The sequence below is a fragment of the Pipistrellus hanaki genome (genome assembly GCF_964339955.1).
Source record: "Pipistrellus hanaki genome assembly, chromosome: 17".
In the NCBI taxonomy this organism is placed as follows: domain Eukaryota; kingdom Metazoa; phylum Chordata; class Mammalia; order Chiroptera; family Vespertilionidae; genus Pipistrellus; species Pipistrellus hanaki.
In genome coordinates, this window is record NC_140519.1 from 24,294,551 (window position 1) to 24,438,729 (window position 144,179).

Genomic DNA, 144,179 nt, shown 5'->3' on the forward strand with positions numbered 1-144,179 from the left:
GCTGGTGGGTAGGAAGGGGAACCCCTGTATCAGAAAATACTTGAATGAATAGATAATTTATGAGTGTATTCAGTGTTCAGGGGCAAAATTTACATATAAAGTGGTTTTCTAAATTGCCTTAAAATAGTTTTGAGCCTTAAGCATTTTCCTTGCTTACATTTTTAGATTGCTTTGTAAGCTTTTGGTTCACAAAAAGTACAAAGGTACACTTTAGCCCTGTGAGCAGGAGTTATTTCAAAACCCGATTTAAAGGGATTTCAAAAACAAATGAGGGTTTCTGCTATAGTTAAAAGAAGCCAGGTTGCATTTTTATGTGGATTTTGTGCCCTCTGAGACAAGAGCACCCCTTCCCCACTTTTAACCATCCCTTCCATAATTTGGGTGTATTGAGAAGATTTACTGTTCTGGTTTGCCTTTCCTTTTGCTAATATTCAATATTTTTTAAGGAAAAGAGAAGAAAAAGCCCAAGTCATCTAAGAGTCTGCAAGTGCTTCCTAGCACACACACCGTTAGTGTTTGTTTAGGAGATGTGAAGACAATTTTCCACTAGCATTTTTAAAAATTTGACAAGTATAGAAACTAGATCTTTCTATCCGTTGTGTTCCCAAGATTTGAGCCCTTTCCTCTACTCTGTAGGAAATGAGAAAGGGAGAACTGTAGTCTCTACACCCATCAAAGGCTAGGAAACAGTTTGACAATCTCTTAAAGCTGTATGCTAGAGGAAGCAAAAGACAATCGAAACCCCTTGCACCATTGTTTCAATACAAATTGTAATTAACTGAGTGTTCCTTTCAAAGGTCATGTTCAGAAGGAGGAGGAAAAAATAAAAGCAAGATCTATCTGCAAAGAACTTATACCAAAGTAAGTGAAGGGGCAAGGGACTGGGGAAAGCACATTGGAGGTGGCCTACACTTGTTGCAAAGGTGATACTTCCTGCCCCAGTAGCAAGAATGCTACGTTGCATCAATGTACCTGCCTTCTGGGTATTGTGTTATTTAGTCATATCACTTCCCAATTTTAAGTCCCAGTCTCCCAAGTCTAGCTTATAATGCTGATCAGGGCTTTGCTTACCTAACTAGCTTTTTGCCCTTTGCACTCTACAGCCCTGTCCTCTTGGAATATGTCACTTAGATGGCTTTGTCCCATGTCTCTGCCATTCACCTCCTGGACCCCCACTCCAGCCTCTGCCTCTCCTCGGCAGGCTCTCAGTGCTTAGATATATTATTTCTTCTTTCTGAAATGAGTCCCACACCACTCTTCAATGAGCTGGCTAACTACTACTCTTCTTTATTAAAACTCAGCTTAAGTGATCACATCCTATCGGACGCCTTCTCTGAATAATACCTCTTCTCTTAGGATTTAGCACCCTTTCCTTTGTGCTCAAATAGACCCCTTTACTGTAGGACCTATCATCACCTATTATTTATTCTTCTGCCAATCTCATTTCTCAAACCCTCTTGAGGACACAGACTATTATACTTATTAGCTGCCCAATAAATGTTTTTAAATAAGGGAATAAAGGAAATGTTTGAGACTTGACCTGTGATTTTGATGAGCTAGAAGACTATAAAACTTGTATCTACTAAGGAATGAGCTTTCTTATCTGGTTTAGTTCAGTATGATTCATTCCATGGCCTAAATATTGTCGGGGCAAACAGGCAACTTTTGTTATTTCTTTGTCATGGAATGTAATTTAGCTCAGAAGCTTCCATTTTTCTTGAATGGAAAAACGTTTACTCTTGCCACCTCAAGATAATTCAGTCACTTCTGGTTTAAACTCACTCTTTCTTCGGCAGATACTTAGTTAAATCCCAAGTTTCTCTGTTGCCTGCCTCCCAACTCCTCTGTGTCTGCCCCCAGTGTTATGGAGGAGCCCTGGCTGGGCTCATCTAGCTGCCTCAATGGAAGAAATCTGCTGCCAATTCTCTCTCCACAGGCAACTGTGGGGACCTCTCCAGGGACCTCTCTGGACTTGGCCCCATTTCAGCTTGCAGTGTGTGCTGACTTTCCAAACCTCAGATGTGTTTTCTATCGGGATCCTAGCTGGACTTTCAACTGTAGCGTCCACTGCAGGGGCCTTTGGATCGAAAACAACTGTCTCTTGGGTGAGTTCTCTGGCTGCCAGCTCTCAGCCACCTTCCCTGGGATCATTTCTTTATGCAATGGGAGTCCATGGGAAGCCAGGGAGTTGTGGATGCCTCTCTCTGCTCTAGCTCCTTTCCCCACACCTCTCCCCTCAAATAAGGCAAGTGGAACTATTTAGCATCGTTCTGAGAATATAGCAGAATTGAATATAGAGCTAAATTTGAACTGAGTGACTGGGAAAGATTGGTCTCCTCCCTCTCCCCTCCCGATCCATCTTCCACTACTAAGGGTCAAGCTCCCCAAGACCCAGCTGAGTGGGTATCCTTGGAGAAAAACACAAAATCACCTGAAAATAAGCAAGTTCTCAAGGCCTCCCTAGGTAAGATTATGAGAATGTGGATGTACCCATGGAATGCCAATGCCAGTGCAATTTGATATACCGGTAAGAGATCTGGTGAAGAGTTTGACCATATTATTAAAAGACTTAATATTTTCTATATCTTGTCCTGCAATTACACATATAAGAATATACTTTAAAGAGGTTTTTAAAAATACTGTGTATATGTAAAATAAAGTATAAGGCTCTTTTCTAAGAATTACTTATAATAATAAAAGACTGAAAATATTCTGGGTACAGCACAATAATTAAATGGATTACTATTCAGATGTTAAGAATAATGTTATAAAATAATACTTAATTTTATGGGGAGATGTGTGTGGCATATTGTAAAAAATAAGGAAGCTAAAACTATTATGTATGGCCTGGCCAGCGTGGCTCAGTAGTTGAGTGCTGACCTATGAACTAGGAGGTCACGGTTTGAATCCCGGTCAGGGCACATGCCCTGGTTTCAGGCTCGATCCCTAGTAGGGCTGTGTGGGAGGTAGCCGATCAATAATTCTCTCTCATCATTGAATATTTTGATCTCTCTATTCCTCTCTCTTCCTCTCTGAAATCAATAAATTTTTTTTTGAAAAATAAGAATATATTAAAAAAATATTTATGTATACTCTGACTGGTATAGTTCAATTAGTTGAATGTCATCCCAATGCACTGAAAGGTTGCTGGCTCAATTCTGATCATGGCACATGCCTGGGTTGCTTGGCTTGGTACCTGGTAGGGGCATGCAGGAGACAGCTGATCCATTTTTGCTCTCATATCAATGTTTTTCTCTCTCTCCATCTCCCTTCCTCTTTATCTAATATTATGAACATTTTGATTTAAATTATATTAACACCAAGACTAGATGACCTTATATATGCATACACACACAACACACATATATACTCACAGTTATGTACACACAAAGGGGAAAACAAAAGAATGACTAGAAATCTCTACAACAAAATATAAACTGATTTTCACTGGGTAGTGGGATTATTATTATTTTAGTTTTCTTAGTTTTACTTGCTTAGGTATCAAAAATTCCCATAAAATAAGCAAAATTCAAGTTTACCTTCTATTTTATTTATTATAAAGGTCAGCTCTAAATCCTCAGATGGTTGAATTATCATTGCACTTTATTTTTTACACAAAAGCACATTATTCCTCCTGTACCATAACCTTTCCTTGTCTTGTATTAGGAGGATAATATAATTAGTTGTTTGTCTCATTAAAGCTGGTTTAGTAATCAAGGCATTTCTTGAGACAAAGCAGATGTTTCTGATTAATTTACACTGATTAGATTAAAATTCTGAAATGGAAATATTCATCCAGGTTAAAATTAGCTTTGCCTGAGTTTGTCATGCTAACTGGTTGTAAAGCCTAGATTTATTTATATTGATGTAAGTAGATTTATCTGGTTTGACCATGGCTATTTGGTTATTGATTTCCCTTCTTTAAAAAAATATAAAGTTGTCATTTTTGACATAAAATGTGATACCATGGTATAAGCCAATGATCTTTGTGTTTACTTTCTTTCCATTTGTTCATTTTAAGTTCAATTGAAGAAATATCTACTTATTTCTTCCTCCATATAAAGCTCTATGTTCATACCAAGGAGAGACAAGTACTTAAGGTCTAAATGCTATCTGCTTGTGTGTCTACTCCAGTGGAACATTCAGATGCACATGTATTGGGAGGGGGTGGGGAGCTTTCTAGGCAGAAAGAGTAGTTTGAAAAGGGAAAGCTGAAAATTATAGTGTCTGTATTATCAGCTTTCAAGTAAAGTGGTGTGGCAGGACCATAAGGTCAGTTTGAATGGTGGAAATAAGCTAGACATTTAAGTAGAAATCAAGCCCAGTTGCCATGACTCAGTGGTTGAGCATTGACCTGTGAACTGGGAGGTCATGGTTCGATTCCAGGTCAGAACACATGCCTGGGTTGCGGGCTTGATCCCTAGCGTGAAGCCTGCAGCATTGATGTTTCTCTCTCAAGTAGAAGGGGGATCTGAAGGAAACATATCTACCAAGCATGAGAAACTTGAAACACAATGATGACATTACCATTATGGAGATGTCAGTAATAGTAATAACATTATGATGATGATGATGATGATGATGATATTAAGGAAAGCAAGAAGTTGGTGAGCTTATTTTATATATGTTAAGAGGCTGGTACTTTGGAGAAAACCATGTAAAAATATCCAGCAACTACAAGTGTGAGCCTGGAACTCTGGAGAGAAAACAAGATTATTTAAAGAGAATAAGGAAGAAGAGGGGGTAAAAAGGGATAAAAAGGAGAGACTTAAAAAGATTTGTCATCCAAGACAAGGAAAGGAACTCAAAAAGAAAAAAAAAAATGTCATTCATTCATTGATTAATCCAGTAAATATAAATATTTAAGAGTTTACACACCAGACATTTATCTAAGTGCTGGGAATAGAGCAGTCATAAGGTAACAGATTTCCTAATGCCACTAGGACTGACCAGTGCTTTAATTTATTTTAAAATCAGAAGAAAAACAAACTTTCATGTCAAAGATATTATTTAGTATATATATACTGACCTCCTAGTTCATAGGTCAGTATATATATAAAAATATGTACTTTATAACTACACTAATAAGTTATAAAGTACATATTTTTGGAGACAGAGGCTGTATTTTTATTTACTGGCTGCTTTATTTTTATTTACTTATTTTTTAATTTTGTATTATTTAAGATATTGCATATGTCTCCTTCCCCCCCCCCCGCCCCCATTTTCCTCTCCCCAGCTGTTTTCATCCCCAGCACATGTCCTCACCTCCCCTATTGTCTTTGTCCATAGATTATGCTTAAATGCATGTATACAAGTCCTTTGGTTGATCTCTTACTTCCCACCCAACCCTCCCTTGCCTTCCCCCTGAGGTTGGACAGTCTGTTCAATGCTTCTATGTCTCTGGATCTGTTTTTATTCATCAGTTTATGTTGTTCATTATATTCCACAAATGAGTAAGATCATGTGATATTTACCGACTGGCTTATTTCATTTAACATAATGCTCTCCAGGTCCATCCATGCTGTTGCAAATGGTAGGAGTTCCTTCTTTTTTTTTTCACAGCAGTGTAGTATTCCATTGTGTAGATGTACCATAGTTTTTGTATCCAATCATCTACTGAGGGGCACTTAGGCTGTTTCCAAATCCTAGCTATTGTAAATTGTGCTACTATGAACATAGGAGTGCAAATATCCTTTCTGATTGCTGTTTCTGATTTCTTGGGACATATTCCTAGAAGTGAGATTACTGGGCCAAATGGGAGTTCCATTTTTAATTGTTTGAGGAAACTCCATCTGTTCTCCACAGTGGCTGCACTAGTCTTCATTCCCACCAGCAGTGCACGAGGATTCCTTTTTCTCTGCATCCTCACCATAGTGGATACTTTAAAGTGAAGGCCAGGGTCATTCTCCTGAGGAGACTTGAATTTAAGGAGAAGAGAAGCTAGGGAATGTTGTGTAGAAGTCAAACCACATAATGAGCTCTGCCTGAGGTAGGTCATTCTCCCTGGTATCCTTCAAGAACAGACAATAGTAGAGTATTAAGAACTAAACTGTCATGGGTTTAGAGGGGATAGGAGGAAAGGCTAGGAGAGTCTTCCTTGAAACCGTAATATTAAGAAAAGGTTGATGGAATAGTCAATGGAGGAGGAAGCCATGTTAAAAAAAGTATTTCATGTTAGTATTCCTTCAAATTAACTCTTTTATGTACCTTGACTCCACATCAGTAAATGCTGTTAACATTGTCAAGGGAGTAATTTTTTGAAATTTAATGAATAATTGAATTTTATCCAGATGGTACTACAATGTTCATTGGGCTCTATAGATGCAAAGTTAATGCCTACAAATGTTTAGGAGATAGTAAACTAATACTGTCTAATGAAATGAGTATACAAACTGTTCACTACTCTTTTGACTTGTCCAGTCCTGTGAATGGTATATTAATATGACCGAACATGACAGTTGTCATATTTACTTGAATAATTTCTCTCTTCTCACCTTTGTTTTTAATATTATTTAAATTATAGTGAAGAGATTATTTAGATATCTAGCTCCTGGTTCACTAATACTATAGTTAGCCTTGTTAATGCTCAAGAGCTTTTATATTTACCAGAGATTCTGACTCATCCAAACATACATAGCCATCAGAGGTAAATTGAATTGGGAGGCTCTGTCTCCTACCACTTTGCTTTTAATTTGTTCTAGTAGTATTGCCAAAAATGTTGCTTAGACCAATAGCTTTGGGAACTAAAATGGTGAGTTTTTTTAAACTTATTTTATAAATGAGTTGCCTTCTTTATAAAATGATTATGATAGGTTAGCCTAGTATGATCCTTCTATAAATGTGAGTGGTTGTTTTTAAGATTATGTCATTTTCCCCCCTTCATAGATTATAAGCAACTAACTTCCTATTCTTTCTGTTTTATTGTATGCAGCCATGGGCACAACTTACAGAAAATAAAATGATGAAGGAGGGATTCCCAAAGGGACTACTCCCTCATCTACCTCCTCCATGTTCATCAATACCCAGCAGGCATATTTCATGCCCTATGTACCTTTGATTCTCTCCCTTTTATTTAACAGCCCACGTCACTTCTTACTTAGCTAATTATAATGACTTGCTTACTGATCCTTCATCTTCCCTTGAACAATTGTGTATTCCAATCCATTTTCTACATGCAGCCAAAGGGAAATTTCAGAAGTCTAATGCAGGACGTATTAGTCTAGGCTTAAAATCACTCAGTGGCTTTTGTTACCATTTGGGAGAAGATTGTAAACCTTCTTATGGTCTACCTGTTATGCTCTTACATATGTCAGACTCAGTCTGGGCCGCTCTGCTCCTCACCATCTGCTTTCTCACAACTGTATTGGCCTTTGTCCCCTGTGTTTCTCCTCACCTGTGAGCCTGGCATGCAGTGTGAGACAGCCTTCCCCTGCCTGACTGTCCCATTTATATCCATGAGCTGGAGACTGAGTACATATTATGCCTTGCACACAATAGACACTCAAAGAATGTGAGTAAAGGAAAAGCGATTTTAAGTGCATTTGACAATTATAAATGGCTAGTTTTTAAAACTAAGTTTAGATCATAAGTACTTTTTATAAGGAAAAGTGGGTGTGGTATACCTATTCCATGACAATCAAATGTTCTCTTATTATTATACTAGAGAGGGGGAGTCCCTCAGCCCAGCATGTACCCTCTCCAATCCCCGGGGAATGTCCGACTTCCTCTCACAATCCAGGACCACTGGCTCCTAACCTCTTGCCTGCCTGCCTGCCTAATCACCCCTAACCCCTCTACTTGCCTGATAGCCCCTAACCACCTTGGCCCTTCACCTGGGCTTTCCTCCTCTGGCTGGCCGCAGGAACCCGGAACCATGGGTGGGCAGCTTCTCCCTGGCCCAGCTTTGTCAGGAAGGATGACTGGAAGACATCTGGTCTAATTAGCATATTACCCTTTTATTAGTATAGAAACCTTCTAATCTCAAATCTTGACACATGGAAGGTATAGAATGACTTTCCTCTCCTGCATGGCCCTTCCCTCTCGTTGCCCAATTCACTACTTGTTTTGTCCACCAGTATTGGAGTAAACACTGCTGTCATCCCTCTTCTTGATGGGGGATAGCCAGGCCTGGTTACTATGTGCGTTCTCCCCACAACCCTGCAACCTAGAGCAGAAAGTGTCAAGGGAAGGAGATAGAGCTTAATTCTGAAAACATTAATCTATTTCCCACACATCCCCAAGTCCTTCCCATTTTCACTTGCTCTTTTCTCCCAACCATGCAGTTAGGTCATTCGTTTTGGATTTATTATCCTTGGAGATAAATATGACACTAGAAAGTAGAGGAAAATATGTTTGCTTAAATTTTTAGTTTCAAAAACTTAAATGCTTATAGTGAAGGAGAAGACAGACTTCGAGTATAGAATCATATATGTATGAGCAAATTTCCACTTTACCCACTTTAAGACCAAAATACTATTTCCTGGGCTGGGTAAAAGCTTGGGAGGAGGGTTAGGTAGACACAGACACTGGTGGATTCCTGAAGCAGCACCTCACCAAGCTTAGACCTCCAAAAACACCTAGCACAATACATTTTTATCCCTGAGCAGAGAGGTTAGATGCCAATTTCCTAGGTATGACCCAAAATAACTAGATCCCCAGAGAAAAAATGGTTGCATAATATTGCTAGTAGGCCTTATATAGTTCCCTGAAGCATGGTATGTGTGCATCGGATGAATCACAAGTGCCAAGAATATGAAAAAGTTATCACAAGAGACTTCTGCTCCTGAAGGACTCTATGGGGCCTCTGTCTGTCACTGGTATGGGTTGCTGACAATGGACCAGATGGGTGATGGCCCTGTCATGAGGGACTAACATGGCCAAAGACGGGGAGGAAGAGCTAGACCATAATAATGTCCAACCCAAACTCAGCACTATTTATGTCCCAGAAATTTAGATACAACCTGAAGAGAAGGATAGAAAGTGAGATCAGAATTCTTAAAATAGCTATGATTCAGTTTGTTCACTTCAGCAGATTAGGAGGAGGTCAAAAAATAATTAGGTTGAATATATCAAAATAAAAAATTACTTATGCATGTTTGAGTAGTGGGCTGAGACTATTATTGGTACCAATAGTCCTGCAATTATAGTCCAGGAAAGGTCAGAATAGTAAAGAGAGGAGTAAATCATTCTCTCTGGGGCATGGATGAGGATGGGGAGTGCTGCCTCCTGCTTCTTTATCTTATTCCTCTGTCTTCCATGGCAAAAGTAAAGTGTGTATCTATCCATTATGTCCTTAAAGCCACCAGGGTACACTGCTGGCTGCCACGATTTTTCCCCAGACAGCATAGTATTTTAAGAGTCACCACACCTTTCATCACAATAGAAATATCCCCTTGCAGAACCAAGAGCTGACATTCATTCTAGTTTTGGTCACCTGTGTTGTTAATCTAAGATATTAATGATACCTGACTGTGTCCTCAAAGAATGCCAAATATCTGCTTGACCAATAAGCCAGCTAGAATGGGCAAAGTGGAAGAAATACACAAGTTTTGGAACCAGTCAGACCTAATTCTAATGAATTTTACTTCATAACTGTTGGCTGGAGTATGCCATTTACCCTGAGTTCCAATATTAATAGATAATCATTAATTTATTAATATCTGTTTAGTAAGGTTGTTGTAAAGAGTAAAAATAATACATGCGAAATAATGTAGTTTCAGGCTCATTGATGCTTCCCAGTAATAATCTCCTTTCAACGACTGATCTAAAACTTTTCAAATTAAAATATGAAGAAATGCAATTTTATTGCATTTAGGTAGAAAAATGCAATAAAATTCATGCAAAACAACACAGAGAGAGAACTTGTGAAAGAAATACTAGATCATTTTCAGGACAAATTCAAAAATGTGGAATTCACTTAAGCCTCACGTGTTTATGTATCTATGCGCAGAGCATGGGGGAGAGTCCATTAAACTTGTCATTTTAAAATAAGCATTAGTTTAATTAATTCATGTGGGTATGTTTCAGGACTGTTTTAGCCTCTGAAAATACAAAGATGAATATGACATGGCTTCTGGCCTCTAGTGGTTTACAACCCAGAAATTAAGTGTTTCTTACCATTGATGGCATTAAACTCATGCCTAAAATAAGACAACTAAAAGGTAAATTTTGCTTAAAAGGAACAACACCAATAGAATGGAGCAATTATGTTTTTCAAAACATAACCTGTAATTTATAAAACGCCATGAACTTGAGGAATGGTTTGAAACATTTAGGTGAGGACAAAGGGAGAGAAACAGTGATGATGTGAGGTTGTACATAAAGGACTTCTGGCCAGGAAGAAAGTAAAGAAGGTGAATCTTATTCAAGAATAAAACTGGCTCAGAGGCAAGAAGAAACAGTGAAGAAGTTCAACTCTCTTTTTTTTTATTGACAGTTTAATCTCGTAGCAGGTAGAGGAAGGAATAAGAAAAATTTCTAATCTGCCTTTAGTGCTAACCAACAAGAAAGAACTTACTGTTGCAGTAAAAGTTATATGAACCTGGGGAGAAATCAAGTCATCCTGGAATTCATAACAGCGAAGAGAGGAAACAGTGGGCATAGTCAGACGTGCACTCTAGACTTTAGGAAAACAGATTTTTCAAAAGTTCATAAAAAGGCTGGCATGATTCCATGGCAAGAGACTCCGAAAGGAAATACAAGAGTAAAAAGAGTTAAGAAAATATTATTTAAAGGAACATAGAAATAAAAGTATGGATATTAAAGAGTCGGGAGAGAAAGGGACAGGAACAGAGACCGGGATGGAGAAAGGGAGACTAGGGTAGAAGAATAGAGACAGAGATGGAGAGAGAGAGAGAGAAGACACAAGATACTGACAAAAAGAATGGCTCAGAAATGGAGATAGTGGGGAAGGAGGGAGAGGAAAGGGCTAGAGAGACAGACAGTGAGCTTAGGTCCATCACAAGGTTCTTGGAGGGTGGTCCCAGCTTCCTGTGGTGTGGATGCTCTTAGGCAGAAAGCCAGGGGAACCTAGAGAGAGTCACACACCTCCCAGAAGACCTTGAATTTTTAGCCTGCTTTCCCTAGGAAGCCGCTCTGCCCAGGGGAGTATAATGTAGCATGCGACCCCTCCCTGGTTTCTCTCACAGAGCGCAAATGCAAGCCTGTCCCAGATGATTCCCAGGCATAGTCTCAACAGAAAATCTCATCGAAGAGGAATGGGACATTCTAAAAATGAAAGTATACAATCATAAATGTTCCCAATTGAGGAGAAAAGGCACAGGCAGCCAAAAAATTCACATTAAGCCTCACAGGAAGCTCTCAGATGACCTTAGACTTAAACATATATATACAAAAGGGGGAAGAAAAATCACACAAGCAAAAGTGAAAAGTAAAATGCAATTTAAAATGTGGCATAAAATGTATTTTAAAATAAGACTCAAGTAGAAAACCAGAATGAACTGAAATTGTGGAAAAGAAGCTAAGGACAAAAATAAAATAAAAAATCAGCAATTCCAGATCAGTTGCTTTGATTTAGATACTCCAACCAAACATGCATTCATTTACTTCTTCAGTTCCCTAAATGTATTCAGGTCACAGTGATAAGAATGAGGTATTCAAATTAGGGACACAGCTCTATTTCCATAGACCTGGGTTCTAATTCAGAGGTTGCCAATGGACACATCCAAATAAGTGCAAGGCATGGCAGTGATAGGCGCTGGAGAATGTGGAGGTGCCATGAAATGCTCTGGAAGCACAAACTAAATGCAATATGTATATGTGTCATCAGGAAAGATTATGAGCAAGACTTCAATATGCATTGAATTGTAACAGAAGACAGCAGAGACTGGAGGAGAGTATTAACCTGATTTGCTGTTGTGTTAGTTAAGGGTAGACTAGGCTTCAGTAATGACCATGCCCAAGCATGTAAATGGCCCATGATGATTTTGAAAAGAATATTAGTATGAACAGTAGGAGCCAGTATTCATGCCAAATTCCCTTAGACATGCAATGCGGTATAGACTGAGAATATTTTAATATTGAAAGGTATTTATGAATAATAGCTAATACATACTGGATACTTAGTAGGTCCCAGGTTGAGACTATTGGTAGCCCTGTCTTATACTTGAGAAATCTGAGGCCTGGATCATTTAAGCACTTTGCCCAACATCTCACAGCTGGGATTTGAACCTGCTGAGTCTGACTCCAGAGCTTAAACTCTTAACATCATTTCTTTATTTACCGTGTTAGCTATATGGGTAAAGTGCATAATAATAAAGTCAGGTTAGAATAGTTGTAATTGAACAACCATACTTGAAACATTGCTTGAATATTCAGTTAACGCAGTGGTCAGCAAACTCATGAGTCAACAGTACAATGACTGAAATTTCTTTTGAGAGCCAAATTTTTTTTTAAATTAAACTTCTTCTAATGTCATTTCTTCAAAATAGGCTCGCCCAGGTAGAGGTATTTTGTGAAAGAACCACACTCAAGGAGCCAAAGAGCCACATTTTTTAAAAATCAGAGGTATTTGCTTAGGTATCTATACATTACTTCACTCATTTTTTAAGTATATTTTATTGATTTTTTACAGAGAGGAAGGGAGAGAGATAGAGAGCTAGAAACGTCGATGAGAGAGAAACATCGACCAGCTGCCTCTTGCACACCCCCCACCGGGGATGTGCCCGCAACCAATGTACATGCCCTTGATCAGAATCAAACCTGGGACCTTTCAGTGCACAGACCGACGCTCTACCACTGAGCCAAACCGGTTTCAGCTACTTCACTCATTTTACAGCAATATTTTATAGTATTTATTGCCTTTTTTTTTTAACAGATAAAGAAACTGAGGCCCAGAGATAAAATTCATTTAACTATTAAACAGTGGGGCCTGGATTAGAATCCAGATCCCATTCGACTACAAAGCCTGTACTGTCGCACACAGTGAAGAGACTGCATCTGTGTTATAGTGCTGGCCACTATATTTCAAGATGGTCATCAGTAAATGATTGTACATAAAGAGAACAAGAAAGGCTTGTGAAATCACAAACTTAGAATTCCACCATCACCCCTCAGGTTCCCTCTGATACCCTGCCCTAAAGTATCAGTGCTATCTAACCCTACCTTTGCATTATTATGAAATGTTCTGAAGCAACAGAAGACTCAGAGTACATAATTTTACTTACTTTAATGACTGCATCCCACACCCGGCCATGCTGATTCCACAGTGGTGCAGGCCCAGGGGCATGGGATGGAGTAAAGGGCTGCCATAGTGATGATTTCCACGAATTTCTCTATTCTATGACAATCTGAGTTCACAAGTAATGGGGAACATCATATCTCCTCTGGAGAAGGAAGGGAGAATTCTGAGGAGTGTCAAGAGAAAGAATCAACCTGACAATGATGGGGCATATATAATACTATTCACATATTACCTCTACGTCCCCATCCCTCTAAGTTGTTTACGGAATACTGACATATCTACTTGTTGTTTCTACAACAATAACCAATTTCTGAATTAATCAAACTCAGAAATTCAAGTTCTGAATTAGCTCCTATGTGCTGCTCTTTGCCTCTAGTAGTAATAATTCATGACATTTTTACCTAACCTTAAGTAAAAGTTTATTTTGATGATAGTCCGAAGAAGCAAATTTTAACCAATATTTGCTGCAACTTCAGTATCAAATAGCACTTGTTTTTCTTACTGTGATTTTCTGTGATTATACATCAGTTGATAAAAATCTTACTTGCCTCAATTGTAATCATAGAAAATATTGTGGAAGAAACTATACATACATGCTAATAGGTTTACATGTTTTCACCTAAACTGTGATGATGGTGTCAATGACAATAATGACTTAGGGGATAGCAATCTAAAGGGCAGGCTGCTCTTGGTTGACCCTGGAATCAGCCATAGAGCCCAGCACAGAGCCTAACACATGTTAAACATGTACTGAGAAATAAATTAATAATAATGAATTTACTGGATGAAAAGTGATACATCTTGTGGAGGCCTGTCTGAAGTAAGGCAAGCTAGTCTCTACTGAAAGAAACAATGTAGGGGCAGAAGGAATCTAAGCCACAGAGGACACTCTGTTATTGAAACTGAAGGTGTCAGTGATTATGGTTGGAATTCATTCTAGGGGTAAAGGTACATATCCTGTGGTGACAATAACAGATAACATTGATTGGGGAACTCAAATTGTATCACGTATGGTGTTTCATAATTTACATATGAAATTTTGCTTACTACTTTTATTTTTTTAATATATTTTATTGATTTTTTTCATAGAGGAAGAGAGAGGGATAGTTAGAAACATCGATGAGAGAGAAACATCGATCAGCTGCCTCCTGCACACCCCCCACTGGGGATGCGCCCACAACCAAGGAACATGCCCGTGACTGAAATTGAATCTGGGACATTTCAGTCCACAGGCTGATGCTCTATCCACTAAGCCAAACTGGTTTTGGCTGCTTACTACTTTTAAAAATATATTATCTTTTTACTGATTTCAGAGAGAAAGGGAGAGGGAGACATAGAAGCATCAATGATGAGAGAGAACATTGTTTGGCTGCCTCCTGCATGTCCCACACTGGGGATCGAGCCCACAACCCAGGTGTGTGCCCTGATCAGGAATCATGACCTCCTAGTTCATAGGTCAATGCTCAACTACTGAACTACGTTGGTTGGGCTCTGCTTACTTCTTAAATCAGTTGTGAGCTGGATTTTAAACCTTGGTTGTTGGTAATTAAATTAGAGCTCAAAAAAGTAAAGGTCTTTACATAAAGTCACTGAGTCTTGAGTCAAATCTAATACTTGTCCACTGATGTCTGCTATAATATGGTACCTTTCAAAGGCCTTTTAAAAAAATTTACTGATCAAAAGGCAAACTGACTGATATATTAACCCATTTTTGCTTTTTGTGCTTTTTTATGATGGGCCATTATACCTTTTCCATAGACCCAATGGAATAGTCAGTGGTAAATTCTCTTTGTGAGCCAAGGCCACAGGAAGAGGTGGTGCAAATACAGGAAATATTTGGGAATTAGTGTGTCTTTTAATGTGGAAAGGACATTCATCATCCACTTCCTTCAGATTCCAGTTCAAGCTACAGTTAAGAAAGAAAGAAAAAAAATGGCAGGCATCGGTCCAAAAAGAAATTCAACAAAAGAGAGGCACTCGAATATTTCCATCTTTCTCTGTCTCTTCATAAATCTGTCTCCACTTTGACCTTGATTTCATCATTCACAGTCTCTGAGATCTGCTGCACACAGCTTTGAATCTTGCTCCTTAATTACCTGGGTTTTCATCTTCATAGTCTGTTTGATAAAATGCTGAGTACAATGTTAGCAAGAAACATTGCTAATCTATTTACTTAGGACCTATTTGAAGGCATAACGACCTCTCATCTGTCCTTTAAAAGGTATAAATAAAGCTGGAGCTGAGTCCAAACCAAAATACAACTTTATAAGGATTAATTTATCACAAAGATGAGGACGTTTTTATAGATAGGCAGTCTATTGTTCTAAGAGTCAGTTTTATACTCTGGATGTTTTTCATCCACTATGTAAAAAAGTATTAAAGAAACTTTTAGATAAAGGCAAGAAAGTTTTATGCCAAAATAAATTAACCTATGATAATTTATAGATTATAATAATAAAAATTATAAATCCAACATTTAGAAGGCAATCAAAGATAAAAACAATAAAGTAATGTATATATTCTAAAACAGAACTACATCAAGCTTCAAAATAGCATGTAGAAGCCCAAAGGAATTATTTTTTTAAAAACTGATCATTAATAATTATATAGCAAATGACTTTGAAGAGTGATAATTTTATCATTTAGATTCTAAAATGTTGAGCCAAAGTACATGTTAGAGATAAAATGACTACTTAGGTGAAAAAGAAACTTGAAAACTTCTGAAAACCTGAATTTTTCAAATAGTCCTATGTCTCATTTATGAATGCTCTTCTGATGTTCCCTAACCAGTGCAAACCTTTGCTCGTTATTTCTTTACCCAAATTCTCTAACTTTAGAGCAACCGCAATTGGAATCTGACACAGAATCTAGTGACACTTGAGTGGGGCAGGAGACACCTGGAGAGTTTTCTCACCCCCCTAAGAACACTAAAGATGGATTTTAACTCCAGCCAAAGTGTGGCTCTGAGCATTGTGGGCTGAAAAATTTGATACTGACAAAGTTCCAGCAAAGCACTGATTTAGAGGTGTTAGTTTATATTAACAAAACTCTCCACAATTGTATTAATTTCCAAGGAGAAATACTGTGTTCAAAAGGAACGGATGTTTGCTCTGATGTGACCAGAACATGAGAAGACAAGTCCTCTTGGTGGATGCCTGACTCCAAGGTGGCTTAGCATCAGGTTCTGAAGCCTGTGGTTACTGCCCAGGTTGATAATCAATTGAGGATATTCACGATGATCTGAGAGGGTGTCTTCTTTGCTGTCCTGTGCTTGAATGGAACGTTTGGGTTATAATTTCTATCCAATTAGTTTTCTTCCACTCCTGCAATCTTTATCCAAAAAGTGTGCAATATGATTTAAGATCCTTTATAATAATTGCATCTCAGTTCTGTCTCCCAGAAATTAAATACAGGATACACTGAGGTTTGAGAAATTCCTAAACTTGTTAGATAAGCACTTACAAACACAAGTCTAATGACACATCTTATGTGGAGATTTATAACTTCAAGTTCACAGGGCAACCTACTACCCAAGTTCTTAGGGCTTTACCCACATACATAGACACTGGAAGGGAAACTGAGTGTCCGCAGCTCCCAATGTCTTTCTTTTGTTGAAGTTTTTTTCTTTTCTATCAATGGTGTATTGCAAATCATTCATTATTTGGAGATTTTAGTGGATCAAAGAACCAGACGGGGGACTTCCTTAGAGACACTCTCTGAGATTGGAACCTGGATACTTTATGACTTGCCCTGTTACAATGTGAGCTCTCATGCACATGCAATTGGTACTAACAACAACAACAACAACAACAACAACAAAGAAGGCCTCAATTATATTTAAAGTTCTTTGTTCTGTCTTACGGAAATTTTGCTATGCCTCACTTTTTTATCCTTGCTCTTGCCTGTATACTTATCTTCTCTATCTTTTCTGTATATAGTTGTGACTGAAATAATGACTTCATCTCCTTTAGTCACCACAAACCAAATAGAGAATTCTATCAAAACATAGCTGTCAGCTACAGTTTTATTCTGTGGAAAGAGAAAAGCTACCCTATTTTAATCATTTTGATTTGTTTTTGCTATGAAGATCCATTTGTGATAGTGCCCTCTTAAATTTTAAAAATATTTTATTTGATGTCATTTAATATTTCTCTCCTGCCTGATTCTGTTATCTGCTGTCACATAGATGGTGTCGCCTAGGAAACCTGAAGTCAATAAAAGTGGCTGAGCTCTCCTTATTTTGTCTCTACTTTTTTATGAAAACTGGTAAGTCACTTAACCACTTTCTGCCTACACATGCGAAAAATAAGATAACTATTGTCAACAAACAATGCATGCTCTTTATCTGCTGTGTATCCATTCTGTCGCTGCCACCAATCACAGTGCTCTTTGCTTAGCGGGGGAGGCAAAAATCAAAAGACAGAACCAGTCAGCAGTTGATGATATTCTTGATGTCAGTACATCTGTAAGTCATGTCTTTAGAACAATTATATACATGCCAAAGGTTTTTTAAAATGCTGTTGGAAGTCTAGATAGACTTCATTGTTTATTTTCTTGCCTTTCAGCCAGGTGTTAGTGTAGCTGCTTCCTTTCCTAATCCCATGGAGAGAATCCTGAAAAATGAGTGTCTCTCCTTTGGCTAAGCTCCAGCAGAGATGGTCATCTATGAAGACTGACTGTTGTGGAGGAGACAATATTGAGGACAAAAGGGTGTCCCCCAATTCTGGGATTTTACAAATCTAAAAGTTAAGGCAAATCTTGACATTCCCAATAAGAAATGAATAGGATATTCAGGGAAAAGTAGCAATTAGGTGATAATATACAAAAATTACAAAGTGATAAATGGCAAGAGAGAAAACTATGAAAATCTTCCTAATAAGAATCAAGAGGGAAAGGAATGAAATAGGCAGGTGGGAGAGTTATAGAGAAAGAAAAAAAAAAAAGAGAGAAAATGAGGTAGAAAGGAGAGGAAATAGAGAGAGGAATGAATGAACATGAGTTAATTGTATGGAAAGGAGACAAGACACACATGGAATTAGGCATAAGAAAAGGCAATGGCTACCAGGTGTCTCTTCCTGCCAGCTCTGGGTGCTTTGTCACCTCTCACATACAGAAGACAGTGAAAATCCAAGTGAGTAAGTGATCACACATCCCTGATTTGTCAGTCCAGACTTTCCTGTGGGTTCTCATTTATGTGGGTTTCTGGGGAAGAGAGGGCTGCAGTTCAAGAACTAGAGACAATCATCATGGGGAATTTACAAACTAGAGATTTCATTTCTGGGTTGAATGACTGCCATTCTGTAAGTCATATCTCTTCAGGAATTTTATTTGTTCTGCTCTTTTAAAAAATGCTCTTACATTCCCTAATTACTCATTATTTTCTATGATTAGTTGATGGTGGAAATTCACATATTAGGCATCTTATTTCAGGATGCAATCTGAACAGGATAACACAATCTTGCCTCAGCAAAATATAAGGTGAGAGTGGTCTTCATATTTATTGTGTATTGAGCTAGGCACTGTGCCAGACATTTTATAGACAAACATTGGTTATTAAAACGCTTCAAATCCCCCTAGGAGAGTACTATTATCCCAATTGTTTAAGTGAAGAAAATGAGGTTCAGTGTGCGAGTAACTTATAAATTTAACTTAGTTATTAAATTATTGAATTTCAAAATTCATAGTATAAACTATAGCAAACAACAAACCACAAATAAACAGCATATGTTTATATATACCTTAACTAATACTTAGAAAGTATGGTAAGTTAATGAAGTCCAGAATATAAATTTCCTTTTTGTATTTCACTAATAAGGAGATGAAATTTTTTTTACCAAAACTTATGCCACTCCTGCATAACCTAACAAATCATGATTGGCATACATTGAAAGGTTGGGTAGCTGGCCAAGGAGATGGACAGTTGCACTTGTCTGTGAATATATGTATGGTTATGAATGTTTATGCACATCTTTGTCCTCTCAATCAAGCAACAATCTAATGATGGTGAATGCTTGGTAGACTAGGCTTAGGCAACAAGAAGACTCATAGGCATAGAATATGCAATCACATATAGTTGGAGAAAAATATATAAAATCTAAACACAGCATTAAAGTCAAATAAAAATCATTAACAAAAAAAAATTTGTAACTGTTTGTCAAATAAATTGTAAATAGCTAATCCTGTTGTTCTATAGATGGAAGCACTAATTATGGCCCAAAGATACACAGCCAATCTCCTCATTCTAATATGGTCTCTTCCTTTTTCCCTTTTCAATTTTTTAACATGTACATGATTTTTATTGTTTTTCTTCTATCCCACATTGTCCTTCTGGTTTATTTTTGTTTATAAATAAATATGACCCTTAGTAGTTTTCTCAGCAAATAATCTGTGGGCAGGAAACTTTAAGTCCTTATTTTAAAAATTATCTTTATTTTGCCCTTACAACTTAAGTGATATTTAATTAGGATTACAATAAATAATTTTTAGCACTTTCAAATATTATTTGGTTGACTTCTGGAATCTATCATTGCAGGTGAGAACTATTTTGTTAATTTGAATTATTCAATAATTTTGAATATATGATTTCTAATTTAACTTTTCTCTATGGAGAATTTCCATATTTTATCTTTGTCCTTAATGATATGAAATTTCAACCAGGCCAAATGTGGATTTTTCAGATATTTTACTAGACAGGTCTTTGCCATTTAAAGTCTATGTCTTCTCTAAATTCTGGAAAACTAAGTAATTAAAGCTTTAATTAGGGGTCAACTAAAGTATTAATTAATTAAAGATTTAATTAATTAAAGGATTAAATTCTCAACCTTAATCTCTTTGAATGTTATCTTTCCATCTATTTTCTCCTTTGTGCACTACTATTTGGTATGTTAAAACTTCTCATTCTGCCATGTCCCTTATTTTCTTTTTTTCTGTTTACTTCCATTTATCTTTCCATTTATATAATGGGCTATATCCTGGGAGATTCTTCTAGTATATTGTTCAGTTAACTGATTCTCATTTCAAATTTGTCACCTATATTGATTAACCTATTTTTATTAACTTTTCATTTCAATTGCCATATGTTTTTCCTATATTCCTTACTTGATCCTTTTCATAACAGCCCCATTTTTAAATTTATAACCTCTTGTTTTTCTTGTTATGTAAACATTTTTTTTATCTTTAGATATTTTGCACATACTTTAAGTCCCTTTCTGTTTGCCCAGTTATTTCTGGTCCTATGAGTGGTAAATTTCTCAATTAAAAGGTTTCTGATTATTCTTTTTGTGTGTGTTATAATCTGTTGTTGGAACTTCATCTTCAGCAGGAGTTACGTTTTTTGGCAGTCTTGCAAGTGTTTTGCATTCTGGAGAGTGCACTATGATTTTGCCCTACACTGGCCCTACACTTAATAGATTTATGACTTTTTCCAAGATCTTGTGGAGCTCATGACTTCAAACCAGTTGTTATATTAGTGTTCTTTGACAGTATTTTTAATCCTTGTTTAGGGCCAGAAGCTGCTCATGTGGGTGCATTTTCAAAGTACCCACAGTTTGGTCGCTTCTGTTAGCTGCTAGTGTGAACACTAACTTTTAAGCCTCTATCATTTCTGATTGCCCTGAGGACCATTCAGGTCCTACACCAACATACCATGTTCCAATGAACAGGATCAGCAGGCAGTAGGAACATAGGAAAGCTGCTGTCTTCTTTTAAGGCCAATAATTCCTAAAATTGAATGACCTTATTCAAGAATTAATTACCATAATTTTAAATGTTATGTTCCACTATAAGGAACTAACATCATGGACTGAGTCTCCAGGGAAATACCAGACTTGGAGCTAATTTGTCAGGCAACAGCAATGGTGTTTTTAAATAAATTTTGAATCCAAAATGGTAAAAATTAGATATACCAGTTAGAGTAGCAATGCCAATTATACTTATCGCTCCATATTCTGATGTTAGAACAAGAAGGAGAGAAAATGATAGTAGATACTTGTTTAGATTATTGACTTTATCCTAGGCCTGAGTATTTTTCAATTTCACCCCATACCAGTTATTCTCTCCTTAGATGGGTATTATAACAATTAAATTTAATGAAATAAATTAATGTATGCACACTGTTGAATTTATTAGAGAGGACTCTGAGTAGCAAAGGTAAGAAACAAAATACAAGCTGAAAATATATTGGCTCACTTAACTGAAAAATCTAGGAGTAGAATGGCTTCAAGTATGACCCTCTGATTCTGTTTTGGTCTATGTCTTACTCAAAAAATACTATTCCCAGAGGTTAGTGAGTATAATTCTAAGTTGGATATTTTATCTGGCCAGAATAAGCATTTTTGTGGACAACACCAGGAGGAATGCTGGGGATGACTCTCAATGGGCCTAAACTGGTTCACGTGGCAATTCTCCAAGAATCATCATGAATTGTGTGCCTACGCCCAAATCATGAGCTCGATCCTGCAGTTTGGGGTAGGAGTGCAAGTGGACATTGGTATCCACTTGAAGCTTTGTAAATGCAACTCTTTGCTTTTCAATGATCTGTCCAAAGGAGCTGAGCTTGGGCAGAGACCTTATCTTCCTCCTTGGATGGAAAAGTCTCATGCTCCATAAGGAGTTATAGCAGTATGTGCATGTCTGTTGTGTATATAGGCTTTATTTGTTATAGAAACCTTTTTTGGGGGGGAAAAACTTTCCCACTGTAATTTCAATACCACAGGAATTTGACACTGTGCCAAAAATATTAAACATAATTAAAGCAGCTCATATATTTAGTATTGTGCCAAGAACATATTTTCCTCAAAGGTATTTTGACTAGAATACCCTCTTCACAAAAGTTATTAAGATCAAAATTATGTCTGATGTGCTCAGAGACATGTTCATCAATTTCTCAGTAAGACCTCCTTCCAGGGTGGGCTCAGGATCAATGATCCTGAATGTAACTTATGAATAATTCATATTTAAATTAAGGAAGTTTTCAACTGGTTAAAAAATAAGAGAATATTTTAGGAAGGACGATCATTACATTGGAATCTATAAATTTGAAATATATTTTTAAATATCATTGATTATATCTATGTGTGTTATTTACAGTTGATTTGAGTCATGAATATTTAAGTTTAGTTTTGAAGGTTTTATTAAATCATCACAGATTTGTATTTTTATGTACTTATGTGGCCTAAATTCGAATTTATCTATTTACATGCTAATTTTATTATTATTCCATTTTATATTTATGTTGTACGTTTCTCCTCAATTTTTATAGAACATGTTCACTTCCATAAATGCAAGTAAGGAAATACAGACTTAGAAATATAGTCAAGGTCCAGGAAAAATATTTTTGTGCCAAGTCAACAATACCTGTAAAGTAAACAATGCCTTTTATTTAGTTATACTTTATTTTCTTGACAATATCCCATCAATGAGTTTTGCTGTGAATGTGGTTTGGAGGCAGTATAAAATGTTTGCTCTCTGTACGACAAAGAATCAAAGAATCGCTTTGCAAGATGCCAGGCGAGGGCCTGATTGGGTTCACGTGGATTTATCCAAGGACGGGCCGTGCCTCTAAATAGGATAGGCAAAAGCTGTGATACTTGCAGATGGCCAGAGAAGGAAAGCAGGCAGAACTTCCCGAACAAACCCAGTCCTCCCATTTCGGTGACTGCCTATGTCCCCACTTCTGCTCTTCCCCCGGATTAGAACACAATGTCTCAGCCTGATGTGGAGTGTTTATCTTCTGATCGTCATAACACCGTGTCTGGTGTTCCACAGTGAACTAGCCGATTGCCAACACCTGGCCTGGATCTCATCTGGTTTAACCCCCACATGTCTCCTGAAGGGATAGGTGTTGATACTGCTCCCGAAATGTACCCGAGGTAGATTTTTCTATCTAAAACTCCAGAATGGGGGTGGGTAGGTGGGGGGAGAATTAATGGGAATAAAACCTGTATTGAATTGAACCTGGACAGTTTTAACAATTAAATTTAAGGCATAGGTGTGTCACAAACATAGATATATGTGTGTCACAAACATAACAGCGATGCCAAACAAATCACAGCTACAGGTGTGCCTTATAATGACTCGATCTTCAGTGAAAGGACCCTTTTGAGAATATGATGAGTGATATGGACGGTCTGTGCAAAAAATCTTTTATTTACACAAAATTTGGCCACAGGGAAAACACAGAATCCTTGACACTGAGAAATGAATAATTACAAGCATATTATCATATAGTCAGTGTCACCAAAGGAAAATTTAATCAATAGATTAAACACCAATGTAAGTGTCCTCTGCTTAAAAAAAAAAATTCCTACTAATAGTTTTTGTTGCTATTGTACAAAGTGGCTGGTTTGTGGTGAGGAATGAAGCAGAAGAGGGAATTGTAAACCTGTTGCATTGTGGAGAGAAACTTGGATTGTATAAAAACTTGAACAAGCTCATTTGGGAGCTGAATTTGAGGGCATTCATACCCCAGATGCATGTGGGTGTCAGAAAATTCTGATTTGACTCCTCTCTCCAAACAGGCCTCCCCCTTTATCCCTTTACCTTTGATCTCAGTGAGACCATGGTGACTGAGGGAACTCCTGTATCAGGAGCATCACATGAGGGAGTCAACAGCTTATCCAGTGGGTAACAAGATTCTAGGGCAGCTATATGGAAAATGGGCTTCCCCCCAATTTCCTAATCTTTCTCTTAGAAATGATGTTATAAAAAACTTACATTGAAGTACCCATGTGAGATTCATGTAAGATGTTTGAGAACTTGGTTTCTTCATGTACCTAAGAGGATGATGCTAGGCTTTCTGTCTTATACACATTGTCCCAGCCCACTGTGCCCCGAGATGGGCTAACTGCATTACAGATCTTGTGATAGCCAGCGATTAGCAGAGCAAACAGCAATTTTCCAATACAGAACTCAGTAATTGTGCCTCTGGGGAAATGGCAGATCGGAAGTTCAACTCCCTATTTTATAGTCATCAACTCCAAAGGAGCTCTGGAACAGAAATGGCTAGAACGGAGGCTTTCTGGCATGTGACCTATCCCATGCCTAAAAATGATGCCTCTTTTCTTTGCAGGGAAATGAAGTGGCATTTTAACTTTTCCTCAATGCATTACACTGATATATTTTTATTCTATAGCTTGTCAGAGGATACTAAATCAGTTGATGCCAGAAAAGAATAGTTCTGAAGCATTAAAACTCAACATGTATTTTAAAGGAGTTATCTGGCGAATGAAGAAAGTTTCCTAAATTGCGAGTTGTTTTTTCATAAGAAAGTAAAATAATGTTTATATTCCCAAATATATACTGATGCCATCACACAGTGGATATAATTCCATTTTATAGTCCTTTCCTATAGAGAAAATTCGTAATGCAATTTATTAATTTTTTATTGATTTCAGAGAGGGAGGGAAGAAAAGAGAGAGAGAGAGAGATCAATTGCCTCCCACGTGTTCCCCAAACGGGGATCAAAACACCACCTCAGTATGCCCTGACTGGGAACAGAACCTGCCACCTCTTGGTGAATGGGACAATGCTCCAACCAACTGAGCCACACCAGCCAGGGCAGGTTAGCATTTTCTTAACATACTTCTGCTCTGACCTTCTTGACCACCAGCCACTATCTGCAGTTTTCCTGCCTAGGCAGAGAGCAGAGCAATGTACAACCAGAATACATTAAAATGTTTTAAAATAAAAAGTGCAATTGGCTCTTTTGACTTGCCCTGCAGTTTTATGCCTGTGCATACCTTAGCTGCTTGCAGAAGATCAACAGCTACTTGCTTGAACAAGCATTTGATTTCAAAATACATTCAAAGAATGAAAATTCTAGACACCAAAATGCCATATTGCTAAAATAAGTCAAGTGTGGGGAAGGGGAATCAAATGTTGAATTGGATTATAAAATACACCCCCAAAAGACATGGCCCCCATAACCTACTCCTTTCCTAGGAAGTAAGCTTTGTAGAGAGTTTTTATATGCTCCAACCCTAACCAACTTAGTTTTCATATCCCCTAACTTTATTTTGGAATAGTTTTGGAACTGCAGAAAGGTTGCAAAGATAGTACAGAATTTTTGTATCCCCCCTCATCTGGTTTCCCCATTGTCAACACAGATTATCAAGGACATTTGTCAAAACTGAGACCTGACATAGGTATGTTACTATTAAGTCAACCTCTGGGATTTCCCCAGGTTTATCTGTGATCCAGTTCCAGGCACTACAATGCATTTAGTTCTCACATCCACATAGTCTTCTCTGATCTGTGGCAGTTTTGTTACTGGAGAGAGACTAGTCTGGAACTAGGTTCTCCCATGGTGTTACAGGAAAGGAATTTCAGGGACACACGCATGGGAGGGTTTGAGTGACTGTGGCAAGATCTATGAGAGTGCCCCTGAAAAGGCTGCTGCACTTGACAGCCTTTCCCCAGCTGAGGAAGGGTTTGCAGCTACTTAAAAGAGATAGTGAGACTGGGGCCTTTGTTAAGCTTTGATTATATTTTCTTGGGCTTGGGAGAGAGCAGGCTTTCTTTCAAACTATCCAATCCCTTTTCTGGATCTTCTGGGTTTAGTGCCCTTTTCTTTCTATTTTTTTTATTTGTATTGATTATGGTCTCACATAATTGTCCTTATTCCCCCATTTCCATCCCAAACCCCTCCCTAGATATGCTCCTCCCCAACCCTCATTTTCCATGGCCACTGGCTAGGCCCATATGTATGCACACAAGTCCTTTGGTTGATCTCTTCCCCTTACCTCCACCCTCCCTTTCTTTCCCTCTGAGGTTTGAGAGTCTGATTGCTGATTCTCTTTCTCTGGGTCTGTTTGTGTTGTTCATTATTTCCTCTAGATGTGTGAGATCATGTATCCAAGAAATACCCTTGTAAGAACCTAAACTGAGCCCTTTTCCTCTCTTATATTTCCCCCAGGCTTTTCTCCTCCCCTTTATGGTCACCACTTTTGCTCCAATTGCATGTGCCTCCTCATAAAAAGACCTCCCCGCTGTGCTGATTTGGCTTCCTTCTATTGAGCATGAGCCTAGCAGAGGAATACATCAACCCCCGCCCTCTATTTATCCCTCCCTCCCTTAATCCGGGGGAAGGAGATGGTTTGTCCCTGAGGCGATTGAGAAGCTGGCCTTTCTGGCCTACTGCGATGCGGCTGTTCCCTGAAGTGTCCCTTTCTAGTTCATCAAGCTTAAGTAGATGTCTGATTCCCTCTTCTTTCCTTAATATCTAACCAGCTCCCCCTTGTAGCAGTTTCTCAGTCTTTCCTTCCCTCTCATGACCTCCATAGTCTTGGGAGGACTGGGCAAGGATCCAGATGTGCTCCATAGTCTTGGGAGGACTGGGCAAGGATCCAGATGTGCCGCGCCAGCACAGCCAAGGGCTTAGAAAAGACAGACAAGAGGGTGAAAGCTGGGTCTCCGGTGAGACGCTGCTTCTCTGAGAGACGGTGACCACGCCCACAAGCCCTGTCTTTTATAGCAGTTTCCAGGAGGCAAAGTAAGGGCGTCATCAAGCTGTTTACAACCTTCTGTTGGGTTTCGATCCTACTCAATTACATGCACCTGATCAAACTCTGTTTACTTGCAGCCTGTTTACGTGGGGCCACATGTTCAGACCACGGGTTCAAGCTCACAACTACAGCTGTTGGCTATCATTGTGCTGGGAGGGCTCTGTCCTTCAAGCTGGGACTTGCACGCGGCCACGAGAGGACTGTGCCCTCTCCTCAGTCCGAGGCTCGAGCCTGTCCTCCAAACACTGCAGCTGCTCTCCACATCCACGCACTCTGATGTTTGCCTGACATTTCCCTCAGGAAGAGACTGGGATTCCGGGTTTGGAAGAAATATCAGAGAGGAAGTCCCCTTCTCACTGCTTTTATCTGGGGGTACGTGACATCCTGTGACATTCCCGGCGATGGAAACCTTTATCACTTGGCTGAGCAAGGAGTTGCCTGGTCTCTCCACTGCACAGTTACTATTTTTTTTTTCCCTTCCCTATTCTATTAGGTAAAAACAAATTACTACATCAAGCCTGTCCCCGAGGTTTTGGGGAGGGGAGATTAAGCTCCACCTCCTGGAAAGGGGAGTCTTATTTGGAATCTTTTCCAAGGAAGAGTTGTCTCTTCTCTCCCATTTATTTGTTTATTTCGTCGTGTATGTATAAGAGTGTGGATTTGCATGTATGTACTTCCTACTTTGGTTTGTAAGTGAGCTTAGTCGAAGGGTCTTAACACGCATCCTCTGGATCAGGGGTCCTCAAACTTTTTAAAGTGGGGGCCAGATCATGGTCCCTCAGAGAGCTGGAGGGCCGGACTATATGAACTACTAATCCCTACTGTAACACCTCGGCTGCGCTCACTGCCCAAAAAACCTGGCGGGCCAGATCAGACTCCTCTGCGGGCCGCATGTGGCCCGCGGGCCGTAGTTTGAAGACTCCTGCTCTGGATGGAGCAAACCACTCTGGGGCAGATAACCTTGGAGTGTGAGTGGGCACCGAGCATTTCCACGGCAGGTCCCAGCATGAGGCACTGATGACACATCCATTAGTGATGACTGAGTCACAGCCGTTTCCTAAGACACCTTCACCAGCGGCCCACACAGCCACTGCTTTTATTAGGTGGTGGTGGCTGGCCTGCCCCTCAAGAGTCAGCTAAGGACCAAGCTCTATTACTCACAGAGACACGCTCTGCTTTCCTCTCTGCCTCTTAAGGGATCCTGGCACACGCCTAATAAAAAAAAAAAAAAAAAAAAAAAAAAAATCAAGCCATTTACTTTCCTCCTTTTTATGGAGAAATGAATCTCTTTTTTTTTTCCATGGGTAGTCAGGAATTTGACAAATGTACTCCCTCACGTCCAGAAATAGAGTCAAGTCATGGGGAAATGTTTAATTATGCATCAGACAAATTTTAAGGGAGCTTCAATCTTCAATAATTGAAAAGACATAGGTTTGTTGCATTTCAGGTTTTTTTCCTATCTAAACAGTTTTCCTTTTAGGACTTTAACGTTAATGTGCTACCACATACTAAAAAATGGTATTTAGTGCTGACAATACAAGGCATTGACTAAGCCCTCACAGCTTGTTCCGCAAATGTCTCTTTTGTGAGTCAGAACATACCGTTTTACCGGGAGGGAAACGAAGATGGAGAAGGAATCATTATATTTTGGTAATAGAATTAGGCTGAGCCAAAAGTTTTTACTTTTTTTTTTCTATAGAAATCTATCTTAAGGCTCTCCAAGGACCTTTTAGGTTCAAGCACCTGAAACAAGGAATTTTTCTTTTTTAAAAATGTATATAAGTGAGATTGTAATACCCTATGTATTCTTATGGGAATCACTTCTTCCCCCAAAACCTAGTATTTTTAAATTCATTCACATGAATGCTTATGGCTACATCTGGTTTATTTTTCACATACAAATTTATACCAATTTAACGTTTTAACTGTACTCTTGCTTATGTGTTCCATTAGACAAGTGTAAGAGTTTCTTTAAGGGACATAACAGGGAGCGGAGTTGCTAGTTATTATATGTTTTCATGTTCACATTTAGTAAGTAATATCAAAAGGCTTTCCAAAATGATTGTACCAATTTACACCCTAATAGCAGGACTTACAAGTTAAGTTCCTGTTACCCCCTAGAATCTAGCCAGACTTTGGTATTTTAAATTTATGCCACTGCGGCTGATGTGACGTGCTATGTCAGTATGGTCTTAATTTGGTGACTAATGAAACAGCATTTTTGTGAAATGCCTAGGTATGTGCTTTTCTCCATTATCAATTGGGCTGTTCATTATTTTTTAAATTAATTTTTAGGCGTTTATACATTCTGGATATTGAACTTCTGACCATTTTAAATCTTAAAAACACTTTCCCCAGTTTGTGCATTCTTGCCATCGTGTCCTTTAATAAACAGAAGGCCTTAATTCAGATATACTTGAGTTCACTAATATTTTCCTTATGCTGCTGTAAAACATTAATAAATAGAAACCTTATTTGAAGTGAAGCAGGGAGGCCAGTAGGGGGAGCTCTCATGCCCTGCACCAGTCACAAAGCTCAACAAAGAAACTTTGTAAAAGCCCTTCCCAACTTCCTATCCCCCTGGTGAAAAAGCTTTCTCTCCTCTGTTTTAGGGGACTGCACGGGGCCCGCCAAGGTTGTATGTACCAGATTGCAGTTCCTTGTTGTTCCTGAGTAAACCCATGTTGCTGGAGAAATATGTCTTTGTTTATGGTCAACAACATGCACTGCCTTCTTTAACAACAACAACAACAATAAACAAACAACAAAAAACCCTCAGTCTAAGACCTACGTCCTAAAGAGATTCTTTTTAATTTTTCTCTTAATAGATTATCAACTGTCTCAGTACCATTTATTGAACACGGTGTCCTCTCATTACTAAACTGTGACAGTACTCTGTAGTTATCAAAGCTCAACAGATGTGCACATCTATTTCTGGACTTTCTGTTCTCTTCTGTTGCCCTGTTGACATAGCCCTGTACCAGTACCACACTGTCTTGATCACCAGTTACTGATTTCCAGAAGGCTAGGTCCTCTCTCCACCCAAGCTACCACCTTATATATCTTATTAATAAATGTTTTGCCTATTTGGTGTCCTTGCTTTTCTATAGAAATGGACCAGCTTATCTTGTCCCATGTAAAAAAAACCTACTGGGATTATGCTTTGGGCTCAATTCAGCAGATTGGGAAGAACTAACATCATTATAATATTGTGTCTTCCTAATAATGAATATGGTAAAATGCCTTCAAACGTCTTTCAACAAGTTATATACTTATTTTTTTTCCATAAAGGACTTAAATATCTTTTGCTGGATTTATTCCAAGACCCCAGATCTTCTGATGCTCTTTTAAATATGTTTTTCAATATTGCATTTTTTTTGTGTTCTTGGATCATCATCTTGGAGAATTCCGGTGCTTCATGTTTAGAGTTGCTCCCAGTGAGAGATTTTGTGTCCTACTAGCACCCGAGGACAGTTCCAAACTGGGCGGCCACTTTGCATTTGTAGTTTGGGGACTTTCCGGATTTTGGCCACAGATTGTGCATGTGCTGGCCTGTGACTAAAAGTTCAGAGAGGCAGGACGTGGCCCATTGGATCAGACCCCTCTCCACGCTCAGATCTCTGGCTTGTCTGGGTACCTACCCACATTTGCTTCTTGCAGACCAGGTCTAGGCCACTAGGCACAGGCACATGTCCCTGCACAAGCACAGCTGTTAACCTACAGAGCTGAGTGCAATCCTGCCTTCTGGTTCGAGTTGTTTGTCTTCCTTAACCCTCAGCCCAACCAAGCTTGAAAAAGAAACATTTTCATTAAATTAAACGGAAGTCTTTCAGGCATTTAATCTTAAAAGGAGTTTTCTATCCAACCAGTTTGCCATATTGCCAAAAAGAGAAGTTGTTATTCCCCCCCTGCTTTTCTTATGTAGAAAAAAAAAATAAAAAAGATTGTTTTCTTAATGAACTCACGTTGATTCCACATTCTCTTTAATTGTTCACACATATCTATTTAACTATCATTTTAAAAATTGAATGTTAAAGTCATTAACCTGTTCTCTCTCTCTCTCTCTCTCTCTCTCTCTCTCTCTCTCTCTCTCTCTCTCTCTTTCTCTCTTTACTTTTTCTCTTAAAAATGTAGCCATTTGCTCTCCTCCACTCTTGGCGTCTTTCCCGGGCTTCATGCCTTTCAAATAATTACCAGGTCTGATGTCACACCTGCCATCTCCTGCAATATCCTCGATGTAATTTATTTGAGCTTGGAAACTGGAAATCCAAATCAGGCTCTCTTATTATCTTCTTAAATAATTTGGGTATTTTCCCCAATGGTCCATCTTAAAGCCCAGAATTAAGGTTCAAGGCAAGCCTGAAGTTTGAGCAGAAGTTCAGATCCAAAATAAGTTGTGACCACCCCAGAGTTCCAGGTTCTCGGACCAACCCCAGGCGCTCTCTGATGAAGAAGCCCTGAGAGAGAGCATACATGGGCATCCGTGCACAGGGCCCAGAAAGCCGCATGTTAGCAGGTCCTCATATGGTCCTTATGGGAGGACTGTCATTCTATAAAGGAGAATATAAATGAAATTCCAGGCAGTCATAAAATTGGGAAAAATTTTGCTTGCATCTCTGAAAATCTCTCAGTAGACAGCCTCTTTGGCACCACCATTTTCTGTCATTTAGGGTTCTGACAACCCAAGGGAGAGCAGAGGGTGAATCTGAAGAGGAGGAACTGTGCACTGGCTATTGAGCTAGGCACCCACATAAATGAGGCTATTTTGACTTCCCTGCAGATAGAAAGCAGTCTCTCCTGCCAACTTGTCAACAGCTGGGTGAGGTTAAGTAGTTTACCCAGATTATAGTCAGAAAAAGCGTAAGTCTGCACCACACTTTCCTTCCTAACTCTGTCAATATTGCCAGATTGCCCAGAAACTATAAGCATTTTTAAATAATCAAATCACATTTTTAATAAAACTCTAAGAGGCTTAAATTTCTACTGATATAAGCAAAATAACTACAGTAGTGAAGATTTATGCACCTAAAATACCTATTTTCAAACCTTCTATTATTTCCCCCTTTTGGCAGAACTATTGAAGTAAGGAGAATTGGCTTAAAAATGGGCATTTTCAGATGCTGTTGAGTGAAAGGGACACCTTCACTCAGCAAAGAGACACACCTTCGGAGCAACCCCAACCTCCTCTAGTACCCATGTTGCTTCATCCTTGGTAGAAGTGGGCGGTGCCACTCGGCTGAAACAACTAAAACAATTAATTCTTCATCATCCACTCAAAGTTCTAAACCACTTTTTTTTTTTTAGAAGCTTTGTAATGCCTGTTTAAGAAAAAAAAAAAAGAAATATCTAACAGCTATTCATTGTTTCTCAGTTTAATTCACATTTTAGCATTTTGATCTAATAGCTTCCAAGGGACCTACTATAAGAAATAAAAGTAAATTATGTTGTATAAGCCATGATACATATGGGACATGGAATACAGTCAAACTGAGGGGAGGAGCTATAGCTTAACCTAAGGCCATAATGCAACCATTTATATTTCTTGTAAGTGGCTTTCTCATCTTTACTGCAGTGATTCAGATCCTTTTTTCTTTTTCTTTTTTGCAGCACTATAAATTTCTTTCCATCAGTATTTTCCTTTCTTTCTCATTTAATAGAAAAGCTCAATTTGTATCATTGTAAAAAGGTGCTATGCTGCAATATTAAACCAATAGTTATGGCAATCCTCTTCTTCTTCAAACCAGTAATACCATGTTGTTTCATCTTTAGTATGATGATAAAAGCTAATAAATATCTGATAGAGATTTTTCTTCTATTAACTTGCTTCCTTTGTTGTTCTGTTTTAGACTGGTCTTACCATGATATGTTTGATTTAAATTAAATAGACCAAAATTAATTATATTGTGTTTTAATATTATTAAAGGCTTAATTTTATACATAGATCTTTCTTATGCTCTTTTGAAAAACTTAGCAACCGGGCATAATTACATTGTCCTTGTTAGGCCCTGAATAAACTTACTTTAAGCCTTCACCACTGAGATGTTCTCTATTTTTTTTTTCCTATTGAATACTTAAAATATATGTAGAAACCCTTAGGAGGATTTGCCACTTTAGGAGGTAAACCTATCTCCTGTGTTCTTGTTTCTAACTTCTTTTAACTTTAGCTACTTGGTTTTAAAGAATGCACCTTGACTCCCGTTGCATCAGAATCGTAGGCCGGAGTAAAGTAAAAGAGAAGCTGACAATTATAAGTGGACCTTCCATTATTTAAGAGGAAACCCAGTAGCTTAATCCCTGTGCCCAGCCTCAAGCTCTTAGCAGAGATTTCTTCTGCAAAATCCCGTCGGCTTTGTGAATTCCCCTAATGACTCCACACACTAACCTCTGATGGCACCTCTATTAGGTGAAGCCATTTCTGTCCTGCCTAGTGGATGCCTGGGAAAGGAGACCGTGATGAAACTCCCACACAGCTCCTCCTACATTGTGTCTCTGGGTTTCCTGATAGGCATGTAACTCATCCATATTATATATTACTCATGTCTCTGACAGTTGGAACAGATTGTTCAACATCATTGAAAACAAGCTGAGGTGTTTATAATGAATAGACTTTGACTTGTCAAATTGTTTATAATGCTTTGAAAAATCTAAACACCTAAGTTAAGAATTGGTGAGACATTTTACAAGACTTAAATTTCCCCCCCCCCCCAGACTCATAGATGGTACTATTCAATTATGTAATGATTTGTTGGCTCCCCCTCTTCCTACCCTCTCTTTGGAATTCAGGAAAAGGACCTCCATGTATCCCCAACTCTGAGATACATCCTATGTCTGGACAGAGTAACAGCATGCTTCTTAAACCTGGGAATCTCTTTAAGTTGGCTTCACCATAGTTTCTGCTCTGACTTGGTGGTTCAATTCTTGTAATTAGATCCTTGGCCTGTGACTCAACACTACTCTGCACCTAGCTGTAGCAAATATATCTTCCTTGGGTCCCTCAGGAAGTCCAGGTTGAACAATGACCTTATTATTCAACCTGGACTTCCTTTCCCTCCACAGCCCACTCCACACACCCATAAGTCAGCCTCAGTTCATTTTAGTTTCCTTGTTTTTTTTTCACTCCTGATTCATCTAAATGGCTGAATCAGCCAAATAATTATTGTTACTAGTATTTGCTTAAGTCCCCACCCAGGACTGAACTCTGAATGTGATAAAATTTATATAATAGAACAAGTACTATGTAATAAAAGGCTAATATGCAAATAGATTGAACAGCTGAACAATCAATTACTATGACGTGCATTGACCACAAGGGGGGCATGTGCTGCAGCAGGATAGTGGAACAGTTGAGTGGGGGGAGGTGGAGGGGAAGAGCGGGGCAAGACCAAGGTGGGGCACCAGTTGCTATAATTGGAAAAGCCTCTGGTGGTTACCGAAAATTCTTTGCTCCCACGTGCCGAAGTCCTACCTGGTGCTCAAATCTGCTGCCAGCACTGGCCCCACTGACACCCACTACCAGCGCCGGAGCCACCGCAAGCACCCACTGCAGGCACCTGTTACTAGCCCTGATCACTCGGCACAGTTAGCAGGTACAAGCAGCAGCTGCTAGCCCTGATTGCTCCTCAGGGCTTTTCTATTCCCCTCCTGTCCCCCATCCAGCTCCTGAGGAGCAATAGGGGCCAGCAGCCTGCTTTCACACCTTCTGCTGATGCCGGCCTCACTCATATCTGCTGCCTGAGCCCAGTGCCGGTTCTGATCGCTCGGCACTATTAGCAGGTACAAATGGTGGCTTCTGGCCCTGATAATTTCTGAAGGCTTCTCTACCTCCCCCTGCTCCTGAGAGGTGATTAGAGAAGCAGCTACCACTTGCACCAGCGGATGGCTCTGGCCCCACTCTCATCTGCTGCCTGCACAGGCTCCAGCCCCAGTTGCTCTGTGCCTTTAGTGCCTGCATGCTGGGCCAGAATGATCAGAACCTGAGAGCGGCAGCAGAGGGAGCAGGGCTGTTGGCAGACAGGAGGCCAGGGGGCCACAACAGGAGGGGCTGGGCAGGGGCATGGAGGATAGGCTGAGATACACTCCTGTGCCCACTGCAGCCTTGTGGCCCACAGTTCCTTTCAAGATGCACAAATTCATGCACTGGGCCCCTAGTCTTATATAATATCGTTAAGTACAGGTGCACATACACTCAAACATAAGGAGTATGTTCAATATGTGATGGATTTTAGTTAATGTTCAAAATGTCAATGTGCTTCAAGCCCATGGATTGGTCTGCTCAATGTGGGATTTAGTTTCTATTGAAACAATACTTAAATCCTAAATAGAATGATTGTCTCTAAGCCAGTTATGATGTGGTTTCCCTTGTTTCCTTAGAGCCTTTAAATGGAAGACGTGTTCAACTATTGAAGGAGGAATATTACTAAAACATCTTGGATTAATTCAAACTGATGGTCATTACATGTGACCTCTCTGGGCATATCTTGCTGAAGATACACTGTTAGCTGACATACCTTCACATCTACTATGGTGTTCAGACCAATGCCATGCACCTTTGGTTGCTCCCAGCAAATGCCTGAGAAAGGTGGGGTACTAGAGGTAGGTCTATATCTTCTGACATGGGGCCCCTTTTACTAGCATTCTTTGCCCAAGGTGTCACCTGGCTGACACCTTCTTGGGGCAGCCTTGCATCTGATGTTTCTCCAACCCACTCTACTTTCTTTTCTCTCTCTCCTTTTATAGGTGTCAAACCCACCCAACTCTCCCTATCTTCTCCTTTATTCTTTCCTCTTTCCAGATATTCCCTCAGTAAATGTCATGCATGTCTAATTCTGCTTTTATCTATGTCACAGAGGACTTGCGTTGATTCACTCAGTAGAAAAAAAAAATGCTCCTAAATTACCATTTTTAGAAAACAAATTTTTATCAGGGCAATTGCATTTAGTCTTCTCTCATGAAACACTTTTAAACCAATTCTAGCATAGCAAGAAACAAAACATTAATTTCTTTTTTTATACTATACTATAAAGACATGCCATCACTTGGATGAAAATCATTTGAAAACAAGCAAAAAGCAAAAAGCCAAATTCATCAGAAGGCCAGCTGTGCTTTGATATACTCACTCATGGGTAATTAAAAAATGACTTATTCCAAAGTGTTGAAATGTTATTAAAAGGAAACTTATTTTCTCTAGTATGTAGATAAAGCTCTTTTCAAGGTATCATCTAAATCTATAAAAGGAGAATATTGAGGAGAGAAGCTAAGATTTACTTTTGTCTTTATAAAGATGAACAATTGGGGTTATATGTCGTGATATTAATTCTGTAGGATCTTAGTTTTGGTAGCGGTCTGAGGCAGCTTTATCTCCCACTGAGCAAGGCTTTCACTAGTGCTGAAAGAGCATTCAGAGAGCAGAGGAAAATCAGGATAGTGTTCTACTCGTAAATCATAACAATTGATTCAGAGAGAACAGTCCTGAGAGGCCAGAGGGTTAGTAAACACTGCCATTTTCGATTAATGTGATTGTCAAAAAGTGGGGAGAGGGACACTCAATTTTATTTTGTCTAGGAAATTGCTTTGAAAAAGAAACATGCAGAAGAAAATAAAAGCTCCTGAACTATCATTTTCAGAAAACAAATTTTTATCAAGGCAATTGCAAAATGGGCTACATTTCTTGCTTAGAGTCTAATAATGCAATTAATTTTTTGTTGTCTATTAAACATGCTAATTAAAAAAAAAAAAAAAGAGTACCTTGTTTGGAAGTAGAAAGAACTCTTGCAATAAAAGCTTTCTCAATTTCTAATTGAAAAGAGCGTGCAGTCCTCCCAGTTAGGGTTACAAAATTGATGCCTCATCTTGAATTTGGTGAATATTATGAGAAATTACTTGAGTCGAAATGTGGTTAAGATATATTAAATCACTATCATGATTTTCTTCAGAGTAAGTGCTTCTGTGAAAAGCCCATGGGAAGACACATTATGGAAATTAGATTGAAAATCTCAACACTGGACTGAAGCACTGCTGGAATCCTTATTAGTTTTATGTATATTTTGTGCTAAAAAATTCAGAAAACCCTGAGAGGTAGAGATGATTCCAATTCTTGGCAAATCTATCACATGAGAAGAAATAAAGAAAACTTTTATGGGTTTTAGGGTGCTTGATTTTACAAAACTGAGGATAAAAAAGCTGAGGATAATGCTTGAACATTATTCTGGGCAGACCAAGTGACATTGAAGCAAGCTTCTAACCAGGAAGTCATAAACATGATGAATGTCAGGCTATCAAAAAAGTGACTTGAGGATCATGGGGAGATCAACTGCGTGGCTGGTCTATTTTAGCAGCTCAAGTGTGCAGTCTTTGGGCCTAAATCAGAGCATAGAAGCATGGAACAGACTGTTGAACTCAGAGAGAAGGTGAGGGTGGGTGGATGGGTGGGTGGAAAGAGATCAACAAAAGAACTTGTATGCATATATGAATATCCCATTGATCATAGACTATAGGGAGCTGAAGGCCTGGAGACAGGCAGGCTAGAAAGGATAAATGGGGGTGGGAGGGAGGGGGAGAAGAAGGACATAGGTAATACTTTCTACAATAAAGATTTAAAAAATAGATAAATCAGTACAGAAAGTCAGAATGGGAAGGAGGAGGGAAAGTGGAGCATTCAAGTGTGGCCAACTGTTTGAACTCTAAATCCAAACGTCCAGTCTAAGAGATGGGAGAAAACATACTTTTTCTTCATCTGACTGCCTCCTCTTCCTTTATTACTTGGATCCCCATCTTGATACCCATTATAATGGTGACAACAACAGCTGACACTTAGATGTTGTTTGTTTATTTTAGTGGTACATTCCAAATCATTTTGAGGAATTATTATTCTCCTCAATTTTTAATGATAAGAAAATGACACAGAAATTTAGGAATTCATCTCCAGAATTATAAGCAGTCAGTAGTTGGGTTGGGATTTCTTGTTCTGTTTTTGTCATTTTAATTTCACTAGATCTTTAACAGATCATTCCAGGATAAATCAGTATAGAAGTTTAAGCATGATCTAATACACATTGGCAAACATCACAGGCTGGCTACGGTCACGTGTTGCTTCCAGACAGGGAAATGTTCTGAGAAGTGTGTCCTTAGGCAGCTTCGTCATTGTGTGATCATCACAGAGTGCACTTACACAAACCTGGATGGTACAGGCTACTATACCCCGAGGCTACTTGGGATGGCCTATTGGATCTCAGCTACAAATCCGTACATCATGTCACTATAAAAAAACAACATGAAATTAAATCATGCCTAAAAGAAAATTATGTAATCAAGAGACACAGTAAACATGAAGCATATGAGGCAAACTTTTTTTTATAAGCAGAAAGGATATACTTTAAAAATAATGATAAAGAGCATAGTAAATGCATAAACCAGTAACAGTCATTTATCATTATCAAGTACTACGTACTGTGCATAATTGTGTGTGCTATCATTTATAAAACTGGCAGCACAATAGTTTTGTTTACACCAGCACCTCCACAACAGGTGAGTAATGCATTGTGCTATGATGTTAGGACAGCTACCACTTCAATAGGCTCCATTAATGTCTTATGGGAACATCATCTTATATGGGGTTCCTTGTTGACCAAAACATTGTCATGCAGTCCATGGAAGAATGACTGCGTATGACTACATATGGAAGAACACCATGTGCCAAACATAGCACAGAATGGCGACTGGATGGCAGGATACTCAACATATAGCAATAGAATATGAAATTAGACAAGACACATCTTAGCACCAGTTTTCTCAGGAAGAGGTTAAATTTCCCCCTGAAAATCAGCATCCACTTTCTGTATCATGCCAAAACGGATCTGGAAACTTCCAAGTAGCAATGTCAATATTCCAAAGGAAGTTTTATCTTCTGTCTTCTTGTGAATCTAACCATCTTCTTGCTTTGATTATGAGCAAGAACTTTCCTTTTATCAATTATTATTTTGCTTCTCTTTAAGTGCTAATCACCAGCCTTTACCAGTGGAAATAATCACAGCATACAATCTGTGCCCAAGTGGAAAATTGCGGCCCTTGAGGTTATCATGCTATGGCAGGCAGTCTGCAGCCAAGCTCATTGGCGAGCCAGACTCACACCAGAGAGGTAAATGAGGTGTTTCCACCTCATTATCATGAACAGCAGGAATCCGAAATTCTGTCTTAGAAATAGGTCAGTGTTGGGGGCACAGAAGGGCACTCCTGATGAAACCATCTGGCTGGTGATAAAGAAAAAAATAGTTGTGTTATCACTGAAGCCACAGCACTAGGTATCAAAAGTGGGTAGTTAATAACTTTAACACATTAGCATTTATATATGATGAGGTATCTATCAGTGATGAGTTTTTAAATTTTATTTCAACTTTGCCTACAGTGAAATTTACTTTATTGGGGTAGGCATCTGTGAGTTTTGACAAATGCAGAGTCATGAAACTCTAACTAAAATCAACTGTAAAGATAGAGAAATGCCCTATTGCCTCCAAAAATTCCTTTGTGCTTTCAATTTGTAGTTAAATATCTCTCAACCCCTCACCTCCTAGAAACCACAGGCCGATTTTCCATCACAGTCTTTTGGCCTTTTCTAGAATGGCTCACAAATAGAATAATACAGTATGTAGCTTTTAAGTCTGGCTGTTTTCATTTAGCAAAAGTCAGGGGCAATTTTTTAAAAAGTACCTCCTAAACTTCTGAGATATAAGCCTTGCTCTGCTTCTTATCTTATGTAGAAGTGGAAATGAGCTACACAAGAGAGGTGGTAACGGAGGCAGCTCAGACCCTTTTTCCACTGTGTCCTTTCTTAGGGCTAGAAGCAAGCTTACAGGCCTTCTGGTCCAACCCCTTCATCATAGATTTGAGATAGCTGTGGCCCAGGGTGTGGCAGAGAACAAAAAGATTGTGGTGATACCAGGGCAAACATTCATGCATCCTGATTGTAAATGCAATCCTCTTTCAACTTCACCCAACAATGCAAAACTTCTAAAATGAAAATCAAATACAAGACTTTCTTTATATAATGTGTTTGTTCTATAGGCATCTTCTTAAATGTCCATTTCAAATAAAAACAAATCATCAAAAGGAAAAATAAGTGAAACGCTGGTATGATTATACTCTAATATGTAGTATGCTTACTTCATGTCTTAGTCCATTAGGGCTTCAATAACAACACCATAGACTATTTATTTCTCACAGTTCTGGAGGCTGGGAAGTCCAAGATTAAGATGCTGGCAGATTCAGAGTCTGGTGAGAGCTGGCTTACTGGGTCACAGATGGCTGTGTGCTCACATGGCAGAGGGTCTAGGGAGCTTCCCGGAGTTTCTTTGATAAGGGCATTAATTCCAAAGGCCCCATATTGGGAATTGGGATTTGACATACAGATTTTGCAGAAGCACGAACATTCAGTCATTAGCACTTCATATTATGTGTTACATAAAGAAACTGATAGGAAATTGAGCAATCCTTACTTAAAAATTATGAAAAGCAAAAAGCACAGATGCCTAGCTACTTTCCAACCCCCTCTATATCCCCCCTCTTTCTCAGTATCTGCTGAGACTTGCACACAAATGTAGATAATACACAATACCCACACTAGTTCCATTGTTTTATTTAAATCTAAAAATGTTTGACTTTGAAACAGGTCATGATATTAATGTTGTTTGCATGTGAATGAGCTTATGTACAGGTTTCTTTATAGACCTTTTTGGCTCCTTTCACTTAGCCAGGTATTGGAGTCAGTAAACTTATGTTTCACTTTTAATTCCTCAGAATTCCAGTATTTGTGCCAAAGATGACAATCGTGATGCTTTCAGACTATAATTCCATTCCAAGTGAAATCATCTCTCCCACTTCCTGCTAAAGAGAAAGTCCTGTAAAGGCCAACGGACCCCTGTCTCCCACCGCCCTGGTCAAGTTGTTTACACCAGAGATGTACTTCTGACGTAGGGTCCACACTCCATAGCGTGGACAGTATACAGGATGTGGTCCAGTACAAAATGATAAGGAAAGACAGCCAGGTATTCTCTCTCAAAAATTCAAATTAAAAATCTCAAATTGAAGCAAGCACCGATTGTTGGAGCTGCGAGGTCATACTATAGACAGGGCTGGAGACCTTCTAGTGTGGAAGCTGGAGTTAGAGGAAGCAAGGAACCATGAGAAACAGGTAAAGGTAGTGAGAGGGTGGAGGCCAGGGCTTGGATGCCTGTCTCCTGTAGTGAAGCTAGCTGTTGGTGGAGCTGTAGAGTGGACAGCAGTGACCTGCCTTCCCCAGTAACTCTCTGTCTGGAGTTTTCCTGTTCCTGTCATACACAGTCTTACACGAACCATCCTCCTACCCCCATTACTGGAAGCAACTTGACTGAGTCTCCCTAGTCTTTGAATCAAAAAAGCTTTAGATTCTGTTTCTATAAAACTGATGGCAAAGATTCTCAATAATAAAAGCAAATGGTAGAGTTTCTTAAGTACAAATGAAAATATTTTGTTCTTAGTAAAGTCAAATTTTACATTTATTTGTTGAGTATGTGAGGAAAAAGAAATATGGCTTAATATGTCTGGAGAAGAGTGTTTTAAATAAAGAACTTTCTTTAAACTCCCAAATATAAGCAGTGATATAGCTAGTAACTAGCAGACTGTTTCTGAATAGAATTAGATAAAACTTTAAAAAAATAAATCATATTATAATAGTAATGAGTATATTTATAAAATATTTTTGTTAAAATATTTAAGACTGGTTTTTGCTCCTTTTATGTATTTTTAAATATTTGTTTTCTTCTCCTGGAATGCCTTATTTTATCATGCTCCATTTTCAAACTCTCATTCATCCTTCAAGTTTTGTTATGCAACAGATTTTCTATATAACATTTCCCAAGTCTTCTAGTTTTAATTAGTTTCTCATTTCAGAGTATAATTGAATTTCTTTCACAACACTGATCATATTCTATTTACAGTATGGATATTTACATGCTATATATTGCTTTTTCTAGTCTATAAGTTTTTCCAAATCAGACTTTTTTGTCATTTACTTTTGAGAGAAAGGATAAAATATCTTAAAATATATCAAAGTATCCTTTTCTTTATAGGTTCTTGGTTGTGACAATTTCCCTTTTTAGCCATAACACACACTCACTTAGGGAGGAATAGATTGGTGGGAGCAGAAATGCAAAAAGAAAGGATCGATATCCATATCAGAGTCAATATATATCAGAGCTATTTCAACTTACAAAAGAGAGTCTCTTTTCAGAGAAAAGAGGTGTGTGTTAATAAAAAATGCAGGCATAACACACAGCTAGAAACAAGTGATTGTAAAGATAATAAATGGTTCTGGAGGAGGGACTTAGGGGGAGCCAGTTTGAAGGACTGGGCCGTAAAAAAAAAACCAAAAAAACACACAAAGGAATGACCAAGGGACTCATCGACCATGTGGGAGTTCCTGTAGCAGAGACTGGCCCACTCTGCCCCGGTGACTTAACAGTGACTTACCATAATCAATAGCCAGCGGATGGAGCAATGTGTGGGCATTAGAGTAACACCAAAAAGGCATCCAGATGTCTTAGTCTGCTCAGGCTGCCAAAATAGGCAAACCATAAACAACAATAGTTATTTATTTATTTATTTATTTATTTATTTATTTATCTCCACCTCTCCTCTCTATCCTCACCCCACCCCCACACCATCACCACCAGAGCTGTCTGCCTGCTCTCTGAGTTTGTCTCTACTTTGCGAAACAACAGCCATTTGTTTCTCTTAGTTCTGGAGGCTAGAATTCTAAGATTAAGGTTCCTGACATTTGATTCCTCATGAGGTTGAACAATTGGCCTGAAAAATAAAAATAAAAAACACCATAACCAGTCCCTGGATGTTTGAGAATTAATTATAAGCATATTTCTCGCTAACTTTGGGAGCACCACATATTTAAAAGATGTAAAATGAATTTTAATGAGAATGTTGAGTTTGGCTCAACTTGAATTAGAATTAATGATATGGTATTGTTCTCCTCTTGAGTCGGTAAAAATCTCTCATTGTATCTTTTTTATTGTCCCTAGTGATATTAGCATAATTTTGGGGCAGAATTTTTTTGTGTTTCAGACATAAGTGTCTTCATCTTCATTGGAACTTTGCACCGAGAGAGTGAAGATGACACTAAGGATGAATATAAAGGACAGCCGTGTCCACTGCATCAGCCACACATTTGCTCATTAACATATGAGGAGAATGTCTATTTTTTCAATGTCATTCAAAGTCCTGCCTCTGTCTGAATTTTCAAATCACTCCTTTGGCCTAGTGAAGGGCAACACTCTTCCCCACCTCCCTCACCCCTTTCATTCTATCATGCAGGTTGACATGAAAGAGAGACTGAAGGCAGGATGAGGAGGTTGGAAGCAACATGTACACTTATGAGACAGTGGTGGTGAGGTGGAGGAACAGGAGCTACACTGAGAATGAAACAAAAGGAAAAGGCAGCTGGTAAACCTGGGGATGTAGCAATTTATAAAATATATATTTGATTTTTTTTTTTTTTTTTTACAGAGGGAAAGGGAGATACATAGAGAGTTAGAAACATTGATGAGAGAGACACATCAATCAGCCACCTCCTGCACACCCTCTACTGGGGATGTGCCTGCAATCAAGGTACATGCCCTTGACCAGAATTAAACTTGGAAACCTTCAGTCTGTAGGCCGACTCTTTATCCACTGAGCCAAATGGGACAAGATGTGGCAATTTAATAAAGAGCAGAACAGGGGGGAAATCAAAGATAGCTTTAACATTTTAACGTGGAAGATTGGAATTCTGCTTCACACGTTCAAAAAATATTCCCAAATTCCTATGTGCCCTGGAACAGTAGGGCAGATTTCAGTATAAGTTACAAGGCTGGTAAAAGGTTATAGATGACAAACAAAATTCAGAAATTTGGAGGTTCACTCTTCTCTTATCAATTAAAGATTATTAAGGAGTCCATTGAAGTCTGTTGACATAAAGTAAAGGATGAAATGCTGAAGGTTGGGAGGAAAAATTATCCCTTCTATTTCCAACCCTGACACCCATTATATAGTAAGGAGAATTAAGTAAGAATTGTAGGTCTGGGAAGGCATTCTTTAAAAAATATTCTAAAATAGAGAAAAGACAAATTAGGGCAATACATTCCTATTTTCATGAAAATTTTATTTTAATGGAAACAAAGCATTGTATGATATTTTTGACATGTTGATTATATAATTTGATGCAAGCTAAAATGTTTAAGTTCTATAAGAAAAAAATGATGCATAACTATAACTGATTGAATTCATTATTGGGAAAAGGTTATGTCAATGTATTTAATGCAATAATGACTCAGTAAACTCCCAAAATGATAAGCAGGGTTTCATGGACACGAATCATTAAATGCGGCAAAGGAAGGCATTATTTGACGAAAGTTCTAGAACAGAAAATCAAACTTAATTATATTAGAGGGTCAATTGCTATTAAATTACTGGCTGTTCTCCCTGAAGTCTGACAACATGGCTCTGCACTCTGATCCCTCACCATCGATTAATACGTAAGCAACTGTTTAAGAAGATGAACAATCACAGCAGGAGTAAACTTAATTCTGCCCATGGTTGAAGTATAATTTGCTGTTCTCCATGACCGGAAAAGCCATGACACCATGTTGGAAATATCATTTTAAGAGATGGACACAGCAACGCTACAATAGCCATTAACTTCACTGCTTCATCCTTCACACGTAGCATGAAGTTGGTGTTTGCCAACTCTGCTCGTAGAACTCATTTTTTTTTTTTTACCCCACACTGTTTCTTTTCTTTATACATTTATCCTGTTTATGTTCCTGCTTCTGTCTTTTCCAGTGGAGAGTGAGACTCATTACGTTCAGGAAGCTTGCCTTGTTTATTGCAAAATCCCCAGAGCCCAGAGCAGCGCCTGGTGATAATACAAACCAAATAAATGTCGTCAAATGAGAAAACAAACTGTAAAAGGGAACTAAAATAATCTAACTGGAGTAGAAACAGAATTACGGTTAGAGGTTTATAATGAAACTTGTGCATAATATAGTTGGTCCACTCCTTGGAGTGATGTGATTTTTGTGTCACTGAAGGTGTGACTCCTTCAGTGGGAGTAGATGAGACCCTGGTGTCCACGTGCTGCTCCCACATTTCCTAGTCTCTTGTTTCAAAGACTGCAGCCTACACCCATATTTTTAAGCGAGACATTTGGATACATTGTGTGATAAATTTTAAGATGGAGCCTGGCCCATTTGACACAACTGATTACCATTTTCTGGTGATTTATTTCATAAATATTTATTTAGTTCTTACTGTGAGCTGGGCAAGTGCTAGGTACCAGAGACAAACAACCTGGAATAAGACAAATTCAATGATATATGAGGAAAAATAAAGCCGGGCAAATATGGGCTGGGACAGTTTTGTAAAGAAGGGAAACATAAGACTGTCCTAAGGGGAAAATACGTAACTGACCGGTTTAGTTTAGGCAGGGTAAAGGCAGGCAGAAAGAAAATGGTCCCTATGATCCTCTGAGCTTCAGTAACTACTGACACAGTCTCTCAGTGCCCCCTTTCAAATGTGGAGCAAGAAAAATCTGATTGTCTCATCTTGGGTTAGATGTCCACCTTAGTCCATTCAGCTGTGGTCAGTCCAGGGGTACAGGGCCAACTGGGTACAGCCCTAGCAGGACCTATTAGAAGGGGAAGTGAGTGAGGAAGCAAAACCTGTCTGGAACACAAAATGTTCTTTCATATTATTGCCTAATGTAAAACCTTACTTCCCAAAGAGGCTGAATGCCATAAATGGGTCATGGTCCCCAGGGTTGATTATTCACTAGACACATCGATAGGACACATCATATAGTTGTGCTCATGACTAAGACTGATTACAGGGGAAGAATATAAAAGGCAAACCATCAAACAGAAAGACACGTGAGCAAAGTCAGGGGGAGACCAGTGCAAGCTTCCAGAGCCGTCTCCCAGTGGGGACACACAGGCTGCGTTTCAAGGCACTTCAGTCGGAAAAGAGACGCAACACCCGTGAGATGCTGCCAACCAGGGAAGCTCATTAGAGACTCAGGCCCGGGGTTTGTATAAGGGTCTGGCCTCATAGGTCACCCCTGCGTAGAATACAGCCAAATTCTAGATTCCCAAAAGGAAAGCAGGTGTTCAGCACAGGTCACGGTGTTTGGTTGTTGCCATAAACAGTTTAAACACATTGAACCTCTGCTTTTGTCATTTAGAAAATGGCAACAGGAGAGTTCCCAATAGCCAAGTTTCCAGACACTGGGCAAGGGCCAACCTTGCCAGCGGGCTTTCCAAAAGACAGCCATCAAGCCTGCTCTGGTAATTCTTTCTGCTTACACAGTTTCTCGGTAAACATCCACCCTCTATCCATAGTAGGAAAGAGACCCAGTTTATGCCCACGCTATGGGGGACAGTTTGTATTTAAGTGATATTAACCATGAGCAATGCATTTGGTGTTTATTTGTGTAGTTGGCCCTATCTTTTTTTAAAAAAATATATTTTATTGATTTTTTACAGAGAGGAAGAGAGAGGGATAGAGAGTTAGAAACATCGATGAGAGAGTCATCGATCAGCTGCCTCTTAAACACCCCCAACTGGGATGTGCCCGCAACCAAGGTACATGCTCTTGCAGGAATCGAACCTGGGACCTTTCAGTCCACAGGCCGACGCTCTATCCACTGAGCCAAACCAGTTTCGGCTTGGCCCTGTCTTAAGCACAGTTCATTTTTCTTGAGTATTGAGTGTCTTGTTAAACACTAAACCATAACCTTAGAGTTACCATTTGTCCAAATGGTTGTAGATTTGCCTGTGCCTTTAATATTTCCAAACATTTCAGTGGCCCCTTCTGTTGAGAGTCCCTGCATTTTATCATACACAGGAATAAGTGGTCCCTCACAGCAGTTTACAGGCCAAACTGCAGAGAGCATTGTCTGTTTGAGGTGTGATTATACAATAAAAGGCACTGTAGGTTTAGCTCTTCGGTGATGCTCTGTGGTTTTGGCCCCTTCCCAAGAGAAAACCAGCTGACCCTGAGTCTGTATCTCAGGATTCTTTTCTTATTTCGGGATTTCTGTCATAACTGAGGTGGCTCCTGGCCACTCTATCTTCCTCTTTCTTGTCCCCTCACCTTTATTTGCTGCCCTCCCTTCTGTGCCTCCAGGGTCTGGGCTTTAGCTCTGCGCTGAAAGTTCTCAATATGTTGATCGTGGGGCTGGCTCCATGAGTGAAGGGCAGCCATAAATTCTTAGCAGATCTTTTTCCACTCTTCAGCTTGGCAGGTATAAAGCACAAATGTTTATCCTGCTGATAATTGGTTACCTCTCAGAGCATAACTTAAAGTCACTGCATACCTAGTCCAACTCACAAAGACTCCCTTCTCGGTAGAGGAGGGCAAGAAAAAGAGATGAATGGGACATAAAATTCCTTCCTGTCGCCTATGTATCCTCCCATATCTAATACACCTACCCTCCTGTACTCGGCCAGCTATTCGCTCTCTGGGTGCAGCCTCTTTGAGAAGCTCGTATTTGTTGGATTATGGAAAGACAACCAGAACTTGGACACAAAGAGGCAGGCTTCCAGCCTTGATTATCGCTGACTCTATCCTGATATTTTCCTCTGGTATTATAGAAATGGCTTCATGTGAGTAATGTTAAAGGGATTTCATTGGAAAGAGTACTGATTAAGTTGAATTGGACAGGAGTCTTCCTGAAAGCTTTTTGAATTACTTTAATGGGAAACTCTAATGCAACTTTTTTTTGTATGTCTTAGAGAAAAATGAGATCTCTACTTCTGCTGTGTTCCTTTAACTCACCAGGAGGCTGCATGTCACAGTGTCTGGAAAAAATTAGCTAGCTACACTTGAGTAATCACTTTTAAAGCTGTCTTGCAAAAATTCTTTTACATCTATAAAGAATAGTGTTTCATTTCCCTGAAATGATGCTTAATCATATACTCTGTGATGACTAGTGCTTATCTCTAGGGGAAGGGAAGAAAAGAGAAAAGAGAGGGGCTTAAGGGAACTATCACCTTTTATTTCACATATTTTCTATATTGTTTTGAAGACATTATAATAAGTATATACATGTACATATAGTGTCTAACTTTTATACTAGTGTAAAATATATGAAAAAAATAATTTTGGATAAAGTTAGAATTCAAGAACACCATGGCTAAGATATGCCCCAGACCAGCCTGCACACAGACCCTGTAGAAAGGAAGCAGTCACACACGTGGGCATTAAAAAGGGATGGGATTCAAAATTGGCCTCTCCCAGGTAGACACTGTGGGAACAGATCACTTCAGCTCTGTGTGTGCATGTCTGGGGAATGCAGGCCTTATTTGTAAAGATTGTTATGCCTCATGAAGTGGGTATGAAGATTAAATGAGATGATCTTATAAGGTACCCAGTAACATTTCTAGGAATGCGGTTTTAAAGTTTGGGACACAAAGATACCAATTCAGATTTCTCTGACCTGATGCCCAAGCTTTGCCCCCTGTGTCACTGGAGAACAAAAACCAAAGTGGATGGAAATGCACACTCACCACCTCTGTGACCTCAAGTGCATCTGGACCTCAGCACCCAGCTCCTTGCCTTTGCTGCAGGAAGGGGTGATGCCAGTGCCTCCCTCCTTAGGGGTCCTGGGTCATGGAGACCCTGCATGGAAGTACCTTGTACCCAGCCTGCCCAGCACTGAATGTCAGAACCACTGTGGTCTCTCCAGCATCCAGTGATCCTCAGAACCAGTGCGTAAATTTCCTCCTGTCATATACTGGATGCTGATAATATTTGTAGTTTGGTTCTGAAACTTAATATCAAACACAGGTGAAAAATCTCCTTCACATTGGGGAAAGCCTCACATTAAATATAATATATTGCTGTTATTATTTGGATTCACAAGTGCTTCATGTGAAGTCACGATTGTCCCCAGTAGCCTTGGCATTCCTAAGTACCACTCTGTCCCAAGAACCACTTAGTGAACTTGTCCACATTTCAGTCGCCCTGAGCCCCAGGACTCCCTTCTGTGCAAAGTTCTGTGTTGGGTGTTCTAGAAATATCCTTTCTATCAAAGGTTTTTAGTAAAATATTTTTAAAATATATTTTTATTTATTTTAGAGAGGAAAGGAAAGTGGGGGGAGAGAGAGAGAGAGAAAAAAACATGAGTGATGAGAATCATTGATTGGCTGCCTCCTGCATGTCCCCTACTGAGGATAGAGCCCAAAATCTGGGTATGTACCCTGATCAGGAATTGAACTGTGACCTCCTGGTTTATAGGTTAATGTTCAATCACTGATCCACACCAGTCAGACTAGTAATATATTTTGTTTCATTTCATATTTCCATCCATAGGACAGTTACACACAAATATATATCAATATATAACTACTATGTTAGGAAATTAAGGCAAAATTTTCACAAACCATGTTTTCACAACACCTTTTAGAAAAAAGCAAACCACCTAATTTTCATATGAAAGAATAGTTAGAAGAGAAAGCTTAAGAGTCACTAGAGCATAGATGAGTTTTCTTATTCTATGCAATTTGGAAAGGCAGGGAAGAAACCATCTAGAGTGGGAAAGAGATTCTTTTTTGCCAGAAAATTAGGTGGAAGGAGAAGATGGTCATTATCTCAGAGGCATGCAAATGTGTCTAGAGGGACTGGGGCAGGTAGCAGACACAGACTGCACCAGCACATGTAACACTGCGAGGGGAAGTGGGGATGCAGCCTTAATTTTAGCAAAGCACAAGCGTATGAAAGCAAATAATTAATATCTGCCATGACCATGTTTCACGTTTCTTTTCACTCTCTCTTCTCTTAATTAAAAAAGAATTGTCTACTGCTTACAGAGTAAATTTTTAATTCATTTAGAAAAAAAAAAACCTCTTCAACGTTAGCATTTTTTGGTGGGAGGATGGGTTTTGTTGTAAGGGACCAGAGAATACAATAAGTGAGAATATAAAGTTGCTTAAATTTTTTTCTTAAACAGTTTTTTAGCTTAAATTATAAAGAGTATAGCCTGGTCATTTCAGTGATGTTTTCTGTCTGGAAGTTTCTATCATTTGCATATAAAACTATATTTTCTTCTTTTTCTCTTCCACTGAATAGGCTGTTAATTTTGGAGTTTAGATTATGTGTTGGATAATTATAAAAATTTTATTATAGTCAAACTAGGCTTTCATAACATTTGTGTGATCAAACCCTTATCTTTCTCCATCCTCTTTTCTTTTAGAACAAACCAACTATGACTCAGGTTATGATCTGTTTTTCTAAAGTACAGTAGAAAATTATTTTTAAGGGAAGCATGAATAGTAATTAAATTGTGACCTCTTTGTCATAGACAATGACAGAGAGTTTTTGTCATGTTAGTGAGAAATTCAACAATTGTGCTCAGATCAGGAGAATGCAAAGAAAGCATTAGTGTTGTGTAACTTTCTATTGTGAGCGAATGTGTGTGTGAGTGTGTGTGTGTGTGTGTGTGTGTGTGTGTGTGTGTGTGTGTTATTAACAATGGTTTTCCAGCTCTGGCCAATATTTTTCAGTGGTTAAAATATCAGCCCTCACACTGATTCCCAGTCAAAGGCACATACTTGGGTTACAGGTTAGATCCCTGTCCCCAGGTTAGGTCACATAAGGGAAGCAACCAATTGATGTATTTCTCTCACATAGATGTTTCTCTCTCTCTCTCTCTCTCTCTCTCTCTCTCTCTCTCTCTCTCTCTCTCATTTTTCCCTCCCTCCTTCCCACTCTCTCTAAAAAATCAATGAAAAAAATCCTCCACTGGTGAGGAATAATAATAATAATAATAATAATAATAATAATAATAATGGTTTTCCAGATTGGAAATAGGTGTAGGGTCCTGGGCTTCTTTGTAGTCTGATTGACCTTGACATATTTTCTTATCTCTTAACCACCAATTATGACAAAACTCAAAAGGTCTGGTAAGTTCTAAATAAATCATGGGAAGTTAACTAGATACAGAATTTTAATGATATAATATAATATTTTGGATGATAATTGACTTTACAAAGACATAATCTGGCAGAATAATATAATATACCTGAATGATGTAAAGATTTGTGAAATCAAGAGCAAAGAAATACAACTTATCTTAAATTTTCTCATCATCTGGAGTTTTTCCAAAATAGTACTACACACAAACTCATTTTCCACAACATAAAATAGAAAACTTGAAGAACATTTATTATAAAAAGTAGTAAAGTAAGGAAAGCATGGGCCAAACTATGAAAATGTGGTGAACAAATTAGAATGTCTACCACCTTAGAGAAATGACAACATGTAGTGTGTGTGTGTGTGTGTGTGTGTGTGTATTAGTTTGGCACCAATTCAAATACTTGGAGTAGTTTTTCTTCCACCTCCAGGCTCAGTCCTAATATTGGCATTGAGGTTAATCCTGCTCTGTGTAAGGGGGAATTATAAAAAACTTGACATCCTGACTTTTTAAAAAATTGATTTTAAAAAAAGAAGAAGGGGAAGATAGAGAAAGAAACACTAATGTGAGAGAGAAACATTGAGACATTGATTGGTAACCTCCCATATGCATTCTGAGCGGGGATCGAACCTGAAAACCTGGGTATGTGCCCTGGCTGAGAATTGAGCCCACAACCTCTTGGTGTATGGAAACAATCCTCCAACCAAGTGAGTCACCTGGCCAGGACTAAAATCACTGACTTCTAGTTCCAGTAACTAGGTGTATTTTTTTCCTCTACCCACCCCAATTCCTGATTTTTCCTTATGCCAAGAGATTCTTTCAAAGAACCTAATAGGGTTCCAAACATAAAATAATTACTCTATGAGCCACAGGTAGACCGAAGAGATTTAATAGCTGTTTGTTATCGGCCAGATTTCTGCATTAGACAATAGCTCTGTGATCTGTATGGAGATAAATTTGAGAAGATCATAATGGGTCAAGGGAAAGCAGGTGAGGGAGCCATTAGAATTGTTCAGAAATTAAGGGAGTGGTGGGAGGCACAGGATAGGGGTGAGTTAGAGAAACCTTCAGATGGTAAATCAGAACCACTTGGTGATCAATTGGATGTGGGCAGTGACAGACAACATTGTCTTTTTAAAGAACCTCACCAAAATAGGTGTCCATGGAGTTCGGATACAGAGACCACTCTAAAGAGAGAAACAGAGTATCAGTCCTGTGCTGGGAAGTGATTTCGGGGCAGGGGGGGGGGGGGGTAGGAAAGTGTGTATGTGGGGAGTGGGGGTATTGAAATGAGGGGAAGAGGGAGCGATTGTTTGGGCTGCATCAGAACACAAACAGATATAACCAGAGAAGTTAAGAAGTTATTCACTGGAGACATCCCAAAATATTTAGAGACCAGAATAATTCATGAAAAAAAAATATGTACTTGAGAAAAACTCTGTCTCTTATACAATGAATAAACCTTTACAAAGGTTATGAAATGGTCCTGGTTCCAAGGCTATCCAGACCATTGTTGATGAGCTGCAGAGACAAACAGCTTCCTGGACAAATAATCACCTTAATTTCAAAGGAAGAAAAGGCGCAACAGCATCCCCTAGGAAGATGTATTATTTGCACTTACATTTAATACAGGTACTTTGTTTTGCAACAGACCAATGAAAATGGAATTTGTCCAACAGAATTTTAATTAGGTACATTTCCACTGCTTTACTTACACAGGTCTTTTCTGTGCTTAAAATTTTCCTTTTACTTACGAAAGAAACGGGGAAATATGTGTTCTTCAGAATAATACCCACATTATCCTTGAAGGCTGTTTTGGTTTGAGAAAATGTTTCAGATAATGTTCTTTTTATTGTGAGAAGATTTGTCTATCTGGAAAGATTGGGACCTCTCATCTGGCAGAACAACCATGGAAATACTGAACATGAGAATTTGTCATTTATATGGAATTATACTCTATCATTACAGAATTTAAGACCCTGTAATGAGTTTTGCAACAACTCTGACTTCCTATGTAAGGAGTTCACAGGCCATTTTTAGAGAATCAGGTAGTTATTTGGGTCCTTTTCTTCTAGTTTTGCTTCCAACTTTGAGATGGGGAAGTTATCCTGGGTTATCCAAGTAGTGGTGTGCAAAGAGTTTAGAAGTCAAAGGGTCCGAGTGGGAGCCCAGCGCTGCCACTCAGCACTGCATGCTTTAACTTGGCTTCATCTGTAAATGCCAAGGGACAACCATAGCAGATGGTGGTGTAGTTGTAAAAATACGGGCAGTGTTCTCAGAGGGCCTGGCCCAGAGAGGGTGTTTAGTAGATTTAAATCCCCTTTCTCCTTTGCCTTTCTTTCTTAGGATGGATCTCAGTGTATAACTGGTTCTAAGCAAAATTGTGAATGAGCAGCAGCCTATATAATTCTGAGTACCCCTCCTCCCCTTTGGTGATTCCATTCTCCCTGGGGATCAGGAGGCAATAATGTTATCATTGTTGGAGGGCGTTATAGTTTCCTGAGCATGGCGTATACAGTGCCTTCCACACAGACATACCTCATAAATGTCTACTATGACCTCATTTTGTATAGCCCTTCTTGCTATAGCTTTGCAAAGTATATGATCCTATATTTCAAACAATAAAACCGAAGTGCGGAGAGGGTGACAGTCTCAAAGTCAAGTGGCAAAGAAAGGACTAAGCCAGGTTCTCACTCTGAATTTACCCTGCAGCCAGCCCTCCACTGCACCTGGATAGTTGTTCCTCCCACTGTGGCTTCTGCCCAGGCCTGCCTTTCCCAGTCCATGTTTCCTGGTGTTTCTGTCATTAGTTAACAACCCACTCATCCATTCCCCAAATGTTTGACCTTTGCTTTTATTGAGCAAGCTCTTGCAGAGAAGAATATGTGTTGATCTATTTCATTAAGACGCTTTGGAAACTGATACTCTTTTGTGGTAGACAGAATAGCATCTCTCCCTCAAAATATGCCCGTGTCCTAATCCCAAACCCTTGGAATGTGTTACTTTACATGGAAAAAGGGATTTTGCACCTGGGATTAAATTGAGATGGAGAGATTATCAGTGGGCCCAATCTAACCTCGTGAGTCCTTAAAATTAGAGAACCTTTCCTGGCTGTGGGCAAAGGAGATGTGACTATGGAAGGAGGGCCAGAAATATGTAACATTTCTGGCTTTGAAGATGGAGGAAAGGGCATAGTCTCTAGAGCTCAAAATGATACATACACTAGTTTGTTAGGGCTGCCTTAGCAAAGTACCATAGACTGATGGCTTACATAACAGATGTAATGTATTATCTCACAGCTCTGAGGGCTAGAAATCTGAGATAAAGATGTGGACAAGGCCATGATCCTCCCTTTGAGTGCTCTAGGGAAGAAGGACTTGTTCCAGCCCTCTTTCCTAGTTCCCTGGCTGTGGCAGCACATCTCCAGTCTTCACATGGCATTCTCCGTGTGTGTGTGTGTGTGTGTGTGTGTGTGTGTGTGTGTGTATGTGTGTGTGTGTCCAAGTTTCCCCTTTTATAAGGACACAGTTAAATCGGATTAGGGCCCATTCAATGACCTCTTGATCATCATTTGCAAAGATTCTATTCCCAAATAAAGTCACATCCTACGTATTGGTCATTAGGACTTCACTATGTCATTTTTTGATGGGTCAGGTAGGGGCAAAATTCAACCAATATAAACAAGGAAATAGATTCTCCCTTAGAGCCTCCTTAAATAAGCACAGCCATGCTGATGCCTTGATTTATCCCGATAAGAGTCAATGCAGACTGCCCAACAACACAACTGTAAGATCATAAAGGTGTATAGTTTTAAGGGATGAAGTTTGTGTTAGTTGGCTATGGCAATAATAGAAATCTAATATACCTTCTGAAAACAATTTCCAATTATAAAAATAAAATCTCCAGGCTTTAAATGATGGAATGATGTTAACTCATCACCAACATCTCAAAAATGTCTACTAATGATGAGCTACCACATAGCCACACTCATGATGTGTCAGGATTATGTCTCCTTTGTTCATTTTAAGAAGGAAAACTATTCTCCATACATAAGTCTGTACTTAATTCTTGTCTTGAACTAGACTTATAGCAAGGACATGGGCTTGTGGTGTAGCTGATGATAATTGTTCACTACACAGGCTTCCTCCTGCTCCTTCACAATATTATCTCATTAACTTCCTATGTTCTAGCAGAGCCAGCCACCTAGTGTTAAGCTAATGGAAAATGTGATGTGTACATTCATAATGTATCAGTGAAATTAAGGATTGACTTGATCCTTCCATTCTGAAGTATAATCTTCAAAGCAGGAAGCAAACAATAAAACAAGGCTGAAAAAACAGCTACGTGTCAAAGTTTCTTCAAATTACAAACTAAGAACAGGGCCAGTTGGCCTGCAGAATCTGGCCTCCCTTTTCCTACCTGCTGCCTCCTTTTTGGATCATCTAAACATTCCACATTCCTTTCCAGCCCCTCTGGGCTCCCTGCTATTCCTTGGACAGTCTCGGCATGCTGTCCCAGGGCCTTTGCACCTGTTCTCCTCTGCTTCCCAGACAACCTCAGGTTCTTTCCCTCAGCAACTTCAGGCTCTCCCGAAATGTTCACTTGTTACTAAGGCCTTCCATGGCCACTATTCCCACTTTATCTTTGCCCATTTTATCTCCCCAATATACTACAGGTGTTGCTCATTTATTTTGTTTACTTCCTGTGTTTTTCTCATCAGAATATAAGTGCAGGAAGACAGAGATTTCCTTCTATTGTTCTCTCCTATATTTGAATTTCTAAACTAATGTCTGCTTAGAGCCATGCTTATGAGATTATAAAAGTGAATGGGTGAGTAAATGAATGAGTGAATTTCAGAGGAAAATGAAGGAGTGTCCAAAGCATTAGTCATCTTCTGTGTAACCAGAATTCCGGCTCTGCCACTGGCCAGACCTGCTGTCCTTTATGGCAGTGAGTAGTTGTAAAAACCAGCATGCCTATGACTTCATAGTGAATACTTTTTGTTTCTAGGTAGGCACTTTCCAATTCCTGAAGTTAGAGATGCTTTCAGAGGCTTGAGCAATAGAGCTCTATCTAGATTCTGGAAAATTCCTCACTCCTCTGAACTTGAAATATAGTATGTCAGATAGTAAGAAAAGGCAGAGGTGAGAATTATGTAAGGGAAACTAGCCCTTGTGCTAGTAGGAGCAGCCTTTGGGCATAGAGTTTTTGTTATTGTTGTTATTATTGTTGTTAAGGAAATGATTTATGGAAGTTTTTCAACAGTGACTAATGTGAGAGGTTGTCCACAGGATGGTCAGGAGTGTGGTAGCACGCTAGTGGGTCATGTGCCCATTCGCTCATACATTTGTGCAACAGCTAATGTAAGTCAATGATGGGCATTGCAGTTATCAAGAGGAGCAACAAGACCCAGGCCCTGTTCTCAAGAACTTCTAGGCTAGTTAAGACTAAACTATAATTTATTAGATCACACACAGGAGGAGTTCATAGAGGTTGGGGGCAGGGGAAGACAGAAGAAGGCTGGTTGAGCTAACCTGAAGCAGTAAGGACTGGCCAAGTGCATAATTTGGGGGAGGCTCCAGGCTTAGAACAATTTGGGGCACAGGCCCATAGGGCATGAGAGCCAGGCATGCCAAGAGGCCTGCAAGTAGCCAGGGGTGGCTGAAGGCTGGAGACAGACAGGATGGGGCTGGGGCAAAGGTTAGCTCACTGAGGCCTGCACTGCCATCTTTTTCTTTCAGTTGGTGGAGATTGCATTGTTATTTTAGGTGGTATCTGATAACAGTGATTATCTTAAAAGTGACGAAGGCATAGAACATTGCCTTTATGATTTTGGAACCAGATGATTAGAGTGGGAAGCTGGTAATGAGAGGCCATCCAATTAGAAACCCTAGAAATCCAATGCCCAAAGAGGTTGAATGGCTTCTGGGATCACATAGTGAGTGGGTGGCGGTACATCATTTATTTCTAAGATTTCTTTTTTCTATTTTATAAAGACAGGAATTTTATATTAAAATTTCTAAGAAGCAGCCCATTTATGAGCATATAGAATACTTAGTAAGACCATCTGCAGTGTGATTTCCAGATGACAGTGAACTGAATCTGACTTTAAAGAGAACATTTACCAACGTGCCAATGGAAGGAAGCTTGTCCTCTGTCAGACCCCAGGGCCCAGCCAAACTCTCCACCTCCCAGCTCCTGATCCTCTTGTCCTGTAAAACAGCACCTGCAGGCATCAAGGCAGGGACAAAACGATGTATCACATTTAATGTGTGCAATGCCTGACTCCAGTGAGCACCTGAGAATTCCACAGCAGGAATAATATTGGAATTAAGAGTGGTACTGAAGCCCTAACTGGTTTGGCTCAGTAGATAGAGCATCGGCCTGCGGACTGAAGGGTCACAGGTTTGATCCTGGTCAAGGACATGTACCTTGGTTGCTGGCACATCCCCAGGAGGGAGTGTACAGGAGGTAGTTGATAGATGTTTCTCTCACATTGATGTTTCTAACTCTCAAACCCTCTCCCTTTCTCTCTGTAAAAATTCAATAAAATATATTTCTTAAAATAGTGGTACTGAAAACTATCAGGGGCAAGAGGTCACAGGTATGACCTGAGAGAGGACTCCTTAAGGATTTAGAAGCCCTCAATCGAAGACACACTAAGGCTGCTGTCTCTGCCCTTAAGAAGCAGGAGGGTTATTCTGAGAGCCGTGAGAATATGAGAGATTCCTCACAGGCATGTGGAGGGGAGACCGGGGCTGGCTGTCAGAGTGTCAGATGGGCAGAGGAAATGAGACTGCTATGTCTGCTGTGGGAACAAAGACTTCATCTGATCGCCTTTCATATACGTATGTACTTGAATATTAAAAATCACATACAGACGCTCACACTTTCTTTAGACAGTCCATTTCCCTGCCAATGTGTTCCAGTGACTCAGAGTTCAAACTCTGATAATGACTCACAGTATGCAGGCCCTTTTCTCGGGTCACGCACAGAGATAAATACTTTGTTTAATAACAAGGTTCCATCACAGGAGGGAGAAAAAAAACTGACCTCTTGTATGCAGAGTTTTCTTTCTCAGATATAATAAAAGACACAAAGGCTATATCAACTAGGAGCTTTTGAAAAGACATGTAAGAAGCTTCAAAAAATACTGTGCTGGTGTTGTTGAAAAAAGATGGCATAATACTGCCCTTGCACTTCCAGCAGGAATGATAGTTAAAGGCATGAGTTTTGTGCTGGTGGGAAAAGCGCAAAGCTGAGGCTATGATTTAGGTAAGAAAGGACAATTTAGGTAAGAAAAAGTGCCTTTGCCAGAAAAGGCATTAATTTTGAAATTAATGCCCTGTTTTCAATAAACACAAGCTCAAGTCTTACATATTGGTCTGTAACTCATTGTAAGATTTTCTTTTTTTCAGTAGGAAAAATCTTGCACAGAAAAACACAGTCTCAGTGATGTCATGTGGTATAAAAATGCAATTTTCTGCTGAAGGAATGCATGGTGCTGGCAAAATACTTTTTGGTGTAAGTTATGTAAGAGACCTCAAAAGCTAGTTTTCCCGGGCTTGGCTGCCTGGCTCCCACTGTGACTTACCAGATAGTTCTCTTGCTGGGTTTGTTGAAGGTGCCCTGAGCTTTATGCAAAAGGTTTACCTCACTCCTAATGCCTAGAAAGCCCACCTTCTGGTTTTTTTTATTTTTTTGTTTGTTTGTTTGTTTGTACTTCTAATGTTTCCTACTCTACTTTTTTTTTTAGTCAACATCCTTCTTTATTTTTATTCTTTTCAGAATACACAGTTGCATAAAACACATTATTGCACCCTAAATATCTTTACACTGAAGTGAATAGTTGATGTAAACATTGGCAATAATAGGTACATCAGTCGTAATGGCATCTCTCTTTCTGGGATTTTGATTAAACATATAATGCCTGAGGTTTAAAATGACATAATTTTTCTCCGCTTACATGAGCAAATGCATGAGCATTATCGATATTAATGTATTTAACATTCACTCAGCACATACATGCTTTCTATATACCTCAAAGCTTTTTCATGCACTTTACTAACACAATCCTGAGAAGCATCATGGCAGGGATAGTTTACCCCACTTGTTTTTACGGATAATTTGAGGATTATAAAGTTCATAAATTGGAATTCTAGATTTCAGCCTCCTCCCATTAATCATAATTAACTCACATAAAAAAAATGTCTACCGATTCTTGGTGTCAGAATCACCAAGGGGATTTTTAAGAAGGCTTTTAAGAGGGATTCTTAAAAATCCATTCTCTACACCTGGCTGGTATAGCTAAGCGGTTGAGCATCAACTTATGAACCCTGAGACTGTGGTTCAATTCCTGGTCAGGGCACATGCCCAGGGTTGCTGATTCTATCCCCAGTGTGGCATGTGCAGGAGACAGCTGATCAATGATTCTCTGTCATCATTGATGTTTCTTTAAAAAAAAATTATTGATTGATTAAGGTATTGTTTCCTACTTTAAAGGCCTTGCCTCTTCCAGGAAGTCCTCCTGTCTTTTTCCTGCTTATCAGTGAATACTGCCTCCTGGAGCCTGAATGTCCTTTATCTCCTCCCCTCATAGGCACTTAATTTCTTCCCTGGGGAATGCAGGGTGGTTTACTAACAAGCGCACAGGACCCTGCATTAAGGGCCTCCATCGGTTCTACCCATTACCACCTACCTGAGCTGGAGAACATATATTCCTTTTCAGTCTCTTCTGATCAAATAAGGAACCAGATGTTTCCAAGTGCTGAAAATGCTTTCAACAAGTTATCTGTACAAAGTCAGCATCCAAGAATAACCATGGCAGCAGCCACTGCTGGCTTGGGGAGCCCTCTCATTGGTCAGAGCCTTCAATGAATGATTTTATTTCATCCTCATCTGAAGTCTCTAAGGAAGTGTTATCAGTGGGGTGCTCTCTGCTTCCCAACCTGTTGCTGATAGAAGTGGAATTCTTGCGATGTTGGAAGGAAAGGAATTTCCTGAACCTCTCACTGAAGGATGAGAAATTAAAGTCCTAGGTTTCTGAGGTCCCATCTCCCTCCATCCCACCATGAAAAAAAAGTCCAATCTTGTCTGGTAGGAAAGCCTCTATCTAGAATTCCCGCTTCATATCAAAGCACAATCCGGTCCAGCATCTGGCTAGCTTAGTTTGTGTTCCCAGCTGGAGTCCATTGCGTGTGGGATCCGTGGCCACGAGGCTGCGAAGGCCACCTGGAGGGCTCACGCATGGAAGAGTCTGGGTCCCGGAGTAAGAGAGTGCAAGGGAGCATGAGCAAAGCAAGAGAGAGATAATTAATCTGAATTGTCTAACATCTCATTTTCTGATATAGAAAGTCATATATGTATACATATATATTTAAGTAGGAATGAATGAATACCTTTTCAAGACTCAAAAAGTTTGTTAGTACCATTTCTAATTTGATCTGCAACTTGAGTGGTTATGCTAATTAGTTTAGATTCTGCAAACATCCATAAATATTATAAATTCAATTCTAATTGGAAATTATGCAGACTATTTACATGTGTTAAAAGATAACACATTGCTCATTAAAAATTCCTTTTAAATTACACCAATAATATGTGAAGGATGCTTACTGGTTTTTAAAAAATGAATTAGTAAATTTGTAAAATTTTTTAAATTTTCTATTTAGTAAAAATAAGCTTTAACAACTCTATAATATGTTCTGTGGTCCTAGCAGTCCTTTTGTGGCCTATTCCAGTGGTTTCTAAGCATCTGGCCTCCTAACTCTCCTGGTAATCCTCACATCTAGTCTGTTGGATGCCACGGGGAGAGTCGGAGTTCTTCAATTTCTTGGACAATCTAAGGCAGATACCTAGGTCATTTAAAAGCTGGTCTGTAGTCTAATCAAAAACTAAGGTTTAAGTCGATGTCTATAGGCCCAAAGTGCCTACCTCTCAGTGACCAAAGGAGTTCTATCCATGCCTGGTTGATGGGACCAAACCCATCATTTTGTGAGTAATAATAAAAGGAAAAAAATTACAACATATATTTGAGCCATAATTTAGAGTTTCAAAATGCTCCATGCACTTCATATCATTTGATTGTCACAACAGCTGTGTGGAGAGTGGCTACAGTGTTTGGACAGGTGCAAGCCTTGGACCAGTGAGAGGGCACAGTCCTCTCGTGGGCACGTGCAAGTCCCAGCTTGGAGGGCAGAGCCCTCCCAGCACAATGATAGCCAACAGCTGTAGTTGTGAGCGTGAACCTGTGGTCCGAACACGTGACCTCACGTGTTCAAATGATATAGGCTACACGTAAACAAAGTTTGATCAGGTGTATGTAATTGAGTAGGATGGAAACCCAGAGAATGTTGTAAACATCTTGACAAAGCCCTTACTTTGCCTCGTGGCATCTTCTATTAAAACAAAGACACGGCTGATAGTCCATGGTGCTGTCGTCGCAGTCTCTCCATCAGAGAGTCAGCGTCCCTCTAAGACCCAGCTTTCATTCTCTTGACTGTCTTTTCTCAATCCTTCACTGCCCCCACTCAGGCTTACCCTTGGCTGTGCTGGTGCGGCACATTGCTGGGTGTTTGGGTTGAAAAAAAACAACCATTGCCACATACAGAGATAGATTGGTCTCTCTGACTAGGCTTTTTCACCATCATTACTCATTCTATCAGCCATGTGGAATGGTGACAAGATTTTGCCTGTATTTTAACTTAGTTAAAATGGAAGCCACTGACCCCTCTTTTAAATGGACATATATAAGAATAAAAATAAAATGTTTCTCTAATATTTTTTTTCCAATGGGTAACATATTTTCTCCTTTAGTTTCCTTCTGTTTATTTTCTCTCAGCTCTTTTTGTCAATTCATTATATAACCCCTTTTATTCAGTGTCTTATTTTATTTGAAATTTAGATCATACTCAGCATTTTAGAAAACAAACTATTGAGAGTTTGTTATGTTAAACTATAAGAAGGAAACTCTAGTAGTACAAATGGGCTTTACATTAAAACAGGAAATCTTAAAACCTCTGCTGTCTGGAGCACTTTGATATACAGGAAATGCTAAGCAACTTAGATACTATATATATATATATATATATATATATATATATATATATATATATATATATATATATGGAAAGCAGCAGATGTGCTTACAAGATTTTCAAAGTAAATCATATTATTTTTTTCTCCCTGAACAATATTCAGATTAGAGCCTCAGAGGAGAGAACTGAATGTTTATTGTCATTGCTTTCCCTGACAGATATCCCCTCAGCTTTATTTATAGATAAAAAGGGTCAGTTTAAAATTTAATGTACATTTTGTAGTTTAGATAAGGCAAATAATGAGATTTCTTTAAGATGGTGCCTGATAAAGAAATGCAGCTTGCTGCTCCTTGTAGATATACCAAATGAACCACAGTTTCCAGAGTGCTATAGAAAAACATGAATGCAAGTATTGTATGATTTCACTCAGACATGGAATCTAATGAACAAAATAAACTGATGAACAAAATAGATCCAGAGACATAGAAGCATGGGGCAGACACAGCTCAGAGCAAAAGCGGGTGTGGGTGAGTGGGTAGGAAGGAATTAATCAAAGAATTTATATGCATCTATGGATAATCCATTGACCAAGACAATAGTGTGGTATAGGCCTGAGGTCAGGACTGGGAAATGGGGGGTGGGGAAAAGGAGGGTGGGGACAAGCTAGTAGGGGTTCTAGGGTGGGTGGAAAAATGGGACATATGTAATATTTTCAACAATAAAGATTTAAAATAAATTTTTAAAAAAGAAAAGAAAAACATGAATGGGGGTTTAACTAAGACAGCACACAGCCTGAGAACATTTGACCTCTCCAATGAGGTGACACAGGGCTAAGACATGGGGGAGAAGAAATTGGGCAGGTGTAATAGCCAGGGAATTACATTTTTTATCTTTAGAGAGTATTACTAGATGACAACTTCTGCCCATTTAGTTGTGTAAATGATTTCGGTGTCTTATCTTTGAGAGATCAATTGAGTGTGAAATAAAGAAAATCACTTCTCTAAAGAAAGATTTTCAACGGCCACAAAATGTTTTAGTTTGAAACTTAAGATATTTTCTGCATAACTGTGGAATCGTTCTCTTTTCAGATTAGTAAATGTGTTGCTTTTGCTTGAGTCAGAAGTAGCAGGTGGCGGTGGTAGAGGCGATTGGGGAAAATCCTTCCTGGCCTCTGAGAATATTTTATTTGCCTTTATTTCTTTTGCCTGAGCCTGAACCACAGAGTGATGGAAGAACATTAGAGTTGAAGAAATCCTTAATAATTATCCAGTGCAGTGTTTCTCAGAGCATGAAACCTGAAGTACTATTTTAAACTTACTTGAATCACACAGTGAAAAAAAGTATTCCCTTTGCAATTCTCTTTTAATCTTTCCCATAACATAGATGAGCAATTTTATTTGAGCTAGCCTGTCCTAAACAGCTCTCCAAAATTTTTAATTTGTAATTTTTCATAAAGAGAAATCAGGTGTTATACTCAGAGCCTTTGCCAGGCAAGATAATCTAATTAGAATTTACCAGCATCACCTTTTAAAAATGTTATTTTGCTGTTAACATCCATTTATGAGATGTTATACTGGTTGTGCATTCATAAAAGCATTTAAAATTTACTCTAAGTAAGTCCTAAACTGAGGGAAGTACTGTAAAGAAAGATTTTAAATGACACTACAGGTGGAGTGTAGCTCTGGCAAAAATCATGAAGTTGTAAATACTCAGGCAACTGGAGTTTGGGAAGCACTGTTTTGACACAACCCTCTGTTTGAACAGATGAGAAAACTAAGGGCCAGGGAGCTTAGGTGACTTGCCCAGGTTTACCAGTAAGCTATGGCAGTCTCAGACTGAGAACACATGTCTATTTTCTCCTAATTGGGTACATGTTCTAAGTCACATGACTTTTGCCTGATTCAGGAGACCAAGCTGAGTTAGCTACTCCCATGGAAGTAGAAAATCTATTTTTTTTGAAAGCATGGCCAGCATGTTCTGTGTTAGAAGAATCACACACTTTAGGGCTTAAGAAGAGATTTTTATAAAAGCACTGCGTCATGATGAAGGATCTTCTGCCATTTTCATGATAATTAAGAATAAGAGCTTAGGTTTGGGTATTTAGCACAGTGCCCCTTGCAGACATGGCTAATTTGAAACAAGCAGGCAATTTACTGGTTCTCAAGCTTGATTTCATGTGTGTTCCCTTGTTTTGTTATTATTTTTTGATATTGATGTCTGGGTGTCATCCCTGGAAATCCTGGCTTAATTAGTGTAAGGTCAACCTGGGCTTTGGAATGTTTAGAAGCCCACCAGGTGATTCCAATATGAAACCTCATTTGAGAACCACTTTGTAACATAAACAGAAGGAGCCACTGGGCCATGTCATGTACAGGCAAACTATCGTCCTCCTGGTGCTGATCAACTATGTCACTGTCCTTTCAGGTCTAACTTTCATGGATTGAGAGGGAGCAGTGAAGGGGAAAGAGGGCGGCAACACAGCAGAGGTTGGACTATGTGACTGTTCCCCTCCTAACAAGTCAGGATTGCTTGTTTTTGCCAGCATTAATGCAGAAGGACAGTTTACTGAGTGCACTAGTGTGTGTCTGTGTGTGTGGTCCTGAGGACCCTTCTGTCTTGCACACAATCCTGTGTGTTTGCATTTCTAAGGGTCTCTGAGCCTATCCAAGAATGCTAATGTACTTCATTTTTAGTCAATAAAAGACTTTTGAAGAGAAAATTTCTGATAAAGTTCTATTTCTTAGGAGCCTCAAATGCCAAATTCATTTATTCCAAACTGTAAAGAACATTTACTTCCACCCAGCATGCAACTAAATACACAATTATTTGCTAGTGAGACTAGGAAACGAATTGCATACCGTAATAGTTCCTCCCTGGCAGGACAAATTGGTTTTACAAACTTCTAAACAGCAATAAACTTAAGTTAATTAACAAGTATTTTTCACAAAACTATAAAGCTTGAATTACATAATTTTTACAAAAAATAAAAATTCACTTATATCATCCATATTTTATGTCTTTATGAAAGAAGAAAGTTCACTCATAATCATGCACTCAAGTTACTTTTAAAAATGTATGTGTATATAATTCCCCAGAAATTTTATTGGGTATCTGGCATAAACAACATGTCACTTTCTCATGAGAGTGAATCAAGCAGAATGAATGAGTACAAGATATACAACATATGAAGTCAATAACTTTGCTGACAGTGAATGAATTTCTAGAACTACAAAATAAAATGATGACTTTTCATTTTCATTTATACTTACAGAAGAGTCCTTTCCAAATGATTAACACTGGAAATATTAAAGAAAACAAAGGCCAAAAATGCTCCAAAGCATATCAAATGATACATAGATTTTGCAATTTCCACAACTTTGTATACAGACATTAATATTTTTAATTATAGCTTTGACATCTCACTCTCAGAATCCCCAGGGTAGATTTTTTTTAAAGTAGTTTTTGAATTATTTATTTTTACTTTATCCAAAGATGATATTCATTATTTATAATAGCTTGATTTTACAGTGATTAAATGCTCTATATTTTGTACAGTAACTTATTATCTCTGCACACCTCCTGTACACTAATAGTTAATAAAATTTATTTTATTTTATTTATTTTTTAGCTACAGTTTATATTCAATATTAGTTTGTATTAGTTTCAGATGCACAGCATAGTTGGTAGATAATCAGAAACTTTAGTGATTTCCCCCAGTATTTCAAGTACCTACCTGGCACCATATAGAGTGATTGCAATATATCCACTGTAGTCTCTATGCTGTACTTTACAGCATCATGACTATTCTATAATTACCAATTTGTACTTCACCTTTTTCACCCAGCCCCAGCCTGCCTCCATTCTGGCAACCGTCTATATCTGTCCTCTATATCTATGAGTCTGTTTCTGTTTTGTTTGTTGATTTATTTTGTTCTTTAGATTCCACATACATATGTTACATTATTTTCCCTAGCCCAGTGGTCGGCAAACCGCGGCTCACGAATCACATGTGGCTCTTTGGCCCCTTGAGTGTGACTCTTCCACAAAATACCTCGGCCTGGGTGAGTCTATTTTGAAAAAGTGGCCTTAGAAGAAGTTAAGTTTAAAAAATTTGGCTCTCAAAAGAAATTTCAGTCATTGTCCTGTTGATATTTGGCTCTGTTGACTAATGAGTTTGCTGACCAGTGCTTAGCCTAATACCCTCTAGGTCCATCCCTGTTGTTACAAACGGTAAGATTACATTCATTTTTAAGGCCGAGTAATGTTCCATTGTATTTATGCACCACTACTTTTTTATCCACTCGTCTATTGATGGGCACTTAGGTTGCCTCCATATGTCGGCTACTGTAAATAATGTTGCAATGAACATAGGGGTGTATGTATTCTTTCTAGTGTTTTGGGTTTCTTTAGATATATACCTAGAAGTCAAATTGCTGGGTCACAAGGCAGTACAATTTTTAATTTTTTGAGGACCCTCCATACTGTTTTCCATAGTGGCTGCACCAATCTGCATTCCTACTAACAGTACACAGGGTTTTCTTTTCTCCAAATTCTCAACAACTGGCCGTGTTTGTTTGTTTGTTTGTTTGTTTGTTTATTTATTATTTTATTGATTTTTTACAGAGAGGAAGGGAGATAGAGAGCCAGAAACGTTGATGAGAGAGAAACATCGACCAGCTGCCTCTTGCACACCCCCCACCCGGGATGTGCCCGCAACCAATGTACATGCCTTGACTGGAATGAAACCTGGGATCTTTCAGTCCGCAGACCGACGCTCTACCACTGAGCCCAACCGGTTTCGGTTTGACCGTGTTTATTTTTGTAAGCAAAATAATTATACTTAAACTAAACAACCAAGAAAGTATGATTTAAAGTTATAAAATGAAATATTTATAAGTAATTTAAGCAAATAGTAAGAAAAATTAAATATTCGATGTCCTTTTCAGCAAAGATTGACTTCATTCTTTAAAAATATAGGATAATAAAAGCATAATATGCTAACTAGAACAGACGACCTTCCAAACAAAGCCAGGCCTGCGAGGGAAGCCCAGGTCCCGTGTGCCAGAGGGAAGTTGGTGCCAGCAGCCAGAGGAAAGAATGTCTACTCTTTCCCAAATATCATGCATTGGGCCTCTAGTATTATTATAAAAACATAGGTTAGAAAATGTTTTCAATGAGGCCTTAAAATGAAAATGAATATGTTCAGGGTTTTCACATGTCCTATTTGCATAAAGCATTTCTTTTGTTAACCCTGACTCACCAAAGAATGAATTGCTACTAGCATAGGAGATATTAGGTAGCCTCATCTTGCTCAATGTGTAAAGGCCAGCTTTCTAGTTAATGTGAAACAGCAGGAGTAAAACAACATAGCCATAAAACTGCTCTTGCAGCAAATGGAAAACTATCCATATGATCATAGCTAACTCTGCCTGACACATCTCAGGGGTAGTACTGCTTTTGCTGGTACTGGAAGGATCCTAAGAGATAGTTCACTTAGGTTTTATTTTAAATTTGATTCAAACAGGTGTTGTTGTTGTTGTGTTTTTCCTGTGACAAATCTGGACTTTGGTTTGGTTTGTATTTATTATTCAGCTATGAGAGCTTAGGGAAACAATAAACTCTGAACTTAGGAATAGCCTTCAATTTCCTTGAAACTGTATTCCTATGGAATCTGCATTTTTTTTCTTAGGCTTGACAAGGTAGACCTAAAATCCACTTCTTAGAACCTATAACAATGTGGTCCTGTCCCAAGTGCCACTTCAGGGCCTACAGGGTCCTACGGTGCATCAGATTGGGAGAGCAACCAAACCATGGGCATGGGGTGAATGCTTCCATTACAATTTAAGAACTGCTTCTTAACTTCTACAACCAAAAGCTGGCTTCCTGTTTTCCAGCTTCAATAGTGAAAAGGGGCTTACTTTTATGAAAAGAGGCAACATTCAAAGCTAAAAAAGCATGAAACACAGCTCTCTGGAGAAATAAGGGGAAAGAGGCCCTTAGGAAGATGAAACTGACCCAATGAGGGGGGTATGATGCTTGAGTCTCATGATCAAAGGACTGGGCACACTTTGTTTTACTGGAGATGCTGAGGCCAGGCTTCATTTTCGAAGTCTTTGCCTTAGAGTTGGTGACGTTGAAAACATTTATTTGTCTATTAATGGGGACAATGGAAATACCATCTTCACAGAACTGCTGTGAGGGTTTAAAAAGTCAGCTTAGAAAAGTTTCTAGTACATAACGATTTTTCAATTCATACTAGTTGTTGGAAATGTGCACATGCATTTGAAAAAAAAGTGTATTGCTGTCATCAGATGGTGTGTTTTATAAATACAATTAGGTTCAATTGGTAAAATATTTTGTTGACGTTTTCTATGTTATTAATGAGTTGCCATTTACTTGTTCTATCAATTGTTGAGATAAAGGTGCAAACATCATGGAGGATTTTTTCTATTACTCCTGAAAGTTCTGTTAGCTTTTGCTTTTGAAGCTATGTTGTTAGTTATATAAATACTAGAGGCCCTATGCACAAAATTCATGCAAGAGTAGGCCTTCCTTCCCCCTTGACCGCCAGCACCGACTTCCCTCTGGCACCCGGGACCCGGGCTTCCTTCACAGCCCTGGCTTTATCCAGAAGGATGTCCGGTCTAATAAGCATATTATGCTTTTATCATTATAGATGTAGCATTATCTTATCCTCCTAAGGAGGTCACCTTTTCATCAGTATGCAGGGTTCCTCGCTTTTTCTTGGAGATTTAGTTGGAAATCTACCTTGTCTGATTTTTAGTTACTCCAGGATTCCTTTAGCAATATTAGCATGGTGTATATTATTTCATCCTGTTAACATCTTTGTATTTTTTCCTTGACCCACTCATTGTTGAGAGCAATCTTGAATTTCTGTACTTTTATATTTAAAGTTCTTTTATAGACAGTATACATTTGGATCTCACATTTTTTTACTTACTTGATCATCTCTGTCCTTTATGTTGTTTAGATCATTTACTTTCATTGTTTTGTTTTGTTTTTTCCTTTCTCTTCTTTTTTTTTTTTAAGGATTTCTATATTGAGTATTTTTTCTGATTGTATTATATCTCCTTTGTGGGTTTATTAGTTACAATTGTTTGCATTGTTATCTTTGTGGTTACATTAGAATTTCTAACATACATCAGAAGTTTGCAATCTTTTTCTGTGAAGGGCCAACTAATAAATGTTTTAGATTTGTGGCCACATATGATCTTTGTTACATATCCATTTTTCTTTAATTTTTAAAAATATAAAATCCTTTCTAGCTTATAGACCATGCAAAACAAGTTATAAGCCAGATTGATCTGTGAGCTATAGTGTGCCAACTGGTGGTATACATCTTATTGATGTCTTCCTTGAAATAATATACCACTTCATAGTATATGACTCCTGCAAGAGTATACTTCCATTTCTTCCCTTTGGGCTTTTTTGCTATTTTTGTCATACATTTTACTGTTATGGATATTATAAGCTCCACAATGCATGATTACTTTTGTTTAAACAATTATCTTTGAAACAGTTTGAAATTATGAGGGAGAAAAAAAGTGATACTCTTTCCCTGTGCTAGTCATTCTTTTGTGAAGATTCACATTTTCACCTAGTATTACTTTTCCTCTACCTTAGGGGTGTCGAACTCAATCAGAGAAGGGGCCAAAATCTAAAATCCAGCCTAAATCGCGGGCCGAATGGTTTACTGAACAGTCATAAACTGATAATGTCATAAACTGACAGCGGAGTGCAGTGATGACAGCGCGGTGCGGGCCACATTGCAAGGCCTGGCGGGCTGGATTTGGCCCGCGGGCCTTGTGTTTGACACATGTGCTCTACCTGAAAGTTTCCTTTCTTTTGTTAAAGTTTATTGAGATTAAACACTGTTTTTTCTTTATTGATTTTTAGAAAGAGAGTAAAGGAGAGAAACATCACTGTGAGAAAGAAACAACAATCAGCTGACTCCTGTGTACCACCTGCTCGGGATTGAGCCCTCAATCCAGGCACGTGCCCTGACCAGGAATTGAACCAGCAACCCAACCAACTCAGCACACCAACCAGGGCTGAAATATTTCTTTTCATATTTATGGTATTGCAGGGTTGCTGATCAGGAATTCTTTTTTGTAGTTTCATTTTCCTGGTGATAATTTCTTTCAGATTTTGTACATCTGACAAGCCTCTGTTTGTTTTTGCTTTTTCAATACAATTCTGCTGAGTATAGATTCTAGGTTGTCAGAAAGTCACATACCCTAGTTGTTTTAAAAGAATCACTTCATAAAATAAAAAAATAAAAAATAAAAACAGCCCTGACTGGTTTGCTCCACGGATAGAACATCGGCCTGTGGACTGAAGGGTCTCATGTTCGATTACAATCAAGGGCATGTACCTTGGTTGCAGGCACATCCCCAGTGGGGGGTGTGCAGGAGGCAGCTGATCGATGTTTCTCTCTCATCAATGTTTCTAACCCTCTCCCTTTCTCTCTGTAAAGAAATCAATAAAATACTTTAAAAAAAGACAGTTAACAAATAAAAATTATAAATAATAAATAAATAAATTTTATAATCACATAAAGATAAGACAATTAGAGTATTTACTCTTCATGATGAATAATCTATCTAATAAAACATAATCAATAAAATATTTTATTATTTTCAGATTAATGCCTAAACCAGGGAACAGTGGCAAAATTGATTTTTATTAATAAATTTAGTATTTACTAAACTTAATAATAGTATATTTTGTAAACATATATCATGTTATAGAGGAGATTCTTACATTTATTAATTAATAAAATGTTTACCACAATTTTGCATTAGCAAGAGTTGAAGTAAATATAATTACTCTTCTGAATTTCAAGGACCTAACATTTTGAAAAGTATATGAATATTCAAGGTCAAATACTTAGAAGAGAAAAAAAACTCCAAGAAGTGTTCTGATTTCAAGTTCATCTGTCTTTCAACATCAAAACTGTCTCACCCAAAAACAAAGCTATGCATAATCTATTCCTTTCTAAGAAATATAATTTACAAAATCAATGATGTATGTACATGTTTTATAAAGGAAACTATTCTTCGGTTATGCATTGTAAGTGGAATAAATAGACTGATGTACTGGACAATGCAGTCTATGTATTCTTAAGAACTAATCTGTGCCCTGCCATATTTTATTCAACAATTTATTTCCTAAGTCAGGTTGTTATTTACTCTGAACATCCCCAATGATTTTATTAACACATTTGGAAATAGGGTAATAATGTGAACTACAAAATATAAAAGAAAAATACTAAATGAAAGAGATGACACTTAAAAAAAAGAATTATTTCATTAAAGATACATTCTTTTAAAATAGGAAAATAAGTAGAAATATTTGAAATAAGTTCTGATTGAAATAAAAGATTTGCATTTTATAAGCAGGTATTAGCTCCAGATGTGTTTACATAAATTAGAACTGATTTGAGCTTAATCTGTTGTACTCCGAGTCTCCAAACCAGTGGTATGCAGATAAACTGTTAGCAACTGGCTCTTGGGATAAGAGGCTGACTTGTAGTGTTTGTCAACTTTGTGGTGCAAGTAATCCCACTAGGACTTAGTTCAAGCTACCAACCTAATACCCACTGGTTTATAAAATCCTTGAAAATTGAACAATTGGCTCTTACAGGCCAATGTGAGCCAGCTCACTGCTTTTATCCCTAAGGAAAAGGAAACCTATCCCTGGACCATGGCAGATTCTCTTTAAGAAGATTTTAGTAGGCATCAGGAACATAAGCTGGCATAGATAAGGTCCCTGCCCATTAAGGCCTAAAATCTAACCAGTAAGCAGGACTATCATAAAATGTAAGTAACATGAAACAAGAAAATATGCCAATAACTGGCTTTGGAAATAAAATCTGAGAGGTTCCATATAAGTGACATCATGGAAAGTGGGAGCCAAAAGCCATGAGGGTGTGGTGTCTGGGAAACTCTGAGGACAGAGGGCTAAATCCATGGAGTTTGTTGATGGTCTGGTGATTCCCGGTAGGGACCCTGTTAACTACTACGTTGACCCTGCCAGGCGCCATGTGCTGCTCCCACAGGGTGTGCTGGGCCTCACAGTGAAGATCATGCTTCCTTAAACATGAGTGGTAAGATTGGCCCTAAGAAGCCCCTTCCACATGTGAGCTTTGTGGAACCCAAAGATGAGATACTGCCCACCCCCATCTCGGAAAGGAGGGGTGGGAACCCAAAGCTGTCTGCCATGCCCCTGCCAGAAGCACAGCAAAACCGGGGCTCCTGGGCAACTGCATCTGGATTCTGGATGTTGCTCTATAAAGACCTTTAATAACATCTTTTTAAAAGATGCATGGCCTGACTAGACTGCACATCAACAATTCAAACTGAGGGTAATGTCACCCCATCAGAGCATTACCTGATTGATTTGGGGGGCTGCCTGGCTCACGGTGTTTCTGTGCTTTCCTTGAAAACCTCTTAGTTTCAACTGCACTTGTGAGACTAGGGCCAGACCAGAAGGACCCAAGCAGAGCTAACCAGAGGGATAGCCTGTTGAGGTCAATGGTGATGGTGAGGACTGCCAGCACCTGTAGTTCAGGGTTATAGGTTTTAGAATACAAGAAGAACATTAGGTTCACTCAGAAATAACTAATTTAGAAGAGGGATATATTTAAGATGATTTTCTTTTTTCGATGCCTATGGAAATCCACATCACACATAGAAAATGAGTACATGGCCATTATATCTGGGTGTTGTGCTTCACATGCTTTCTTATTCAGTCCTCAACATCTCTGAACTATACAGGGGATTTGTACCAGTGATGAAGAGCCTGAAGCACAGAAGTAAAGAACATTAAAATTGTTTACCTTTTGTAAAAAAGATTCATGAACAAGCTAACTTATGAAATAGCTACTAAATAAATTACCAAAGACATTACTAAAACCTCACTAAGTACATCATTACTACATTTTTAAATAGACAACGTTAAGATGTACTACATAAAGAGATAAACTAAATCTTAAATCAAATATTATTTGTTTCTTACTGGGTTATGCATTTATTGAAGTAGTCAAGTAGGGTAAGGGATAATGAATTCCTTCTCTTACGTTTATCAGATTAACAAATATAAATAAAATTCTTAGAATCCTGTCTAGCACTGTATAACCATTTACTACTGGTATTACCATTTTTATTATCTTCTAATGTAAGCACAGGAAATTTCCAGTGAAAATCTTTTAGTTTCTTTAGAACTCTAGGCAAGATAGAAATGGCCAGATTGGCTATTTGCAAATTTATTATTGCACATAATATTCTATAGTTGAAGATTTTCTATTGCCAAACATTTAGCTAAGTGTTTTGCTAAATTATTTCAGTCATTTACTTCTCACAACAATTTAATGGAGGTTTATTAGCCTCATTTTATAGAAAAAGAATTAAGGTTTAGAAAAGAAGAGTAATATATATGCACAATAGTCAGATTTGTTTATAAAGCCACACACTCAAGGCACATATTTTCAACAATCATTTTTTTCCATATCTCCATGGTTTACATGAACTCACTCTAAAGATGATTTATAAATGTAGCTGTATGTGGTTTCTCTGGTTATTAGAATTCAATTCATCAAATATTGATTAAACATTTACCATGTCATGTCAATAAAATTGATTCTATGGATCAATTCCATACAATTAGCTATTGTACTGAATACATATTGTCAGGTAAGTGAAGGATATCTAAATTTGTGATACCTAGGGAAGTGTGAAGGAGGTAAAGTTTTTTTAAGCTTTGAGTCGTAATTTTTTTACATGATATCTATTATTTTCTTATTCTTATACCCAAAGTCCTCATAAACATGTTTGCCCTCAGGAAGTGACACTTTGATGTTAAATAATTACTTTAATGACATCTCTTGATATTTAGATAACTCATTAGTTGGCTTACATTGAATGTGTATAAAAAAATCTATTTGCCAGGGTCTTCATGCATTTGCTATAAATTTCTGAGGACAGTCAGACCTGTGCTTGGAAACAACTACTTGAGAAATAACACTGTTCTCAGATGAAGATTATGCAGATGACTCAGCACCAGAGCAATTCAGGGAAATAGAATGAGTTAACCTTTAAAGTTAAGTCACTAACTGAGCAAATTTGGTAATTAGCACTTCCCATTATTCTTAATCTAGTGCTGAGCCCTTGGACAGTCACTATTTCAACTGAGGATTGACTAAGAAACAGACATGCTTAGAGCCAAGCTGAAAAAAAGACTAATGTAGATGGCTCATTTTTACTTTATTCTATCTATTGTATTGTGTTCAGTTGGCAAACAGAGATATGCCCAAAGGCAGATGGTAGAGATCTGTGAATCATATTACACAGAATATGACTGAACCCCTGGGGTCCTTTAGCTGAAGGAGGAAAGGAACAAGAGAACTCATCCACGGTATCCAAATATTGGAAGAATGTTTCATTTAGTTTTGAGTAACTCTAAGTAACCAGTCAAAGCAGAGTCTATGCCTGTGGGAAGTGTGGCTTCCAGGAGCATGCAGGGACAAATCACTTATGTTCCCCAGAGGTCTGAGCAGCTCACTGTCATGGTGACTATAACAGGGCAGTGACATGGATGAGTAGAAAACATTTTTCCAAGTAAGCAGTAGTTACTTTAAGGAGTCGGAGATGAATGAGATGAGAGGGCATGAGATGAATAGGATGAGGGGGCATGTGGGAACTCAATCATATAAGGTTTAATTCCTTCTGTTTATTTGGGTTTGGATTAGCATTTCTTTTTCTGTAGTGAGAACATTTTAAGATTTACTCTGCTGGCAACTTTCAAGTATAGAATATAGTATTCTTCACTATAATCACAAGGCTGTATTTTTATCTGGAAGTCTATACCCTTTGATCAATATCTTCTCATTTTTATCACTCCTTAGCTCCCGATAGTCCCTATGGCAATCTCCAATTTCATGAGTTAGGCTTTTTTAGTAGATCCCAAATGAATGTGATATCATACACTGTTTGATATCTACTGTTTGTCTTTCTCTTACTTCACTTAACACAATACCTGCAAGGTCCATCCATGCTGTTGTAAATGACAAGATTTCCTTCTTTCTCCTGGTTGAGGAATATTCTGTTGTATACATGTGCCACAATATAAGATCTGAATTCTTTAAAATATTTTGAGTTCTGGGTGGGCTCCACTTGAATCCCAATGACATGATGAAATAATGTAGGGGTCTCAAAAATGAGGTCAACTGGACAACCCTTAGGGATGCTGGGCCCTTAAGTGAGGACTAGACTGCTGATTTGGCACTTGTACTCTAAGACTTGGTCATTGTCCTATTGTCTGCTTTCTACAATGTACTTATTACTACCTAAGCTGTAAAATAAAGACTAGGGCATTTATTCACTTATGCACATTGATGACTGATTGGATAAATTATAAGCTAGGGGACGATGCTGCATCAATCCATTAGTATAATGTTTTTCTCTGCTTGTTATAGTTTTCCTAAATGATGATAGGTTAATTGCCAGTAGAATGTTGTCCTCTTCTGGGTGTAACTGCTATTTTTGAAACACACAAATAGTCAGTTAATAGGCATAAAATCATCCATCTGGCTTTTGAGGCCCCTTGGTATACATCTGTTTCTCCCTTCTGTATCCTTGAAGTCAGGCTTATTAGGCTCAATGCCAGGGTCAATACAATTTGTAATTGGTGTCTGACAGATTTCAGAATAAACATTTTTATAATACTTTATATTTTTAAAATCAGAGTACAAAAAGTTCATCCTTCATAACCATAAGACTCAATAGAACTTGAAATATTTGATTTAACAGTTGAGAGTCAGAAAGTTTGTTAATTTCCATTTGTAGCTTAGGTATATGCAATGGAGTGAGTTTATAATTATCCTGGTTAGTCTCAGTGGAAGTGTTTGTCTCAGATGATACCTGTCACTTAAGTAATTTGTGTGATGGATGATAGGCACATCTATATCCTTAATTTGAAGATCATGAACTCCAGATATGGAAGCAGGATCTTTAGATCTTATCTAAAACAATGTTCTACATATTTGAATGTAACAATCAAACACTTCAAGGTTTTGGTTAAATTGCAGGTGTCAAGGGCTGGTATCCACATGGACCAGAGAGAGGCCTCCGGAAGTGCTTGTTCCTCTGAAGACTTTTGAGCTCTGCCCTTATTCAAGGCCTTGTTAGATGACTCCTCAGACTCTTGACCTGCCTGCCTCCCTGCTCCTGTCTGCACCAGCTTCACAACTGCTAAAATGTGACTTTCTAAATCACAAAAATCTAATCACGTTTTTTTCCCCAGCTTTAAATTCTTTAACAGCTTGGCAGTGCCTTCTGGCAAATATCCTAATTCCTGAGTATGACATCAACCCTTCATGACCAGGCTCCTCGTTATCCCTCCAATTTCCCTTCTTACTGGCTCACATGCCATGCCTCCACACCACACATATACCCAGCTCACTGTTTCCTAGTCATGCCATGCTATCTCTGCGTTGCACCTGCTCTTTCCTCTGCCTACAGCTCTCTTCCCACCCTTTTCCACCGTAGCCAGGCCATTATATATATATATATATATATATATATATATATATATATATATATATATATATATAATTGATTTTTTACAGAGAGGAAGGGAGAGAGATAGAGAGTTAGAAACATCAATGAGAGAGAGTCATCGACCAGCTGCCTCTTGCACACCCCCTACTGGGGATATGCCCGCAGCCAAGGTACATGCCCTTGACCGGAATCGAACCCGGGACCCTTCAGTCCCCAAGCCGACGCTCTATCCATTGAGCCAAACCGGTCTCGGCATCCAGGCCATCTTCTAATCACTTTTCAGAACATGCCCTGCTGTTCTCTTTTAGAAGATGCTTTCTTTGTTTCGATGTTTCTGCCCACCATTAGCTATGTGACTTACCATGCATCTGTATACCTTGGTTTTCTCTTTTTTAAGACCCTTTTTGAGATAAAATACACTGTTCATAGCAGTGCAATTTATAATAGCTTATGGCACTAACCCAAGTACTCATCCGTAGATGAGTGGGTAAAAAAGCTATGGTAAATTTACACAATGGAGTACTATGCAGCAGTTTCTTAACCTTTGTGACAGCGTGGAGGGATCTGGAGAGCATTAACTAAATAACTGAATAATTATAAAAGCATTTTCAGTGAAGTGATGATTTAGGGTTAGGCAGGATCTCCCACTTGTCATCTATTTTTTAAAAGCAAAAGCTACACATGTGGCCAATCCTTCCTGAGTTTCTTCCTGACCATAATCTCTCAAAATCACTCCTTTTAAACTTTCTATTAGACTTTCACCCCATCACTCCACTAGTTAATATACTTATTATTGAGAGAGGAAGACTTTTTTAAAAAAAACAATCAAACAAAAATCCTTACTCAAGGGTATTTTCATTGATTCTAGACCGAGGAAAGGAAGAAAGAGAAACATCAATGTGTAACATGCATTGGTTGCCTTCCACATGTGACCCAGGATTGAACCTGCAACCCAGATATGTGTCCTGACCAAGAATCAAACCGGAAACCTTATTGGTGTACCAGACGATGCTCCAACCAATTGAGTCACCCAGTGGGGCAATAGAGGAAGGCTTTAAGAAGGAAAAATGACTATGTGTTTACAGGTTGATATAAACAATACAAAAATCATTGGTTTAGGGAAGATAAGAGACCAAAAATGTACTAAATTATACTGACTCATAAGTAGAGGCTAAAAAAAAGTAATGATGATCCTCCAATCATGTATCTTATTGGGAAGAATGGATAATTAGTTATAACTCGTTTTATTGACAGAGAGGGATAGCTTGAGTTAGGGCGTCCTGCCTTATCTAAGTGAAAGCAGCTCATTGCTTTTGCTTCATCTTGGTCTTTGTACCTTTGCATATGACCATTGGCAGACTGACAGAGTGGTCTTTTGAAGAGTTTGCTCTTCATAAAATAATTAGGACTGATATCCACTGCTCTTGCTTGGTTTAGTGGTTTTGCTATTAAACTAATGTGTCAGAGAGGGCCTCTTCTCCTCCAACACCCTTAGGAGAAATATGTTGATTTCTTTTTCCATTTCATTCCACAAAAGAAAAGTATGGGCTTTTGCAAAAATATTAAGAGGAATTGGGTAATGGCATTCCTTTATGTGAATAAATATTTAAGTCAATTTGGAGAAATAAGGAAGAAGGTACATTATGGTCTGATGCAAAAGTATTTACATCCCATTAGTTCATCAGGGAAAGCTTTATAATTTTAGACATTTCATCTCCAAAAAAAGAAAAGCATATCTTCTTTCTCATTCTCAGAAAGGACTTTTATAGGATATGGGCCAAATGATAAAATCAACATGCTTAAATCTTTTTTAATTAATTTATTGGGGCTGTTGAAACAATGTACCATGAATTGTGTGGCTTCAAACAACAGAAATTTATTGTCTCACAGGTCTGGAAGCCAAAAATCAATGTGTCAGTAGGAACATGCCCCCTCTGATCATGCTAGGGAAGGACCTATTCCAGCCGGGAGGTAGGAAGGACCACTCCTACCTCCTGGTAATTCCCTGGCTTGTGGCAGCAAGTGCCAACCTTCATATGGTACTATCGATTGAATGTTTGGGTTGCCCCCCAAATTCATATCTTGGAACCTAATATCCCTTGTGATTAGATCATGAGGGTGGAGCCCTCATGAATGGGATTAGTGCCCTTACAAAAGAGACCTCAGAAAGCTTCCCCTTCCACCACCTGAGAACACAGCAAGAAGCTGGTTACCTATGAAGCAGGCAGCTGGACCTCACTAGATATCAAATCTGCTGGTTCGTTTGTCTTGGACTCTGCATCTTCGAGAACTGTGAGAAATAAATCCCTGTTGTTTACAAGCATCAGTCTATGGTATTCTTTTATAGCACTTTCTCCCTGTGTATGTCTGTCTGTCTTTATGTCCTAAATCCCCCTTATTATAAGAACACCAGTCATATGGTATCAGGGTTCATCCTAATGACTTCATCTTAACCGTTCACATCTGCAATGACCCTATTTCCAATCAAGGTCACATTCTGAGGTGCTGGAGTTAGGAGTTCAACATATGAATTTTTAGGGGACACAGTTCAACCCATAATACTTCATTTTTCAGAAACTTTTCATAAGCTCTTTTAATTATATACTACATGTTCAATTCTTCAAATAAACCATGTATCTCATGCTATCTTATCTTTGCAGTAGCTTGTTTCATATGCTTTCTCCCCTACTAAATGTATGGAAAGTCCTTATTCTTCATTGAAGACATAGGTCAGTTGTCACTTTTCCCATCCCTCTAGACGTAATTGGTAATGTCTCATTCTGTGTTACTATTGTACCATTCTTATATTATTGGATTTTCAAACTGTTTTTATTAAAATTTTATTTTTCATACCTATTTGGGGAGATTCTCAGAGCCGGGCACAGTGTCTATTTTATGTTAAGTGATCAATGTGTGTATGGGTTGAATGAATAAATAAGTCATAACTTACTGATTGTTGATATTTTATATAAGAATATATCTTTGTTGCCCACCAAAATATTTTTGTATACATCATCTTAAGAAAAAGATATGAAAAAATTGGTGAGGGACTGGGCAAGCTATGCAGAAAATTCATGAAAATTCCCTGTGAAAACTCTTCATTGAAAGGAATTTATATGGTCTAAGGGAGGAAAATAATTATAAGTACATCTTAAACAGAAACAAAAGCCAAAGACCATAATGTACCAGATTTTGCACTGCTGGTAAAATGCATTATCATCTCTTTGGTGGCTTACGGAATAACAACTCGGGAGTTTAATGTGTTTGGAAATTAAATTGCTTTGTCCTTACCTAAAACACTTTTATAATTATATGCCCACTTCTAAACTACTGAGTTTTTATCCAGACAGAAATAAATATACCTTTACCTCTTAAAATCATAATATGACATTATGAACTCGAGAACTGCTATTACCATTTCTCATACTTTTGTTTTTCTATTAGCTACAACATGCAGTGAGCTCCTGCAGTTTTAGTGCTAAGTATTCAATTGAAACTCACTAGAAGTTCAGTTTTTCTCTAACTAATGACTTCAGGCCCAGAAATTTTCCCTGAAAGAATGTTGTGGTAGTCACTACTGAACCCCAGACCCCTAGGTAATAAATGACAGCTGGGTAACAAATGACAGCACTGCTCAAAATAAAAATAGTGACATCAAGATTTTCCCCCTCCAACCACTAACTTCTGCATTGACTCTGCTATACTTTAAAACTACTTCCTTTCTGGACCATGGCCAAGTCTACCATAAAATCGAGTAAGTATGCTAATATTATGTTAATGGCCATCATCATTAATATGAAATCCCATCATGGTTAGTGGCAACTTCATTTTTGAGTTCAACTTCATCCTTTGCTCAACTTCAATCGTAGCTAATCCTTTAGTTCAACTTCACCCTTTAGCTCAGGTTAAAAAATCTGGAGTAATTCCTGAGTCCACTTTGTCTCTCACCACTACATCCATTTCAGAAATCTTTCAGGAAATCCTATTGGTGCTGTCTTAAAAATGAATGCAGAATCCTGACACTCTTTCCTGTGCTGTTGCTCTAGCACCAGCCTTCACCATGTCATGCTTGAATTAATGTAATAACTTTTTAGTTGTTTTCCTCCTCCCTTGCCTTTTTACCTTCAATTCTCAACAGAGCAGCTAGAGAATATGTCCTAAAATGTGAATGAAATCAAGTCCCTCGACCCTCTTTTCTGTGAACCTAAAACTGCTCTAAAAATAAAGTCTAATTGTTTGTTTGTTTCTAATGTTACCAAGAGCCTTATGGGTTGGACTGTGTCAGAACCATCAGGGTTTCCTCCCCATTTCCTTCAGCATAAAGCTCAAGTCCTTCCGATGGCCTACGCAAGATGAGGCATCCTCTTGCCTTGGATTCTTTCCAAATCTGTCTTCTGCCTTCTGGTGCTCTTCCTTCAAGCTCTTCCCTTAACTTCCCTTGCCTCCTCCAGGGACACATGTAGACATTATCCTGACCACATTATTAAAATACAAGCTGTCCTTCCTCCTTCCCCTTGCATACTTGGTCCCATTGCACTACTTCACTTTTCTGTTATTTGTAGTATTTATTACCATTCTAACATATGAGATGATTTCTTCCTTTATTTAGCCAATTCTTTATTGTGTATCTTTCTCTGCCAACATAGAAACTCTTTGGTCAGGGACCTTTGTCTGCTTTGTTCATTGATGTGTCATAAGCACCTAGAGCAGCGTGTGGCTCAATACACACTTCTTTCCGAAACCAGTTTGGCTCAGTGGATAGAGGATCGGTCTGCGAACTGAAAGGTCCCAGGTTCGATTCCAGTCAAGGGCATGTACCTTGGTTGCAGGCACATCCCCAGTAGGGGGCGTGCAAGAAGCAGCTGATCGATGACTCTCTCATCTATGTTTCTAACTCTATCTCTCTCTCTTCCTCTCTGTAAAAAAATCAATAAAATATATTTTTTAAAAATACACATTTCTTGAGTGAGTCAATGAAGTAGACATGTAAACTAGTATGAATGGAGCTATCTCAGTGGGCCAAATGCCATGCACTGACCCTGCCCTTTTCCCCTTGGACTCCAACCTGCCCACCTGAAGGGAGCTCCCTTTATCTTAGCAAGGAGCAGTCAGTAACCAGGCATGTTTTAAGCGTGTGAAATGTTCTAGGCATTTTGCCAAGCTCTTCGGATACATCATTTCATTGGATCCCTACAACATTTCAGCAACATAAGTAGAATTAGCCTCCTTTGCAGCTAGTAAACTGAGACTCAAGAAGCTTAAAAATGTTTCTCAAAGCTCCTAAGGAGGAACCTTAACTGCAGATTACTAAGTGAAAGAAGCCAATCTGAAAAGGATACATACTATATGATTCCATCTGCATGACACTCCAGAAAAGACAAAAACTATAGAGACAAAGGAATCAACAATTGTGGGGAAGGAGGTATGTGAAAGCTGAGCACTGAGGATTTGGGGGAGGGGGGCAGTGAAAGTATTCTTTATGACACTATAATGGTAGAAACATGGCATTTTATATTTGTCCAAATCCATAGAACATGCACCACCCAGAGAGAACCTTAATGCCAACAAGAGACCCTGGATGATAATGCTGTATCAATGTTGGTTCACAGATGATAACAAAAGTGTTTACTCTGGTGCAGATTTTGATGGTGAAGGAGGCTGAGTTAATGTGGGGGCAGGGAGTATATGGGAATTTCTGTACTGTTTACTCTTCTTTTCTGTGAACCTAAAACTGCTCTCAAAATAAAGTCTAGTTGTTTGTTTGTCTTTAATAAAGGGAAGAACTCTGTTCCTACAGTAAGAAAAATGTTTCTGTCTTTCTGTCATGACATCCTCATGCCTCTTGAGCAGCTGTACTCAGATGACATAGTGAAGCAAACAACGAAATGAAAGAGCAGCTATCAATCATCTAATTTTTCAGGTGAGCTCATACCAGCAACCGCTGACCCGTAAATATCTGTTTCTCTCTCCCTCTAAAAGATGCAACAGTGTTCTTCAAATCATTTACATGTTAGAAAAAGGATTTGGAAGTTTTACTTTTAAAAGAAACCCAGGGTAGAGCAATTTAGATTTCTAGATTTCTTTTTCGTGAGCACTTTGTGGGTCTCTGGTTTGCTATTGTGCATTATGAATCTCTAGGATGTGTTTAAAATCCAGTATTTCCAAAACTAGTTTGAACAAGGACACCTTTTTATCATTGAGCCTCAAATACCATCTCATAAGGTGTTAGTGTTCTGAAAAAAAGCCCTTTGGGAATGCTGACCAAGAACTACCGGTCCATTAAATTAATTTTATTGAATCTATTAAAGACAGACAGCAGGAGTTCATTTTTGGGTGCATCTTAGTACAATGACAAGAATTTTTCTCACTGGAAGTAAGTAGGACAGTACTCTCATTAGCAAAATATTGACTCATGAGAACCCAGAGGCAAAAGAAATAGTTATAGTGGTATATTCAATAGAGGAAAGTTAGTGTTCTCATCCAATTTCTGCTTTTGTTCAAAGTCCAGATCAATGAGCAATTATAATTTATAAGAAAAGAGAAAATATCTATTCTATCCTTCTATCTGCTTCAAACTACTGGGAAATGTAGACATCACCAGAGTTAGTTGCAAAATAAAAAAAGGTTGGTAGTTATAAATATCTGGAATTTCTTCCTCAATTAAACTTCTAAAGGAGATAATGCTTGATTCCCATAATAATTGTTTTCAGAAAGAGGACAAGCCAATCCTTGGGGAAGGGGAGGTACCAATATTACTTGAAGAGGAAGCAATCATTTAAGATAATGCATAGTGTATATTTTTAAAATTAAGACATAGATTAACTTAGCCGCAGCAGGTGACAACGCCGGGGGTAGCACACTCTACCATTAGCACGGACCCCTAAGCAACAGTATGTCCTGCTGATGGGGACCTTAACAGTGGCTCTGCACTAAGTCCTCCCCCAAATCACATCTACCCAGAACCTATGAATACAACCGTACTTGGAAATAAGGTCTTTGCAAGTTTAATCAAGTTAAGATGAGGTCATACTGGAGCAATGTGGGCTCTAAATAAAAATGACTGCTGTCCCTTTTAAAAAGTGAGTTTACAGAGTCGAAGCCTTTCACATTGAAATCTCTTTTGGAGTGATGCATCTATAAGCAAGGAACACCAAGGGTTGCCAGAAACCACTAGAAGCTAGAAGAGAGGATGCAACAGATTCTCCCTTTGAGTCCCCATAAAAAAAATAAATAAATAAAAATAAATAAATAAAAAAAACAACAACAACAAAAAACAAACCCTGCTTTGATCTCAGACTTTTGGCTTCCAGAGTGTGAGGCAGTAAATCACTGTGGTCTTAAGCCACCCAGTTACTGGTCCTTTGTTGCAGGAAGTCAAGAACATCTCAAATTTGAGTTTTGTAAAACACTGTATCTGCCTACTGTCCTTTCCTTTTAGTTCCTTTCACCAAAATCTGAATTACTCCTGGCAAAGTGTACCCATGTATGGTCATTTTGGAGTGACCCCAAGCTCCCACCCCCACTGGTAGGGAGGGGCGATTAATGCACCATTGCCTGGAATTTCAGAGAGCCAGGTCCATGGTGTGTGTGTGTGTGTGTGTGTGTGTGTGTGTGTGTGTGTGTGTATGTTCATGCTGCATGCTGAAGCTCTCATCTCAAGGAGGGAGGTTTGAGCTTGCTCTGGAATTAAACTCGGATACAGAAATCTTTCTCAGGACTAGCTTCACAAAAGATGGACTTTATTTTTTATGCCCCATCTTTGCTAATATTTGAGGTACAGTTTTTTGGTGTATTTTTTCCTTAACCGAACTGATTACCAAATCATGACGTTAGCAGCCAGCCCAGGAGATGGAGATTCAATGGCCCTCATTGCAGATAATAACTCTGAAGCATCTAAAGGCCAGAGGCTCCAGGTGCTACAGCTAAAGCAGAAGCAGCGCCTGGGCCCTAACTCCCAGGGTAGAGCCCGAGGCTGCATCGACTTCATGATGACACGGCTCAGGAATCCTCTTCTCCTCTCTGAAAGTGCTCCAACATGTTTGGTCAGGAGAAATGTTTGCAAGGAAACTTTGGAAAGCACTATTCATGAATCCAGATGCAGTTTCAAAACATTGAACGCCATTTGTTTTGTGTTTTGTTCAGGCTGCAAATATGTGACACTGGAGCCCAGGGAACTGGAAGAACACCCAAATGTCTAATTCACAGCATCTTACAGATCACTGGAGTTCCACTTGTAACATAGGGTTGCTGGGGAAAAAGGATTTCATATTCACACTTAGACGCTAGTGTAATTACTCCATTAGTAGTATCTACAATATATACCCTCACCCCAAGTAGAAATCTCAACTAAGTTTTATGTAATATTACATCAAAAGAGATTAATTTGGGGGGATGAATGGCACATTTTGGGGGCATTTTTAAATAAGTTTTTTTTTTATGGGGAAGAGGGAATGGGGAATGACTTTGAGTATTTCTCATAATCATGTTTAGATATTTCAAATTCATTATGGAATAAGGACAAAGAAGGAAGGAAGGGAGGGAAGGAGAGGGGAGGGAACAAAAAAGAGAAGAAAGATGGGAGAAAATAAATTCCACAGTTAGTAAAATGTACCAGAAAAAAACTTTGGTAATATCTAGAACAGAATATAAAGCCCACATCAGAAACATTTGGCATTTTTCTATGAAACCGCAAAGACGAAGCCACTCACTGTTTTGACTACTCAAGGAAGACTGGCTCTGGGGAGAAAATGAATGCCTTTTGTCATGACCAAAATTTTTTTTAAAGTAAAATGTTCAAATTGTTATGTCTATTTTGAAAATGAATGCAGCGATGTTGATTGATGAAATAAAAAAAATAATTCGACAACGTAACCAAAAACATACGGTAAGGACGAATGATGTAAATTACAAAATAGCATCAAGAAATAAAATTACTTTAAGGATTAAGCTGCTTTTGGTTTGTTATTCTCTGCTTCGGGAGATTATGTGTATGGGACACATACAAATATGTATGGGGTAGACTCAAAAAAATGGTGTTGCCCCCCTGTCTCTCACCACTCTGACTAGTTGATTCTTATTTCAGGAAAACAATGCTTGGACCCTGCCTGAGAGCCAGCATGGAAACTGGAGGAAAACCTTCCCCTCACAGGGCAACACAGGCAATGACAGACTCCTAATGATTTCATTTCATGTGAAAAATACAGTCAGAGGCAATGGGAACCCAGAGCGCCGGGTGATGGACGGTGTAATTCTAAGCCTCTCTTGGTACCATTTCCCAAAGGCATCCAGTGCTCTTGAGGACCTGCAGTGCAGAGAGGTAGAACTGACACCACAAGAATTACGTTATCTGAAATGTGAGGAAACATTTCCCTTAATTTCCTATGAACGCGAATAAGTAATATAGTTTATCCATTCCCTTATGGTGTTTTAAAAACATTCTGGTACTATTGACTAACCTGTCAAATTCTGTGTGTGCACAATTTTTATTGAGTGCAAAATGCAGTGGCTAGGCAAAACAAAATAAAACAAAACAAAAAACTATTCTGTTTTTGTTTTTGCATTAAGCCTTGTAAGAAATCCAATATTAAATAAAAGGTGTCATCCCTCTATCATTCATTTTATCCATTTCATTTTATTTAATAAAAATGTTGAGGAAATCCCATTGATATATGGTTAGTTTTAAAGGCATATAACCTATCTATTCTAAATACAGGTAATGATTTCATTAATATAAAATATTAATATTTCTATCAAAGAAAATGAAGGGACAATTGCTGTACTTCATATTGCAGCTTCGTGGCAATTTTCTTATGAAATTCAATTTACTTAACTCTACCATTTATCTCAGTCAACATGGCACTTCAATAAAAGACCTATTTGCTGCAGACAGCAGGTTGGGAACAAAAAAAAAAAGAAGGGAAATGATGGGATTTTGTTTAAAGGTCTGAGATCCCCATGCAAATGCAATTGGTATGAGTCAGGCTCACCAAAAAAGGTAATAGAGTTTTTACTATTTCCATGAGCTGTAGTAATGCCTTATAAAAAATGTGTCTGAAGAACAGGGTTAGTGTAACCAATTTACTGTAAGCTTTAAAAAATCCATTTTAATGTTATGACTCCATTTATGTGAGCCACCTCTAAGTTCTGAGGTCAACTGGCGTTTGCTGTCCAAACACCAGTGCGTGTCTACTTAACGGTGGCCAACAGTCTGTCACCTATGATTTCATAGCCACTCAACAGGAACATCAGAGAGAATGCCAGCTGACTTTTACATGCTGTTTAACAACCAGCCACCAACAGAGAAAAACTTCAGATGATGCATTACATGAATTTAGAACTTTTTAGAAACTCCTCCTCATTTGGACTCTTAGAATTTTTTTTAAAGAATTCTTCTTTTAAAGTAGTTCTTTAACATATCCACCTATCTGCAACAGAGGCCTCGGTTGAAATTGAAATGGCTATTACTCTAGACTCAAGCATGTCTTGGCATAACTGGAGGACTGGTAAGGTGAGGTGGCCAGAAATCGATTTCCATTGATTGCCAAACAGCCAACTGGGAAAAGAACTAACATTAAGAAAGTGTGTCAAAGTGCATAAGCTTGGATGACAAACAGTAGGCAAGTGTCTGAAGACAGAGGTGGTTCTGAGGAGTTGGCTGTGATTTTACTCCTTGCTGAGAATCCATGGACGGCTGTCTTAAGGCCAAGTGAAAGCTGAGGGAGCTATTTCTGCATAATTTCTGTGTCAGGTTTGAGACCACCAGGGGTCTACAGTATCAGTGCCCGGGGTGGTTGTGGAGCTGGCAGTGGTATTGAGATGAATAGTGGCAGCATCATGGGCAATTAGTGGCGCTGAAAAGGTCAACCATGGTGGTGCTCTCAGAGCCCTCAGCCTTAGGCGCTGGTACCCATTATGCCATGGTAGCCCTCAAACATCAGGGACATTGACAATGTCTTTAGAGGGCAATAGAGGCAGACAGCACACCATACCCAAGAAACCCAGGCATCTGTTGTAAGAAAATAGTGGAAACAACCTTGGATTTCTATTTAATTTAACAACTGTTAAACAAACTATCCTAAAATTTGTGACTCATAGAGCATTTTATTATTTTGTGACTCATAGAGCATTTTATTATTTTTATGTTTTATGTTTCTATAGGTTGTCTGGAACTCAGCTAGATGACTCTATTTTAGCTATTTACTGATAACAAACTATGTAGACTTAGTCATGGACCATCGAAGTCTCATAGACTACAGAGTTAAGAATCCCTACTGCTAAAATATTTTCCTCTCTGCTTGCCTGCACCCCACTTCTTTCTCATCTTATCCTGAGGCTCAAAAGAAATCAAAATAAAATAGAAAGTAAATACAAAACACACCTTTGGTCAGCTCTATTTGTATATGTATGTGTGAGTGTGTTTGTGTGCGTGTGTGTATATTATACTTAATGCACACACATATATAATTATCCTACATAATGAAGAGCTAATATGCTGATTAAACCAAACAGCAGAACAACCATCCAGATTACCTTCCAGATGATTTTCTGGACAAAGCCGGGGCCATGAGGGCCAGCTGAGGCAGCAGGGGCTGCAAGGGCTGAGCTCCTTGCATGAATTTTTTGCACCAGGCATCTTACATATATATAATCTTTTAATATAATAATAGAGGAATATGCAAATTAGCAGGGACTCCGTAATGTCATGACAAATCTACAAGCAGTGGAGAGCTACAGGAGGTGGGGCAGCAAACTAGGAGTGGCGGAGAGCTACCAGCAGTGGTGGGCAAGGTGGCCAGATGAGGCAAGCTGCAGCAAGCTACTTGTGCACAGATTCGTGTGCAAGGCTACTAGTATATAATAAAAGCCCAGCCACCAAATGGTGGAACAACCAGAATGACTCCTTGATCAGTCACTATGACCAGCACTGACCACCAGGGGGCAGACGCTTAACGCAGGAGCTGCCCCCTGGTGGTCAGTGGGCTCCCACAGTGACAGCACCACTCAGTTGACCGGGATGAGTGGCTGCTTCTGCTGCAGCCAGGCAGCTGACTGGATTGAGTAATGCTCCCACAGAGGCTGATTCCTGCAGGCCACGCCCGCCCACCAGTGCACAAATCCCATGCACTGGGCCTCTACTATATGTATGATTTCTAAGTTTGTTAAACCAGTCAGATATGCAAAAATAAATAAATAAATAAATAAATAAATAAATAAATAAAGGTAATTTCTTTATATCTATGACTGTCTCAATCTTTCTCCTAAGCCAGGATTTGATGTATTAAACAAATAATATTTCGTTGGCTTAAGTATTCAATGCTTGAGACCTTACCCTATTCCACCCACCTCTCTCTGCACTAGTCTAGTGCATGGAAAGATGTGTGGTGTGTATAACCACCTGACAAAGGAGACAGACAGAATCTCAAATCCCAGCATGGTTCTTTATTGGCCGCAGGGCTGGGTCAGTTCTACACTACAAGTGCTGAGGCGCCCTGGACCCACAGTGGGCATGCTGCTGGCAAATGATGTTCAGGTGAGAGGCCAGTGTTTCCTGTGGTCCTGTCTCTCTCCCTGAGAGTCCTGCTGGCATCGCAGACCCCTTTCACTCTGCCATATCTCCATGAACCTGGCCTGGGCTACATTCCACAGCCTCTGCTGCTGCTCAGACCGCCTCCCCAAGGCCAGCCCCATGTAGCAGGCCCTTTGCTGCTGGCCTGTTCTTCCTCTCCCGCTTTGTGTACTCGTGGTAATCTGGCTGACATAACTCCACCTGGAAGCCAAGGTGACTGGGAAAGCGAAATACCAGGCTGTCTCCCTGACCAAGCCTCCATGTCTCTCTCACTGCACTGATCTCACTGAGGCCACCCCCAAATAACTGTGTGGATCTCTTTGCCAGGCAGTCTCCTCTGAGAGTCCCCAACTCAGCTCCTCGGCTCCTCAGCTCCTCAAAGTAGATTTTAACCTGCCTTGCATTTCTCTGTCCTGACACAGTGCTTATTTCTTGCCGCACCTGTATCTCCTCCCGGTGAATGTCTTGAGCTAGAAGTTGTAGATTTGGTACTTTTCCTCCTTCCACATCACATTGTCATCTTTTCCTATAGTAGCAAATCACATATCTCCTCTGCACATACCAGAAACTCTGGTGAGAAGATCTTCACATGTCATGAAAACTATGTGGTCAGTCTGTGACATCCAAGACTGGCTTTCATATGCTAACACAATTTTTAAAAATCCACTGCTGACAAAACCCAACTCTTCAGCCGATTGCCTTCTCCAAACACAGCACAAATGTAATCTGACCAAGCTGAGAGGCATTGCCCTTACCTTGACATTTAACCCCTGTGCTTCAGAGGGGTAAGCCCCCAGGGCAACGTGGTTTGCAGGATATATTTTTTTAAATAGTTCAATATTATTCTCTTTCACTCTAATGTTTTCAAAAGGAAGAAGACATGGCCTTATGGCACCTCTGAATTTAAATTAGCAGCCTACCATGGGTGAAATTTTTAATAAATACTGCAAGAAAACGAGCTATTATGAATGTATGTGTGATGCCTATTGATATTTATGTTGTTGCTCATAACAGCAACAGTTTTTATTGTTCTTCCCTATTTTCCCAGGGTAGCTCATCAAGATTAGCCAAATGGTTTTGTCTAGACTCCACAAGTCTCATTTGAAAACCCCATAAAGCTTATAAAGCTGCAGGTGCGACTTCTCAGTAACGTGGAAAACTGTTTGCCAAGTAGGTTCTGAAAACTAGGACACCTACTGAAAGCATTTTCAAAGAATTGAAAAATAAATACCTCTGAATACAACAAAAGCATTTTCTCTGCAAGATCTTCCCCTTCGTTGGGGAGTGGGGAGCGTTAAGGGAGGTACATTTGGTAATGTTGCCGACTTTCACATACCCTTAAGTATAATACATGTAATATAAGCTATATGTGCAGCACTCACATTTGAATTTCCATTTCAACCCTTTCAAATTAACTCTGAACTATGAATAACGAGGATGGAAGGAGTTCTGGGTTTAAAATCATGAAAGTGAAGGTTTCAATAATCAATGTTCCAAAATGCAGTGTGACTTCTTTGTTTTCAGAGGGGGACTGAGCATGGACTAGTCTGCAGGGGAATGGGGCATCGCTCTGTAAGGGATATTAAAATATCACGAGGTAGGATGAATGCGGTCACAGTTAACCAGGTTTCTGCCACGGCTCCTCACACAGCTGTAGTTTGTTTGTCCCAGACTTTTCTGCTTGAGTAGAAAAAAACAAAAACCAGGGAACAGTTTGACAACAGGACCAGGGCGCCCCAAATTGCCCCATGTCCGAACATGAACCCCAGCTTCTTTGAGACCAGCCACCGGACAGTTACCTGGAATTGGCCACCGTAGAGCCAGCGTTTTGAAGTCAAATACTAAATGGCAAATCGCCTCATGAATGGTCATTTAAAGCTAGCACCTGCCGGGACTGGTTTGGCTCAGTGGATAGAGCGTCGGCCTGCGGACTGAAAGGTCCCGGGTTCGATTCCGATCAAGGGCATGTACCTTGGCTGCGGGCACATCCCCAGTGGGGGGTGTGCAGGAGGCAGCTGGTCAGTGTTTCTCTCTCATCGACGTTTCTAACTCTCTGTCCCTCTCAATTCCTCTCTGTGTAAAATCAATAAAATATATTTTTTAAAAATATATAAAAAATAAAAAATAAAAAAATAAAAAGCTAGCACCTTACGTGAGCTTTCCAATAAGTGTTCAGTTCAGAAAAATGACCAACAAGGCCTAAAAAAAGAAAGAAATACAAAATGTTTTTGCAGCTATGAAAGATCAGAAAAAGAAATAGATGTATTCTGAATAACACAGTAACAATATCATGTAAGCCACCCGTTACATGACCGTTTTTGGGTGACATCTAGTTTTAGTGTCAGAAAAACAGAAAAGAAAGAAATTTTCAAATAAAATGATAATGTTCAGTTCAAGAAGTAAATCACCTATTTTAAGCACAGAGATGTATCAAGATTTTTAGTTAATAGGAAATCTTTCTTTTTCCTTTTCCACTAACTAAATTCCTAACGAAAATATGAAAAACAGGAAAACAGTTGCCTCCATACTTTCCATTGCAACTCCTGCGAAGAGGAGAAAGGTATCCATCCTGTTTGTTCTCTCCTGATCTCTACGCCAACTCCATTTGGAAGAGCACCTTCTTACATCTCGGTGTTTAGTTTTTCTTTTTTTAATTGATTTCAGAGAGAGGAAGGTAGAGGGAGAGAAAGATAGAAACATCAATGAAAGAGAAACATCCATTGGTTGCCCCCTGCATGTCTCCTACTGAGGATGGAGCCTGCAACCTAGGCATGTGGTCTGACCAGGAAATCGAACCAGCAACCTCCTGGAACATGAGATGACACTCAACTAACTGAGCTACACTGGCCGGGAAAATCTAGATGTTTTCTATCTATTAATAAAACCCAAGATAACTGGCACATTTTGAGCTTAATAAATTAAAATTTTCAAGTATCTTAACTGAAAGATTGTCAAAGCTACATGCCTTCCTCACATCATAGAGGAATATTACGCCATATGATTTTTAACTTGATGGTTGTTCCCTTTAACATTGTTTCAGCACCATAATTTTAATTGCTACATCGTTTTGTGTTTTGGTTGTCTAAAATATTAGCTGCTCCTTCATCACTGTTATTTGCAAATGTGAAAATCAGCATGATGAAATAGAGAGAACACAGTGTTGGGCGTCACATATACTATCTCCCCTGCTTTCTACCTGCTTCATCTCGCTTAGTTTCTCATCTTCTCTGAGACCATTTTGCAGGGTTAATAAATAGAGCAGAAATAACTTATATAAAAGTGTTATCAAAGCAGATGTTCTTTAAACAAGAAGTAATACTATTGTTGCTATCATTTTTATTGATATTATTAAGCATGCATTCCACAAAGCAGATGTTGTTTAAACGAGAAACAATGCTAGTGTTATCAGTCTTATTGATATTATTCGAAGCATGCCATCTCTGTCTACACTCAATTATGTGATTAAAATGTCAGTGAAGAATGGAGCTCTCTAGCACTTCACAATAAATTTATTTTTAAATCTAAAACCTACTCCCAAGGCCAAAAGACCTAGTCATTCAGAGCCTTTAGCTACTGCTGCCTTGTCAAAAAAAGGCTCCTCTGAACTGCTTTCCCTGCCCCTACCCCAACCCACACACAAACAACCAGCTCTAGCAAGCTCACCGTGTTCATGAGGATTTCAGTAGAAACTTTGGGAGCACACCTACATCCGAATAGGGAGAGTAATGAGGTATCAAGGCACAGGCTTGCTTTGAACTATTGGCAGTGCCTGCCTAAAGTCTGTGTGTAGAATGATTCTGAAGCTGTGTCTGGCCTCAAAAGAAAGGCTGCCACGACTGGTTAGCAATGTCTCTCCTGGGTATAGATATATGTGCATGTTTGCCTTCCCGATACTGAGTCATACATCTATACCATCACAAAGACCTGAGAGGCTGGTAAACATCTGAGAAATGCAAAGCTGTTGAATAATATGGAATCCATGTCATTGCCACACTCAGGATCGTCCTGGAAACTGAATCACCTGAGCAAGGACTTGCTGTTTTATTACTCAGCATCAGATCTATAAAAAATTCAAGGGCAATGTGGACAAATTGCTCTGAAAATGATTGGTAAATATTTAGACCTGAGTTCCCTTATGTCTCAGTAACATGCTTCTGCATTATATACCCCCTGCACATTGTGTGTGTTCAGAGAACACAAATTCTTTTTTCATAGCAGTTGCTGTGCAATAAGAAAAGAGATTAAACATAGGGTACTTTGCAAAATCAATCTAACATATTATAATATCAACTATTTTAACAGTCCACTTCCACCCCTGATGCTAAACTCATAATAGGTAATATTTAATACATTTTACTTACGTTCTCTTCTCTTTTGCTGGTAGCAGCTTTCAATCTGAATTTATTTAGCCCAGCTGGAATGACTCAGTGGTTGAGTGTCGACTGAATCAGGAGGTCATGATTTGATTCGTGGTCAGGGCACATACCTGGGTTGTGGGCTCGATCCCCTGGATTCTCTCTCATCATTGGTGTTTCTATTTCTCTCTTCTCCCTTCCTCTCTGAAATCAATTTTAAAAATGTTAAAAATAAATGAATAAATAAATAAATAAACCTGAGTTCGTTTGAATAGCATCCCTCCCATTCCCCTTTAGAACTGTGTTCTCTGCTGTTTAAGCCTACAAGAAAGTTACAGTCCTCTGTGTTTCTGATGTGTATTGATTTATCTAGTTATAATGAATATCTAAATTTGTATGGATCTGTTTTTTTAGTCATAGAAAACAGATCCTCAATCAGCAGAACCTTTTAAAACAAAATAGGGTTCGCAAATAACAAACTTAAATAACTTACTATGAAAAACAAGCAGGGAGGAAAAGAATTAAGTTTGCTGTATATAATGCAATTGAAAGTTTTCTCATTGTGACTATTCCTCTCTCAAAGCAATTTTTAAAATTAATTATGTTCTTATTTTTAAAAAAAAAAAAAATACTGCCTTTGACTATAATAATATAATAATTCAAAGGCAGTATTTTATTTTTTTACTGCCTGGGACCTTTGATACAATAAATAGTTTCTTCCTAATAAAAGAATTTACTTCTGGAGTAACTAATGTTTTCCATTTCTTTATGATTTAGATTTCATTCATCAGGAAGGTAAATAGCACCTGAAACTTTCTCCAATTTCACGTCCAGGGGTCACAGACAGACTTTCATGCATGACAACTTTGGAATTTTCTATCCCACTGCTCTCATTTGTCCAGAGTCATAATTTGTGATAGTTCCTTAAAGGCTCCGTTTAATATTCATGCCAAAAAGCGTATCTTCTTCTGTGGGCGTTAAACAAACTCCACCAGGGAGAGGCAGCTTCACTGAGGCGCATGTGCAGTGACTGCTTCCCCGGCCCCTCATTACCGCCTGCGTAGGAGAGCTCTGAACAGAGGCAATGTCCTAGAATGTTATTGCAGGGAGAAGCCAAATATATACTCAGGCCATTTACAGGAATCTCTCTGAGGAGGCTCAGATCCAGGCGAGCCACTACAAGCCAACATTGTTAGAGTCTTTGACTCTTCGCTTCTCAAAAGCTTAGGTGGCCAGTATTTCCTGGCTCCTGCTCTGTGGGACTTGGCCCTCAGCTTTTGAAAGAATTGGGTTGCAGAGGACAGCAGCGGCTGGGGCTGCCTGGAAAGTGAAAGCAGTTTCCACACTGGTAGCCAGACAGGATACCAGGGGATTAGTGTAAGGGAGTTGGTTACACTAACCCTGGACCCAGTCAGCTGGACCCAGTCAGCTGAGGCCTTGTCCCCAGGCTTCCAGCCAGGTGGGAAGGCTGGTTTTGAGGGGGAGGAAGCATATTAGCTGCAGCGTCGATTATTCCAACAGTGAGTGCTTCTCTCTACCTCGAGGTGACCTTTTGAAGCAAATATAATGACCACCCTGGCTCCATCAGCTGGAAGCAAAGAATTTTCTGACTCTTTATCCATTTCCCCCCACACTCAGACTCTCATCAAACATCTACAACTCACAAGTCCGAAGGCAGAAAACCTACCCGCTTTTTCATTACTTGATGATGCACCTCTGCCTTTCAGTGAAGAACTTTAAGGGCCTGATGGATGATCCAGAAAATGGAGTTAATAGTTATGCAGAAAACAAAATAAAACAAAGCCACAAAACTCAGGAGTTGAGACTTGGGGTGTAATCTTGTCCTGCATGTACACGTCCTAGGGGAATATAGCATTCCAATTCAGTGACGAATGACCCTAACTGGGCCCCCTGCCTCCATTCACCCCCACTTCAACCCCAACACAGTCCATTCTCCACAGGGTCCCAGAATAATCCTTTCCAAAAGGAGATCAGATCATATACTTTCACTTCACACACACACACACACACACACACACACACACACACCTCTAAAGATTCCACTCGTCCCCAATGCTTCACATTTGTCATCACTTTCTATCCCCTCATCCTGCTTTATTTTCTCTTTAGAGCACTCTGCCCAGCTGACATAGTATGAGGATGTGTAATGTGTGTATTGGCCATCTGCCCCACAGGAATGCAAGGCCATGAGGGCAGGAGTGTCATTTCATAGACTGTGGGCCTGCCATCCTATATAATAAAAGGCTAATATGCAAACCGGCCATACAGGGGAACAACCTGTCTCTATGACATGCACTGACCACCAGGGGGCTGATGCTCAATGCAGGAACTGCCCCCTGATGGTCAGTGAGCTCCCCCAGGGGGAGTGCTGCTCAGCCAGAAGCCAGGCTCATGGCTGGCAAGTGCAGTGGTGGTGGCAGGAGCCTCTCTTGATTCCATGGTAGTGCTAAGGATGTCCAACTGCTGGCTTAGACCCATGGGGTGCAAGCCTAAGCCCTCAGTTGGACATCCCCGAGGGCTCCCAGACTGTGAGAGGGAGCAAGCTGGGTTGAGAGATCCCTGCCCCTGAGTGCACAAATTTCATGCACTGGGCCTCTAGTCCACATGTGTCAAACACAAGGCCCACGGGCCAAATCCAGCCCGCCAGGCCTTGCAATGTGGCCCGCACCGCACTGTCATCACTGCACTCCGCTGTCAATTTATGACATTGTCAGTTTATGACTGTTCAGTAAACCATTCAGCCCGCGATTTAGGCTGGATTTTAGATTTTGGCCTCTTCTCTGATTGAGTTCGACACCCCTACGTCTAGTCTAACATAACAGAGTAGGTGGACAACATGTTTGATGAATAAGTGAATCAGGAAGCTTAGTGAAGCTTGGATAAAACTACACATGGGCAGATCTTGATTAAATAAGACCTTATTTATCTGACCAGAATTTAGTTGGTTGTGTGCAGGGTCCAAAATTGGTCACTTTACACCAAACTTCCTTCAGTCCACTCTCTATAACTATTAAACTCAATGACAGTATAAAGCCCACTTCCTGTGTCGTCCTGTGTTTCTCTCTGAAGATTTTCTACCAATTAAACATGATGGCAGGATTGAGGAGGTAGGATTACACACAGTCATTGTGGCCAATACAAATTTTTACTTCACTCTAGGCATGATTTTAGGCAGATTGCTAAACCTCTCTGGCCAACAGTGCCTGTTATGGACTAAATAGTGATTTCCCAGACCCCAAAAGAAATTTAAATATTGAAGTCCTAACCTCCAGTTCATCATAACGCAATCACATCTGCAGAGAAAGGTTTTGAAGAGGTGGTTGGATTAAAATGAGGTCATCAGAGTGGGCCATACAATCTCACATGGCTGATGGCTTCACAGAGTGAAGATTAGGACACAGACACATGCCCAGGGAAGGTAATGCACGTGACAACCCAGGGGAAGGTGCTCATCTGTAGGACAAGGAGGGAGACCTGACACAGGGCCTTCCCTCACAGCCTCAGAAGGAACCAGCTGTGCCTAAACCATTAGCCCCAGAACTGAGGGGCCATGCAGATCTGTGGTTGAAGCCATCTAGTGTGTGGCACTTTGTTTCAGCAGCTCTGGCAAGCTAATACAGTGCCCTTCTCTGTGAAAAGGCGAAGATATCAGTCCATAGTTCAAGACATTATGGTGCAGAGTGAATGAAATAAAACATAAGAAAGCTTTTCACCTTGCATTTGTCATACAGTAGTCATTCATTTGAACTGTTATTAACCCTAGTTTACCTGGTCAATAAAACCAATGATATGACCTGAAAGTGGGCCATTCATAACTGTGGAAGAAGTGCACTGTTTAGCAGTGAATAAAATGCTTCTCCTTCACCCAGAGGAACATGACCTTCCCAGGCATTGAGGGAACAAGGAGCTTGCAAATATCTGCTCTTCCCTGAGGTCCCAAAGCTTCCACAAGGGCAGGCAATCAGCTATTTAGCAACGGGGCGGGGCAGGGAGGGGGCTTAGAACTTAATATAAGGTGGTTTCCTGTACATAAGAGGAACTAAAGTAAAATGTTAATTTAAGGAGTAGATCTTCTGAAGGCAGCACAGGACAACCCAGTGGTGGTGAGGGAGGGAAGACTAGGACAGCAAGGACAAGGTATATTCCTGTCATTGTATTCTAGTCACCAGGGAACATAGGAGGTAAGAACAGGAAGAGCTCCTAGATAATTCCTCAGTTTCCAGATAACAAAACCAAACCCTGGCCACAAATCTTGCCTAAGGGTTTGGAGTTAGTGGCAAAACTCCCTTTGCTTCCAATTAAATTAAATTTTCTTTGGGAAACTCATTTGCACAACATTGCCTCTGCAGCCAGCTCTGAGAATATGACCAAGGGGAGAGGTCGTCAGAGCCTGGAGCCTCAGCTGTCAGACAAGACAGAAAGACAACCAAAGTTGCTCACCCTGAGGGCTGTGTTGGAACTTTGGGGTACGGCTCCACAGGTAACTGTGGTTCCAATCTTGCTTGCCCTTGTACAAGTGACCCCACGCTCACTAATCTTCTGTTCCCCTACATGTTCCACATTTACATAACTGCATCTACCAGAAAGGGATGTTATAAGGATTAAATAGCAATGTTAGAGACTTGTCATATCTTCACCACAGAAAAAGTGTAGTAGTTTTCCACACATATACTAAATTGAGTTATTCTGGGTTTCAAAGCCAAAGCCACTGTTCTCACTTCCCTTATTTTTAGTGAAATGTTGTGAATTTTCTTAGCACTCTGCAGGTTTTGATACGTGGGCTCCCTTTCAAAGGCATAGAATCACTAGCTGGGAATGGTTCCACGTAGCCCACATGCCCAGACGAGGTACTTACATGGGGCTGAGAGAGAGAGAGCACACTCCACCTTCTGAGGAACAGCTGGCAGCCTACCACCCACATATGTGGCATAACTGGGAGACAGGGCAGGTGGTTTTAATTTGTCTAATGATAATGGCACTCATGACACTGCCCCCCCCCCCCAATTCTTATTTTCCTTTTGACTTACCCAATTCTATTATTTATCGGGCATTGTGCAAGTCACTGGGTATTCGTTGATGAAATAGAGAGTCCTTCACTTCAAGCACCTTAACTCCACTTGCACCTTATATAGAGATTTTTCTGCAATTATACCTGACACTTGAAATAAATATGCAAAGATCAGGGCTCAAAAACTTGAAATCTATGTGTTCTCAGGCACAGATAGGTAGAGGGTCTTTGATTCAGAGGAACATGGATCATTTCATGAAAGTTCCCCTCTGCAGAGGATGAACATATGTGCTACTCAGAAAATTCTACTCACAATTCTAGGAAGTAAATAGAGCTCCTGAAGGCTATTCTTGAGCCACTTGGGGCCCAGGGGTCACTGGTTATACAGCTTTGTTGCTAAGAGAAGTACTAAACGGGCATGCATACTGGTAACGTGTAGTATTGTCACAACATGTGGACCAGCTTCCCTGAATTTGAATAGTAAATTAACAGAAAAGAAAAATGTACACAATTAGTCAACATGTTTTGGGTAATGAAAAAAGAAAAACTCTTAATTCATCAGCTACCCTGAGCCTGAGTCATTGGAATAACCAGATCATAACCAAAATAGGGCCACTCTCTGCCCCAGTTAACTGTGCCCTTTCTACACATTCTAATCTGAGCTATCTGTAAAGTGAAAAACTCTCTGTCTCTGGATCCACATATGACATAATATATGACAACTACATAATTTACTCTATTTGCATGCATGGTACAATTTGATTTAAAATTAACCACTGTTCATTTCATAGAGTTGTGCTATAGTTTTTCAATAAAATTTAAACATTATCCTGGGTTAATTAATACAAAATCCTATAAAGTGATTTAGAATATCACTTACTCAAATAAAAACTTGGCAATATCTGCTGAGGTGGAGGTATGAGCACAACTCTGGGTAGGTGAGAATGCCCTGGGGTTTGGGCTGTTTTCTCCATGATGATTCTTAATACAACCTGTACTTCGCTCTATTTTCTCTGCCAACTGCATGTAACAAATACTCTCAAAATGTCTCGTTCGTGCACCTTGATGACTCATAGGTTATAGTTTGAAAGCACTGAGAGTATTTTGAAGAGTACATATAGTTTCAATATAAGAAGCCAAAAAGAAAGGAAGGAAGGAAGGAAGGAAGGAAGGAAGGAAGGAAGGAAGGAAGGAAGGAAGGATGGAAGGAAGGAAGGAAGAAAGGAAGGAAGGAAAAGAAAAAATAATGACTGTAGAAAGCAGTAAAGAAATAGTCCATCATACGTCAGAAGAAGAATACCACAATAAAATTTACCCAGTGTGCCAAAGACACAGGGCATATAAGTAGAAATTATGGCACATACAACTTCTCAGAAACTAAGAATGCAAGCAAATCTGCAAGACAGCTTGTAACAATTGGTTAAATCACTTTTTTTAAAAAATTGGAGTATTTAATTTCTGACCTTTATTTAACGCCTTGAGTAAAATGTCCCCTTAAAATTTGTAGGCATCATTATTTTTAGTAACAGTGATTATAAGGGGTTTTGCTCCCTTTTCTCATCCTTTAATTTATCAAAAACCTACATCACTTCAGACACAAAGGTTAAGAGTCGGGATAAAACCATGTATTTGCTAGTAGACTTCCCCAGGTAACTTTCTGCATCCTTCACAGGGTCATCAAGAGTTTACTGAAGAATGGTTGCAATAAGCAAAATAATTTTATCTAACTTGTTCTCATCTATCTACTTCCCTTTATTCCCACTTCAACCAAGTGAGATAACTAGAGATAAAAATTACTTAACATCTTCCCTCTTATAAAAAGAATGGTAAGAAACTGAAGCACAAGTAGGTGCTATTTCTACCCAAAGTCACACAAAGATAGGAACAATATAGGAACAAATCTGTTTCTTGCCTTCATGTTCCTTTTATAAGACCAAACTACCTTCCAAGTTAATGCCTCCTCACAAGTGGATCCCAGAAAAGAAATAAAACTGTCGCATTATAGAATGAATAGATAGGCATTTTCCTAGTTAGTTAAAAAAATTGAAATATAAAAATTATAAAATGCTTTATGACAGTTTAATAAATAGAAAAAAGTAAGTAATATGGTTTTTCAAAGAATTAGCTCAATTTTTTGAAATATCAAAATGTCCTCAACTTCATCTCAATAAATAAGAAAGACATTTTAGAGTAACAATTTCAACAATCTTCTGAAATGGTGGCCTAAATTTGGAAGAGGTTTTTATTTATTTTTCCTCTCAGTCACCTCTGATACTTTTGACTCACCTCGACAATGTATCTGCAAGAAGTCATTTAAGAGTCGAACCAAGTAACCCATCAGTAGGAAATTACTAGAATTGAAATAGTCTGAAAGGTAAAGAGCCAACAGAACCTTTGGTTGGAGATGTAGCTCATGAAACAGATTTACAAATAATGTGCAGTTCTGTGGACTGCAGGACATAAGGACAGTTCTTGAGCATTTCTTGGCCCTTAGGTGGGGGCTGCTTGCACTTTATGCTTCCTGGAGTTAAAAAAGAATAAGAATGTTTCCCCATGTCTGTAAATGTTACCTCTCTCTCTGGTTTTATTGTGATCTATCAGCCCATTTTGTGGTAAACTTTCAACTCTGGGATGCCTTTCTTATTCCATTTTTCCTACCAAAATCCTAACCACTCCCCTGTCCTACAACTACAACTCAAGTGTCACCTTCATCATCTTTCTTGAGACATCCTGTTAGATTTCATCTTGTCTACTACTCTCCCGCCTGCACTCTAGTGTCTTTCCAATGAAAGCACTTGTCATACTCCACTTGGTATTCATTTTTTGAAAATGTCTCTATGTCTCACTAGACTGTGCCTGAACACCTACTCATTTTTAATGCTGATTTCTCTGAATTGACGTGAATTCCAACTAAGACCCAAGAGACAGTCTTCAAGTACAGATTAGTGTGGAACTGAGTTGTTAGTCATGGCCTTTCTACATCATAGATAGCCTCAGTGTTAGTGATGACCTATTCAAATATGGAGAGACATTTTATTTAGAGTTCATATCTTGGGCCTTAGAATTAATTTTGGCCCCTGGCTAATAAGTAAATAGCTTTCTACACACACACACACACACACACACACACACACACACACACCATGCCATTTGACAAGGAGGCTCTGCATCACCCACAGAAATGACAAGTGTAACTTCTAAGGTGTTGAACAATTTTATCAAGTGGGTCAGAGGGCACTTCAACAGAGAACAGCCTGAGAAGGCTCTCATCTGTCCACTCGGGAGGACAGAAAGAAATGATGATTCATTATCATCTCGGGTGTCACAGCACAGCCTGCGTGATCCTAATAAGGGAAGATGCTCAGAATCTATGGCTAGCCAAGTGGCTCTGATTAAGAAGTTTCAGGCAGAGATGAAAAAGCAAAACTATTTTTTCTATTTTTTTTTCTTCCACCAGGCCTAAGAAAAAATTAGGTGCGATTACTCTCAGAAACACCTCAAAAGTAAACATTCATTTAAAGTCCTGGGGAAATTCCACCGGTTCCGTGGACTCTTCGAAAACACTAAATGGAGGGTCCTGCTTCCAACTTCATTTCAAGTAAACCTTTACCTAAATGAGCTGTCAAGCATCCATTCTCAGACTCGTAGACCACATGCCATTTTATTTGCAAATAGCTGTGATGTCCATTTATTCTTTAAACCATTTAAATATAAGGACTAGCGAAGCCTGTCTTGTATCATTTATGTGCGGTTTTCCTGGGCTGTAGAGAGCAAGGGTCATCTGCACATTATAGCTTTTCGTGTCCTTCTCAGCAAATCCATCTCAGAAGTTCAGTCACCCGCATCGATGGGAGGCATGAGGCAAGAGCTGAGTAGGTTTTTAATGTGCTTTTATGTTCTACATCTCTAATACGTGCCTCCAAAGTTGACTGGCCAAGAGTGCAATTAAAATATCAGCCTGTATCCACTTATTATGGTAAGTTCCTAATTATATAGTATAGCACACTGTGCATAAGGTATTTAGGAAAAATCACTCCGTTTTGCTTTTCTTTCAGTTTATGGTGAATAAAAGACAATTGTGAAAAGCCATGGGCGAGGCTTTGCGCAGAGCTGTATTTCTCAGTGAACCTTGCCTGAAAGAAAGCACACCGGGATTAAAGGCTTAGGAAACAGGCATGCAATCAGTCTAGGCTGCAGGGAAGGGGAGTGCTGCTGGGAGCGGGGTGATGCCAGCCTGCTTAACCCCTCCTGGAGGTGTGGCAACAGCATGAGCACACAACCCCTTCCCAAGCTTGCACACATCTCCTTCTGTAAGAAATCAGCACGATTGCTTTAAATATGTAATCACCTTAAAAGTTAATTGTAGAATAAAGTCAATTAGAAATGCCAAGTAATTACAAGCAACTAATTAGAAGTCTCTCTCTTTCTCTCTCTCTCTCTCTCTCTCTCTCTCTCTCTCTCTCTCACACACACACACACACACACACACACACACACACACCTCATTTTTTTTATCTTCTGGGGATGATTGCATGACTATTATGTATTTAAACAGACCAAGTATCCATCACTAGATGAGTGGATGAAAAAGAGGGGGTATATTTACACAATGGAATACTACCGGGCTGCAAAAAAAAAAACAGCATGGATGGATCTGGAGATGATTATGCTAAATGAAATAAGCCAGTCAGAGAAAGACAAGTAGCATACGATATCCCTCATATGTGGAATCTAATGAACAAAAGGAAATGATGAAAAAAATAGGTCCAGAGACATGGATGTATGGAATAGACTGATAGACCTCAGATGGGAGGAGTGGGGGGATGAAGAGGGGGAAAATAGGAAAAAATTAACCACAGAACTTATATATATATATGCATAGCCCATGAACACGGACAATAGTGTGATGAAGGCCTGGGTAGACAGGGGCAAGGCGGGCTGGGGACATCTGTAACAGTGTCAACAACAAAAATATCCCCAAATTTCTGCGATATGTCAATCTCTTCTTCAAAGATGCTTCACTGGCAAGGCCATTAACAGAATAGGCTCCTGTTGAAAAAGGAGTCCTTGTGCTCGCTTTGGCAGCTCACATACTAAAATTTTCAGCCACACAGAGAGATTAGCCTGGTCTCTGCTCCAGGGTGACACTCAGTTGTGAAAAAGCAGTCCTTGCTATCAGGAGATAGGGGAAAGGTGACAGATTCATATTTGTCATGAGAGAGCATGGCTTAGAGTTGTCAAGGAGAGTAAAGTAATTTAGGAAACAAATTGCTATGTTTCTTTCCTGGTTCTGCTCTTACAAAGTACCACAAACCTGGTGGCTTACAACAACAGATGTCTGTTTTCTTGAATCTCTGAAGGCCAGAAGTCTGGAATCAAGGTGGCGCAGGGCCACACTCCCTGGGAAGGCTCCGGGGCCGACGCCCTCATGCCTGTCCCAGCCTCAGGCAGCAACCGTCTACTCTCTGCCCTCCCTTCTGCGTTCTCTCCTCTTCTGTCTGTCTCTTCCTCTTCTTATAAAGACACTTGTCACTGGACTTAGGGCCCACGGGGATGACAGTATACCCCTCCCCAATAAATACGTGCTGATTTATAACAGGGATAAGCTGGTTTCTTTGGGGATAAATTCAAAAGGAGATGAAGCATTTTATTAATTAGTGAGGTCTTTCCCTGGCAGGCAGGGTAGCAAGCTCTAGGATAAATTAAAATCATCCTTTAAAAAAAAATGTTACTCCCTAACAGCCCTGGCCAAAGGTTAAATAAATAAATAAAAGTCCCAATGACTCCTGACTGTTTGTGAAAACAGAGGTTTATGAAGGAGTTTCCACTGGTCGCTCTAGGGGGGAAAGGGAAGGAAGAGGGCCTGTGCAGGCTGGCTTCAGCCCACAGGGAGAAGCTGGGATGACCCCATCTTGAAACCCTTAACGTAATTACACCAGCCAACCCCTTTTCTCCAAACAAGGTCACATTCACAGGTTCTGGTGAGACCTGTGAACCTTTTGGGAAGAACCACCATTCAATCCCCTCCAGTTACATTCGTGAACTCCCAGGAATAATGCCATTTATCATCTATCATCTAAAAGGAGCTCGTTCGGTTTGTTGGAGTGTTCCCATGCACTAAAAAGGTTGCAGGTTCAAATCCTGGTTGGAGCACTTTCAGATCAATGAATTTCGCTTCTCTCTCCTCCTCCTCCTCCTCCTCCTCCTCCTCCTCCTCCTCCTCTTCCTCCTCCTCCTTCTCCTCCTCCTCCTCCTCTTCCTTCTCCTTCTAAATAAATAAACATATTCTCAGGTGAGGATTTTTTTTTTAAATGGAGCAAAGGCCATATGTGCCTGAGCCTCATTCGGTGTCTCCATAGAAAGCAGATAGACTGCTATCTTGGAAAAGCTGGTTGAGATAGCACATGTAAATACATTTAGTCAATTGCACACATTATTGCTAAAAAAAAGAATGACTGACAAAACACTTTTACATATGTAGCCAAATATCTTATACAATATCATGTTTATAACCTGAAAGCTTTGCACATAGTAGATACTCAAAAACAAAAGTCTCTGGAGTTGTTTAATGAAACGATGAATGAATTAAATGTTTTCTGGAGGCGGATTCTCTGTGGAAGTGCCAAGATTCCCAGTCTGTGAGCTATGTGCACACTGCTCACGTGTGGCCGGGATAATAGATATTTACCAGGGCCTCTTTCTCACTGTCTCCCTAGCAGGTCCTTTTTGGGTTGTAATTTCTTCTACAATAAATAAAGAAACACAGCTGATTCACGAGCAGAATAAATTCAGAAATTAGAGTCTCTTCAAGGCCATGCACTTAAGTTTAATGTTACCCATAAAAATTCCTTCCCATAAAGAAGTGCAGAATTCTGTTATTTTTCAAAATAAACAACCCATTCCTTCCTGGTTACGTTGCAGCTAGGTCAGAAAGAGTGGCCTTACTCCTCGACAGCTATAGAATTTTCCTCACAAATTGTGTTTTTGTTATTCTTCCGAATGGGTGTTTGAGCCTAAAATTCAATTTGGCATTGTTTGGGCTTGAAATTCAATTTTTCTGATGTGCATATCTGTTTGCTATATGAAGAGAAAAGAGGCATTGCCCTTGTGTAACTTATGTCAAAGGAAAGCAAAAACTTACCTTGAGGATACTGGCAAGTGCATACTCCCTAAAGGCAGTTCTTTCTCCAGAATCAGAAATGGCGGGGTGATTCTGATGCACTCGAATGCTTGAGAACCACTGCACGGGGAGGCGTCTAAATCACAGGTCACTGGACCTTCCTCCCCACCCTGAGTTTCTAATTCTGTAGGTCTGGTGTGGGCCAAATAATTTACATTTCTAACAAGCTCCCAGTGTGCTGATGTGCTGCTTCAAAGCCAGCACATTGAGAATCACTTGTCTAGATACAGGGAAAGGAAAGAATCCAGACTAGGTACGCATTTTTTCTTCTTCCACATTTCTCCCTTGGAATGAAGAGAGAAGCGAGGAGAGAAGAGTGTGTGACATTAACTGGTGTTCCTCTTCATGAAAAGGAAAACTTTCAGGAGTAAGAAACAAAGACACTCTTCAATATCACGTCCCAACCTTTGCACCCTCGGCCCTGAGGCTCTGGAACTCCCAGGAGCCAGCCTAGCAAGGTGCACATAAGGCTGCAGAGGGCACTAGTAGGGATGAGGTGTTAGACTCAAATCGATAAGGACACCAGAACCAAACACACAAGGGAAAAGTTAAACATGCACTGAGTGGCCAGATTATTATGATCTCGGAATGCATAATAATCTGGCTACTCAGTGTATATCTTATATAATAAAAGGCTAATATGCAAATTGTCCCCTTGACCAGAAGTTCAGCAGGTAGGCCAGCCAACCGCCCATGTCCCCTCTCCCTAGCTAGGCTGGCCGGACTCTCCACCCATGCACGAGTACATCCACTGGGCCTCTAGTGTGTGTGGAGATATATATATATATATATATTAGAGGCGCATTGCAGGAAGATTTCTGCAAGAGTGAAGCAGAGAAGGGAGCAAAGCCTACCAAGGTGGGTCCCCTCCCACCTCCTGCCACCACTGCCGCCACCCTGCCCCACTTTCTGCTTTCCCTCCCTCTTTCTTGTACACTGTCTTCAGTCTTCGCTCTGCGCCTATGTGTGCAAATTAACCTCCATCTTTGTTGAGTTAATTTGCATACTTGCTATGATTGGCTGGTGGAGTGATGGTTAATTTGCATATTTCTCTTTTATTAGTGAATGGACAGATTATTATGCATTCAGAGATCATAATAATCTGGCCACTCAGTGTATGTGAGATATGGGACACACTTGGAAATAATGGGAGGGGGGCACCTGTGCAATCCCAAAGGAATATAGGTAAGAATTACTGCCCGTGGAATTTGAACATGAAAGTGTATCGCTTGTTATTTGAGCTCATAGATTGGTGGTACATTTGGCTTGTAGTAAAATATGGATGTGAAACGTCCTTCATTACTTAAAAGATGGCAATCCCTGTGTAGAACACAGAAGACATTTTAGAATTTTTTTTTTCATTTCCATTGAATCTATTGCCATGCTTTACTTGCTCCGGACTCATCTTTACTTACTTCACCCCCCCGCCAACATTAAATTGCACATGTGGTTTTCCAACATAAAATTTTTCTGTAGTTCTGTATTGCCACAGAATAATTCTCAAACCCCTTCATTTGGCATGTAAGGTAGCAGCACTCTATCTTAGTCCCTAGACATTTGTCTAAAACTGGGATCAGCCTTGACTGAGAGCTTATTAGAAATGCAAATTCTTGGGCCCAACCCCAGACTTACTGTGTCAGAATCTGCATTTTTAACAAGACTCCTCCTCTGATTTTTCTGGACGTTGCAGTTTGACAAACACTACTCTCGATTACTGACAACCTTTCTTTAACCTTAGTCATCTTTTATAACTGGTTGGCACAGTCCTGTATGGGCATAAACATTGATGAGAGAAGCGATGGTGGATCTTGACTACTATACCAGGTGCAAAACCTACTTCAGAACCAAATGCAGTCCTCAGAAATGTTTGTACCTTTTCTAAGTTATTTGCACCAACTGGCCCTTCACAGAAGGCTCAGAGAGAACCACGGTTGGAAGCTAAAATAATGACAGCAATAACCAGAGATGCCATTCCCCAGGCCCGGATGTGTACACCTGTACCTCAGGCCCTGCACTGCTCCAAACAGCAATTCAGTGAATGTTGATTACATCCAACTGCCAGTGATGTTTCTTTGGCTTCACAGAGGACAGTGCTTATAAGAAAACATAGCTGTAAACTCACCACCTGCTACCGGGTTTAGTGCTGATACTGAACACAGAAAAAAACACCACTGTCAGAACTACTGTTGAGTTATTTATGCTCAGCTGCACTTGTAAAAAGAAGGCATTCTTCTGTGTTTACCCAATAAATGAATAAAAAGAAAATTTAAAAAGAAAAGCAAAGGATAAAGAGCAATCTGCATGGTGGAGCAGGGCTTGGCTTAGATAGCCCTGTAATTGGCTCAGGGCTGGTGCCGTCTTTCCTTGTTGGAATCCCCTTGTGCTGACCTTGATGAAGAGCACAGCAGGTTAGATTGTCCTTGAGACGGAATGATATTTCTTGTTATTATGAGTATGGGAAAACATTCCTTCACTTTACCATTTATTTAACAGGCATTTACGAAGAGCCTACTATATACAAGGTCCTATGGGAAACCAATACCCAGTATTTAGTATGAACTTAAAACCATACTTCTTTAAGGCTATTTAGAAATCTTCTTAGACTGAGCTATAAATTTTAGAAAATTCTGAGTTTGTTTTTCAATATTGTGTATTAACAATTCAAAATTTTACATTAAAAATCAAACAGATATTTTGAATTTCTGAAACAATTTTATTTTTAAGAAAGCACCAAAATTCCATTGCAGAAAGAAATAGTGTTTGGAAAAGAAGGAAATGCATTAATGTTTATTTGTTCCTGGTTGGAAGATGAAACTATGTAATTTTTCTTTCTCATTTTCCAATTTTATATGTGGTTTATCTAATTAAAAGTTATTTGCACAGCTCTTTGCTTTGTAGATAGCAGTGGTTGAAAATCTTCCATTTTGTAATTTAGAAATGAGTGACATTTGGTTCTAGTATAATAAAAGTATGCTATAGCAAAGTAATATATTGGAAAGTGAAACTTCTCAAAAAATAAAGTTTGATTTGTAGGAAATAACCAGTATTTCAAGAACATGCTGAAAAAATGTAGCACTGCATAGTGAGGTGGCAATAAAATGAAATGTTTGCTCATTTCTGATCTAGGCACTGTGTTTGCAAGGATAATGTCATTACTGCAGACCCAAGGGATAAAGAGAGATAACCCAGAGGTAGCAGTATCACAAAGGAGCCATTAAAAAGTAATCTCTATGAAAAGTTTGCACATTTGTAGGAGAGCATTCCTGAGAAGATGTTCAATCTAGTTTCAATTTAAAAAAAATATAAAGCCTTTAACTCAATCCCTCCATGTAGAGGTGTCCACCTTTTTGCCCCTATGACCTCTAGAAATGCTCAGAGAATCCTAGAGCTTCTAGTTAGTTGCCTTGCCTTTCCCTGTGTGATTGGCATTTCAGTAAGTATAGTCTTTATGAGGTGATAATCATGGAGAAATATTCTCTTAATCCTCCATGAAAATGAATCTAAAACTAATTTTTTTAAAGTGCAGTTTGTGCTAAACCTAAGTGGGAAAGGGGAGAGAGGGCGTGGGACAGGGGTGCAGGGTGAAGAGGGGGGGTTGAGGGTTAGGGCTGAGGGAGAAGGGGGGCGGGGAGGACAGTGAGAGCTGAGCAGTCAGAGCAAGAGGAACTTACAATATTTTTAATGTGGACCTTGCAGGAAAAAGAAAATACAATAATTTAATGGCAATAAATTTATGTAATGGTATACTTCTTTGCTTAGCACCATTAACCCTATGTCAGGAATTAAGGACATTTAAGTGTAGTCTGGGGTGTTTTAAAATAGTGGTAAGTATTCAGTGAGGAGAATTTAGGAAATACAAACACATATAAAAAAGAAAATTAAAACCATTCATAATCCCCACCAAGAAGGCATAAACACTATGAGACAGTTTGGTCTCTCTGAATGTGTGTATATTTACAGGTCATAGGCAAGGGTGTATGTGATGGGGGTAGGTCAGGGGTGGTAAAAGAGACAGACAGACAGTGAACTCCATGTGTGTGCTTACTCACTCATTTTTCTTTTATGTATGTGTAAATGCTTCTTTGTTGTTCATAATGGGTATCTTACTATATTGCATTTACTCCATGACATATTGGTTTTTTTATATTAATAAGAATAATAATTCCATTGCATGGAGGTACCATGATTCATTAACCATTCCTGATGGGGCACTTACGTTTCCCATATTTTCTCTATTTTAAATAACATTTTGATGAACAGTTACATAAAATGTTTTCCACATATCTATTATTTTCTTATAAAAGTTATTAGAAGTGGAATTGCTATGATAAATGGTAAACACTAATCTTATTTTAATCTTTAAGGGTGTTTTATTATGTTTATTTTATTTCCCTATTGCAAAAAGTATATAAATTGTAAAAAAAAAAAAAAAAAAAAGTTGGAAAATGTAGACACACACACAAAAAACTAAATAAGAAAAATTTTAAAAATCCAGTGATAACTGGTCACTGAATTTTGACTTACAGGCTTTCAATCTTTTTTCTCCTCACCTGTAGGAAATAAATATGTCTATTTTTTCTTTCTTCCTTTTTAGAAATACCCTGTCACATAGTGTATTATGATCTATAACTTTTAAAACTTTGATAATGAACATAATTTCCTATATTAATTATATTTGTCTAAATGACCACAAAAAATATTGTACCAATTTCAAGAGTTTGTTTTACCACATGATAGCATTCTTTCTAAATAATCTAGTTGGTAAAAGCAGTTTTCTCTAAAACTTGAATTTGCAATAATTTGGTTATGAAAAAATATTTTAAAATATTTATTGACTATTTCTTTATCTTACATTTTAAAATTACTTTTCAAATATATTTTACTCATTTTGTAGGAATCTGCATAAGTTATATATGCACACACATATACTATTAATTCTTACATTCATTGCAAATATCTTCCAACTTGTCTTTGGTCTCTAGGTGTGTTCTGATGTCATTAGTCATACAGTAGTTTTTATATTAATGTAGACCAATTATTAATGTTTTCTTGTGACTGTGTCTTGTTTAAGAAACTTTATTTTTAACTTTGGCTCTATCATTCCCATGATCTTTGTGGCTGCCTCCGAATGGCTCCCACCGCTGCACTTTATCTGAAGATATTGTTAGGATTCAAGGCTCAGGACAATTTTGGCTTCTGTTATGTTCATTCCTTTTACATAACAGAAGGGATTAGTCAGTAAGAGGAAAAAAATAACTCTGTCTGATAAGCCATTGCTAATATTTTTCACATCTGATCTGAATACAGAATTCAGTCTTCATTTGAAAAATGCCAAAGGATCTGACAGCAATACCCATGGATTGTGTCTGTACTTGCTCCTCCACATTTGAAAAGGTCTTTGTAGAGTAGAGGATATTGAGATGAGATGCACCATGAAGATCAAAACTCAGCCCCATTGCATAATAGATGAAGAAATGGAGATCCAGAAGAATGAAATTATGGCTCACATGGCTAGTCTGTGGCAACATTGACTCAAAATTCAAATCAGTACTTCCAACCAAAATTGCCTTACACCCACTAGACAATGCAAAGCTGATCTCTGCTGAAATTTAGCTAATGAGATATACTCTTTAATATTCAGAAGATTCTTTCATTATTATCATGCAAATACTAGATCTAAAAAATGGTGGCCTTCTTGTCCCCTGTGATTTCTGTAAGTAAGCAATTCAGAATATAATAAAAGATAAATGAACAGTCAAGTTGATTGAAATCTATGTGCTTCAAAAGAAGAAGTCCTTAGAGATTTTTACATTTATGCTGACAATCAATGTTAATTCTTTCATTCCAAGACACTCTACCTGTCAAAAGATGAAATTCAAAATTCTTCCTTCTTTATAAGAATAATCGGTAAACTACAAATGCAAAAGTGGGATTTTTCAAAAACATAAATCGAAGAGGTAGGATTAGAAATGAAATTGGATCCTGTGAAATATTGCAAGTGAATAAAACATTGCTAATTCGAGGTCTCGCAAATGAAAGTATTGAGAGAAAGGAATTGTAGGTACTAACTCTAATCTTCTGACTTAAAACTTCAAATAATTACACCCTTGTATGTATAAAAAGCAGCTTATCCCTATAAGATTTATTTCATTTTTTGAGTGGTAGAAAAAATCAGAAAAAATTTTAATTTTTTCTCCATAACTAATTTTATAACTGACAATTTGAATTTCTTAAATTTTTAAGTTAATTATTAATATAAATGGAAATCTTCCATTTTCTTCATATGTAGAAAAATGTATTTTCCACACTGACTCATTAAGTCTTCAGCCCAAGTTTAGTTGCTCCTACACAACTATACATGTCAAATCTGAACCTATTTTTAGAAGTGTTCCCTGACTTCAGATTAAAAGAGAAATTGAAAATTTTCCATTAAAACGTTCTTTTCTCTTTTATGTTTTTCAGAAATAAAAATCTATTTCACAGTAAAGGAAATAAGTCACAAAATATTGCCTTCTTCACATTCCTAACCCCAAACAAGCAACAAAAACAACAATTTTTTTTTAAATAACGTTAACAAAACAAAAATAGCCAAGTATTTTTGTCTGTGTTAATGATAAAATTTATGTAAGTTTGGTCCTAAAATTACCATCTCCAAAGTTCAGAATGAATTACTGGGTATATACAAATGAAATCAACTCCCAACCCAGCAGCTGAGATTTTAGAATTCTTTTTATTTGAAATGGAATTTATACAATCTATACTTGCATCATGAAGAAAATACATCACTTAGCCAAAGCATGTACAAGAGTGGAAAGAGAATGTTTACGTGGTTTTCAAGAAGGTTACATCTAGTCAAGGAAAACTAATTTTAGAAATTAAGCAATTATCTGGAATAGTAAAATTGAAATAAAATATTTGATTCAATTACCTGCTTATGTCCATGGAAGTATATTTGAATCATTTGTATACTTATTCCAATTTTCCACTTTTTTGTGTTAGGTTGATATCAAGTCAGTTGGAGCTAGAAAGTGACAACTGTGGTTTTACATTATTTTACACAAACATATAATTGGAAAATAAAGTGAGAATAGGAATACAATGCTGAGAAACAGAAAGAGGAGTTATTCCTGATTTGATTATAATACCACATATAAAGTAAGAAATAAAAGGTACAGGATTCCAGTTATAAAATAGATAAGTCCTGGGGAATTTAATGTGTAGCTTGGTTATTATAGTTAGTAATACTATATTTGAAATTTGCTTAGAAAATAGATCTTTAAAGTTCTCATCACAAGAAAAGTATTTTGTACCTTCGTGTGATAAATGGATTAACTAGATTTATCGTGGTGATCTTTTTGCAATATATTCAAATATCATGTTGTACAAGGAAAATTAATGCTGTTATATGACAACTAGAGGCCCAGTGACCGAATGAAATCATACGAGGAGGTGCCCCGCCTCCCGCTATGTGAGGAGCCACCCCACAGGGGGCTGGGACCCAAGCCTGACTCACATTGTCCCCTGGGCCCCCTGCCTGTGTCCACCCTGAGGCCTCCTGAGCCACCATGCCAGCTCAGGCAGTCCCCCCTGCCTCTGTCTCCATCTCTGATCTGCACCTCACCTGTGCACACAACCTCCTCCCATCTGGTTATGACCATTATGGAGTCCTGGCCTAATTTGCATTATACACACACACACACACACACACACATATATATATATATATATAATGAGAGAGAGAGAATAGCTTCAATTTTTAAATATAAAAATAATAATAATGTAAATATTTTTGTGTTAAAGAAAGGTGCATATAGATCTTAAGACTCATGGATGAGAAAGGCCAATATATCCTAGAAAGATTTGGACAAAAATCCAGAAGTCTCCAGGTATTATCCAAGTTCTCTGTAATGAAGTTATTGATAAGTGAGTGTTGCTTTTTTCTTGTAGAACACTTGAGTTTATTTCTAGGTTCTTTGTGATTTGTACTGTAACTCCTCACTACAAAACCCAAACTTCAGCTTAAATCCAACCAGGAAGCTAAACATGCTAATGTTTCATTTTGGAAATGTTGTCAACAGTGACCATATAGTTTCAGAGGTTACCAAAGCTACCTTTAAAATAAACAGTGTTATGAAACTTAAGAGATTTAGGTGAGTTTTATATTCATTTAAAGCTGGGGATAAACTATAGCATAAACTATGCAATACCTTGGAAAGAATGCAAGCGATTTGCATTTCTAGCTACGCATTGAATTTTTATCTCCTAGCTATTTAGGAAAGCATTGAGAATTTCACTGTAATGTTAACCCCAGGCTTCTGCAGTAAGAGTTGCCAACCTGATGAATTGGTCTTTTCAGTAAGATAAGTGCTACGCTTTATTCAAAGATGAAGTGTTTATCTTGAAGAAATTTTTCTTTAATATCCTGCAGAGTGTGTCGGGGAGTCTTATGAGAATAGGCTTTCTTATGAGATGACAGCCTTTATAGGTAATCTAAAATGAATCACCCAAGGTTTGCTTTTTTGCTAAACATAATTCATCTTTTCATTGCAACTCCCACCCCATCCACCCCCATCCCATCTCCCCTAGAGGGTTACTTTGGGAACAAGGGAGAAAGGAGTCAGCACACAACTATGTTACTGAGGTTCCCAACTAATGAGCTATTTCCAAGTATTAGACCACTCACCTTTGAATCATATTACTCACCGCATGTAACAGGCATGCCCATCACTGTTAATTTAGAACACTAAATGGCACATTTGTATTCCCCACTGGAAAAAGAAGGAAACAAATGTATTACAATTTTGGAGGCCTAAACTGGAGAGCCAATTGTAATGACAGCAGGCACAATTAAATTAAAGTTTGTAAAATTCTCTTTCCATAAGTTTAACAATAAAAGACAAATGGTCTAACTATAGAATAGCATTTCACATGTACACAGTAAAAAGAAATTTGGATTTTCTTTCCAGATCTTCTCTGAGATCTTAGGCAGGTCATTTGTCCTCTCTGAACCTGTTGGTTTATAAGCAAAAAAAAAACTAACTATAGCATGTACTACTAACTTCTGATAATCAAAATAAATAATGCCCGCAGAAACCGGTTTGGCTCAGTGGTAGATCATCGGTCTGCGGACTGAAGGGTCCCAGGTTCAATTCCGGTCAGGGGCATGTACCTTGGTTGCGGGCACATCCCCAGTAGGGGGTGTGCAAGAGGCAGCTGGTCGATGTTTCTCTCTCATCGATGTTTCTAACTATCTATCCCTCTCTCTTCCTCTCTGTAAAAAATCAATAAAATATATTTTTTTAAAATTAAATAATGCCTGGAGGCTTGTAGGTAACCAGAAAGCACTGTGTAACTGTGACATACTAGGAGACCCCATTAAAATGTACATATCTGTGAAATGTGAATTTTGTTCTTAAGGAATGTTTCCAAGCCTCTGTGTGTTCAGTGATAATCAGTAGAGTGACCATCTCAACATGGGTTCCCCCTACAGCAAACTCTTATCAAAGGACTTGAGGGCAAGTAGTTAGAAGGTGACCTCGGGAAGTACAGCAAAGCAAGTGGGTAAAGTATAAAAGAAGGAGAAGTTTTAATAACTATACATGAACATGCTGGTTACCACTGTGGGCAACTGGGACTCAGTCTACTGGAGACCAAACAGAAACCTTACAGAACATCCCTCACAATGATTCCTAGAGGATGGGGAGGGCTCCCCGTGGTAGTTGCTCCCTCCCTTGACCACTATCCTCACCATCCGGGTCGGTGGCTTGAGAAGGTGTTGGAAGAAGCCCTTGGCCAGAAAACCCACACACACGTTAAGCTTGAAGTGGAAAGCTGTCAACATGCCAGAACCACTCACTGCAGCTTCAGGGAGACTCGGGGTGGCCAGGTGTGTGGGCAGAGCGCCAGCGGGGCCCACACGGGGGCTTTTCAACACAATGAAGCATGGCAGCCATTTGAGAAAACAATGCAGTTTCTGCCTTGTGTATCCCTTTCCTCTCTGCGCTTTCATCTCCACCTCGCTAATAAATCCAAATTAGAGAGAACAAGAGGGGCAAAGAGAAAAGGGAATGAAAGGAGTAAGTTAAATAAATAAATAAATAAATAAATAAATAAATAAATAAATAAATGGTCATGCTCTAGCTGGTTTGGCTCAGTGGATAGAGCGTCTGCCTGCGGCCTGGGGGGGGGGGGGGGGGGCGGGGGGGGTGTCCAGGTTCAATTCCAGTCAAGGGTACATGCTCAGGTTGTGGGCTTGATCCCCAATAGGGGGAGTGCAGGAGGCAGCCAATCAATGATTCTCTCTCATCATTGATGTTTCTATCTCTATTTCCCTCTCCCTTCCTTTCTGAAATAAATAAAATATTTTTTAAATAAAGTAATTTCTCCCCCCGCTTTCCTCTATTTGCTTCAGAAGAAGGAAGAGTTAGTTTCTATTCATTCAAGTAATTTTTAGAAAAAGAAAATAAAATTAAGATGATGTTGGGAGACATACATAAGATTCAGGAACACGCAAAAGAAGGAGAAGGAGAGAAAGAAGAGGGAGGGAGAGGGAGAAGAGAGCTCCATGAATGGTTTTTGTCAGGTCACTAAAAATCAGGATTTTCCAACTTTTAGGGTCTCCTATGCACGTTTGTTAGATATGGTCATGTCATGTGTCAATTCATGTCAGTTTTCAGGCAAAATATGAAAGCCCTTTTCTCATCGGATGGACATAATTATACAAAAGTGTGCCATAATTTTCAATTTATTGTCCAATGTATTTGGACTTTCATTCAGGTCATAACTGATTCATTAGATGATTAAAAGTTAGGACAAGTCATTTTATCCAAATGAAAGTTGTGGCTTCTGCAGATGATAGAGAGTTATTCTTTATACTCAATAGCATGGGTCTTTTAGGGCATTTGTAAACAATGTTTAACTAGAAAACTTAATTTTTCCATTTGCTTCCCAAAAGAAATACTTACTTACGGAATTTTACATTTTTCCTCTCAGCTTAATGACACCTCCAATTCAAGTGAGATTTCTGCATAATGTTTGTTTCCAAACTATCAAAATTAAATAATGAATTGAATAAATGTATTTATTTTCCCTTAAGTGCTAAATAAGACCTTTATAGTTTCTTGGGGTTTGTGCTGTTGTTTGTCATAGTTTTGTTTTGTTTTTATCTGTATGTATGCTTGCTTGTTCCCTGAAGCACATATAAATTGTATTTAGTTTTGTTTTGTGTTTTTTGTTTTGTGTGTGTGTGTGTGGTTTTTTGTTTGTTTGTTTGCTTTGGGGGGGCAGGGGGATTCAAAGCCAGCATAAGAGACAGGGCTAGGTTTCCAGAACAGGGTTCCTATTTTCCTCTGGGTTTCCTTACCTACTGACTAAAATATCAATTTACACTACCAGAATGTATGAGTGTTTCTCAATTTTAAAGATCTTAATGACTGAATAAATAAAACTAATATTGTATATATTTTTTTTAGGTGTGAAGGTTTAGAAACCAGACATTTAAATAAATAGCTTAAACTTGTTTTCTTTACATTCAACATGAAAATAGTTTATGTGCATAAATGCACCTAAAATAAGCTATGAACTACCTAATATAACAATGTCAATCAATATCAACTGCCCTTTGCAGCTATGTCTTCTGCATAGCATTTGGTCCTCCACCTACAGAAGAACCTTTTGGTTTCAGTGAAAAGATAAGGAATCTCAAAATACTTGCAATTTCCAACCACAGCAGTGACATCTGGTAACTCCCACAGTCAACTTCAGGGGGCAGGTGAGTAGACTGCTGTTTCAGTAGGCTTAATAGATGCCTCTTGGGAAAAGGGTAACCATGTCAAGTGTTAAACACAATGAAATCATTGCACCTGCTACCTATACTTAGTGTTTCTGGTTGCTCTACCCAAACACCTACTTTATGTTCGATTATTTCTTTCAGTTCTTAAAAATGTTGACTTGAGGCTAAACCGTGCTTTTTCTGCTGTTATTGCTAACAGGCAACCATGATGGGTACATATAAAATAGAAATGTAATGCTTATTTTAAGTGAATATGGAAAGGAATTGGTAGTTATGCAATCTTACGTTGTTTTGAAAATAATCATTTTGGTCTTCATTATTTAGTAGCATAATTAACCCATTTGAGAGGGGTGTGTGTGTGTGTGTGTGTGTGTGTGTGTGTGTGTGATGGGGGAGACTGTTTTGGATATTTAAACTGAAAATAAATCTACAAAATTAATTTAGAGTAAAAATATACAAAGTTCTTGGATTATGACATTGTGGACCCGTATTTTTTTACATTACATTCTAGGAAATTATAAAATATACCCAATAAAAAGACCAAAAAAACTTACTTTATTATAATAAGACTTTACATTTGTTTAGTGCTTTATAGTTTACAAAATGCTTTGAATTATGCATTTTTTTTTCAATTGCTCACTGCAGATACTCATGCTTTTCAAAAGCAGATGAGGAATTTTATTATAGTGGTGATTCAAGTAGATGCAACTGTATCATCTTCTTAGTCTTCTGAATCAGCCCATTGACTAATGCAAACTAAGTTTATAGATACCAAATATTACAAGAGAATGGAAAACACTCTGCTAGCAACACAGTGTTTTAGAATTCTTCAGTCATCTCCTATTTGCTGCTAATGAGCTGACAGTTATTTTAAGTGGATGATGGCTTGAATACCCAGATGTTGTGTGACAGACTTTGACCTAATTCTCTTTTTTGGTTATGCCTAAACTTGAAGTTTTATGCAAACAACTGCACAAACTCTGAGTTGAAAATTCTAAGGTCCAGGCACATCCCCCTACAGCATATACTATAGATTGAATGTGCCCCCAAAATTCATATTCCTAATACAATGGGTGGTATTTGGAGGTGGGGCCTTTGAGAGGTGACTACCTCACGAGGGTGGAGCCCTCATGAATGAAATGAGTGCCCTTATAAAAGACACCCCAGAGAGCTCCTCCCTCCCTTTCCCCATGTGAGGATCCTGAGAGAAGACTGGAAACAGGTCTTCACCAGGTACCAAATCCCTCTTTGCCTTGATCTTGGACTTCTCCATCTTTCTTTGGCCTCCAGAATTGATTCTGTTGTTTATAAACCACCCAGTATATGGTAATCTGTTTCAGAAGCTCAAACGGAATGCAATAGCATATGTCCACAATCTTGCCTAAACCAGCTCATTAGTGGACTGTTTTACACTAGAGTAAGATGCTGTAAATTTGGCACATCAGCTATGTACACGAGTGTCTGATTCTGAAGTACAGCATTTAAGAACCTGTTCTCTTGGACATGTAAACAGTATATTCTCTATGCATTTACCTGATTAATTTGCCCTTTCTCTGAGGAGCACTTTTCTTCTTGAAGAAAGTCTTGTGCTTAGTGTCCATCGGGCTATTGCTATTTCAGAATCTATGGACCCTCAATCAGGACAAGTGGCTATAGGATACTTCCATACAGATGCCATGGAGCCAGTCATGGTTGTCCCCCTCAGAAGGGAAAGTTCTATGAGGAAGTGAAAAGCAAACCCCAATAGAGCCTGAGGAGGGACTCTGAGAACAGAACAGCTCCAGCCCCTCTTCCCCAGCATCACCCAAGGAGGTCAGCAGCTTCTCAAAGTCTCTCCCTGGGCATGCAGTGAGCAGAGCAGCACTGGCATGTTTGGGTGGCGTGCTAAATCATTCCCAGGAATCCAGGGCCCGGGTATTTCCTGCCAGGGGCACAGACATTTCCACACACCCCATGAAAGGATCAGAGGAGCTGAGGGAACCAGTGGCCTACAAGTGGACTGGGCTCAGAGCAGCAAGAGTGTGGGAACCCCAGGGCCACTTGGGCAGCAACCACAAACTTTGATATGGCAACCAGCACGATACCCCCAAACTTCGAGCAATGCCAGCATACCTCAGCAGACATCAGTGCAGGCCACCCGGTGACCTGGTGGGATTCTGCAGAAGACAGCAAATCTCCAGGAAAGGTACTGGGCCCAGTGGACCTTCTCCCACAGTCACAGAAAACACAAGCTCTCTGGTTCACAGGAGATTCCTGGGAAGGAGGAAGGAAGGAAAAAAGATCCTAACTGAGAGTTTAATTTTGAATTGAAGAGATTCTTTTCAGTTACAAAAAACTGGCTTACTTTAATTGGCAAGCTAGATCCCCACTCACCCCATGTCCCACTGTCATAATAGGAACCAAGGCCTTAAGAGCAAGAAGGAATTATTTGGAGAATAAAGAAGTGGCATTCTTGTACCTCTGCATAAATTAAGCTGTGTACTACAAAGGGAAAGAACTCAAAGAAAAGCCCCTTTTTCTATGCTACTTCTCTGTGTCCTAGTAGTGGACAGAATCTCTCATACAATCAGAGAGACAAGTGGCGCACTGAAGATGCAGCAGAACTGAGCTTGGCTCCCTGGATGGGCTTGTAGGAGTGCTTAGGAGCCCTGGCTGAAGCGGGAGAGGCAGTGTGCATGTGCAGGAGCAGCTGGCCACCTGGCAGAGCTGGGGGAAGCCTGGGCAGACACTGTTCTATAGACATCAGGAACAAAGCCTGGGAGTAGAACAACTTGCGGGCTTTTCATGCAGATCATATTAACTTTGACTGCCTGTATGATTTTCTGCTAAATTACTTTTCCATAAAGCTATAATAAAAGTATGCACAGTGTGCATCTGTGGGTGGAGGCGAGAACACAGGTGAAGTGCTGTTCTTTATCTAAATGTGCAGGCATGAGCACAGAAATCCTTGATCCAGAGAATGGCATTTAATTAATTGTCCAAAGTACTCCTCTGTTATCAACCAGGCTTACTTTAACCTAACACCAGATTTGATTCCTCCTTCATCAACTCTCTTTGCTGACAGCCTTTAGCATCTCATAACTATATTAAAATAAGAGAGAGGGGAAAAAAATACAAGCAAACAAAATCAAACCTGCTAAGACCACTGGCAAGTCTCAGAACTTCTTTACTATATGTTGTCTTTTCTATTTCAATCTCCAAAATCCCATAAGGCCAGGCCAAATTGTTTTCCTTTACCAACTCCAGGTCCCCAATAATTATGTATGATCCTACCTTGAAACTTTTCTGTCTCTACAGATCAGTAGCTCCAAATTCTGAGCATTTTGTTTTATATTCCAAGGAATTTCCTTTACCATACATACTTGTGTTTTCCACTCTCCTTTGTGGGCAAAATCAAACTTTTTTTATTCTTTTTTAAATTTTCATTATTGAAAGTATTACATATGTTCCCTCTTTTCCCCTATTGATCCATTTCTAGCTCCCCACCCACCGCCATTGTCTGTGTCCACGGGTTATGCATATATGTATACAAGTTCTTTGGTTGATTCCCTCCCGCTTCTCCATCTCCTCCACCTCCCCCATCCTGCCTCCCCTCTTCCAAATTCTTCTTCTGAATAAGAAGGTGATGCTCAAGAGCTCCGGGGACAGTCCACCTCTTTGATTTTATGCAGTTATTTTGTACATGGGACACTACTTCTCACTGCCTTCTGTAAAGAAACAGCGTAAACAGCACTCAACAGTGTTTGTGAGTACCCTGAAATAAACAGCAAATTAAGGGGGGAAAGGTAATTTTGGAATCAAGCTACTCCACTATTTGCCTTCAGCATTGTTATTACTATAAAATTAAAATTTTGTTGTAACTTGCCTTTTGGTCCTGCTAATGGAGCACACAGGGGGGAAATGAGTCGAGTGTCTCCGTATGTACACCTAACGAGAAGGCAGCACCATGAGAAGAAAGGCAATCATATCCTTGTTCTCAGAGTGCAGCCTGAGTGACTCAGTGACTTACTGAGGAAGGACCTGTGGATGTGCCTGGGGGCACTGCAGACCCAGCGGTAATCAGAGCACCATCTTACTAAGCACCCATTTCAGTGTGCGGCACAGAATACTAACCAGGAGGACCTGACAAGGGGGAGGCAAGCCATGTGGCTTAGTCACATTTTATATTACTTTTATGTTTTTTTTCCATCGGCCCTTTTAAACACAAAAATCACATAAACCGGAGCTTTGGAACATATTTCTGCTAACCGGTGTCAGCAATGCTTTAATCATTTATTGCTCACGGAGTGTAACAGCCAGATGTTCCGATTTTAAGGACATTCCACCCCCTTTCAGAACTCCCAGTGCAATCCTAATTACCCACTTTCAGCTACTTGTTTCTTTGCTTGTGGCTGAAAACACTGTAAAACTGGCACCAAAGTGCCACGTGAATAAAACATGCTAGGCAAGCTTGTACCCGCTACGCAGCTGTCCTGAAGAAGCAATGTGGAAATCCCATAGCCAATGTGGGACGTAAAAGCTTCCTCCATGACAACCAAGATGATGCCTTCTTAAAGCGGGTTGCGATTTACTGGGAAGAAAACTGTAATTGTAATTAGAACACCTATGTTCAAGCCCCCGTTTAGCCACTTATTCAGTGTAAAAACCCTGAGTCACCCACTTATTTCTCTGCATAAGGTGGATGTGATTTCCCCCATAGCACTCTCGGAGCCAGGAAACAGAAATGAGTATATATATATACTAATAAAAGTGTAATATGCTAATTAGACCAGATAGACTGGACGTCATTCCAGATGTCCTTTCTGACAAAGCTGGGGCCTGGCCTGGGAGAAGCTGCCACAGTCCCTGGTGCCTGTGGCCAGCCCAAGGAAGGGAAGCCTGGGTCTCAAGTGCCTGCTGGTAGCCCAGGGGAAGCTGGCCCAGGTCCCAGTGCCTGCGGGTGGCCATAGAGAGAGAAGCTCGCGTCCCAGGTGTGCTGGCAGCTGGGGAAAGGAAGGTTTACTATTGCCCGAATTTTTGTGCATAGGGCCTCTAAAATATATATATATATTTTTAGAGTATATAAATTATATATATATATATATATATATATATATATATATATATATATAGTAAATTACAAATTCTATGTAGTAGTTATGAAATTCTTGTGTATTTTGAATATTAGATGGAAAACTATATTTATTTTTCATGCTTAAGATATGAAAGTAAAGAAAATGGATCCCAACAAATCATACACCCAATAAAATCTACCAAATCTGCCTACATAATTTTCAGGCCTGGGCAAAATGCAAATGTTAAGAACCTTGAAAGAACAAGAAAGAAGGGAAAAGAGACTTTTCTTCAATGGTATCCCTTTACTTGCCATGGTGGTTTTTATTTGCTATTTAATGTCATGTTGATTGGGCAGGGGCAACTCGCAAGGTGTGTGTAGACCTTCACAGGTATAGAGCCCACTCCATATCTCAGAGCACAGGGTCTGACCCCACCTTCCGTGTGTCCACCCCTCTACCTGCTAGGGCAGGCAGCAGTGCTCCTTGGGCAGGACCAGGGAGCAGGGGTAGAGAGAACCCATCCCAAGGCAACGAAGAGGTCCCAAGTCCCTAAAGCATGCTCCTATCTATCTTCACTTACAAAACACAAATCCAAAGATAAAATTACAAAGAATTTCAAGGTGATAACTGCACAGCATTAAGCCTTAGTGATGTCCTCTTCTAAGCACAGGGTTCTGAATAATTGCACTTGAATCACGCCCATGAATTCCTCCCTGTCATCTACTAGGTTTGGGGCCTGCCAGAACTGACCAGCAGACCCTGAAGGACAGATGAATGATTATTCTGACACTTGTTTCTGTAAAAGGGAAGCCAAGGGACTACTTGACTATCGCCACCAAGTAGTCCTGTTCGCCTGCCTCCTTTGGCCTTCATTGTAACAACAGCTTGAATTAAAATTAATTGTTAGATATTATCAGCAGGGTAAGCATCCTTGAGAAAACACATGCATCCTTTAAGCAAGAATGTTTTGAAGTCTAAACATAAAGATTCCAGTAAAATACCCGAAGGGTATTTGTTTGGAAAACTCAAGGCAGGGACTGCCACCTTCAGCAAGGTCCCCAGAGGCCTCTAACCTTTCAGAGATTCCTCCTTACAGACACACCAGCTGGGTGAGGCTGGACACGACCTGGATGAATCCCGTGCACTGGGCCAGTTTCCTCCTGATCCCTGTAGGCCATGCCAAGGGACCCCACAGGTGCATGAATCCATGCACCAGGCCTCTAGTACAATATAGAATGACAAAAGCTGGACCCAAATAGGTACATATATGATTCCAATTTGGAAAGTTCAAAGACAGGCAAGACTGTAGTGTTTGAAATCCAAGATGGTATTTATTTTTAGGAAGAAAATAAACCATATTAGATATCAGGGAACCAAAGATGTACAAGATATGATCTCTTTCCTCAAGAATCTAACACCTAATGAGATTATGTACATAAAAATGCAATATGAGCTGAAAATATATAAACTATTATATTGTTATTATTTTGAGTAATAATATTCCAATAAACTGATATCTAAAGATAAATAAGCTGATATTGAATGGTTTCTCATGATGGTTAGTCAGACAAACAAACAATGTCTTGTTAGCTGAAACCCATTACATGGGCCAAAGGCTATGTTTCCATCAAGAGTCTATGGCAGATGGAATGGAATAAATCTTCATTTTATCTCATCACTCCTCAGCCCATATGAATGCAGTGTAAGTGCCTCCTGTCAGCAGGAGCAGATTACAGAGTAGCTCAGATAATGTGACTTCGATGTGCTTAATCATTGTTCTCTCTCTTGGTCTGTGAAAGAACTCAAGCAGAGTGCAACCATAACTCTCTCTCCAAGACCAGGAAAACCATTATTTGTCTTTAAAAGACAAATAATAATGAGTAAATCAGCAGCAGGAGCAACAACCATAATAATTATACCCTTATAATATGCTTCCCAGCTTGTGTCTCATTAGTATAAAATTCATATATAAGTATAATCACTCTAATAGGAAATGGTGCTTACCTATGGAAATTTGAAACATTATGACTTTTGGAAATACTGAGAAATTAACAATAAGTGCAAAATGTTTTTACTTTATATTTTAGTCACCTTTTAAGTTTATCATTATTTGTTACAGAGCACAACCTCTCTTTATTTTTATTTTTATTTTTTATTTTGTTAATATTCACCCAAGGATATTTTTCCATTGATTTTTAGAAAAAGTAGAAGGGAAGGAGGGAGGGAGAGAAACATTAGGAACATCAGTGTGAGAGAGACACATCGATTGGTTACCTCCCAAAAGTGCCTCAACCAGGTTGGGGATCTAACCTGCAACTGAGGTAGGTGCCATTGACTGGGACTCCGACTCTCAACCCTATGATATGGGAAGCCAATTGATTCTTGCATAGTGATCATATAGTCTGAATCCTTACTAAACTCATTTATTGGCATAAATGGTGTGTGTGAGAGAGAGAGAGAGAGAGAGAGAGAGAGAGAGAGAGATTCTTACTATGTTCTATATACAAGGTGTGACAAAAGTAGGTTTACAGTTGTGAGTACATGAAATACAGAGTTTATTCTTATATAATTATTTATTAACAAGAGGCCTGCTGCACCAATTTGTGCATGGGCAGGGACCCTTGGCCTTGCCAGCAAACAGAGTTGATTAGGGCTGCCAGCAGGGAGGAGGGACAGCAGGAGATTGCCGGCCACAGGAGGTTGGCTGTGGGAGTGCACTGACCACCAGGGGGCAGCTCCTCTACGGAGCATCTGCTCTCTGGTGATCAGTTCAGTTGTATCGTTTGAATAGGCTTTTATATATATAGGTTATTGTATTATTTTCATATGAACAATGGTTAACCTACTTTTCTCCTGCCCTGTACATGCATATATTATCTGTGAATAGAAATGGCTTTGCTTCTTTCTTTCAAATCTGGATTTTTTAAATTTTTCTTGCCTAGTTGATCTGACTGGAATTTTCAATACAATCCTTAATTAGAGTGAGGGAATAGATATTCTTGTCTTGTTTCTGAATTTAGGTACATAGCATTTACCCTTTCACCATTAGAAATGATGTTAACTTGGTGTAATATACTGTTTTGGCTATTGACACTATAATTGGTAAGACAAAACTCCACTAAATATTGTTCTTCATATTTTTAAATCATGCTTTCATGTTTATTTTTCTATATTAAGTTTAATATCAGCACATTATCTGTAAATACATGAGGGATTTTGATTGAATTAATCATAAATACCAATTTGATAAAAATATACATTTTTATGGCATTAGGGCTGGCCATGCAGGAATATGGAATGTATCCTGGCTTTCTTTTATTTTCTTAATTACCATTTTCATACTTTTCATCATATAGCCTTATACCTTCATTAAAATTATTTATACACTAGTCTATTTTGTATTGCATTAAGAATGTAAGCTATTAAAATGTATATGCAATGTCTGATCAAGTTCATAATTACCCACTTCATGCTCTCTTCTTTGTCTTTCTCAAGTTTTAGTCAGGCTTCTCTCTTTTCTAAAGGATCCTGAATTCTTTTTACACCTAATCTGGAACAAGCAGAAAAAAAGTTGAACATGCCCATTTATCAGTTTTACCTTGAAATGCCCATTTACCAGCCTGTAGTTTTCATTTTTGAATATTTCACCTTCATCAGGTTTTGGTATAAGAAATATCTGTACCTTGAAAAATAGATAAAACCTCCCACAAAACCTTGCTTTAAAGTATTTTCAAATCCTCTTTTGTTTGTTGGCTTGCTCCAAGGAGAATATCTGAAGAGACTGTGATAGGAATGTCTGAATTGTTGAAGGTCGAATATCAGTAGATGAATAAGCTCCTGAAAGCCCATTTCCTTCATTTCCTTCAAATAACATTGTTTTAATGCAGAGCCCAGCTTTCCAACTAATTCCTGACTACACTACCCACATTTATTATTCTATTTCAGTTTTTTTAGTATTATGTTGCTAGATTGTACTACAATGCTTTTCACATATGTGTATCATCTTCCAGAAGAGATTACTGTCAGTATAATTGTATCTGCAAGGCACAATTGCTTCAAAAATATTGTTACCATATGTTCTCTAAATGCTTGGCTGAATTGAAAAAAAATTCAATTATACAAAAAATTTTGTGGTTGGTATTCTATTAATATTGGGCCACTTTTCCAGTATTTTATCTTAGTTCTTCCTATACCACTTTTCAAATCTACCTGATGCCACTTACTACATTGTTTTCTAATTAAAGGGATGTGTGTCTGTCTCCCAAATTCAAGGGTGAAGTCCAAGGCCTGTTTATCTTTGTATCCTCTGTATGCAATGCAGCACCTGTATACAATGGGCGCACAATAAATGGTAATTATGTGAATTGATAAATTGAGTCTACTTACCTCTGTAGTCAATTCACTCATCAACATTCTTTAACAATGGAAAAGAAGCAGTGTATTTCAATACAATGAAAATCATTTACTTGAAATAGTGACTCAGCAACTGATATCATGGTCCTGCATTTGGACTCATGATGCCAGAACATTGTTCAATTTTAGCACCAAACCCCTCCCTTAATAAAACAAAATTAGGCACCTTAAAATAGCATTCATGTAAACATTGTAGTAAGATTAAGTTTGTTGTGTTAGAAAAAATGTATTTAAAGAACAATAGGTTTGATTTTATTTTAGAATCTCCATGTTGTTCTTCTATAAATAGACTAGAGGCTCGAGGCATGAAATTTATGCAAGGGGCTCGGCTCCTGCAGCCACTGGCAGCCCCTGCTTCATCCGGAAGGTCATCTGGATGGTCATAATGCTGTTTGGTCTATTTAGCATGTTAGCTCTTTATTATATAGGATATTCCAACTATAACTTGAAATGTGCTTTATTTGCAACAAAAAAAAAGCAAGTTTAAAAGACATGTACTAATGCGGACACACTAGCTTTTCCAACAAGAAAATTTTATCATAGAATTTTATCATCTAATCTTCAAACACTGATAGAGTCCACATTGCTTTGTCATAACAAATGTTAATTCTAATGACAATTCTGGGGCCTCTGTTCTCTTTTAGAAGTATAGTCATATTGTACTAAATAATATCTAAAAATAAAATTGTAATTCATTTTTAAGAAGCTAAATTTGCGGTTCTGTGAATAATCCCTCACAAGGTGTGAATAAAGCTAAAGAAAAAAAAAATTCTAAGCCACAGAAGCAAAAAGCAATATTTCTGTTGCTTATGTAAGAGACAGAAGACTCTGTATGGATAACTTTTCTGATTCCCCACAGAGAACTGAATACTTACAATAAGAGGCTATGCGGTTGCTTTCCCTTTTAAATGCTTTCAAAAAGGATGGATTCCTATATTTTCTGGTGTCTTAATTGCTGTTATTAACAGCAATTATGTCCAGCCTTAAATCTGTGGACCCTATCAGCTAATTATTACATATAATATGCACAAAAATCTAAGTGTATTCGAGCTGATGAGATAGAAAGTACACAGAAAACACAAAATTTCAGTATCAGAAAGTGTGAGAGTTTTCTTTCTGTCCTTAATACTCTCCTTACCCACCTTAAAGTCCACCCATGGTCAAAAAATAAATCATTCCCTGACATACCCCTGCATCTCCCAGCCTCTCTCCCATTGTGTCATATTGTCTATGCTAAGCCATTGTCTGTCAACAATCCATCCTGCAGGTGGATGTGACTAGAGATAAAACACATGCTGAGCGTTTGTTTTCAACTCTGGACCACTAATCACTGTGGGGCCAATGGCTGCCTGGTAAATATACTAACCCATTTCAGTTCATCCATTTTCTAGCTTATTTCATAATTTCTTCTGTTCCCAAGAGGAGTCTCTCTCTCTCTCTCTCTCTCTCTCTCTCTCTCTCTCTCTCTCTCTCTCTCTCTCTCTCTCTTTCCTAAGACTTTTACTTCCTACCTAACAGAGATAATTTCTTCCATAATGTTCCACCACCCTCCTGCTCCTATGTCCCCATGTTCTGCCTTCTCTCCTGCTGCATGGATGCCTTCCCGTGCTCTGGTCTAAGTCCATCCCCCATCCCTTTGCTCACACATGGACATGGCTCAGGCAGATCTCCTATCTGCTGCCTAAGCAATTTCCCCCTCTCCATTATGCTCTTCTCATCACTCTACAGATATGCTATCGTTTCTCCCAGCTGAAAGATGAATCCTCTTCATCCTATTTCACTTTCCTGGTGATACTCCAGTTCTATATTCCCTTATACATCAAAACTCAGAAGAGTTAACCATGCTTGCCGACTCTGGTTTCTGTCCTCCCATCTTTTTTCACCTACTCTGGTAAGTTTTCACTCCCACCACCTAAGCTGAACAAGTCTGCTTAAGATCGCTGATGCTCAGTCCTCATCTTCTTTGACCTCAGAGCACTTGGCACAGTTGGTGACTCCTTTCTTGACACTTTCTCCACTCTTCTGGATGTTCTCTTATAATACCGGCCAGCCTCTCACTATCTTTCTGACCCCTAAACACGGAGGGGCAGGGGGCTCACTCCTTGAGCCTCCTCTGTTTTCTGTCGATGCTCGTGGACCTCCTTCTAGTCCCACAATTTTAAATACCATCCTAGGCTGAGGCTCCAAAATGTCTGTGATTGTCCCAAAGCTCTTCCTTGAATCCCAGGTCCTGATAGCCAATTGTTTGCACAACTCCACTTGGGTACTTTTTGAGCCTCTCATACTTAACGTGTCCAATTAAACTCTTAATTCCCCCCACCACCCAAATCTACTCTTATATAATTCCCTCCATCTGTGATAGCAAGTATATTGTGCCAATTGTCCAGGCCAAACACCTTTGAATCACTCAATTCTTTGCTTTTTTTTTTTTTCCATACCCCCTGGTTCAATTCCTCTCAAAATTATGTTGTCTGTACATTTGACTGTTTCCAAAATTCAGTCACCTTTTCCCTACACTGAACCAAGCCATTATCATCTCTCTTTTGGATGATTGTTTAAATAACACTAAGGGTCAGATTATCAAATAAGACTTCCAAATCAAAAGTATAACTTAGTACAGAGCTGAACTGATAATAATTTCAAGGGCAGCAGTGCATTGAATGATTAGATGAAACAGGAAGAAGCCCAGGACTCTCATGTAAATCCTCTCAATCTTCCTTATTGCCCAGAAATACTTCAGGCCACCATGGATGATGAGGTTTACAGTGGGAACCACAGTAACCTGATTTTCACAAATGGAATTATTTCGATCATAAAAAGAGCATACATGACAGTCCCCAGAGAGGTTCACACCCCATAAATGGATGACTTCCACACTTGTTTATCATGAGCCATGCTAGAAACAGGTGTATCCTGGTTAAAGCTCTCCAAAGATAAGGACACTCAGACTGAAGTACACCCTTCTTAGCTTTTTGCCGGGAGGTCTGCCATTACCACGGATACCAGAAGGACAGACGGGGTCATTGCTTCTTTTCTTCCCCAGAATGCTGCCCCTCCAATGCTCACTTTATAGAAAGGGAGTGAGGGAATTGCAGATTTCTTGTTTTGTATGAATGAGACCCACTGCATTCCCTGTGGTAATATTGCTTTTCACTAAGCTGATTTTCCTGTTCTCATCTTTTTCTTTTGTTCTGTCGGTTCTGAACCAGCAATCAAACTGATCATCTAATAGAGCAAGTCTGATCGTCTCACTTCTCTGCATCAAGACTTCTAATGGCCAGCCCTGCTCCTGCCTCAGGATTCTGCGCTTGCTTTTTCTCCTGAGTTGTATCACTTCTTCCAGGTGGACTCTGATTTTACTCTCTTGGGTCATTCCTCAAATCTCACTTCCCTACCAAAAATTCCCCCAATCATAGCCACACTACTTATCTTACTTCCCGTTGTGATTTTTATCACTGTCTGACATGCAATGCATTTTGCTTACTTACCGTATTTATTTTCTGTTACTAGAATGCAGTCTCCATGAGGTCTGTATATTTTTAAAATGTATTTTGCCTGTCTTATTCACTGTTATATACTCAGAACCTATCTGGAAATGTACCTGGCAAATAATAAGAATTCAGAAAAGATTAGTTGAATACTTTTTTTTTTAATTCCTCATCCTCATTTTTAATTTCTTTTAAATGTGTGTGTTCTTTATTTTTGATAGAACTAGCTAGCAGTTTCATCATCTTATTACTTATTTCCTTAGAGAAATAACTCTTGGTTTTATTCATTAATTCTTTTTGTTTTTTCTAATTCATTACTTTCTTTTATTATTATTTTTTTCTTTCTTTAAGTCTATGTTTCCTCACTCTTGAGATTAAGTAATTTATTGTCATCTTCTTTTAGGCCACATAAATATTTTATAATATACATAGTATGCTTATGCAACATAATATGCTTATTCCTCTGAGCTTAGTATTAACTCTTTCCTCTTAGGTTTTAATATATAGTTTTAACTACCCAATATTCTGTGATATAGTGTTTTTTCAAATTTTCCTTATAACCTAGAATGATGAAAGAATGGTAACATTTCACCTTTTAAGAAATTTAGTGTTTATTTTTTTTTTTTGTTATTAATATACAAATAAGGGTAAGCTGACAGAAGACACACACTTCTTCCAGCAGGGACAAATTTATTGGAGAAAGCACACCGATGCTGGTATGCAGGTGTTCCATTGCCTGCTGCAACGAGAGCCTCCCACAAGGATTTAGAAGGGCTGGCTTTTAACTCGGGCCACGTGACCCTAACCCTTGGCACTGGAGCTTGTAAATTGCATGCGTAGGGAAATATGGGCCTCTCTGCTCCTGTGGCCAAGTGCCAGGGCAATACAAAGTGGCAGACTCTTGGCACCAAATCTGCCCTACCCCCTACCCGCTCAGCGTTTATGTCTGGAGGCATCATCAGCCTTGTTCTTGGCATGATTAGGAGCTGGGATCTAAGTTTTTGGTTTTCAGCTGGATGCGCAAGAATGAGTACATCAGCATTCATCATGTAATAAAACACCAGCCTCTCTCCAAAGCATGGTTGAAGATACAGGTCCAGACTCATGATTGTCCAGAATTGATTGGGAAGACATTGGGCCAAAGCCAGTTTCCATGGTAGTTGCAGACCAATTGCTTTTCTGGAATGTTATGCCATAGGTAATCAGCCTTGGGTTAGTTCAACCTTGCATCTCAATTTTGAATTCCATATCAGTGATTCAAAATTTTTGCCTGGATGATCTTTTTTCTCTTTGTAATTTACTTAGCTTCCTCGGGGGGCTATATGTGTTTGTTTTTGCTAAAATTAAATAGCATTTCAAAAGGAAATTAATTCTCTAATTTTAGTGCATAAAGTTGCATTATGTGTGTGTGTGGTGAATCTTAATAATTATACCATTTGGATTCATAGCCTTATTTATTTTTTCATTACTTGAGCTTTATGGGATAAAAATAAAAGAAAATTAAATATTCTAACTACTATATTTTCTGCATTAAGCCCTTTGTGTATTTTCTGCCATTTTGCACTTTTTAAATGCTTTGTTATTTAGTAGGAAGAAAATAAGTAAACACTCCTCATTTGGGTTTGCATATATTATTTTAAGTATTCTTGTTTAGATGAGTTTTTATTTCAACTGTATCTAAACATCATGAACCCTGCTTTATTTTGTTTGCTTTTGTCTAACATATATTTAACCATTTAACCTTTCTGTGGCATTTTCTTCCAAGTATGTCTCATTAAATAGCCTGTAGTTCATATCTTTTTTTAAAATATATTTTATTGATTCTTTACAGAGAGGAATAGAGAGTTAGAAACATCGATGAGAGAGAATCATAGATCAGCTGCCTCTTGCACACCCCCTACTGGGGATGTGCCCACAACCACATGCCCTTGACCGGAATCAAACCAGGGACCTTTCAGTGTGCAGGTTGAAGCTCTATCCATTGAGCCAAATGGGTTTTAGCTGTAGTTCATATCTTTTAAAGTCACCCTGAGAGTCTACTTTTATAGGTGTTTATTTACATTTATACTATCAATATAATAGTTTGGCTATGACTCTGTAAAAATATAATATAAATTCTTGATTTTATTACTTCTCTTTTTTTCAGTATAATTGCAATATATTCAGTGGGTTCTTTTGTTTTACTCTGTGTAGAATTTTTCATTATAACAATTTGTCAGGCTTATAATTGTTTTTGGACATATTTGTATTTTGTTCCTCTTTTTAACAGTGGCCCAATATAAATTCTTTCTATTTTTAGTAATTAAAAAAATAACTTTCCTTTACTTCAATCTCTCTGTGATGATTTGGTAATCTTAGTATTTATTTACTTCCAAATATAAAAATGAAGCTGTGAGGGCTCTTATATGTTTCCTATTGTAAGCAAAAGGTACTCTTAGTACCCTTAGTAATTATTTCCCATTTTATATAACATTACATAATATTACCTTATATTATGTAATCATAATCCCACAATTCCTTGGTTCAGTTTCTACTACTCCTGTTCTCTCTTCTGGAAAGGACTGACGCTATGGTTGTTCCCAGCTTTTTCTGTGGCCGGTCTGCCTTTTCCAAATGGGAGTTGCTGCAATCTAGTGAAAACCTGGAACTGTGTGCACTGGCTCTCAGTGTTCTCTCTCCATTTGGCCCAAGGTTCCCATATTTGGCTATATTCTTCAAAAGCTGTACTCTGGAGTTTTAGCCAACTCCTGATTTCACTGAAGACGTAAGTTTGTAGTTCCTTTCTCTTTGATGATAACTGTGGGTTTCAGAGAAGGGAACAGAGGAAAGAACATGCTATTTCTTACCAGAAGCATTACAGTTTTGTTTTGCTTTGTTGGGTAATAAATCATTATCATTATGCTTAACTACACTTCTAGTCTCTGTTCACATGTCACATGGGATGGCAGCTGAGAACTCTGTGCATGCTCTGGTTGCTTAGCAACTAGAACCCTTTTCTTCCAACATCCTGCCCCAACCCTATCCCTACATGGCCCAACCCACCCTACCTTAAAATAAAATGTGTGGTACCATGAGTCACTTGGAAATGGTTCTCTGACTACAGAGAAACACCCATGTGTCTTCCCAGGGATAAAACAGAATTCAGAGGAAAGGCCTATGGAGTAGAGGGGAAGGAAAGATATTAATATAGACAACAGAAATACATTGTTAATAAATTAAGGAAATGTTTATAGGTCAAGAAGACTTTGGAAGAAAGGTAAAATAAGAAGGTGGAAATGGAAGAATATTTATATTTTGTTCTGTCATAAAAGTGTCCAAGTATACACTTAGCCTTTAACCAGATAAAGCACAAGGTCCAGGTGAGAGAGTAAGCTCCACATTCTTTATATATTACAAAGTACCCTCCAGTGAAAGCCAAAGCTCAGGATAGAAATCTTGCCCATTCTGTTGATGAGTTTCCATAGCCAACCGAATAAATATTCTATACACCCCATCTCCCAATCACCAGGACTTTCCTCTGGTTCATAGACTTTACTTTCTTGAATATCAATTAATTTTAAAGAAAAAATTATTGGTATTTGCAAGTAGACTTTATGCATGCCTGGCTTTTCAGTAAAGAAGAATGCTAAATGCAGAATAGTTAGGCGGAAAAATATAGCAGTTCATAAATCATGTCCAAGTGATAACTCTATTATCACCTCCTCAGACCAAGAAGCCACAAGAGCTGGAAACTTATGCTGCATGGACTGCATTCTCCAGCTAATGTGTCCACAATCATAGCCAAGGCCCACTCAAAATTAAAAAAGATGTACCGCATTTTTCTGTGTATAGGTTGCCTCCCACTTTTTCCCAAATTAAGAAATCAATATTTTAAACATGTTGCTGGCTTTTTTCTTAAGGCCTTTTTCTTTTTTGGCATCTTAAGGAGTTGTTCTTCCTGTTTTCTCCACTGTCTGATCATAGCTCAGTGGGAGGAGGTCCAAATTGTCTCTCTGCAGCTCTATTTCCGTGCTCTTTTGCATAGCTGATTACATTCAGTTTGAATTTTGCAGAGTAAGACAATGGCTTACCGGCATTTATCTTTTTGTGTGTGTGGTTTTTTGTTTGTTTGTTTTGTTTTGTTTTCATCATAATGGGCTCAGAATGCTCCAGTCCCTGTTGCATCTGGCACTCTCCACCTCCACTTCCAATGACAGCATCAGCTGATGTCAGTAACAATAAGGCTCCTGATTGGAGGAAACCTGTTGGACAAGGTATGAGCAGCTCTGCATCCATGGCTCCTCCTTGGCTGACTTCGTATATAAGACGCCCCTCAATTTTCAGTCTAACTATTTTAGAAAAAAATAGTGTCTTATACACGGGAAAATACAGTACATGTTATTTTTGCTCTGCCAAAAAAATCGTCATAGCAGGTCTTCTGTGCTAGTCATTACCACTTGCCATTTGTAAGAGTAAATTACTTTTAAACTGTATTCAAGTAGAGATGTTATCTAAAAGCTAATATTTTGATCAACAGAACTTGATCAATCATCATCATCATCATCATAATAATAATACCATCAACATAGTTTCTTAAATTTAACATTATTACTGCACCTATATTGTCTTTTAATTTCTGTAAACGAGCCTTTTTTAGCATCCCTTGAAACAAATGTTTTCAAATCACATTTTTTAAATGCTGTGCTCCAAGAGGTTTCTCTAGGGAACTCTGAGACAATTATCAGTATTACCTTCAGGTTCTGTATTATGTCTTATACAGGGGTCAAAGTTGTGGACTGAAAAATATACCCATTTCTCCAAGTGTTCATGTCTTTAATAATTTTGGGGGGAAATGCTGCATTACCTGGGACGTTGGGCATGAGATTTCCATCCACATTTTCTATTTCTATTACTCTAAGCTGTTTTCTTTTAGGGAAGCACATTAGAAGGAAGCGAATTTATATAGGATATCATTACTTCAAATTTCCTTCAGGAGACATACTTAACTTACTTTGAAAATCTACTGTCATGTACAAATTCTAGAATCCTGAAATACTGACAAATGTTTGTTTTCTAAATTCTTTGGAAAAATAGAACAGTAAAAGGCAACCCTCTTCTTCTTCTTCTTCTTCTTCTTCTTCTTCTTCTTCTTCTTCTTCTTTTTTTTTTAGGAGAAATTAAATAGTTGAATAAATGAACCTCAAGGTTGTTCTTTTTTTTTTAATCTTTAAAAAGAAATAAAAACCTCTTTCTCATTCACTTTTAAAAGAATTAAACCTGAGTTATACAGAACAAACAGGGAGAAAAGGAGCTATTGTCAACATTTTAAAGGCAGCTGAAATTAATTATATAGTGACAAATGAGAAAGTGGAGTATTTCTTAAAGGGGAAAAATTGAATTTAGCTCTCAGAGTAAAGCTATCAATGTTGCTAAGGACTATGGACAAATGAACTGAAATACTGTAGTCCTAGGAAAATAACCACCATACAGAGGGGTTTCTTTAAGAGCTATTTTAATTATTGACCACTGAGGCAGAATTCTCAGGTCACATGGACATAAGTCACATAGATAGAAATACTTTGTAACCTGCCCTGAGACACAGGAAGTATTTTTCAGAGAGCAGTGGGAGGCACATTGGGTTCTAGCTCCGTCTGCTTTCTCATGGCTGAGTTTTCTGCAGCAAATTATTTTTGTTTTGCATGTTAAAGGGAGGAGGCAGGTTACACATAATCACAAAAGGGCCTTACACACCTTTCAGCTCTAAATTGAACTTGAAATTTTAAAGAAGACTGAAGAGGTGAGGGATGTACATTTACCAAATGCCTGTGGTGTGCATTGAACCAAGCAAGCATTCTACAAATGGTAACGCAGTCCTCACAAAAACCCAGTGATCAGGTATTAGTCTCATCCTTGTATTTTTGAGGGGCAAACATTTCCCAAAGAACACTCAATTGGGAAGACAAAGTCAAAATCCAAAAGCCTGTTCTCTTTATCCAGAGAATAAAGTCCCAGAAAATGGCAAACAGACATATAAAATGACTTTTATATGTTTCAGTAGCAAATAAAAAATAACAAATATTTCTACAAATGAGAAATCCTAAGAATCAAGTCTTGGAACAAGGGGCCATATTCCATTGATTTATTGGTTAGTTTCAAATCTAGGAAAAAAATCTCTTTCCCCCTGCCTGACCTTTCTCTCTCTCTCTCCCTCTCCCTCTCTCTTTCCCTCTCTCTCTCTCATTCTTTGTCACAAACACACACACACACACACACACACACACACACCCCTCCACTCTCCCTTATGTTGTTTACGGTTGCCATTGTCCATTCAGAGTAAGAAACTGTGTTCTCAGTGGGCTGGAGGCATTTTCAGTTTTGGAGTGAAATGAGTGCGCTGGGTTTCATTTGCATAGAAAGGCTGAAGAGTTTGCTCAATCATACATCTCTTCTCTCACTTCATTTTCTTTACAGTTAATGTGCTATAGAATCAGAATTTGTTTAATCTTCAAGTTAGATCTCATTTATCTACCTGAGACACACCGGGAAAGTGCTTTAAGTGACATGAAAATCTCTTTAACAAATCTTCAAGTTTCTGTTTGGATATACTTTACCCGACTGCTAACCATTCCAGTCATTGGAATTGGCCTTCTGGTGTTAACCTTAAAAGGCCTTTCAACATGAGTAGCAAGAAGCATTTATTTGAGATCAATAAGAGCTATTCAGGAAGCATTGATTCAGGCAGAAGCCCAAATAATTTTCGATTAAAAGACAAAGCAAGAGAATGGGAAAGGGAATAATTACAATGATGGAAGGAAGACATTTCTATTGGTACAGATGACATACTATAGTGATGTTACATAATTTTTAGTACCATAGTCATTGCTCCAGTTCTTTGGGACACAAAGTTGTTTTATGTCTGGTCCAAAGGTTATTTTGCAATGTTTTAACATTCCAAAGATCTGAGCTGTAAGACATATGAGGCAGGTCTTCCGGGATGGTGGCTCCAGCTCCATTTTAGAGTGTCTGCATTTATTATTATTATTTTAACATAAGAAAAGCAAGGTCAGGTTCCTGTACTTTGTTTAGAAATCCCTCATTTATTTTCATCTTCTTCCCAAATTAGTTCCAAGATGAGATTTTATGACTTGAGCAATATTTAACCAGTCACCCATTATGCCTTTTCTCTGAAAAAGAGAGCCATACTGGGCTTGCAAACTCATAATTTTAGATACTTTAAAAATTATTAAATAATACACTACATATACAAAATATATAAATTTTAAACATATGCATCAGTTTATAAACCAGAATATTTAGAAAACCATGAACTTACTCATGTTCTTTGCGTATGCCATCCCCTTGCTTACCACCAAAAAAGTATCCATTATCTTGATTTTGTCGGAGGCAAAAATAGAATATTGGGGACTAGCTACAGTTATAAGAAATATTAATCATAGCAATTGCCCCTATCCCCTGGTCTCCTGTTAAATTTGACATACAAGTAAGAAGGACCAGCCATACAAAGAGTCTAGGCAAAGGAAACAAATGCTCAAGGGTGAAAAAGGACGTTTATTAGCATAGCTCATTAGAGAGCTTTGTGAACAAGGGGTGAAGGGTGTGAGAAAAAACTGACAGATAAGTAAAAGCCAAATTGTGCAGGGCATTATGGACCAGTGAAATGTTTGGATATTTTCCAAGAGCAATGGAATCCACTAAAAGGTGTTTTATGTTTGGTTGGTTGGTTTTGTTCTTTATTAATTCTTTATTGTTGAAAGTATTACATAGTCCCCTTTTCTCCCCATTGTCATCTCCCAGCCTGCCCCACACCTCAGTCCTGGCTTACACTCCCTTCCTCTCTCCCCCTCCTCCCCGCCCCCACCATTGTCTGTGTCCATTGATTATGCTTATGTGCATACGCGTTCTTTGGTTGATCAATTACCTCCTCCACCCCACTCTCACCCACCCTCCTCCGCCCTCCCTCTGAGGTTTGACAGTCTTTTTGATGATTCTATGTCTCTGGAACTATTTATGTTCATCAGTTTATGTTGTTCTTTATATTCCACAAATGAGTGAGGTCATGTGATATTAAAAGATTTTAAATGTAAGAGCAACATGATTTTTTCTTTAAAGTAATTGCAATTTAACACACACACAAAAAGAGATTGTGTCGTGGAAGCTGGAAGGAGAGCTGCAAGCAGCAAGAAGCATCCAGGTGAGTAGCCACAAAGGTTTGGATCAAGAGGTGGCCGTGCAGCCAAAGGAAGTGAGTGTGTGAGATATTTGTTACTTGTTGGTTGTGTGGAGGCGTAACAAGGAGGAGGACAAAAGAAATCAAAGGAGACATAGATTTATGGCTTGACAAATATGGTAGATGGATTTGCAGTTTGCTGATAAGAAGGTTGCCAACTTGAGAGGAATGGATAAGGATGATAAATAACTTTAAAGTTACATTTAGTCTAATATGTTTGTAAAACAGTAATTATCAACTAGTCCATTGGCTATGAGTATCTAAAACAAGTATATTGGGAAAGGGTATTAATGCAACCTAGAAAACTTGTTTTAGTTCTGATTGATTGCCTATATAGTTTAAGTTATGTATACTGTGGTTGTGATAGTGTCTTTCATTGGAATTAACCAGCTGGAACAGGTTAGGATTTTGATTGTATTCTTTGTCACTTTGTCTGTTATCTATCATCCCTGGTATCTTTAAATAGCTCAAGGAAGAAAAGAGATAATTCTCTTTAGCACTGTTATAAATAACAGCTGTTTTAACAAACATTCATTTTTTTTGACAGCTATTAGTTTTTATAGAAGATCTTTTGACTTCAAAAAATACTAGAGTATTCACTTTTGTTTTTGGGAGAATAAAATGTGACAGTTGACATTAGAATTTCTCATAACTAGGTTTTAAATTTAAGAAATTAAATAATAATTTATTACGAAATATGTACTGACAAGTCAGGAACCAAAGACAGAGGAATTGGATCTGTCTTTATTCAGTCATTTTTGTTCAATGATGACTTCAAGATTGTCAGTGCCCTTTAATTTCTTGACAATTTAAGTTTATGCTAACATCAACTTATCAGCAAATATAAAAATAAAAGATTGCTATACTTGAAAAAGGGGGAAGCACAGTCCATAAAAAATTGATGCTCATTCAAATAAGCATAGAAGTAAACACCACAGTAAAGGAAACAATTGCTTTTCTCTTGGAAAATAATGCTACGAGGTTAATTACCTTTGCTAATTAGTAGTAAAATTAGCATCTTTAGTAAAAGAAAAGCATGTATTGAATAAAGATAAAGCAGCTGCACAAAAATAATTGCACAAAACAGACTAACAGAATATAAAACAAACATATGTCATTTTATATAAGTAGAATACATATATGCGATTAAATATATATATATATATACATGTATGTATAACTAATCATTCATTCATTCAAGGAACTTCCTGAGAGTTTTCTATGTGCCAGGTATACAGGTAGGCAATGTGCATCACAGTATTTTAAATAAAAGAACACCCAATTCCTGCTCTCAAGAAGATTAAACTCTAGTGGGTGAAGGAAGACACAGAGCAAATAATCATCATGGTGATACTGTTGTAATAACCTAATTACTAATTAACAGGAAAGGAGCACCAGGAAGTCTAGATGATATAAGCATGCCATTTATACAGTTTTGCCAGGAAGCTGCACTTTAACATTTTCCAGTTCTGTTCCCCCAAATCGATAGGGGAAGAGACTGGACAGAAGCAATTTAGATGCATGCCCAGTAAAGGTCTGGGTGACGTGGGAAGGCACTTGTCTTAACTGCCACACCTGGGAACTAATCATTGGCCAGAATGGTTCACAGCCTGAAAGACAAACTCTTAAGCAAAGGCAGTTCGCACTCTTGGACCATTTGCTCTCCTGGGACCCTTGTTTGCAGGGGATGTGCTATCACGCTTTGCATTCACCCATATGGCCCACAGCCACATGGACCCCACACACAATGGACTGATGGACTGACGCTGTGCCAGAGCCAGCTCCCCCATGGAACAGAAACTCTGGACAGTGGCTTTGCTTTTAGCTCTGCTGGATCCCCAGCTGCACCTTTTGCAAGGCTGGTTAAAGGGAAGTGAGAGTTTGCAAACCGAGGGCTGTAACTCTACACAAAAGATAAACATCACATGATCTACCTCATTTTTGGAATACAATGAACAACAAAAATGGATCCAGAGACAGGAGCATCGATCAGACCGTCAAACCTCAGAGGGAAGGCAGGGGAGGGTGGGGAAAAGGGGGAGAGAACAACCAAAGGACTTGCATGCACGCATATAACATAACCAATGGACACAGACACTAGGGGATTGAAGGCATGAGCTGGGGGGAAGGGGGGAAAAGAAATGGAGGGATAAGGACACATGTAATACCTTAATTAATAAAGAAAATAAATAAACAAACACACAAACAAATAAATAGAAAAAACAATCACTCCTTCTCCCAGGCAAGTCTTATAAAATTCTTTTTCTCAAGGTATCATAAGAACCCCACTTCCACTAGCAATGGAGAAAATCCACTCACACAATTCTCCAATAACAATACAGTATGATAAGGGAGTGAGAAATAAAGAAGTAGAAGGTGAGCAGAGAATGGCAAGGACTGCTTGTTTCAGTTTGGAGACTGATCTGTAAACACCTCCAGGGTGGAAACCTCAAGGAAGTCTGATTCATGCTCAAGAATCACATTAGAGGTGTCTCCCACCAAGTCTAGCCCTGTGAGATACCTCCTCTCCACCCCAATGAAGAGAGGCATCAGAAAACACTGCATCTTTTCCTAAATCACCCATAGATATGTCTTATGTACCACAAGGGCATTTTCATGGGCTGTGTATTGTACTTTTAAGAACTACATTGACTGACATGGCTCTTATAGAAGATTTAAATAAACTATATTGAAATAAATGCCAAAAATGCTTCAAATGAGCATTTAATAACCAAAATAATCTAAGTATTACTACTTAATATATATAATTATATTTTCCAGTTATTCCCAGTTATCTATATGTATAAAAGGCTAAGCGGCCATCAAACCCACTGACCGACTGGTAGGCTGGTTGGTATGACTCACACTGACCACAAGGAAGCAGATGCTCAACGCAGGAGCTACAGAGTGACAGCAACTTTGTAGAGTGCCCTCTTGTATTCTGGGACCCCTCAGGGGATGTCAAACTGCTGGTTTTGGCCTAATCCCTGCAGGCCAGGCCTAGGGACCCCACCTGCCAGAGGGACCCTGCTCACTCCACAGAGATCCTTTAAGCCTCAGCACCATCTTAGGTGCAGCCAGTCAGGGAGGGACCACAGGAGGTTGGCTCCAGGGCATGCCCGGCCCATCTCGATTAGTCCCTCCTGCCAGCCACCTTCTAATTAATTTTCTTTCAATGTGCACGAATCTGTGCACCAGCATCTAGTTCCTCAATAAAGTAGAGAAAAAAATAAAAGTCTTGAGTTTATTTTTTAAAGGAAAGGAACAATGAACTATTTCATTATGTGTATAAGAAAAGACTATGAACATATGCAATACTTCTCCCACATAAGTTGCCTTATATATCTTTATGTTTCCTAGGAAAGCTCAAGTGGTCCCCCTACACCTGCTGTGGGTATGTCTTCTTAGCCAACCCTCTCCTCACAACTACTACCTCCATTCCGCAGACACTAGACCTGGTAAGGACACTGATGATTTCCACACCCTCTTTGAACCTTTCCATTTTAAACTTTTTACTATTTATGACTGCTGTCTCCTCAAAATAGTTACACCTCAGACTCCAGGGTCAGAGTTGCATGAGTCACTCTCCTCTTTCTAGGACTTCTTTATTTTCTCTGGTGGAAAGACTCCATCAGCCTATCTTCCACTCACCACTCAGGATCCCAGGGCTCACTGTTCAGAGGTGTTGTTTAGAAATTGATGCCATCCATATCCAAGGGCCAACCACCATTGGAATTAAAATAAAAGGCTTTCTCTCTCTAACCCTACACGTTTCCTCCCTGGCTTTATTTAACCTGCCACTCTGTTATTTCAAATAACATATTAGCACTATCTCAATGCTTTTTGGAAGACCTACCATGAACAATTTCTAGCAGCCTCTACATTTAAAGTATTCACAGTTTATCAAGAAGGCCACATGTATACTTGTAAAATGACTTACAAACTAACAAATTTTTAAATCTTTTCCATAAAAAATCATTTTTATGCTGCTATTCTTACATAGGACTCTTGTACTTTTGCCAATTCTTTTTATTCTTCCTACTTTGTCAAATTTAAAACCAACTCACAGTTCACAAAATATTTTTGCTTTTTAGGGGATTTTTATTTATGTGAATTTTTATTTTGTTCCTTTGCAAAAGTTTGAAGTGTATGAATTAAATAATACAAATTAAAAGCTTGTCATTTGTAATTTATTTAGACATAATTCAGCTACAAACGCTTCTATTTAGACTATAAAAACTTCCAACTTGAGAAAAGCAGGGCAATTTCAGTCAATTGAGTACAGCTAATCACTACAGTACTTTAAAAAAATAGACTTTTTATCTTTATCTCAGAATGTATTTGCTATTTAAATTTTATTAGTTTCTTGGGAAGATATAGCTCAGGAAATTATATTACTTGAGTATCATTTACATAGTTGTCATAACTGACAATTATTTGTGTTAGAATGAGTTATTTTTTTAAATGAATGCATGAACAATGTGCATATGTTATATTTCCTAAATTTCTATATTGGTAAATATATATTAAACATTTTACTAAGTTATAATTTTAATTGATAAGGAAACTGTATTTGTTTTTCTATTGGTATAATAAAGAAATTTTGGTCATTTGTGTTGAGAATTCAGATGCCTTTGAAGGATAAATAAAAATGATTTTCTAATTAGTTTTACAAACAAAGTAGCATATGTTTTCTCATTGTGTTTCCTTAGCACATTACTTTTTGATAGAGAAAACTAGAAATAAATTCTTCTGAAATTATGTGAATTCTTTATGATTTCCCAAATTCCAAAATTAATGTTGGATTAGAATGAAAAAGAAATTATCCTAAGAATGAAAACAGCTAATGTAGCTGAGATAATGTATTTTATTAATATTTATAGTCTTTCTTCTCTCTTTCAACCTGAAAAAATATATATTTATTTTATAACTAGATTACTTCTGGATTCCATGTTAAACAAAACACATTTGTTTAGTATTGAATAACAATTCCTACTGCACAAATGATGCAAAATCCAAGCAAGAAGATAATTTCTGCCAGAAGATTAGCTCAGAGTACAATTAGAGAGTCAGAAATTAATACAAATGATTATAACTAAGCCAACTCCAAGTTAGAGTTTAGAGATTTAGGAATATTCATGTATCTGTAGTCCAGGATCATGGTCATTTTAAGAATAGTATCCAAGACTCCCAAGACTGCAGGTGATCAGCTTCAATTCACAACCAGTAAAAAATGTAGTTTAGCTTGCAGAACCTTAAAAAAAATGATTTTAGGCTTTTTTATAATGAACTATGGTAAATATATGGGATGTGGGAAATGATATATGAAAATTCAACTCTGTTCAACTCTAATTGTTGGTTTTATTTGCCTTGTTTTATTTTCTCACATTAACTTTAAAGGGAACTGATAAATTCTGACATTAATTCAGCTAAGGATTCAGACACTCACAAAATAACATAATAGCCCATAAAAGTTTGCAAACAACAGGTATTCTGTCCTTTCAAACAAATTTTAATACAAGTTGGGCTGTAGCCTGAGATCACAGTATAATATACTGAAGAAAACTACAACCACTAACATAGAGCCTTTTACTAAAAAGTTACAGAAGTAAGTTAACTCTAACTACACTTCAATAATTGTTCCAACTTCATATTAATCTTGACTTTCTAAATATTTATTCAAGTCTATGCTCTCTACGGCTATATAGAATGTTGGAGCCTAATTGCATGGGACATGCTTATGCCATGCTGAGGTATTCTGATTTTATCCACT

General features: G+C 38.7%; 1 long non-coding RNA gene across 1 annotated transcript; it reads left to right on the forward strand.

The window, feature by feature from the left end:
• The first annotated feature begins 17,385 nt into the window (after positions 1-17,385).
• LOC311612144 lies at positions 17,386-85,739 on the forward strand. Its single transcript, XR_014793233.1, has 3 exons — positions 17,386-17,467; positions 82,102-82,224; positions 85,387-85,739. It is a non-coding gene; the product is annotated as an uncharacterized lncRNA (long non-coding RNA).
• Positions 85,740-144,179: the final 58,440 nt, after the last annotated feature.